The sequence below is a fragment of the Cibotium barometz genome, chromosome 19 (assembly GCF_041138505.1).
Source record: "Cibotium barometz isolate CiBa-2024 chromosome 19, ASM4113850v1, whole genome shotgun sequence".
In the NCBI taxonomy this organism is placed as follows: Eukaryota; Viridiplantae; Streptophyta; class Polypodiopsida; order Cyatheales; family Cibotiaceae; genus Cibotium; species Cibotium barometz.
Window position 1 is genome coordinate 36,741,526 of NC_141064.1, and position 144,179 is coordinate 36,885,704.

Here is a 144,179-nt window from a genome sequence, read left to right on the forward strand (position 1 = left end):
ATCAGGTTTTTTGCCAGTAAACCTCTCCTCTAGAGTTACATCATGTATGGCTGCAGTCGGAGTCCTGTTCATGATGTATATTGCTGTAGAAACAGCCTCAGCCCAATAGCTATGCGGCATATTCTTCTCTTCCATCAATGCTCGCGCAATCTCAGCAATGTGCCTGTTTTTTCGCTCAGCAACTCCATTTTGCTGTGGAATGTATCTGCATGTAAACTGTCTCCGAATACCATTCTTCTTCAAAAATTCAGAGAACTCATTGGAGAAGTACTCTCCCCCTCCATCTGACCTTAGGCACTTTACATATTTCCCTATTTGCTTTTCAACTAAAAATCTAAAATTCTGAAAGTGAGTAAACACCTCACTCTTCTCCTTCATGAAATATACCCACACTTTCCTTGTGTGGTCATCAATGAAAGTCACATAATACTTGCAGCCTCCCATAGACATGGTCTTCGTAGGACCCCATACATCTGAATGCACAACATCTAGTGCATTTCTGCTCACATATCTGTTACGTGGAAACACATGCTTTGTTTGCTTCCCAAATTGGCGTGCTTCACATACTCTCTTCATACCTTCCACTTTAAATTTTGGCAACCTTGTCACAATTCCTTTAGTCTACATAGACTTCATTCTCTGCACATTCACATGTCCAATTCTTTTATGCCAAATGCCTGTGTCTGCAACAATCCCTGAATCATTTGCAAACATCGCAGCACTCATTTCAGGCATGTCTACATTCAATGTAAACATTCTGCCCACTCTGTTGTCTTTTGCAACCAGCACTTGTCTTTAAAATCTTCAACATAACAACCATCAGGGTTAAACCAAACCTGTAAACCCTGCTCAATCATCTGGCCAACTAAAACCAGATTCTTTGTTATGTTCAGTACATGAAGTATATCTGCAAGGTACTTCACTTTGCCATCCTGCATAGACAATGGCACGTCTCCAACATGGGCAATTGGATGAGCAGTATCATCCCCTGTTTCCACAAAACCTGGTCTTTCTGGGTTTTTCATCTCCTTGAACCACTCCCCATGACTTATGGGTTCGAAGCACCTGAATCCACATATCATACATCATCTTTTTGTGCTGCATCAACATTTTCAGACATGGCATTCACAACATGCTGCATAACAAACAACCTTTCATTATCCTTATTATTTCTGCTTGAGGAGGATGCATAGTTGTTTTGCTGCACTTTCCCATTTTGCATGTCAACCTGCTTCTTATAGCATTTTGCCTACACATGTCCAGGCTTACCACAATAATAGCATTCACGTGCATCATTATATTGCCTTTGCGAATTTCCACGGCCTCTTTGACTCCCCCTGCCTCTGAATTTGCCTCTTCCACCTGCGTGTTGTTGTTGTCGTTGTTGATTCTGGGACTGTTGTTGTTGTTGCTGCTATCCATAATTCTGATTACCTGTTCAGCCACCTCCTTGACCGCGTCCACGGCCTCCTCTACCTCGTCCTCTTCCTGAACTTGTGTAGAAGGCCTGTTGCTCTAAACTGTTTTTGTTTTGTGAAGACTGTTGGTCTTTACCCAAGCTCTTCTCTTCTATAATTAGCATAGACACCAAATCTGTAAAGTTGGGAATGTTTTCCCGAATCTGAATAGACGTCTTGAACGCCTTGTATTGTGGTCCAAGACCACGTAGACAGACCTCCACTTTATCATCATCATCTACTGACACACCAATAGATGCAAGGGATTCCACAATACCCTTTATCTTCAACGCATAGTCATTCATAGACATGCTCTTTTTCTCCACAGTATGAAGTTCATTCTTCAACTGTATCTTACGTGCCTTGGTATTTGTTTCATAAAGCTTTACCAAGGTGCCCCACGCCTCCTTGGGGGACTTGGCATCCTGAATATGTCCAATCATGGTATCCTGTATACTAATGGATAGCCAATACATAACCTTCCTTGCTCCTTGGTTCCAATCTTTAAACTCTTTCACATCTGCAGCAGTAGGATTTATGTCCGGTATCTCCGGTGCCTCTTCATGCTCACCTTCTATGTAGTCCCAATAGCCCTTTCCCATCAGGAAATTCGTCAACCTGAACCTCCAAGCATGGAAGTTATTCTTATCAAGCTTCTCAGCCACAATCTGGGTTATCCCATCATTTGACATTTTGCCAAACACACAATTTTACCAGAACCAGCACTCTGGTTTGTCCTGCACAAATTGCTGTATTTTTTGTAGCGGTACTGTAGTACTCTCAAATGTCACAACAACCAGTGACTTCAATGTGCATACATACACCCAATGGCAACTGTTGACCTCTTTGCAGCACCCACAGTGTCTGCACAGTCAATCTGTCTTCCTGCAGTTCTTAAAATAGAGTTCTGCAGAGAATCGATGACTTACCCGCAGTGCTCGAAATTGCCTGCTTTCTGAAAAACAAAGGTCCAGACGCACCCAAAATGCGTTTTCGTCCCAGAAAATGGCATCCAATAGGACAGTATAGTTTCCCTATAGCTTTACTCCCATGAAGAAAGCTCCTCAATCAGAGATCGTTTGCCAGTGCCTCCCGTAGAGCTCCCGACAAGGGTCACCAACACAAATAGGGAAGAATAGTTGAAGCTCTTACCCTCGTACCGCTTCCTATGGTTCTCTTGCTTGCAGCTCAGCCCTTAGCACGAACCAGGCTCTGATACCATGAAAAGATGCAAGGGGGAAGAGAGCTTGAGCTCTTGCAAGCACACACACACACACTCACAAAACCCTAATAGAGAACACACAAGGTGAGAGGCTGAAAATCTTCTTCTTCTTCACTCAACACTCAACACACCATATACAAGATAAGAGTACACAATAATATGAAAGGTACTCAACCAATACATACACGGGTTCTCTATAGTGTGAACCCAACTAAATGAGCTGGTGCTATAACTATGCCAGTCTCTAGAATGGCTCTCACATAGCCTGTCATCCCACTGGCCGCATATCACCCAAGATCTCACCAACCATGCCAGTGGTGTAAGTGTGGGGCCTATCCCCCAAGCGGGTCATCAGTGTCCACCGCCTCACTAGACGAGCTCGATATCTCAACATTAGCCACCGCACAACCACTGGAATAGTAGAACCAAACAAGTACTCACCCACCCAAAATTGAAAGCCTTTCTTAACTTTTGATTTAGAATACAGATACTCACACACTCCTCTTTAAACTTTAATTTATAAAACAATCCATTGACAAACAATTACTGGGTACAGATGTCACAACTCAAAATTTCCATTCAATCCTTGTTTCTTACAAAATAGTATCACTCTGGACTCTCCGTTGAGACCAGCAGGTCAGCAACGAGATCCAGTAAACAGATTACAATAAGTTTCTCGTCATCATACATATATATCTTCCACGACATATGCATGGGTGTCCTTGGTACCGCGAGCCCATGCATCTCCTCGTCAGAATGCTCCAGGATCCTCCTTAGGTGTCCTGACACTTCACTCAGGGACCGCTTTGTTGGCCCTCGCCCATCGTACCGGAAGCACACCATTTTACACCATACCTAAGCTGGTCAAGACTTGGGCAGGTTTTTGCCGCGTGAGCCATCCTTTGAACACTCCCCACCAGCTGTTGCAACCAAACTTCCCTTAGAATACACATAAACCAAATGCTCCCTCCAGCATTCTGGAGTAAGATAGTCCTTTAAGAAAACAGGGCTTCTATGCAAGTTTTCAGTTTTGATTTTCTTTTGAATACAATGAGTATATCTTAATTCCGTATCATCCCAAGACTTCTAGATCACAGGTCTGGATTCCCAAGCAGAATTCCTCGAATTCTAAATTCTTGATCCTCAGATCAAAATCAAAGGTCTCAACTTGGTTTCAGATTTGGTGGGTGATTTGAGTGTAGATTACTGAACTGGTCACATCGTCTATTCTTGAAACTGACGAAGGAGTTATGTCTTGGTCATAGTGTGATTCAAGGTTTGAGTCTAGAAGGGTTCTCCCTGATCTATCTTTCTCGAAGATAATAATTCAATTACTACTTTACTGAATTCAAAACTAAACACGAACTCCTATGAGGAATAAATTAGTCATTTATCTAAAATTCCGACTTTGATAGTTTTTCTGAATTTTCTCATTATCATCCTAGAGAATATGAAACGGTAAAATTTTCTTTCACAGAGTATTTACTTAATTCATTTACCAATATTCATGGGATTTAAACAATGATTAAAGAGAACTCTTATTTTGATATAAAAATTCTATATGCATCTATTTATGCATAAAAATCCATTTTGATAAAAGTAACACTTTTATAATAAAAATACTCTTTTATGCATCTATTTATGCATAAAAATCAATATTGATGAAAGTAACACTTTTATAATAAAAATATTCTTTTATGCATCTATTTATGCATAAAAATCAATAATGATGAAAGTAACACTTTTATAATAATAAAAAATTCTTTTATGCATCATTTTATGCATAAAAATCAATAATGATAAAAGTAACACTTTTATAATAAAAAATATTCTTTTATGCATCTATTTATGCATAAAAATCAATATTGATAAAAGTAACATTTTTATAATTAAAAAAAATATTCTTTTATGCATCTATTTATGCATAAAAATCCATTTTGATGAAAGTAACACTTCGCTGGAGTAACAAATCAGTCTATGCTTACATGGTTTTGCCTCATTGGAGATGCTAAACTCTGGTGGAAACAGTGGTGCCGTGTGACAAGGGAGTCACCAGGCATTCTCAAACGTCCAGGGAAGACATCAAGCAGGCTGTGAAGGAAAGATATCTTCCCCCATCTCATGAATCCATAAAGATAAATGAGTTTTTTAGTCTTAGGCAGTGCATCTTAACTCTTGAGGACTACTATTCCAAATTTATCACTCTTCAGAAGTATGCCCCAGCTATGACTACTTCCCAGCAAGTGGCTCGTTTCTGCCAAAAGATTAAATGAACCCTTAGATTCCCGCCTTGAAGTAATGAGGCCAAGCACATTACAGGATGCTCTCATATGAGCAAAGCCCCTTGTGAAAGAAATGAGGACTGACAAACCTAAGCCTCAAAAGATATCAAATCCTAAAGATCAACCCTACAAGAAACCCCAACAGAATTTCCCCTACTACAATAGAGGGCGACAAAGCAACTCTTTTGTCCCCCACTTGTATGCTGCTTCTTCCAAAGAAAGTCCTCTCTGTTTTGAGTGCAATGAGCCGGGACACTTTAGGGCCAACTGTCCCAAGATGGCAACATCATTTCCCCAAGGTGGCAGAAGAAATCAAGGCCGTGGAACCCCTATCCACCAAGGTGCAAGAGGCGGTGGACGTGGCAGAGGCCGCGGAGGAGCAGTTGCTAGGACCGCCTGTATTATAAGTGAAGAACCGACCTTGGAAATGGCTGAAGAAGAGTGCACCACCGTCCATGCGACTGTAGAACACCAAGGTCCGAATAAACAATTTGGTGTAATCCAAACCCCAGCCACTCATCACGGTAAGCCATTCCAGCTTTTGATTGATTATGGCAGTACCCATTCATTTCTTTCTCCTAGGTGTTTGCAAAAATTAAACTTGGGTCAAAAAATAGCTAGAAGAATGACTGTAGAGTTAGCCAATGGGGGAAAGAAGTAGTATCTTGCCACTCTGTAGGAAACCTTGATTTTGAGCTGGGTAATAAGCGAACTCATGGCAACTTTAGAGTCTTGCCATTAGGAATTTATGATGGAATCCTTGGGATGGATTGGTTAATTGCGAACAAAGCTAGCATTCATTGTAACCAAGGGAGTATCACTTTTGAAAATGAGCATGGCCAAGTAATATCTGTTCAGGGGATAACAGGAAAACCTAAATCTAGGGTAGTCAAGGCAAAACATCTTCTCAAGGGAACACGTAAGGGTCAGCAAGTTTTCTTAGTTAAGCTCAACAAAGCCATTGAGCCTAGTAAGGAGACAGAATCCTCTTGGCTCCAAGAATTCTCTGACATCTTCCCTGATGAGCTTCTAGGGCCACCGCCTCCTCGAGAAGTTGATCATGAAATCGAGGTGATCCCTGGAGCTCAACGCGTCTCAAAAATGCCCTATAAAATGTCCCTTCCTAAAGCCATTAAACTTAAAGAGCAACTTTCCTAACTCATTAAGCAAGGATTTGTACACCCCAGTAGCTCTCCTTGGGGGGCACCTGTCCTTTTCCACAAAAAAAGAAGGACGGAACTCTCCGCCTCTGCATAGATTATCGAGGGCTAAATCAAGTCACTGTCAAGAATAAGTATCCTATCCCTCGCATCGACGAAATTCTTGACAGGCTTCATGGGGCCAAAGTCTTCTCAAAAATAGATTTGAGGTCTGGCTACTATTAGATCAAAGTAAAGGCAGCAGATATACCCAAGAGAGCCTTCAATACCCATTATGGCCACTATGAGTTTACTGTAATGTCATTCGGGTTAACCAATGCTTCTGCAACCTTTAATCGCCGAATGCAAGATATATTCCGTCCTTACTTGGATGATTTTGTGCTTGCTTTTTATTTATGACATCTTAATTTACTCCAAATCAATGGAAGAGCATGAGGAGCATGTGCATAGAGTTCTGCAATTGTTGTGCAGACATAAACTCTATGCCAAGAACAGCAAATGTACCTTCTTTACTCATCAAATTTAGTATCTTGGGTTCGTCGTCTCCAAAGATGGCATCTCAGTAGACCCAGCCAAGGTCAAAGATATTCTGGAGTGGCCACCCCCTAAATCAGTTCATGAAGTTCGTGGGTTTTTGGGAATCACGGGATGGTATAGGATTTTTATCAAAGATTATGCCTTGGTAGCTGCACCTTTGACGGATCTTCTTAAGAAGGATTGCAAAATAGTGTGGCTGCCAATCCATCAAAATAGTTTTGATCAGCTCAAGGTCATTATTACTTCTGTCCCAGTCTTGAAACTTCCTGATTTCACCAAGGAATTTGAAGTGGTTATTGATGCCAGTAGTCTAGCACTTGGTGGTGTCTTAGGCCAAGAAGGAAGACCAGTCACTTATACTTCCTGCAAGCTGAAGCAATATGAAGCAAATTATGCCACCCATGATTTGGAGCTCTTAGCAGTTTTTCATTACCTCAAATTATGGAGACATTATCTCTTGGGGGGCAAATTCCAGCTTGTAACTGACCACAAAAGTCTGAAGTGGATCTTCACCAACCCAGCCTAACCTCAACATGTGGCAAAGGAGATGGATTGAATGAAAGAAAGTAACAGGGGTGGGTTAGTCCCTCACCAAGGGAGTGGCTCATGAAGGAGTCACCACTTAGCATCTCACGGGAGAAGCTCACCATTGATTCTTGGAATAGATAACATTATCATGAATGCCCATAATCCCATTTACATTGGTATTTATACTCCACCCAAGAGTTCACACCTACTTACTAGTTGTCCATGGCCTTGGGCCCATAATGCTTTCTTACAAACCATCCCTTCCCCAATGGTTTCGTCCTCGAAACCTCAAATGAATACCCCAAATTCGGAGAAGAATGTTCCATGTGGCTGAATTTACACCAACCCATATTGCTCTATCAATGCTTCATATCCCTCCAATGCTGAAATAGGTTGCCATGAAGCTTCTTCCTTAGGTAAACCCTTCCATTGAACAAGATACTCCACCAAGGTACGAGTGCGAAGTACCTTTTTCCTTGTACCCAAGATAGCTTCTGGAATGTATTCAATCATTCCCTCTTCATTCATTGGAGGTAACTCATCAACCATTTGATCGATCATACCCACATATCCTTTCAAGTGAGAGACATGAAACACATCATGAATCTTTGTTGTAGATGGAAGTAAGAGTTGATATGCAACCTCCCCAACTCTTCGTATCACTTGATAAGGACCATAATAGCGATGAGCTAGTTTGGTGTTTGTGCTTCCCTTCAAAGACGCATATCTTGACTTTGGTATTCTCAAAAGAACCCAATCTCCCAGTTTGAATTCCAATGGTCTTCGATGAACATTGGCATATTGTCTCATTTTCTCTTGTGCAACCTTCAAATTACTTTTGCATTGTTGCAACAAAGCTTGCATCCTTTCAGCTTCCTCCTTGGCATTATGGTTAGAAGTCTCATATGTACCCACCAACATAGGCAAATTGACCTTGTAACCATATAAAGCCTCAAAGGGTGACATGCCAATGCTCACATGATATGTTGAGTTGTAAGCAAACTCAGCCAAAGGTAACCAATCATCCCATGTGCTTTGAGTATCATGACAATAGTGGCGTAGATATGTTTCCACCCATTTGTTTACTCTTTCTGTTTGACCATCGGTTTCGGGATGATAGGCGGTGCTTGGAGTAAGCTTGGTTCCCATATATTCAAACAATGTTCTCCAAAAAGTGCTCATGAATTTGACATCGCGATCACTCACAATTTGTGACGGCATACCATGCAACTTGAAAACCCCATCAACAAATTGCTTGGCAACATTTTGGGCTGAATATGTGACCTTGGAAGGAATGAAATGGGCCACTTTGGTCAATCTATCCACCACAACATACAAGCTGTCCCACCCTTTCTTTGTGCGCGGAAGGTTAGTAATGAAATCCATTGATATATGACTCCATTTGCCTTCGGGAATGGGCAATGGCTGAAGCAAACCTCCCGGTTTATGTGTAGGATCCTTGTTCAATTGACATGACCGGCACCCACTTACATAAGCATGAATGCTCTTCCACATCCCCTTCCAAAAGAAACTTTTCCTTATTGCATCAAAGGTTTTGTAGACACCCAAATGACCAGCCATAGGAGTACAATGCATCTCTTCCATGATCTTCTTGATAAATGATGAAGTAGGAACCAAGTAGACTTTTCCTTTGTAGTAGAGGAGACCATTTTTCAGCTCATAATGGGGTAACTCTTCACATACACCTTGCTGTAATTTCTGCACTATTTGTGAGGTTTCTTCATCAAACAAGTACTCTTCTTGTATCTCCATGATCCAATCTTTATGCACCTCAGAAATAGCATACAATGAGCAGGCCCACATACGAGACAAGGAATCGGCAACCACATTTTCTTTGCCCTTTGTGTATGTGATTTCAAAATCATAGTTTTGTAGTGTTGCTACCCACCTTCTTTGCTTAGGAGACAAATTGGGTTGTGTGAGGAAATACTTCAGCACCCTATGATCACTTCTCACATAAAAATGACTCCCATATAAGTAATGGTGCCATTTCTTGATAGCATGGAGTATAGCAATCATCTCTTGCTCATACACATGGAGTTCTCTTTCTTTGTCATTCAGCTTTCTACTTTCATAAGCAATGACTCCATGGTCTTGGTAAAGTACCGCACCAATCCCTCTTCCACTTGCATCCGCCCTTATTGTGAAAGGTTTGGTGAAGTCTGGACATACCAAAATAGGTGCTGATGTGAGCATCTTCTTCATATCTTCAAAGCTTTTGTTGGCAATGGCATCCCAAAAGAAGGTTTCCTTCTTCAATTTATCCGTCATTGGGGCTGCAATTTCTGCATAGTGGGCAATAAAGCGCCTATAGAATGAAGATAACCCCAAAAATCCCCTCAATTGAGTAGTGTTTGAAGGAACCGGCCAATTCCTAATACATTCCACTTTCTTTGGATCCACACAAATGCCATCCTTGCTCACAATGTGACCCAAATATTCCACCTCATGTGCCATGAAGGTACATTTTGTCTCCTTAACATACAACTTGTTTTGCCTCAAGACCTCCAAAACCTCTTTCACGTGCTTCAAATGCACTTCCTCATCTTTGCTATAGATAAGTATGTCGTCGAAAAAGACCAATACAAACTTGTAGAGGAAAGGTTGAAGCACTTTGTTCATCAATGCTTGAAAAGTTGCCGGTGCATTGCATAATCCAAACGGCATAACCATGAATTGGTAAAGACCCCTTTCTGTACGAAATGCTGTTTTGAACTCATCACCACTTTTCATCCTTATTTGATGGTATCCGGAACGCAAATCAATTTTTGAAAAGCATGTGGCACCCTTCAACTCATCCAAAAGATCATCCACCCTTGGTATTGGAAATCGATTTTTGATGGTGATCTTATTCAAATCACGGTAATCAATGCACATGCGAAAAGTACCATCCTTTTTCTTCACAAGTAGCACCGGAGAAGCAAAAGGAGATTGCTCCCCCAGCATTCTTGACATAAAACAATCATTTACAAACAGCATTTACAAACAGTTTACAAATACAGTTTCTATATTAACTCTCATTTTTCCACATTATCCCTCATCAACCCACATTACTTAGTCACATTCCATTTATATGTGTACTCATCCAATCACATCATTTTCCATCTCCTCACTTTAGATTCCTTCACATCACATATCATATATTCACATCCATACATCTACGTCTACATGCATACACCCACCTCCACATTCTCATCCACATCTATACATCTACATCTACATGCATACATCCACATCTCCATTCACATCCACATCTATACATCTACATCTATATGCATACATCCACATCTCCATTCACCTCCACACCTATACATCTACATGCATACATCCACATCTCCATTTACATCCCCATCTATACATCTACATGCATACATCCACATCTCCATTCACATCCCCATCTATACATCTACATCTACATGCATACATCCACATCTCCATTCACATCCATATCTATACATCTACATGCATACATCCACATCTCCATTTCCCTCCACATCTATACATCTACATGCATACATCCACATCTCCATTCACATCCCCATCTATACATCTACATGCATACATCCACATCTACATTCACATCCCCATCTATACATCTACATCTACATGCATACATCCACATCTCCATTCACATTCACATCCATACATCCACATCTATATGCGTACATTCACATCTACATCTATATGCACATTCATGCATCCATCCACCTTCACATCCACATCTACATCTATATGCATACCTCCACACCTCCATGATTACTATAAAATTCTTTTAATTAATCTAGGGTGATAATTCCTAGAATATGGTAGGAAGTCCTCTTTTTATGCTTTGAATGAAATTATTTTATGCGTAATTTCTATAAAAATTTTGCCATAGCTCCGCTACTATGACTGAAAAATCTCAATTTTTTCTAAGGGATAAGGCTTATCATTAAGGAAATAATTAGAATGGTCTCTAATTGGATCATCAATCCATAATGGATTGAATCATCGATATACATAAACTAAAAGCATAGAAAAAAGCCATTAATTTGGCCTCAAGCATAGCTTAATCTTGGATTAAGGAAAAGCCTTATGAAAAGCTTCATTTGGATTGAAAAGGGTCATGAGTATGACCATTTCTTAAGTGAGAGAGAGAAAGACCATTAGAATTAAATATAAATAGAATTTTATGTAATTCTTTACTATCATTAATTAATTAACTTCAATAGCATTTCAAAAACCATATCAATTAAGCTTCTCAAGCTTGAGAGGGGTTGAGAAGAGAGAATCATTGAGAAATTATAGAAAAGATCAAAATTCACTATACTTATCTTATAATTTTCTTGATTCTTTGATCACGGTAGAGGCCCCCAACCAATCAATTGGTTTAGTATGTTGATGGAGTCACCAATGGGGATTGAAGAAAGAGAGAAGTATCAAAAACTAGTGAATTATTAAAGAATTCACAGTTCTTGGCTTAGGTAGAGTAGAGTAACAATGCATAAGACACTATATCCTTTTCAACAAAGGAAGGCTTCTATTTATAGGAAAAATTGAGCTCCTAACCAAACAAACTGATTCTAGAATTTTCCAAGTCAGTTTGGTTGAATTTGGACTAGATTTGGACCTAGTTTGGTTACTTTTTGATTCGATTTGGTTCCATTTTGATTTGGTTTGGTTCAAGAGATATGAGAGATAAAAATATCACATTATTTTTTAGTTTAAAACTCATTCAAGCATGTGAAATATGTACCTCCTTTAAAGAACTCCCCTTCCTTACATATGTGTCAAAATTTTATTGCTCATAGTTTTTTTTACTAATAAACCTTGTATATTTTCAACTCTTTATCTTATGTGAAATATGAACCTTCTTTAAAGAACTCCCCTTCCTTACATATGTGTCAAAATTTTATTGCTCATAGTTTTTTTCTAATAAACCTTGTACATTTTCAACTCTTCATCTTATGTGAAATATGCACCTTCTTTAAAGAACTCCCCTTCCTTACATATGTGTCAAAATTTTATTGCTCATAGTTTTTTACTAATAAACCTTGTACATTTTTAACTCTTCATCTTATGTGAAATATGCACCTTCTTTAAAGAACTCCCCTTCCTTACATATGTGTCAAAATTTTATTGCTCATAGTTTTTTACTAATAACCTTGTACATTTTCAACTCTTCATCTTATGTGAGCATTTACTCATTTTTGGGTATCTTCTTTTACAAATTGGATTTATCTCCTCCCTACACATGGATTGATGCTATTGGCCCATAGGAACCTTAATTGGACCATAATCCAAAAATTTCTGAAAATCTAGACCCTTAGACTAAGGTTCTTTATACCTATTTCCAATTAATTCCAATTGCACATTGGAAAATTCTTTTTGAATTTCTGTTTCAGGGGAATTCATTTTAATAAGGTGAGATATTTTTCTATCCAAAAATATTCAAAATCTGAATATTCTCTCTCTAGAATAATTTTCTCTCTCTAGGCTAAAACAGTTAGAAACAAGGTCTTTATATTTCTGAAGAGGGATTGATTACAGGGAAAGATACTAGACATCAAAAAGGGGTTGGGGGAGGAATCTTACAAGTTTTTTTAAAATATTAGTGTTAATAATTGTGTATCTTTTCCTTTTAAAATAATGACATAAAATTGTATAAAGCTACGAATTGAGTGATGTTGTATTCGATGAATTGTATTGAAATTGTTATCTTTAAAGAGTGCAAGTTTTTCATGGCTTCGATGCTAACTCTGTTCCGTGCTTGTGTAGCCAGGCGGCGTCGGTAGCAAGGCCCGAGAATGGCCCAAGGTATCCCTCATACCATTGGGATAATAAGGTTCGCCGATTGAGACGAGAGATTATGATGCTGTCTAGTTCTGAGGGCCCAGGCTAGTGCGGTGAATAAGCCCACCCTAGTGTGCAGACATCCCTCTGAGGGGTGGGAGGATCCAGCGATGGAGCCTGAGAGGGCAACATGCCGGCTTGAGTCCTCGCCCTAGTGCAGCCAACGATGAGGTGTATGGTCCCGTAGGGTTTTTCCTTATAGCATGTAGAGGCTGGAAGGCCGAATTCTAGATCATCGGTGGTATAAAGGAAAATATTAAGAGAGCCGGTTTGGCTTGTATGGAATTGATTCATATATAAACTTTTTTTATAAATCTTGTCTTTGGCATTATTGTATTGTGGAAAAAGGCTGTTTTAACAAACCTTGTGAAAAGGGCCTTAATTAAGAAACATGTTTATTTATGTCAAACAGTGTGGTAGGATTAATTAGAAAACAAATTGACGTGTGAGTAGGGTAGAAAGTGGGAGGATGGAATGCCCCGACGGCACCATCCTACGGACGAGGGTGGACCCGATTAGTCGGGTAGCTTTCCAACAAATTAAGTGAAAGCCCTACGCTAGATAAATAGGTTCTTGGGCAACTCTATTCTAGAATACTAGGCCAGCGGCTGTGCCTTGCATGGATGAGGAAAAAAGCGTTGCCTCTAGAAATCAAGTCTAATAGTTGCCCAATTTATGATCAATGGGTGATTTGATTTTTAGAAGATCACACTCCCCCTGTAGGATAGGACTAGGTCTTACCTATGAATCGTATCCTTGAATCTCTACATGGTCAAGGTGTCGATTCTAAATAGGAAATTTTCTCCAAGTTAAGACTTGGTGCAAGATATTGTGGCAAGATAGGAATGCCACATGTAATATTGTATGGTGTATGAGTGTTGACCAAAAGAGTGGAAAAGGAAGTGCCACATGGGAGATGATGTGTAAAGTGGGATAAGGCTAGAAAGCCTATATCATTATATGGTTCACTTGAGATATGCAATATAGAAGAGATCAAGTGTTGAGTGTTGACCAAAAGAGTGGAAAAGGGAGTGCCACATGGATGATGATGTGTAAAGTGGGATAAGGCTAGAAAGCCTATATCATTGTATGGTTCACTTGAGATATGAAATATAGAAGAGATCAAGTGTTGAGTGTGCAATCTCTCTCTCTCTCTCTCTCTCTCATGGAGTTTTTAGTGTGGTTTAATCTACCTTAATTATGTTGCTTAATCATTGTCTATCACCATGATCAATCCCATTTTTGGATTGTTAACAGACTAATCCCTCAATTCTTTCAAAACCAAACCGAAAAAAACTTCCCTCGCCCGGAAAGCACGTGCGATTCCTCCACGGATATTTTTACCCTAACGTAGTCAAGGTCATCACACTGACCAAATTGATCCAACCAAACCTATAAGTCACTTGGTGAGACCAAGGAAAAACCTTGCACTTGGATCATAGAGACCAATGCTTTTTTCCTCATCGAGAGGCACAACCATTGATTCTTTTCCATAGAACAAGGACTATCCGGGATTTACTTCATCTATCGTACCATAGCAGAATTGAGTCTCATTTTAGGGATCCATCAGTCCAGTCTACTAACCCCATCTAGTCCCATGGGTTAGCCAACCGCCCAACCACTGTAGTGATGGGATCCAATTAGGAATTTGGTTAGGTTTTGTCTCGGGTACCAGGGAAAAGAGTTCCAAAGGCCCCCTAGCCTGCAAACTTAAAGCTAGTCACACCACTTACACACCCAATATGAAATTACCTTTTTCACAGATTCAGCTGACTTCAAAACAATATTTTAATGAAACCATAGTATCACTGATCATAATCCTCCACAATATCCGGTTGAATTCTCATTTCCAATCATTCCTTCATCGGTGTACCTATGGCATCATTGGTAGAACGCTCACCACCTGTCCACTCACGGGCCTTTTCGATAGTTTCTAGCTCATAGTACTCGGCAATATATTCACTTTATAAAAATCAAAATGGAATCTCCATTGAAGATCAGCAAGACCAACCAACAGATCCATATAAAAGAGCCATGGACTCATCCGTTGAGGACCAGCAAGGTCAATCAACCAAATCCATGCCCAGTTTCAGAAAACAACTCTTACTCGTTGTTCCAATATCTTCCTCGATGCACGTGTGGGTATCTTTGGTGACCCAGAGCTCGAGCACCGTATGGTCAGCACCCTCTAGGATCCCTCGTAGGTCACCTAGCGCTTCACTCATAGGCCGCTTCCTTGGTCCCTCATCCACCGTATCGGAAGCTCACCATTTAAATCGAACCGAGGGCTGGTCAAGACCTCGGCCTTGCTACGTGAGACATCCTCCATTGACTCTCCGTTCAACTATTGCAACTTTATCAGTTAGGTCTCCTATGACCTCATTCACAAGACGGTCAAAATGCTTTCTTAGCATTCTTGTCATAAAACAGTCATTTAAAAACAGGTCATAAATACAATTTCTATAACGAACTCTCATCTTTCCACATTGTTCCACATCAATTCACATTATCTAATCCACATTCATTTCATATGTATTTCCATTCTCATCACATCATTTTCCATCTCATCACATCTTTCTTCATTTATCCTCATCATCAGATCTCATCCACTCGCATCTACCCATATCCACATCTCATCACATCATATTCATTCACATCTCATATCATCCATTCACATCTATCCCAATCTCATCACATCCATTTCACATCACATCTCATTCATTCACATCCCGATTCACATCAGATCCTGATTCACATGTCATCACATCTCATCCATTCACATCCCATATTATTCATTCACATCCCGATTCACATGTCATCACATCTCATTCATTCACATCCTGATTCACATGATAACACATCTTATTCATTCACATCACATAAAATCTATTCACGTCCATCACATTCATTTACATCCATCACATCACATCCATTCATATCCATCACATTCATTCTCATCACCATCCCATCCCATACATTCTATCCACATTACATCACATCACATCTATCCACATCATGTCTCATTCATACGCATCTTATCTCATTCATCCACATCCATCCAATCCTTCACATATGTACGACTACCCACATCTATCCATACACATCCACAGCCACATCCACATCCATTCTTTCACATACACATCCACATCCCTTTATATCACATCACATCCTTTCACATACACATCCACATCCGATGTTTCACATACACATACATATCCACATCCATTCTTTTACATACACATCCACATCCATTCTTTCATATACACATCCACATCCATTCTTTCACATACATATCCACATCCATTCTTTCACATACACATCCACATCCATTCCTTCACATACACATGCACATCCATTCTTTTACATACACATCTACATCCACATCCACATCCACATCCATGTACTTCCCAACTCACCCTTTCACATATCCTCTCATCTCATTCTCATGTCATCATTCTCATCCACATCCATTTACTTCACATCTCATCCCCATTTTCATCACACCATATCCTATCACATCCCATTCACATCTTATCGCATCTTATCACATCCATTCACATCCTATCGCATCCCATTTACATCTTATCACATCCATTCACATCTTATCGCATTCCATTTACATCTTATCACATCCATTCACATCTTATCACATCTCATTTACATCTTGTCACATCCATTCACATCCTATTCCCATTTAGTAGTTTTTACTACTTTGATACCGATAATGGAACTTTTTGTAAATTTCTACCAATTGCTTGGCCTAGATAAAGGTTCTTTTTCTTGACGACTGTTTCCATATTCTTTCTCAATTTCTCAAATGAATTAAATTCAATATTCCTATTTTGGAATAGAAGAATTCATGGGATTTACAAAAATCAATTCTACCCATATTTTCACTTTTGATAAATAATCATAAATTGAATTATACTAAAAAAATTTCTTTTTCTCATTTAATTTCTTCAAGGTTAAATATCATGGGAATTCCTCTTTTGCATTTGATTATTTGCATTCCAATATCATGGGAATTCCTCTTTTATCATCAAATATTTCTCATAAAATAAATTCATCAAAAATAAAATATCCATTAATTCAACATGCTAGGAATTTCTCTTTTCCCATATAAATGATTGAATTCCAAATGTCATAGGAATTTCTCTTTTACCATTTAAATATTTCTCATAGATAAAATAAATTTATCTAAAATTTATCTTTGAATTTAAATAAAATATCAAAAAATTCCAATACGCTAGGGGTTTCTCTTTTTCCATCTAGATGATTGAATTCCAAATGTCATAGGAATTCTTCTTTTACCATTTAAATATTTCTCATAGATAAAATAAATTTATCAAAAATTCCTCTTTGAATTTAAATAAAATATCCAATAGTTCCAATATGCTAGGAATTTCTCTTTTGCCATCTAAATAAATGAATTCCAAATGTCATAGGAATTTTTTTTTAACCATTTAAATATTTCTTATAGATAAAATAAATTTATCAAAAACTCATCTTTGAATATAAATAAAATATCCAATAATTCCAATATGCTAGGAATTTCTCTTTTCCCTTTTAAATGATTGAATTCCAAATGTCATAGGAATTCCTCTTTTACCATTTAAATATTTCTCATAGATAAAATAAATTTATCTAAAATTCATCTTTGAATTTTAAAAAATATCTAATAATTCCAATATGCTAGGAATTTCACTTTTGACATCTAAATGATTGAATTCCAAATGTCATAGGAATTCCTCTTTTACCATTTAAATATTTCTCATCGATAAATTTAATTTATCTAAAATTTATCTTTGAATTTAAATAAAATATCCAATAATTCCAATATGCTAGGAATTTCTCTTTTTCCATCTAAATGATTGAATTCCAAATGTCATAGGAATTCCTCTTTTACCATTTAAATATTCCTCATAGATAAAATAAATTTATCTAAAATTCCTCTTTGAAATTAAATAAAATATCCAATAATTTCACTATGCTAGGAATTTTTCTTTTCCCATCTAAATGATTGAATTCCAAATGTCATAGAAATTTCTCTTTTACCATTTAAATATTTCTCATAGATAAAATAAGTTTATCTAAAATTCATCTTTGAATTTAAATAAAATATCCAATAATGCCAATATGCTAGGAATTTCTCTTTTTCCATCTAAATGATTGAATTCCAAATGTCATAGGAACTCCTCTTTTATCATTAAATATAATTACCATAATTTTCTCATTTCTTAATTATTTAATTACACATAAACTTAAAAATTAGTTTTCCATTGAATGTGACAAAAACCATTGAACTTTTAACCTAGGATATTCAATCCAAGAATATGGTAGGAAGTCATCTTTTCACGTTATGCATAAGGATGAATTATGTATCAATTTCTTAAAAACATTTGCCATATCAAGTCCTCCGCTGCTATTACTGGCAATTTTTATTTTTATGAAAAGAATAAGACATAGTAAATTAATTATGATAGTATAACTATCTTTTATCCTTAAATCGAATTTATGGATTTATCTCTTAATATTACCATATTTTTCAAGCATATAAGTATAAAAACGATTTTCTTAAACCTCTAGCTTCACAAGCCTGGAGCTTGATTTGTGAATAGAGAATTTCTCCATGAGAAGCATTAATTGAATATAGAATAGGTCATAGGAATGACCATTCTTTGGAGGAGAGATAGATATGCTTTAAAAAAATATTTTTATTTAAGCGTAAATGAAAACTTTATGTGTTTAATCACTAAAATCCATTAGAGAGCTTCAATTGCATTAAAGAGCCATTCAATTGAATACTTCTCAAGCTTGAGAGGGGTTGAGAAGTGAGAAACATTTAGAGATTAAGAAAAAGACCATAAATCACACTTTACCTCTTATTTTGCTTGATTCTTTAGTCTAAGGAGAGGCCCCCAACCAATCAATGGGTTTAATATGTTGATGAAGACTCCAAAGAAGGTTGAAGAGAGAGAAACTCCATTCTCTCCAAATTGTAGAGGATTTTTCATTATTTCAGTATAATACTGGCATGGTATAGTTCACATATTTTTTTTACAAAGGGATAAGGATCTATTTATAGGTGAGGGAGGCCTCTAACCAAGTCCAACTAGTTTCTAGAATTTTCCAAGTTCAATTCGGCTAAAATTGGACAAGATTTGGACCAATTTCGCTCCCTTTTTTATTTGGTTTGATCCTAGAGAGAGGAGAGATAAAAATATCTTATTATTTTTGAGTTTAAAACTCCTCCACACATGTGAAATAGACGCCTCCTTGAAAAGCCCCCTTCTCCTTACCTAGGTGTCAAAAATTATCATTATACCCAAAATATCTCATTGTTTTAGTAATATTCATAGTTTTTTTACTAATAAACGTTGTACTCAGTCAACTCTTCATCTTATGTGGGCATTTACTCATTTTTGGATATTTTTCTTTTATAAATTGGATTTATCTCGTCCTCACACTTGGATTGATCCTATTGACCCATAGGAACCTTAATTGGACCATAATCTAAAAATTTCTGAAAATCTAGACCCTTAGGCTAAGGTCCTTTATACCTATTTTTAATTAATTCCAATTGCACCTTGAGAGGGGTTGAGAAGTGAAATCTTTTGAGAATATTAATGAAAACCATGAAATTACTTCTTACCTCTTGATTTGGCTTGCCTCTTTATCTTAGAAGGAAGCCCCTAAACCAATCAATTGGTTTAGTATGTTGAGAAGAAAGATCCAAGGATTTTTGGAGAGAGAAGCTCCAATCTCTCCTAAAGTAGAGGATTTTTAAGGGATAATAGAAAATATCATTATTTTAATGTAATACTAGCATGGTATAGTTCACAGATTTTTTTTACAAAAGACTAAGGATATATTTATAGGTGAGAGAGGCCACTAACCAAGTCCAACTGGGTTCTAGAATTTTCTAGGTTCAGTTTGACTCAATTTGGACAAGATTTGGACCAGTTTGGCTCCCTTTTTTATTTGGTTTGATCTAGGAGAGAGGAGAGATAAAAATATCACAATTTTTTAAAATTAAAAACTCATCCACATGTTTGAATTAGGCACCTACCTCAAGAGTCCCCCTCTCCTTACCAAGGTGTCAAAAATGCATCATTATTCCAAATAATCTCATTTTTTTAGTAATATCTCATAGTTTTTAACTAATAAACCTTGTACTCAATCAACTCTTCATCTTATGTGAGCATTTACTCATTTTTTGGGTATTTTCTTTTATTCTTTGGATTTATCTCATCCCAACACTTGGATTAATCCAATTGGCCCATTGAAACCTTAATTGGACCATAATCTAAAAATTGTTGAAAATGTAGACCCTTAGGCTAAGGTCCTTTATTCACATTTTCAATTAATTCCAAATGCACATTGGAAAGTTCTTTTTAAATTTTTGTTTCAGGGGAATCCATTTTAGACACTAGGAGGATTTTTATATCCAAAGATATCTTAATTTAGGATTATCTCTCTCTAGACTTTTTCTCTCTCTAGGCCAAAATAGGGTAAAACAAGATTTTTCTTCTATTTCAGAGAGGGGAATAATTACAAGAACAAAAGGGGAGGTCTTAAACCTTTACACCTCAAAAGCAGGAGGGAGAAATCTTACAGCAATAGACAACCTTATTTTAGAGCAGGAAAGTGTGCTAGGTGTGGGCAAGGTTTCAACGTCAACGAAACCATGATGTTGGTGGTACTTCCATGCAAGCACACATATCACTCAATGTGCTTTGCATCATTATGCACTCTTAGGGATCGATGTATATTTCCCTATTGTACTATGGTGATTCCACGTAGTGCTCATTTGAGTGTGGTTTGGAGAGCAGGTAAAGACCTTTGTTTCATTTTTACATGTATATAATTTGTCACCAATATGCTAGTTAACACTCACATGTATGGTAGTTGATAGGATCTAGTATGCTAGTTAATAGTCACTAACATGCTAGTCAACAGTCACCTATGTTAATTAGCATTCAACATTTCCTATTTAGCAGTCACCTATTCAATAGTATGCTAGTCCTATATGCTAATTTATAGTCCCCAGTATGCTAGTTAACACTAACCAGTATGCTAGTTTAATAGTGCCAAGTATGCTTGTTAATAGTCACCTGCCTGTGAACAAGCATGATAGTTAATAATGCCTAGTATACTTGTTAATAGTCACCTGTGAACAAGCATGATAGTTAATAATGCCTAGTATGCTTGTTAATAGTCACCTATTAACAATTAACAACAACCATAATAGTTAACAGTGCCCAATATGCAAGTTTATAGTCCCCACTATGCTATTTTATAGTCCCCAGTATGCTAGTTAACACTTATCAGTATGCTAGTTAACAATGCCCACTATGCCCACTATGCTTGTTAACAGTCACCTATTAACAAGCATGATAGTTAACATTACCTAGTATGCTAGTTAACACTCCCTAGTATGCTTGTTAGCAATTTCTAACATATTATTTAACAATCACCTGTTCACTAGCATGCTAGCCAACAACCACCCATGTTAGCTTGGGATATCAAAACTCTGAACACTCCCCCTCAAGCTCATCCCATGTACTCCCCACATAGTACGGAAGTACTCAAACTTCTCCCTGCTAAGTGGCTTTGTAAAGACGTTTGCCACCTGCTCGTGAGTCTTCACATACTGTAGATCAACTATACCATCCAACACCTTCTCTCTGACAAAGTGATAATGGACCTCTATGTGTTTGGTCCTTGCATGAAATACTAGATTCTTGGCTAACTGTATACTGCTCATGTTGTCACAATGAATGACAACTTTGCCATCAATAGGCTCACCCAAATCTGCCAAGAGACTCTTTAACCATATTCCTTCACAAGTAGCAATGGCTGCACCTCTGTACTAGATAAAGCAACTGTAGGTTGCTTCTTGCTACTCCAACTCACCACGGCACTTCCAAGTGTAAAGGCATAACCACTAGTAGACCTCCTGTCATATGAGCTACCTGCCCAATCAGCATCTGTGTAGCCATGTATATCCAAGCCTTTACCATTCTCATAAAGAAGACCATAATGTGCAGTGGTCTTTACATATCGCATAATGCGTCTCACTGCATCCAAATGAGGTTTTCTGGGGCTCTGCATAAATTGGCTTACTAGCCCCACAGCATAACTCAAATCCGGGCATGTGATAGTCATGTAAATGAGACTACCAACCATCTTTCTGTACATAGATGGATCATCCAATTCCTCACCAAAATCAGCCCGCAACTTCACATTCTGCTTCAAAGGTGTACTCATAGGCTTACACCCTGTCATGCCATATTTTGCCAACATATCCAATGCATATTGGCGTTGCACTAACCATGTACCTGCATGGTCTTTGATCACTTCAATTCCAAGAAAGTATCTCAACTCACCCAAATCTTTCATGTCAAATTGCCCACTCAATGCTTTCTTGACATGCATCACATCTGTACAATGATCACCTGTGATAATCAAGTCATCCACATAGATGACAAGTAAAACAATCCCATGATCTGTCTTCTTCACATAGAGTGAAGAATCTGCTGTAGAAATTTGAAATCCAAGGGAGATAAGATATCTGCTCATCTTATCACTCCAAGCACGAGGTGCTTGCTTCAAGCCATATAATGCCTTTTTCAATCTGCATACATGAGTGGGATACTTTGGGTGTACATAACCTTCTGGCTGTGCCATATACACTTCTTCTTGTAGATCACCATTTAGAAATGCATTTTTGACATCCATTTGATGCATTTCCCAACCATTAGCTGCAGCCATAGCAATGACTGCTCTCACTGTTCCCATCTTTGCCACTGGACTGAATGTTTCATCATAGTCCAAACCTTCAGTCCAGTGGCAAAGATGTAAGATATAACCCTTAGCTACCAATCTTGCTTTATGTCGCTCAATGGAACCATCAGACTTGCATTTCACTTTGTAAACCCATTTACAACCAATGACATTTTTGTCCTGTGGTAATGCAACCAAATCCCATGTATCATTATGAACTAATGCGTCCATCTCAACATCCATTGCTTTCTCCCATACATGCTTTCCAATAGCTTCTGTATAGCATGTAGGTTCCACATGCTTCACCAAAGATGTCATATATGCATAATGCATAGCAAAATCACGGTATGTCAACCTGTCACAACTGGATATCTGACTCTTTGGGATCTCCGCAATGCATCCGGATCACTCTGAACACCTGCCACTCTAGCATGTGGTGGCACATATCTATCCTGCCTAGCACTAGGTGTGCGTAAAACAGGTATGCCAAGCTCCTCATCCAAACTCTCTGAACTGGACGACTCATAACCTGTAATTCGAATTCCTTCAACCTTCTTCTTGCCTTTATCCATAGCACTACTCCCAGTGCTCACACTCTCATGCCTCAAACGTCTTGACCATGGATGTACAGTACTACTCTCAGTCTCTGCTGCTGCTGGCCTAGACATAGTAGTAGAACTAGAACTTGCTTGTGGCAAGTTCACATGCACATCAGCTTCAAGTGACTCAATGACACCCTCATCTTTTGCTTTGTACCAACTAGCAAGCTCATCAAACACCACATCTCGTGAGATAACCATTTGTCTGGGTTGTAACATTTGTATGCCTTTCGATCCTGTGCATATCCAACAAACACACACTTTTCTGCCTTAGGATCCAACTTCATCCTTCTCTCGTCAGGCACATGTACATAAGCTATGCATCCAAAAACTTTGAGGTGTCCAATGTCTGGCCTAAAACATCTAGCCTAAAACCTGTAAGTCGCATCTCTAGCGTACTTCCATGTATGGCTGCTGTAGGTGTTTTATTTAGTATATACACTGCAGTAGCACATGCTTCTACCCAATAATAATCTGGCATGCTCTTTTCATTGAGCATTACGCTGGCCACTTCACATATGACTCTATTCTTTCTCTCAGCCACACCATTTTGCTGAGGTGTATACCTGCAAGTCAATTGTCTTCTTATTCTATGCTTTCTTAAGAAATGCTCAAAAGCATTTGAGGTGTATTCACCTCCTCCATCTGTCATCAAACATTTAATCCAACAGCCATATTGCTTTTTTGCAAAAGCTTTGAAATCCACAAACTTTTCCAATACTTCACTTTTCTCTCTGAGAAAGTATATCCATGTCATCCTGCTGAAATCATCTATGAATGTCACATAATATAAACTGCCTTTGATAGATGGGTTTTGTGTAGGACCCCATACATCGCTATGTACTATCTCAAGTGGCCTGCTACTCATGTTGCCTTCTCTAGGAAACCGCAACCTTGCCTGCTTTCCAAACTAACAGGCTTCACAAACATGCATATGCCCATCATACTTGAGTCTAGGCAGTCCACTAACAATGCCTCTTGCCTGCATGTTCTTTAACCTTTGTATATTAACATGTCCAATCCTCTTATGCCACATATCAATGTCCTGTACCACATTTCTGCTTTTAGAGAACATGGCTAATTTTAACTCAGGAATCCCAACATCCAGCTTAAACAACCTGCCTTCTTTCTTACCTTTAGCAATGACTCTACATCCATGTTTGAAATCCTCAACAAAGCAACCATGCTCGTTGAAATGAACCTGTAATCCCTGTTCCACCATTTGACCAACTGAGGCCAAGCTTTTTGTAATCAAAGGCACATACAATACATCTGACATAGATTTTGTTTGACCATTGTGCATAACCAATGGTACACTTCCAACATGTGTAATGGCATGCTGAGTATCATCTCCTATTTCCACATAGCCTTGCACATCCATAGGCTTCATATGCTCAAACCATTCACCATGACAAGTCATATGTTTTGATGCTCCAGAGTCCATATACCAAGTGTCATCATTCTCAGCATTTGTCATCATAGATCCCACAACATGTTTCATGGCAAACAAGTGATTTGCACTGCCATCACTGCTGCTTGATGCATAATTTTCACTGCCATGTTGTGCATAATTTCCACGATGTTGTGCTCTACCCCCTCTCAAATCATTCTGTTTTTGCGGAAACAATCACGTGCCATATGACCAAATTTGCCATAGTAATGGCATTCCACATCTTGCATAGATGTTTGTTGGCCTTGCCAACGTCCTCTACCGCCACGAGGATTACCTCTGCCTCTCTGAGGTGTATATCCACGACCACCTCTAGCACCATATGAAGGCTGAAAATTCTGTTGTGGTGACTTGTCCTGCCATCCACGACCATTACCACAGCCACGTGATGCGAATCTCCCCCTGCCTCTAAAACCTCTTTGCAAATAGAAAGCCTGATTTCTACCATTATCATCATGGCTAGTAGATGCATCCTGAAATGAATCACTGAGTTTGATTTCCTCAACAAGCAAGAGTGAAACCAACTCATCAAAGTCTGGTAAACCTGTACTCCGAACCGAGATGGATGTATCAAATGATTTATATTCCTTTGCCAAGACCACGCAAGGTAATATCCACAAAATCATCGGGCATGGGGGCATTTATTGTTGCCAATGCATCTGCAAACTTCTTTATCTCTTGTACATAATCATGGATGCTCCTTCTATTCCGCTTCACATTATGTATTTGTTATCGCACAACTAAGACTTGCGAGCACTCGTGTCTGTATCAAACAACTTCACCAATGTATCCCATGCATCCTTGGGATTCTCAGCATCATGTATGTGTATGAGCATAGCATCCGAAATACATATAGACAGATAATGCAACACTTTGAATGCTCTTTTTGACCATTGCTTATGAGCTATAACCTGCTGCTGTGTAGGTTGTTGGGGTAGTTCAGGCTCTGGCTCAGCACCTGTAATGAGATTCCAAAAACCTTTTCCCTTCAAGAAACTTTTGATCCTGTACTTCCATGCCTAGAAGTTCTTCCTATCCAGCTTTTCACCAACAATTTGTACTGGATTATCCAACATATTTGCTCAATGCATACATCTTCTGCACACTTCAAATCTGTAAATGAGCCTTCCTGAGCTCAACCACACTCCAATGAGTGTTCCAGATACTCCAAAGTAGCCAACAATCTTCAAATTTGATGTAGAAAATCAACCTGTATGCATCCAAAATGAACTGGCTCACACAGTCCAAGATACCCTGATTTGATGCGCTTTCCAAGGCTCCAAATTGCAATGTAGTGGTGTAATCAAGTATGGGTAACTTGCATTGACACCTAAACAATCTCAATGTTGAGTATCAACACCAAACATGTGTACATATCAATTTTGTCAAACCCCTTTCTCTGTTCTGAGAAAAAAACCAGAAAACTAGAAAAACCAGTGGTAATTTTGCTCTAATTTCTTCAATCCTTGTCCAAATTGAGAAACCAGGCATTCATTAGCTTAACAATGATTTCCACTAACTCCATGTAAAAGAAATTAGTCCAATTGTTTAAGACCAGTGAGTAATTGATCGATTAAACTCACTCTATTTCTCTGCAACCAGTGTGGACATCCTGTTTAATCAGCTCATTCCCAGCTCAATTGATGATAATTGATATATCCAATCATATAGCATCCTTCTCACTAGTGTGTACCACAAATTTGCTAAGCCAATTTGGAGGTTAACTAGTCACATCAGTTGATTTGAGTCCTCCACCTGTCAAATAATATGAAAAAAGCTCTATTTCTGCTGTCCAGCCTGCGTCGCCTGCTCTATAGGGATTTAGGAGTGATTATAATATTAATTGATGATAGAATCAAGTGCCCAACACACTAGGCAAGTGTGTAACCCATCAATGCTTTGATTTTTGCCAAAAACTTGCTCCAAATGCATCAAAATTTGACTTCCTTTTCTCTGTTTTGTGAGAGCTCAAAAACCAAAAATTTTCACACATTCAAATGCATCCAAATTGCTCCAAAATCAGTATAGGGCTTGCACAGGAGTTGCCAATACATTCCTCCTTGTCAGATACATGTGTCTTTGCCAGATTTACATCTATTTCCACCATACATCACCGCTTCCAAGCTTCAATGGAAAGCTTCAAAAAAACCAGAATTTTCCTTTGCTTTGGGTTGCCCTAATTTGCTTTGTTTTTGCCTGAATCACCTGCAATCCACTCAAGGATGTTTAGAATACCTTACCCGGTAGGCCAAGCTCTCAGATCTGATAGTAATCGGTGTGCTCCAAGCTTCACAGCTTCAATGGCAAGCTTCACAGGTAGAGGGAGAGGAGACACACACAGGAGCAAACCCTAATGTATATTGCAAACCCTAACCATAGAGGGAAGCCATCTCCCTTCTCACACAATGCATAAAGCCATAATCCATAATACACACAACACACTATGAGTTGTGTCCACACACGTCTAACCCTAGCTAATTTCCACACACTATGACTAGCTGGACGCGGTCATTTATGTCTCACACATGTTCCTACCTAACATGCCAGCACATAGCATAGCTGGCTCACACTGACATCGAGCTTGAATCTCAACAACATACAGGACCTGAATTTATAGAGTGAGACATAAGAGTTGGAGGAGGAAAAGGTACAAGACATGAATTATAGTGAGACACAAGAGTTGGAGGACAAGATACAGGATGAATCAGACCACCTGCAAGAGCATGCACTACCGTCTACCCCCCATATGAAGAAATTGGAGGAAAAGGTACAGGATGAATCAGACCACCTGCAAGAGCATGCACTACCGTCTACCCCCCATACACAAGAGTTGGAGGAAAAGGTACAAGATGAATCAGACCACCTGCAAGAGCATGCACTACCGTCTACCCCCCATATGAAGAAATTGCTGATGTCCTGGAATTGGAAAGTTAAGGGTATGATCCAAAGATTGTGAATGTAGGAGATGACTCTCCCTTGGGCCACCTTGTAGATCAGATTGCAAGGAAGAAGGGTCGTGAGCACATGGTGAGCCGAGCATCTCCTGCAAAGAAATGGAAGGTAACAGTAGGTACAATCCCAAAAACCGAAATCGCCTAGTGTAAAAGTTGGCAAAACTCATGCAAGCAAGAAACTGTGAGGTCACAAGGCTAGGTATTTCTTTTGTCCATTCTAGTAGCTGCACACCTCATGGAGGTGGTGTATTTTGTAGTTCTCAATTATATTGGAACTATGTTTTGTAAACCAAGGATATAACAAAAAATGTCATTTTTTAATCCGTGAGTTCCAATTCTGTGTATGGGTGCCTAAGCAGTACAACTTTGTTTGCAGAATACTTTGTTCTAGTGATGTAGGTGCCCCCATGTTTATGTATTGCAGGTGACTTGTCAGTAGGGGGTTTAATACATGTTCTTTAGGTGCCTCAAGTTTTGTGTTTAGATGCAAGTTTTCAAGCCTGCAATCAGTTTAGTGATGTGTTTACACATCTAAACATACCGATCATAGTTGACGATGAACAGTTAAAGCCATTGTTGGCCCCTCAGTCACAGCCAGTAAACAGGTCGTCAGGCAAGTGGAAGAAATAGTGATTGATCGAGTGTTACTGCGATAACATGTGAAGAGCCGAATTTGAACCAAAAACCAGCTTCAAATGCAAGTTTTCAAGCCTACAATCAGTTTAGTGACGTGTAAAAGAAAACAGGTAGTCAAGCAAGTGAAAGAAATAGTGATTGATTGAGTGTTACTACGGTAACATGTGAAGAGCCGGATTCGAACCAAAAACTAGCTTCAGAAGGAGAATGATCGCAGAGCATTGATAGTAGATCTTAATGGTGTGCTGTTGTGCCATTTTAGGGAAGGTGAATACATTCCAAGGTATACAACACGAATGAAAGAAGTCACATAGGCCCCTGGAGAGCGAGTATTTGTCGATGAGGGAGCCTTTGCATTTTTGCTATGGTGCATGGAGAACTTCACTATGTTTATATGGAGTTGTGCAAGGTCAAAGAATGTAAGCAGGCTGCTAAGGGCAGCATTTCTAGAGTCTGCAACCAAATTAGTAGGCCAGATTTTGTCCCAGCTGCATTGTCAAAGACAGGACAACGCAAAAGTTCCTAGAACAGAAAAGTCATTTTTTTATAAGTGCATGTCTGATTTCTAGAGCCACTACAACCAGTTTAACGATTCGAACACTTTAATAGTTGATGATTCAGCTTACAAGTGTTTCAAAAACCCACGTCATTGTTTTTTAATCATTCCAAAGCTTGTAGACATGGAAATGTCAGAAATCGCAGGGTTTCTTAATGACAAGATTCTTAATTGGATTTGGCATTATCTGCTTGTAGAGAATCATCCAGAGCATGCAATTGCCAATCTTATGTGTACACCCTTGGATAAAGAGATCTTGGAAGTGTTTTACATGATAACCAAAAAGTAGCTTTAGAGGGATTTTGTAAGTTTGTGGCCCAATATGTAATCAATACTTCTTTTCAACTCTTGCAGCCTTTTCGAGGGGATTTTGTAATTTTTGGCCCAATATGTAATCATTACAATGAATATACATTCAAAGAATGTGCAGTCTATTAAAGTGTGTATAAACTAACATGTACAGAGTTTATGAAAGAGTGTTGTTTGTTCAAATGAGTCACATGTTGATTAGTTACAACAATCACCTATTCTCTCTAGTTAGTCAATATGTTTAGTTAATAGTCATTTGTATGCTAGTTAATAGTTACCAGTGCTAGTTAACAGTCCCTAATATGCTTTTTAATAGTCACCTGTATGCTAGCTAACAGTTACTAGTGCTAGTTAACAATCCCTAGTAAGCTAGTTAACAATCCCTGGTAAGCTAGTTAATAGTTAGCAGTATGCTAGTTAATAGTTAGCAGTATGCTAGTTAACAATCCTCAGTATGGTAGTTTACAGTATACCAATCTTCTTTTCACTGGGAAAACAAAGAGGCACCTAAATTATGTTCTCTGTAGTTAGTTAGCTAACAGTCTCATGTATGCTAGCTAACAGTTACCAGTATGCTAGTTAACAGTCTCCTGTATGCTAGCTAACAGTTACTAATATGTGTGTTAATAGTCACCTTTCCACTAGCATGCTGTCAATAGTACCTATGTTAGTTAATAGTATACTAGCCTTCTTTCTCCGCTGTCAAAACAAAGAGGCACATATTCTGTTCTCTCTGGTCAGTTAACATTCACATGTATGCTAGTTAATAGTTACTAGTATGCTAGTTAACAATCTCACAAATGTTTGTTAACAGTCACCTTTTCACTAGCATGCTATCAACAGAAGTCACCTATGTTAGTTAATAGTATACCAGTCTTCTCTTCTCTGGGAAAACAAAGAGGCTAGTTAGTTAACAGTACACCTATATGCTAGTTAGTTCTCTAGCTAGGTAGTTATTAGTCACGCGTATGCTAGTTAATAGTTTTACCAGTATGCTAGACTTTAATAGTTAACAGTACACCTATATGCTAGTTAGTTCTCTAGCTAGGTAGTTATTAGTCACCTATATGCTAGTTAGTTCTCTAGCTAGGTAGTTATTAGTCACGTGTATGCTAGTTAATAGTTTTACCAGTATGCTAGACTTTAACTGTTACCTGTATGGTAGTTAAAACAGAGCATACACTTCTATGCTAGTTAACACAATGCTAGTTAACAGTCACTAGTCTTTTTTCTAGGAAAACAAAGAATGTGCAATCTATTGAACTGTGCATTTATTAACACATAGTTTATGAAAAATCATAGTTTGTTTAAATGAGGCGGTTTATAAAATGCCATGTATAAAAAATAAGCCACAAATCAAATGGAATGCTATTATAGATTGCCTCATAGGTTTCTAGAGTGATACAATACAAATTTCTTTTTCTAGGGATATGCTCCATGGGTATCTTAATACAACACACAAGATGTGATAGTATGTGAACTAGGGGCATATTAGAAAGAAGATTAAAGGAATATGCATCTCTCTGCTTGTAATACAAACCCTTAATGTCATATGTTCCTGTAGCAATCTTATTCTGCCATTCATCCACATAATTGTCTTTAATCTCATCCTTCTCTGTAATACATTTGATGAGGTAAAAGTCAACTGCCTCTGTATTTGTTGTTGCAGCATCTGGTTGTACTGCAATTTGTACTGCATTTCTCAACACATCATGATGTCCCTCACATGACACTTCATTATATGCATCTTCGTCATCAGGACGGGGTTCGGAATTAGGCAAGGGTTACAAATATTGATAATCCCACGAAGGAACATGTGCTTTGTTGACATATCTATTCCAACGATCATGCATACATGCATCACAAAAGCAAGCCAAATGTCTGATGGTGGCAAGTCTTGTAGAATCCCATGGGTTATGAGCACGAATGGCATGCACAAAGCATGACTTTGGGATAGGTTCACAATTCCATTTTACCTCCCTATTTACATCTCCTACTTTGACCTCCCAAAAAACACGGGCATAGTTTCTCTGTTTTAAAGAATAGCAAGCTTCAGCACCTCTGATAGGTTGTCCCTACAGTAAATGACTACATCAAGAGCACACTTTAAGGTAGCACCATCTGGCTTTAATTGTTCATGTGTCAATGTTCTCTTCACCACAGCTCCTGCTCCATCATGTTCTCCCTTGCCATGTCCTGATGTTGAGAAGAAATGACTCATTTGTATCCTAGTCAAACCTGCATACCTTGCTACAAAATAGAATGGCCTGCGTGCCTTGAACTGTGAAGTAGCACCATCAGAACAACACACCCAATGTGATTTAATTGTTACCCCTTGTTCCTTCAGCCATTCAAAGTGCAACATAAAGCAATGTTACACAAACAAGGTGTCATGAACTCTGTCATGTAAAATGAAGAAGTGGACAGTTTTGATGAGTTCACCTACCTTCCTCTCCTGTAGTAAGTTATGTGTACAAGTGTGGTAACTTGTGTCGAATGCCAATGCATTGGCTAGATCTCATTATTCTCTTTAAAAGCATAGTTTTCAGCAAAGTGGATCATAGATACAACCACATCATCAGGGAAATTTTGAATACATTCTTTAAATTGTTGTACTTGCCACCAGGCAATGTAATTGTGAGTAATGAAGAAACGTAGCTTGGATTTCAAAAGTGCAAGAAACTCCCAACACTGCATCTCTTTGTTAAAAAGATCTTTCCTCTTCCTTTTATTTCCTTCTTTGTCCATAATCTTCTCCACAAATGCAAATACCTTTACAATCATAGAATTCCCTCCCTTTCTTGTCTCCAAAGGGCAGCATGCCAAATTCTTCACACCACAGTTTTTGCATTGCCCCATTAAGCACTTTCTGTTATGGAAGGACTCATCTTCTTGCTTTGGGCAGACTATTGACTCCAATAACTGTGTGACACCATTGAAGGTATGCCCTAGAGATGAGCATGTTTTGTTGTTGGTACCATCTCCAGCACAAATCTCACAATTGCATGGACATCCACACTCATGGAGACCAAACTTCTGAGAGCACATGTGATTGAGTGCATCTTTCAAGAAAGACATCTGCAGGTGATATTCACAGCAACATGTATATTTGTCTTTCACTCGACGAACAAAGAAAGGCTTCAAAAACTCAAATGAATGCAATTGAATTTTGCATTCTAGATGAGAAGCTTTTAATCTACTAAACAACTCAACCTATAGATTAAAAAAACCAAAAAGATACATTACTTAGCATGAAAGATGTGCTACTTGGGTTGAAAGATATGCTAACAACATGATAGATATGCTACTTAGCATGACCTAAAGAGCAGGAAAGATATGCTAACCAACATGCAAGATATGCTAATCAGCATGAAAGATATGTTAGAGTGAAAAATATGCTAGCTAGCATGTATGATATGCTACTTATCATAAAAGATACATTACTTAGCATGACTTGAAACTAGCAAGATCAAATAGATGTGCTACTTAGCTAGAAATAGATGCTAACTAGCATGCAACATATGCTAATTAGCCTGAAAGATATGCTACTTAGGATGCAAGATATGCTAACATCATGATTTTCATGCTACTTCTAGCATGAAAAATATGTTACTTATAGTAATAAATATGCTAACTAGCATGTACAATATGCTAACTAGCATGTACAATATGCTACTTATAGTAATAAATATGCTAACTAGCATGTACAATATGCTACTTATAGCATGAAAGAAATGCTAACTAAATTGAAATATATGCTACTTAACATGAAAGATATGTTACTTTGCATGAAAGATATACTATTTAGCATAATAGATATATTACTTAGCATGATAGATATACTACTGATGGATATGCTAACCACCATGAGAAATATGTTACCTATCATATATGAACTCGTGAATATGGAAGATGGTGAGAGACAGCTCTCTCTTGACATCGTGGATGTCAGAACTTAGATAGGACATCACAGATCACAGATACTATCCTATATGTCTATTTAAAGTAAGTATGTGAATTGCATTTTTTGATGCTATGGTCCTTCGGTCTTTAGTTCTTCCCTTTTCCCTCAATGAGTTACCCTTGTTTTTTTAGTTTAATAAAGTGCCAGCTTCCACGTGAGAGCCATTTTGAGGTGTTTATTCTCAACTCTTAGTTGGCACCACTGCTAAGAAGAAGGAGTACTTCCCAGCAAGAGATTCAAAAGTGGTTCACCTATTTGAACATGCTGGAGGTTACCGTATTAATTTTTCCATATGAATCAAGATATGTTACTCCTCTATCTTGTTAGTTATATGCATCTAATAGATAGGGGGATGCTTTAGTTTTAGATATTTTTGCTTTTGCAAGAACCATTGGAGCTATGCCGTTATAGAATTGGAAAAGAGAATCGTGTGGACTCTTAATTCAGTACGGAGATCACATCCTGAGTTAAGCCTCTAAGTAAACATTCAAAGCACCTTTCTCTAGTATCTATGGCTCCTTAAAGTTGGTAATGTATCTTATTGTGAAAGCTTATTTATTATGTAGGTGTATAAAAAGGCTTCTTCATGTTCTTGGCTCCCTATATGGAGACTATGAACTATACAAATTAGAGGTCAAGCCTGTTCAAGTGCTCAAGCAAGGAGACTCACACTCCTGTGGATGGAGATCGATGGTACATGCAGAATATATTCTCCAGAGTCTCTTCTCCATGATTCCTTCATGTCCAAGGTAAGTGGAAGAATCATCGAGTGGACATTAATTTAGCTAGATTTGCGGTTTGACATTGTGAATTTTGTTTTTTCAGACCGCGTTACAGAATTATGATAGGAACTATGTGGAGCGATACTACAGAGTGACCATGATATGATTAATACTAAAGAATAGCATAGAGATATCTGAGGACCGGAATCCCCTGTAGATGTCGAGGTGCTCCTTCAGGCTGAAGGGGAGGACGAGCCAAAGCCCTCTGAGCACATAGAGGCAAAGCCAAGGTCCAATGTGGAGGTTAACATTGAATAACCCAAGGCTGATGAGGTAGAGCAAGCTGAAGAGGCAGAGCCGAAGCCCGAAGAGAAGACAGACATGAAGCAAACTGTAGAGGCCGAGCCGGGACCTACTAGTAGGAGCCGGGACCTAGTAGGGAGGAGAACAATGAAGAACCTAAGTTTGATGAGGATCCCAAGGCTAGTGAGGATCCTAAGCTTGATGAAGATCCCAAGCCTAGTTTACCTGATGTAATGTAACCAACTCAATTTTAAGAATTGTTTCTATTAGCTGTTTTTGTCCCTTAACAATGATTATAAGTTTTAATCATATTCAGGCTGACTAGAAGTATGAATCATGATTACAATGGTTCCAGGCGCACTGGGGAGGCTTATCATCTTGGATGTTAATGGATTGCTGCTCAAAAGATAGCCCAAGAGCTTTGGACCAAGTGTTATAGCAGGGAATTACAAAGTCGGGGAAATGCATGTCATGCTAAGGCCCAAACTGTATCAATTTATCAACCTTGTAACTAAGCACTTTAGATTGGCCATCTGGTCCTCAATGATAATGCATAATTTGAGGCCTCTTGTCACACTAGTTTGGAGAGAATCTAAGATTGAGGAAACAGAAGTGTATTTTGTATATGACCAAAGGCATTGTTACATTGACCTAGGTGAAGCGCTATGTGGATATCCAACACCCGTATAATCCCACAAATACATTATTAATTGAAGATACCCCTTAGAAGGCTATGTATAGTCCCATTGGAACATGGATATCACCCCTTCCTTTCGAAGGTAATGCAGATGATGTTTATTTGGAAAGAACAATTGATTCCATATTTAGATGGATTGTACAAATCAAAAGACTCTGTACAAGATTACGTAATGAGAAATCCTTTTTTGTAATGTAATAATGTCTTCAACTGTTCTATTCTCACTCAAATAATGTGTCTTGGAAAATAGTATACAGTCTTGTTTTTTGAAAGTACTGCCTTGTTGGAACAAAAGGCTCTTGATTAATTATGTTAAAAGAGTACATTCAAATTTTTAATGTCAAGTAGGAGTGTCATTATCAAGATAGACTTGATTAATTATGTCAGAAGAGTACATTGGAGTGGGTATTGTCAAGTAGGAATGATCTTGACTATGTTACCCAATTCTTTACATTATATTAGTCACTCCCTTCTAAGGAGGACCTTTCTTCCATTGTGAATGAAATTAAAGTGTGCCGACGTGTCTTGCAAGGATTCTTCGACAATATCCTTCCTTAGCTGTTGTAAATTGCATTTCTCTCAGATAGAAACAATTGTCACCAGTGTTGAAGCTTCATCAATCACTTCAATGTCTATGACTTTGTCGTTCCAATGATGCACTGAAACTGGCTCCCACTCCTCATATGATGAGGGGTACACATCTGCAACCATAGACGTGGACAGTTTACATAGTTCATTAGACCATTATGAGAAAACGAAAGATTGACAAGCGATAGATTAACTTACAGTTTGGTCTATGCAAGGGTAATTTTATGTCATCTAGATTCTTAAGCACAAGCTCATTATGCATATATATATGCTGCACTAGAACTTCCTTGATGGTTGTCCTTCCAGCCTCTATCTTGAAGTCTTTCACTCTTCCTTTCCATGATGCCCTAAATGTATTCTTGTTGCTTGTCTTTCTTCTCTTCTTTAATCGCATAAGGACCCATGTGCCCTTGGTGATCAGCACTTCAGTCCACTGATTTTGCGCATTATTGAGAGAGTTGGACACAAGTATAGTAAACACTGATGATCTTGGTCTCCTTGCCCTAGGAATTGAATCATCTATGATGGCATTCATGGGGCCAAACTGGGATGATATAAAACGAGATTTGCTACCCATCTTTTCAAGAAGAAGTGGAGTACAAAAGGCTGAAGCTTCAGAAAATGGAGTGCAGCAGAAGGTAGAGGAAATGAAAAGACCGTGAGATATTGTTTAAGCCCAAGAGAGTTTGAGAAGGAGGGAATTTTCCCTCCTTTGGAAAGATGTGTATTTAATACGTGGATACAAAAGAAGTTTCCCTCCCTACAAAAGTGTAGGTGTGTTTAATGCATTCGGATGTGAAAAGAAGTTTCCCTCCCTACAAAAGTGTAGGTGTGTTTAATGCATTCGGATGTGAAAAGTGACTATCAAGTGTAAGTAGAGTACATTTTGAGGTGAAAAAGATGAGTTTTTGGATTTAGAAAAAAGAAATAACCTATTTTTCAACGTAACGATGCCTTCTTCTTCCTGATTGGATGCGCTCCTTTTTCTCTCTCTACTAAAAGGCCCTACGAATGACCTCCAAAATGTCCTAATGAAAAGAAGAGATGGCAAGCCGGCCTCTTGCTCTCTTGTCACCTCTTCCTTACCTATTGCAATGGCCACTGTCAAGCCCTCTGACTCCTCTATGGAGGTTGTCACCCACACTCCCCAAAATAAGAGATGGCACACCGACCATCAATTTGAGGAATATGGCAAGCACCCCACCCAGCTCTCTCATCCAGGTGAGGCACTTATGAAGCACACCGATGGCCATGCCATTCACAGCCTCATGAAGAATAAGCACAAAGTGGAGCACAAGCTTCCCTACTACATTGAGCCGTGCTATTGTGCCATCGTGGAGCCCACAATGGTCACATGCCTAGAGAAAATTGGGCTTGGTGGTTTACCCACACTTGACCGCCATGGCAAGCACCCCCTTTGAGGAATATGGCAAGCACCTCACCCGCTCATCCATGGCCGTTTGCCCGAAACAGCCATTGTCATTCCTTTACCATCTACCTAAACATCTACCTAAACATGACCGTTCACTTCACCAATCTACAACCTTTCCTCTGCAACGCCACGAGCATACCTCCCCACGAAATCTATATAAGGGCCTAACACCTCATTTTTCCACTTTTCTTCTTACTTTCTAGAGCCAAACTCTTGCCCTTTTTTCTTCTGATTTTTAGCAACCTCTTGTCACCTCTTCCTTACCTATTGCAATGGCCACTATCAGGCACTCCAACTCCTCTCTCGAGGTTGTTTCCCACAATCCCCAAAAGAAGAGATGGCAAGCCAGCCTCCTGCCCTCTTGTCACCTCTTCCTTACCTATTGCAATGGCCACTGTCAGCAGAGCAAGCACTCCGACTCCTCTCTGGAGGTTGTCACCCACACTCCCCATAAGAAGAGATGGCACGTCGGCCCCATCAATTTAAGGAATATGGCAAGCACCCCACCCAGCTCTCTCATCTAGGAAAGCCACTTATTAAGCAGATTGATGGCCATGCCATTCATAGCCTCATGAAGAACAAGCATAAAGTGGAGAACAAGCTTCTCTACTACGTTTGAGCTATGCTATCATGCCATCGTGGAGCCCGCAATGGTCACATGCCTAGAGAAAATTGGGCTTGGTGGTTTACCCACACTTAACCTCTTCAATTGCCTTGAGACTCACAACGCATGCCAGTTAACAAGGTAGGTAATAATAGACTCGGAAGGAGCTCCCCTCACAGTGCACCTCAATCTTGACTTGGTTAGAGATCATGAAAGATGTTATGTGTGGTCGTAAGACATTGCACGAAGGCTATAACTTGTTGCATAAAGATTGTTATGGGCTTTATTTTATTGATGCCATCTTCTAATTTCATCGTTGTGGTTGTATCTAGTTGCATGAGGTTGTAGGAAATTACATGAAGGCTTTAGCTTATTGCATGAAAGCTATTATGGCTTTATTTTGTTAGTGTTTTTATTCTTATGCTGTTATACTTTGGTGTAGGTGACAAGGGACCATGAGAAAACACAGTCCCTGTTTTATGAGGGAACCATAGCTCATATCCCTACATAAATTTTTTAAAATTTTATCATTCAAGGGATTAGGGAATCACAGCTCAAAAACCTACAAAAATGTTTATTTTGTTCTATTTTAGGGACAAGAGTTTGAGCCCAAGGGCTCAACTGGGATGATAGGATATTTTTAGTATTCTGATATTGCATGTTAATGTAAGTGACATTAATATATGTTTGAGATATGAGTTATACATGGAATAAATTTCTTGTTTATTCTACAATGTGTTGTTTGTCCATTATCTACATAATAGAAGGTTATTGGTTTTCTTAAAAGAAGCTTTATCAATGTGCAAGCTAAACTAGGGCTTTGGTATGTTAGTCATAAATTGTTTCTCCCTTTTTTTTTGTAAATGCTAAAGTACTAAACCTTGTTAGCTTAAATTGTCATTGTAGAGAGAGAGAGAGAGAGAGAGAGTTATTTCTTATTATGTATATTTACTTATTTAATCATTAATTACACCTACACCAAATACTTGCACCCAACTGAGTATAGGTTGGCATTGAGTTTTAAATTTGCATTTTTTATTATTATTGAAGTTTTAATTTAAACGAAAATCAAGTGGAATGTTTAATTTCTTTCCCTAAAGTTCAATGTCAAATATTGTGGATTTTATTTAAATGTTCAAATATAAAATAAAAAATGTAAAAAGTTTACTTTTTTGTGTCACAAAGTTTAATGTAGTAAAGGCTTAATTTTTAAATGTAAATATTAAAAAAACATAGGCCTAATGTAGTAAAGGCTTAATTATATGTATAAATATATTCAATTGAGTGCAATAAGAGTACATGCAACTTCCAATTGGTAGCATATTTTGCCAGTTATCTTATGAGACTGAAGCCCTAAAAGATGGGATTCAAAAGCAGCAGGGAGATGTCGATTAGGGTGTATTAAACTTGTTTCAAAGTGCTTATTACATTGCAAAAGAAGATCTTGCCTTTCAAAAGTTTCTAGCGCTTCTTGATGTACTATCAAGAATAAAAATAAGATATGTATTATTTTCTAAAAAACATTTGCCATAGCTTCGTTGCTATTACTGATAATTTTTTATTTTTCTAAAAAGAATGACTTTGTAATACAATTATGATAGAAGAACTATCCTTAAACTTAAATCCAAATTATGGAATTAAATCATAAATTTACCATAATTTTATTAACATAGAAGCATAAAAATACTATTTTCTTAACCTCTAGCTTAACAAGCTTAGAGTTTGGTTTTGAATTAAGAATTTATCAATGAGAAGCATTATTTTTCTAAAGAATTAGCCATAGGAATGACTATTCTTTTGGGAGAGAGAGATATACATAAAAAGCATTCTAAATAAGCATAAAGATTAACATTTTATGATTATTCATTAAAGTTCATAGAGAAATCTTGATTTGCATTAAAAATAACTAATTAGGACTTCTCAAGCTTGAGAGGGATTGAGAAGTTAAATCATTTGAGAATATTAACAAAAACCATGAAATTCCTTCTTACCTCTAGGTTTGGCTTGCTTCTTTATCTAGAAGTGAAGCCCCCAACCAATTAATTGGTTTAGTGAGTTGAGAAGAAATCTCTGAGAGTTGTTGAAGAGAGAGAGAGAGAGAGAGAGAGAGAGAGAGAGAGAGAGAGAGAGAAGCTCCAATCTCTCCAAAAGTAGAGGATTTTTAAGGGGTAATAGAAAATACGATTATTTTAATGTAATACTGGCATGGTATAGCTCACAGATGAGAATACAAAAGATTGAGGGTCTATTTATAGGTGAGGGAGGTCACTAACTGAGTCCAACTAAGTTCTAGAATTTTTCAGCTTCAGTTTGGCTGAATTTGGACAAGATTTGGACCAGTTTAGCTCCCATTTTCATCCAGGAGAGAGGAGAGATATAAATATCACAATTTTTTTGAATTAAAAAACCTTCCCACACATGTGAAGGAGACGCCTACCTCAAAGGTCTCCCCCTCCTTACCAAGGTGTCAAAAATTCATCATTTCTCTAAAATATCTCATTTTTTTAGTAATATCTCTTAATTTTTTACTAATAACCCTTGTACTCAGTCAACTCTTCATCTTATGTGAGCATTTACTCATTTTTGGGTAATTTCTTTTATTCTTTGGATTTATCTCATCCCAACACTTGGATTAATCCTATTGGCCCATAGGAACCTTAATTGGACCATAATTGAAAATCTAGACCCTTAGGCTAGGGTTCCTTATATCATTTTTAATTGATTCCTAATGCACATTGGAAAGTTCATTTTGAACTTCTGTTTCAGGGGAAACTATTTTCGACACTAGGAGGATTTTTATATCAAAAAATATCTCAATTTTGGATTATCTCTCTCCAGACATTTTCTCTCTCTAGGGTAAAACAAGATCTTTCTTTTATTTCAGAGAGGGGAATAATTACAAGAAAAGAAGGGGAGGTTCTTACACTTTTACACCTCAAAAGCTAGAGGGAGGAATCTTACATAATGAAACCATAGTATCACTGATCATAATTCTCCAAAATATCTAGCTTGAGTTCCAATTTGCATCATTGGTAACCAGAACACTCACCACTTGTTCACTCAGGGGCCTTTTCAATAGTTCCTAGCTCATAGTACTCGGAATTATAATCACATTAAAAAAATCTAGATGGACTCTCCATTGAAAGATCAGCAAGATCAACCAACAGATCCATATAAAAGAGTCATGGACTCATCCCGTTGTGAGGACCAGCAAGGCCAATCAACCAGATCCATACCCGAGTTCAGAAAACAACTCTAACTCCTTATTCCATTTTCTTCCCCAGTGCATGCATGGGTATCTTGGGCAATGTAAGATTCCTCCTTAGCCTAAATAATTAATAAGCTTTACTTCAATCCCCTATAATCATTCCCTATTTTTGAATACAAGAAAATATTATTTTTCCTTGTTTTTGTCTAGAGAGAAGAAAAAATCTAGAGAGAGGTAATTTAATATTGAGATATTTTTGGATAAACAAATTCTCCAAATATCAAAAATATATTTCCTTGAAACAAAAGTTCAAAATAAATTCTCCAAAGTGCATTAGGAATCAATTAAAAATGATTTAAAAGACCTTAGCCTAAGGGTTAAATTTTTGGATTATGAGAGATTCCAGACACCGGGAAGCTCTTCCAACCTTTCGCCTCCAAAGAGACACGAAGGTCCCAACCAGAATTTGGAGACGGGAAGTTCTTCCATCCTTTCGCCTCCAAAGAGACACCAAGGTCCCAACCAGAATCTGGAGACGGGAAGCTTCAGGAATGAAGGAAGACCTTTCCCTCGAAGTACTTTCTGAGGAACTCCGGCTCTCTCAAGAATGCAAAGGGAAGCGCTTCGAAGTGAGAACAGGTGCTTCGGATGTCAGAGGTTTGGACACTAGCTCAAGGATTGCCCATCTCCTTCTATGGGTCAAGGAAGCGAGGGTCTTATAATTCAGAGACAGACTCCTTCGTATTAGTCCAATCAGGGTCCCCCGCGCCAAAATCAGGGCAACCCCAGAAGAGTGCCAGCTCAGCCTGTAGCCTCCATGCAAAGCAGTCTTCGAACTCCCTCCTAGAATTGAGGTAACCAAAGAGAGAGAGTTCCACCTCAGACTGCAGAGCTAGAGCCATCACTATAGCTGAGGAAGTGGAGGAAGAAAAAGGATAGATCTATGCCACAATAGAGCATCAAGGGAATAACCATCAATTTTCAGTCCTCCAGACTCCAGCAAAGTACTAGGGTAAGCAATTCAAGCTTTTGATTGATTTAGGCAGTACTCATTCTTTTATTTCCCCAGGATGTCTGCATAAGTTAGTCCTAAATCAAAAATCAAGAAAACCTACATTAGGAAATTTTTGAGGTCAATTTGGGGCCTTGTAAAGAAGTTTGACCGGAATATTCCTTCCAAAAAGGGGCACCGGATAAAATTTTTGGAAACGAACTCCAAATTTGTCGGACCTCACATATTTAGATTCTACTCTTCAAAAGCTATCCATTGATATATACCACGATAGGGTTCGGAGAAGGGACAAGATAGATACCTAGAAGATTCCTTTTTGACTGGGAAGGATTCACGTTATGGTTCGGAGAAGGGACAAGATAGATACCTAGAAGATTCCTTTTTGCCTGGGAAAGATTCACGTAACGTGAATCTTTCCCAGGCAAAAAGGAATCTTTCCCAGGCAAAAAGGAATCTTCTAGGTATCTATCTTGTCCCTTCTCCGAACCCTATCGTGGTATATATCAATGGATAGCTTTTGAAGAGTAGAATCTAAATATGTGAGGTCCGACAAATTTGGAGTTCGTTTGCAAAAATTTTATCCGGTGTCCCTTTTTGGAGGGAATATTCCGGTCAAACTTCCTTACAAGGCCCCAAAATGACCTCAAAAATTTCCTAATGTGCAAGTGGAATTGGCCAGTGGAAAGATTCTTCACACACCTTGAGACAGACCTTATTCAGTTTAGTCTAGATGGGAACGTAACAGAGTGCCAGTTCTTCAGAGTCTTACCCTTGGGAGTCTATGATGAAATCATTGGAATGGATTGGCTTCACAGGAATTAAGCTGACATTCATTGTCACAGTGGGACCATCTCTTTCCTCGACCTTCATAGGAATAAAGTTCAAGAAACTGGAATTTCCGGATCCCCAGTGCTGCAATTAGTCAAGGCTTCTAAATTGTTAAAAGGGCTCAGAAAGAGGCAAGTTGTTTATGTCGTTAAGATGAATCAAGTAGACATAAAATGCAAGGCTAAAGAGCCAGAGTGGTTAAGTGCGTATGCAGATGTGTTCCCTAAAGAGCTGACTGAGATGCCTCCGTCTCGCGAAGTAGATCATGAGATCGAGTTAACCCGCGGAGCTCAGCCAGTGGCCCAGCGTGCATACAAAATGCCAGTCCCTGAAGCCATAGAACTTAAGGAGTAGTTTAGACAACTGTTAGAGCAGGGATTCGTCAAACCCAGTGTCTCACCTTGGGGTGCGCCCGTTCTCTTTCAAAAGAAGAAAGATGGAATGTTAAGACTCTGTATTGACTACAGAGGATTGAATCAATTAACAATTGAAAATAAGTATCCTATTCCTAGGATTGATGAGCTTCTGGATCGGTTAAGTGGGACCCAAATGTTCACAAAGATAGATCTCAAATCCGGGTACTACTAGATGAATCAAGAAACAGGACATCCCGAAGACAACATTCAATACTCGCTATGGGCATTATGAGTTCACAGTCATGCCGTTGAGATTGACTAATGCCCCGACAACGTTTAATCATCTTATGTGGGATATTCTCAGAGAATACTTGGATGATTTTGTTCTTGTCTTCTTTGATGATATCTTGGTATACTCAAAGAATGTTGTAGATCATTAAGATCATGTGCGCAAGGTCTTGGAAATCCTAAGGAGACACCAACTCTTTGCAAAAAAGAGCAAGTGCTCTTCCTCTGTTGACCAGGTGGAATACTTAGGATTCATAGTGTCAAAGGATGGGATTTTTCCTGACCTCGCAAAGATCCAAGCAGTTGTAGAATGGCCAGAACCCAAGATGGTAAAAGAAGTCAGAGGATTCCTAAGATTAACCGAATGGTAATTATACCCAGGTATGCTCATATAGCATCCCCTTTAATTAACCTTCTCAAGAAGAGTATCCTTTTTCAATGGACTGCTATGTGTCTGAGTGCCTTTGATAAACTGAAGATAGCCTTAATAACCAACCTTGTCCTTAATTGCCAGATTTTACCAAACCCTTTGAGGTAGTTACTGATGCCAGTGGGTTTGCCTTAGGCGGTGCTCTTATGCAAGAAGGTCATGCAGTGGCCTATGAATCCAGAAAACTCAGAACACATGAGAGAAATTATGACATCCATGACTTGGAGTTATTCTCAGTAGTTTATGCTCTGAAGCTGTGGAGACATTATCTTTTGGGACAAAGGTTCACCTTGATGACAGATCATCAAAGTCCGAAGTGGATCTTCACCCAAAGGGATCTCAACATGCGTCAAAGGAGATGGATGCAAACCCTGCAGGAATTTGATTTTGAAATTAAGTATCAATCAGGGAAAGAAAATGTGGTGGCAGATGCGCTCAGCAGAAAAGCCTCCTTGCTTGCAATTACAGTGGTGTCAAATCCATTGATCAGTGAAGCAAAGGAGAAAATCATGTAGGACAAATTATTTGCCCCTATTGCTACCCTTCTGATGTAGGAAAGCAAGACTCCTCAGGAAATGAGTTGAGTTCTTGGGTATAAATTGGATGAAGGATGCATGTATTATAATAATCAGCTATGTATTCCGAATGATGAGGAAATAAAGGGAAGAATTCTGAGAGAATCCCATGATAGCCTGATAGCTGGACATCCAGGGTTTATAAAAACCTATATGTCTGTGAAGAAAAGCTTCTTCTGGCTAGGACTCAAAAGGAATGTACCGTTGATCATGTGCGGAAATGCTTAATGTGTCAAAGAGTCAAGGCAAAGAGAGTCAAGATGCCAAGGAAACTGCAGCCTCTAGACATTTCTCAGATGAAGTGGGAATGTATCAGTATGGACTTTGTCACTGGATTACCTTCAGTGCAATCAAGTTACAACTCCATTTTTGTGGTAGTTGACAAGCTAACCAAAGTTGTCCATCTGATTCCAATGAAAGAAACATACACTACAGTGGATGTTGCCAGAGTTTTTCTTAAAGAGATCTTCAGATTGCATGGCTTACCCAGGAGGATAGTAAGTGACAGAGATCCCAAATTCACATGGAAATTTTGGACTGTAATCTTCGAAACAGTAGGAACTTTCTTGGATCTCAACACAGCCTATCACCTTGAAACAGATGGCCAGATTGAAAGAGTGAACCAATTAATAGAAGAAGATATCCTTCAGTCATGCTACGGCAGGGAACCCAAGAAGTGGTTAAGCCATTTGCACCTAGTTGAATTTGCATACAATGCTTCTTATCATCGAAGCATTAGGATGAGTCCTTTCAAAGCTTTGTATAGACAAGATTGCCTTACACTGTTGACTTGGTCCGACCCATTGATCAAAGTCGAGATGTCCAGACAAATGCTTGATAACATGGACCAACAAATGCAATCAATCTGTAAAGATATAAAGGCAACCCAAGATAGACAAAAGCAGTATGTAGATAGAAAGAGATCAGAGAGAGAGTTTGAAGAATCAGATATGGTCTTCATTCGAGTACGACCAAAAAGAAGTTCCTTATCCTTAGGGAAGTACAAGAAGCTCTCTCCCAAATACTGTGGACCGTATGCTGTTATAAATAAAGTAGGCAATCTAGCCTATAAACTTCTTTTGCCTTCCCATCTCAAGGTACATAATGTATTCCATGTCAGTTTGCTTAAGAAATATGTACCCAGCCCAAGTCACGTGCTTGATGATGAACAATTGATCTCTCCGACTCAAGGCCAGATGGTACTCCAACCTGAGGAAATCCTTGACGTTCGAGAGAAGATTCTTAGGAGCAGAGTCCTCAGAGAATTTTCAATCAAGTGGAAGTTTTTCCCTCTAAAAGATGCCACCACCTGGGAGAAAGAAAAAGAGTTGGCGAAAGATTACCCCCACTTTGCGAGATGAGGACATCTCGTGTTTTTCAAGTGGGAGAGGATGTAAGATTCCTCCTCAGCCTAAATAATGAATAAGCTTTACTTTAATCCCCTGTAATCATTCCCTATTTCTGAATACAAGAAAATATTATTTTTCCTTGTTTTTGTCTAGAGAGAAGAAAATTTCTAGAGAGAGATGATTCAATATTGAGATATTTTTTAAAAAACTAATTCTCCAAATATAAAAAATATATTTCCCTGAAACAGAATTTCAAAATAAATTCTCCAAAGTGCATTAGGAATCAATTAAAAATGATTTAAAAGACCTTAGCCTAAGGGTCAAGATTTTCTGAAATTTTTGGATTATGGTCCAATTAAGGTTCCTATGCGCCAATAAGATTAATCCAAGTGTTGGGATGAAATAAATCCAATAAATAAAAAAAAAATATCCAAAAATGAGTAAATGCTCACATAAGATGAAGAGTTGACTGAGTACAAGGTTTATTAGCTAAAAATTATGAGATATTACTAAAAAAATGAGATATTTTGCAGGAATGATGAATTTTTGACACTTTGGTAAAAGGGGGAGACCTTTGAGGTAGGCACTTCCTTCACATGTGTGGGAGGGTTTTTAATTCAAAAATATTAAGATATTTTTATCTCTCCTCTCTCCTGGATTAAACTAGATCAAAATGGGAGCTAAACTGGTCCAAATCTTGTCCAAATTCAACCAAACTGAAGCTGAAAAATTCAACCAAACTGAAGCTCAAAAAATTCTAGAACTTAGTTGGACTTAGTTAGTGGTCTCTCTCACCTATAAATAGATCCTCATTCTTTTGTATTCTCGAACTAGACCATGCTAGTATTACATTAAAATAAGCATATTTTCTATTATCCCTTAAAAAAATTCTCTACTTTTGGAGAGATTGGAGCTTCTCTCTCTCTTCAACAATCCTTGGAGCTTTCCTCTCAACAAACTAAACCAATTGATTGGTTGGGGGCTTCCTTCTAAGAGAAAGAAGCAAGCAAAATCAAGAGGTAAGATATAATTCCATGGTTTTCTTTAATATTCTCAATGATTTCACTTCTCAACCCCTCTCAAGCTTGAGAAGTTTCAAATGAATTGTTTTTCAATGAAAATTAAGCTCTCTATAAGAATTCTAATGATTAATCACAAAAAGTTTATATTTATGCTTAATTAGGATGTTTTTTTAATGTATATCTCTCTCTCCCCAAAAGAATGGTCATTCCTATGACTAATTCTTATTCAAATGGATGCTTCTCATTGATAAATTCTCAATTCAAAAATCAAACTCTATGCTAGTTAAGCTAGAGGTTAGAAAATGGCTTTTTTATGCTTTTATGCTAATAAAATTATAGTAAACTTATGATTTAATTCCACAAATTAGATTTAGGTCCAATGATAGTTAATCTATCATAATTGTATTATAAAGTCTTATTCTTTTCAAAAATATAAAAAATTATCAGTAATAGCAGCAAAGCTATGGCAAAAATTCTAGAAATTAATACATAACTCATTTTTATGCATATTGTGAAAAGAGAACTTCCTACCATATTCTTGGATTAGTCATCCTATGCTAAAAAATAATTTTCATTGCATTCATGCAAAACTAATTTTTAGTATTTATGCGTGAATAATTAATTAGAGAAATGAGAAATTTTTGGTATTTCTATTTTTATGCAAAAAGAGGAATTTCCATGATAATGGAGATCCACGTAATTAAATGGAAAAAGAGAAAATTTGATATATTAAAATAATAAATATTTTTATTTAAAGAAGAATTTTAGATAAATTTATTTTTATGCATGAGAAAAATTTAAATGATAAAAGAAGAATTTCCATGACATTTGGAATTTAATAATTTAAATGGTAAAAGTGAAATTCTTGGCATAATTGAATTAATGGATATTTTTAATTAATTTAAAAAGTAATTTTAGATAAATTTATTTTATGATAAAAGAGAAAAATCAAATGACAATTGGAATCCAATCATTAAATGAGAAAAAGAGAATTTTAAGCTTATTCAAAAAAATGGATATTGGTATGTAGTCAAAAGAAGAATTTCTATGGTATTTAAGTAGAGAAAGATTTGAATTAATTTTTGGTGACAAAAGAGGAATTTTCACCAAAATTCCACCTAGAAAATTAGGGTTGATAAATTAAGTGGTAGAAAGAATATAATTAAGTGGTAGAAAGAATATCTTTAGATATTTTATGTGGTTAAATCACTAAATTGGTATTTACCCAAAATTAGATTAAATGGAAGAAGAGTATTTTCATTAAAATCTGATATTCTCATATAAAACCAATTCTTAATCTATTATGTGGTTAAGAAGAAGGAATGAAACTCACAAAGTTGGAATTTCCTTACGATTAGAAGTTCTCAGTAGATGTTTATCTGAAGAAAATCCTTGAATTTCGTTATTCTTTATTCTTCTACATCAATTCACATTGCTAATTCCGCATCTAGTCATATGTATTCCCATCGTCCTTCATCCATTCTCATCCAAACACATCATATTACATCTCAGCACATCTATCATGATCACATCACATCACAACATATCCACATTGCATCTCATCCATTCATATCGCATCACATCCATCTACATTCATTCAGATCCACATCACATCCACATATCGTCACATCACATCCACATATCATCACATCACGTTCACATCTATTTACATCACTTCACATCCATTCACATCTACCCAAGTCCACATCTCATCTATCCACATCATATCTCATCCATTCATATCTAACTAGATCCACATCACATCACATCCATTCACATCTCATTACATCACATTCACATCTCACCACATCCACTCACATCCATTCACATCCATCACACCCATTCACATCCCACATTCATTCACATGCATATCTATCACATCACATTTCATTCTCATCCATTTACATCACATCACATCCTTTCACATATCATCACATCTCATTCTCATCCATTTACATCACATCACATCCTTTCATATATCATTCCATCTTATTCACATCCCATCACATTCACATCAACATCCATTTACATCACATCGCATCTCATCCACATCTCATCACATTCACATCCACATCCATTTACATCACATCAAATTTCATCCACATCCATATCCATTTACATCACATCACATCACATCTCATCACATCCACATCCACATCCACATCCATTTACATCACATCACATCACATCTCATCCACGTCTCATCACATCCACATCCTTTCACATATCATCACATCTCATTCTCATATCATCACATCTCATATCATCCACATCCTTTCACATATCATCACATCTCATTCTCATCCATTTACATCACATCACATCCTTTCACATATCATTACATCTTATTCACATCTCATCATATTCGCATTTAGTACTGTTTTCTACTTTCGATCATAGATTTTGCCAATTGCTTGGCCTAGCTAAAGGTAGTTTTTCTCAATGGATATTTTCATATTCTTTCTCAAATTTCTCAAGTGAAATATATTCAATATTCGTCTGAGTAAAAGATTCATGGGATTTACAAAAATCAATTCTACCCAGATTTCCCAATAAAATTAATAATGCTCAAAATTTCACTTTTGATAAATACTCATAATTTGAATTATGCCAAAAATTTCTCTTTTACCATTTGATTACTTGGATCTCAAATATCATGGGAATTCCTCTTTTTTCATAAAAAAAAAATTACCAAAAAAATCCTCTTTTTGCATAAAAATAAATTTACCAAAAATTCATCTTTTACCATTTAATTACTTAGATCTCAAAAAAAAATATTTCTAATGAATATGATGAAAATCATTCTTTTTTCATAGGATGTCCAATCCTAGAATATGGTAGGAAGTCCTCTTTTAGCATTATGCATAAAAATAAGATATGTATTATTTTCTGAAAATTTTGCCATAGCTTCGCTGTGCTATTACTGATAATTCTGAATTTTTTTCGAAAGAATAAAAGCTTGTAATGAAAATATGATAGTAGTTTCTCTTTTACGCTTACAATCAAACTATGAATTTAAATCATAATTTTAACCATAATCATAAACTTAATTATGATTATCTCGCTAGATTAAGCTAATTCCATTATTTGTCTTTTTCCAATTGATAGGATAATCTATTTCTCATTTAGAATCAATCAAAGTAGTTTTTAACTACTTATAAATAATCAAAAAGAAATAACCATTATTTTATTAACACAAAATCATAAAAATACCATTTTCTTAATCTCTAGCTTACCAAGCCTAAAGTTTAGCTTTGAATTAAGAGACTTTCATTGAGAAGCATCCTTGTTCAAGGGATTTAGCCATAAAGATGGCTATTCTTTTAGAGAGAGAGATTTACTTAAAGAAAGCATTACAAATAAGCATAAAGATTAACTTTCTCTTAATTAAGCATTAAGACTTTAAGGGAAAGCTTGATTTTATTTAAAACAATCATTTAGAAAGCTTCTCAAGCTTGAGAGGGGTTGAGAAGAAGAAAGTTATTGAGAAAAATGAAAAAAAACTATAAAATTTGATTTTACCTCCAAGTTTGGCCTTATTCTCTAATTGCACTGAAGCCCCCGACCAATCAATTGGTCCACCAAGAGAAGAAGAGAAACTCCAAGAGTTTTTGTAGAGAGAGAGAGCTCCAAGCTCCCAAGAGAGAGAGCTCCAAGAGTTTTTGTAGAGAGAGAGAGCTCCAAGCTCCCAAGAGAGGAAAATTTAAAGGATAATAGAAAATATGATTATTTTAATATAATACTGGCATAGTATAGCTCCAATATTCAATTACAAATGACTGAGGGTCTATTTATAGGTGAGGGAGGCCACTAACCAAGTCCAACTAGGTTCTAGAATTTTTCGGGTTTAGTTTGACTCAATTTGATTTGGACCAGTTTGGCTCCCTTTTTTATTTGGTTTGAGAGGAGAGATAAAAATATCACAATTTTTTTGAATTAAAAACCCTTCCACACATGTGAAAGAGGCGCCTACCTCAAGAGTCCCCCCTTCCTTACCAAGGTGTCAAAAATGCATCATTATTCTAAATTATCTCATAATTTTTAACTAATAAACCTTGTACTCAGTCAACTCTTCATCTTATGTGAGCATTTACTCATTTTTGGGTATTTTCTTTTATTCTTTTGGATTTATCTCATCCCAACACTTGGATTAATCCAATTGGCCCATTGAAATCTTAATTGGACTATAATCTAAAAATTTATGAAAATGTAGACCCTTAGGCGGCTAAGGTCCCTTATACCATTTTCAATTAATTCCTAATGCACATTGGAAAGTTTATTTTGAACTTCTGTTTCAGGGGAATCCATTTTAGACTTTAGGATGATTTTTATATTCAAAGATATCTCAATTTTGGATTATCTCTCTCTAGACATTTTCTCTCTCTAGGCCAAAACAGGGTAAAACAATATCTTTCTTCTATTTCAGAGAGGGGAATAATTACAAGAGAAAAAGGGGAGGTTCTTACACCTTTACACCTCAAAAGCTGGAGGGAGGAATCTTACAAAGCCACTGGCTTATTCAAAAACTTATACTCTACCTCCTTTTTATAATTTGGATATTGATCTTCTCAATAGCTGCAATAGCTCTCTTACATGCCCTATTAAAAACCAAATTTGAATATAATGAAAAATAAAGAATAAAGCTCAATGTTCAAGTTATCAAGGAGAACTACTTACAATTTGAATATAAGGAAAAATAGAGAATAAAGCTCAATATTCAAGTTATCAAGGAGAACTACTTACAATTTGAATATAAGGAAAAATAGAGAATAAAGCTCAATATTCAAGTTATTAAGAACTTATAATTTAATCTATCCATGCATGCCAGTTAGACTGTTCATGAAAATAACAGCCCTTCTCAGAAGATTAATGACACAAGCACTCCAGTGTGCCCACTGGAAAAAAGAAAAAGATATAAGAAAGAAAATATCGTATGACAAATATTTGCAAAACACAAAGGAATCATCAGTTAAAGACGAACCTCTCTACATATGGCAAAACAACAAAACAAATGTTCTTATTTCTCATTGGCCTGAAATAGAATGCCAACTCGAAAGTCTTCTTCTTCATATCAATCAATGCAAGTAACACTAAGGGATCACAAATACATATTTCGCTAACTTGATTTGGAAGCAATTCCTTTATAAGTACCCTACAAGAGTTTATCGGAAGGAATAAACAAAATATGAGAAAATATACATATAAGAAAATATACATATGTGAAAAATGTAATACCTTATACACATGAAAACAACACTGTCATTGATCTCCCTATCCTTATCTACAAGCATGTAGAGGTCCCCAGGTGCAATATAAAGATAGTCTTCCTCCAGTGTTCCAACATTGTAGATTAGCTACCTTGGTACTTGGGCAAGCCTCTGAGTATTGGCCTTCTCCAACTGCACAAGGGTCTCTAAGCTATCACACACATGTGAGATCTTTCCAATCACCTCCTCCTTTTCCTTCACCTCCTCTTCCTCCTCCTCCTCCTCCTCCTCCTCCTCCTCCTCAGAACTCTTATCATCTGGCTTAGATTTCTTAACTAACTTTCTTTTCTTACTCTTCTTAGGAGGGGAAGTAATTTCTTTAACTTTAATATCATCTACCTTTGATTTCCTTTTCAATTTCGGGGGAATTTCAAGGATCTCATAGGCTTTCCTATCCCTCATTGGATGAAGAAATTTATCAAACCTATACCTCACCCTACTATAACAAGTGTCATGTCTTTGTCCATCAAAATGACTCTTCTTGCATGGGCAGCACATGTGAAGCTATCATTCATGAAGTCTATAATAAAGTCTTCACAAGCTTCTTGAAGACATGCAAGTGCACTGCTCTGCCGTCTATAATGTCCTTTCCCTTTGATACTGTCAGTAACTGTTCTTACAATTCTAAGGAATGGTGCCCTAGGGATGAGCAGATGTTTAGCCTCATATGCTTGCTTAATCTTAGCAAACAATTTCTTTTGTCTCTGGAGGAAAGTTCTTGCCTTGGATAAATTGGTTCTGCCCTTTACTTGTTTCTTCTCTAATGATTGCTTTGAAGTGGTTGCCTCTGGCTCTTTCTCTAGCACTGAATCTTTAGGAAGAGAGGGATCTAGGTAAACCATCCTCACAAACTTCTTTGTATGAGCCATACTGCGAGGAAGCCACAGTGCAATAGGAGAGATCAGAGCATGACGGATGCATCTACTCGCGCCGTAGGAGGAGGGCGAGATGCTATCCACGGTGCGATAGAAGGTTCTGGAGCTTGCTGGATGTGTCTACTTGTGCCATGGGAGGAGGGCGAGAAGGAGTTCAAAGCAATTGAGGGAGGTCACTGTCCACGGTGCGAAGAGTGTGATTGGAACCTACTGGACAAAGCTATTCACGTCGTCAAGGGAGGACGTTGTCCATGGTGCGAAAATTATACTGAGTGCCTGACGGATGGTAGTATTCGCGCCATAGATGGAGATTATGGAATGGTACACAACAAAACTTTTCGGGCCGACAAAAAAAATATATGAATATTTTACCCATTTTATAGAATGCGATGTCATCATTGCATGGGTGACATAAGCCCTATAATGTCATCATTGCATGGGTGACATAAGCCCTATAATGTGTCACTCTGGTGATGATGTCAGTCCTACACGTGGCACAAAGGCATAATTTATTGACGTTAGCCCTTCACTTCCGTTGTTGTACATGTAAGATCGATATATATTGGTGCCTTCTTTAAATTTATTTTATTATTTATGTTTTTCTTTGCCCCTTCCACCGTGCGATAAGAGGGTTTGTTTTATAGGTGTTTCTTCGTCCTCGCGCCATGGATTGGCTTCCCTCGCGTGCAGTTCACTGTGTGATAGTCAATTTCACTTCTTACTAGTTATTTGTCATCACGTCATGGCCAATATTGAGCAAGTGCTTCACTCCTATGATCCTTTGGAAGATGTAGAGGCACTTGAAGAGGTTAAAGATAAGCCTAGTGCCAATGAGAACCTATTTGATTTATTAAGGAGAGTTGGGCACGATGAGCGTCTTCCAAATGTTGAGCCTATATTTAATGTGCCCTTTAATTTAGAACAAATTGTTAAGGACATGGCAAGCTCCATGTCAGGGAAAGAGTGGGAGACATATAGTAAATTTGTTAGTACAGAAATTATAAATGAGGGATCATCACAATATGTTCACATGTCTAGCTTTGCCCTATCCTCATCTAAAAAGAAGAGCATGTCAAGCAGGTGGGATGCCTATTCAGAAGATAAGAGGATAAAGATATGTCTTGAACATTGCCCTCTTCATAAGAAAAAGTGCAAAGTTCTTGAGTACTACTTTGGATTTGTGGCTTATCTTTTTCTTCATGCAGACAAAGAGGACTACACAAAGGATGAACTGGAAGTTTAGAAGGGTCAAAAGGATGCACAAGCTTCATTTGTCATAGAGATGGAATCTGATGATGAAGTTATGGACCTAGTTTCTTATGATGAGGAGAAGCTTCTAAGCACAGGTTTTGATGTGGCAGATTTTAAAGCATCCACTGTTATTGATGAGGGAACACCTGTGCATGGAGAGGACTACACAAAGGATGAACTGGAAGTTTAGAAGGGTCAAAAGGATGCACAAGCTTCATTTGTCATAGAGATGGAATCTGATGATGAAGTTATGGACCTAGTTTCTTGTGATGAGGAGAAGCTTCTAAGCACAGGTTTTGATGTGGCAGATTTTAAGGCATCCACTGTAATTGATGAGGGATCATCTGTGCATGGAGAACACTTAAAATCAATCTTCATTCTCCCTGGGCTGCCCTCCTTTGTTATTAATGGCAAGAACTTTATTCTTCTCTCACCCCCCATATAAAACCTTTATAATTTAAGGGAGGATTATTGCCTTGCAATTATAGCAGATGGTTGTGAAGCTGCCAGGGGTCTACTAGATGTGGAAAATGAACATAAAGAGGAGTTTCTGAAATTGGACGCTGAAGTACATAAAACTTACCTTGTCACCTTGCATGACAAACAAAAGTAGATAAGTTTTAGTACTTGAAAGATTTTTTTTTTAAGTTCACAAAAGAATGTAAAAAATTACTTACATTGTTTAAGCAGCCCATAGAATAAGATCATAGCTCTCTGAAGACGTTGCAGATCAACAAATATGTTGTTGAACTCATTGTAGAGGGATACATAATCTTACCATTTGTGCTTCGTTTTTTCCCCCAAGCTCCAATGGAAAATGTATCATTGATGCAATAGTACTCTCCAATTTTGTGTTGCACATCATCATTGCATGTCCTCTTTGCTAATCTTATCTTTCTGGGGACAGAAAAAATATTCCTTGTTGTGATTTGTGGAGTGTATCTTTTAGCAATTGATGGAGGGCTTGATATCCTTTTGTGCTAATGTCCACCTCATTGCATGCATTCTGAACCTCCTCAATGCTTAGAAGATTGGTAATGTCATCCATTATCTCATTTGCAAGTACCTGTCGTATCTTCTTGTGGCGTGGGTCTCGAATAATGGAAAGAATGTCACACCTCCTCACATAACTACGTAATATTTCTCCAAAATCTTGAGGACCATTATCACCACATGCTTCTTTCAAAAAGTTCCTATCACAAACCAATAAAGATTACCAAAAATAAAACTTAATGTATTGCCTATAACAACAACAACCAAAAATTCCTTAATCAAAAAATAAAAAAACAAACCTTGTTGCATGGATTCTTCGCTTGCGAGCACCACCACCAACTACGAGTTTTTGAATGTTATTAATTGTCCTCTTTTGCTCTTTTGCTCCCACAAGGGTGCTCTTCATATGAGAGAGATTGTATCTTGTAGCTTCACAATGCGAGCCTCTTTATCTTTGTCTCTTTTCTCTAGCTCTACAATATTATTTTGTGCATCTTGTAGTTCATGTTGTGTACTACTCAAAGTGCTTTGTAAGCTTTGTGTTTGTGAGTGGAGGAATTGGACTCTCCAATGTGCATCGCTCATGCTTTGTAAGCTTTGTGTTTGTGAGTGGAGGAATTGGACTCTCCATGCATCGCTCATGCTTAATCTTCTACAATATCCAAGAAGCCCATTCTCACCCTCTCCAATAAACTGAATAAATGAAGGGAGATCAGTGAAGGGTGTAGGATAATGTGAAGAAGGATCATGAGGATATAAATATCCATCAATCCAAAGATCCACATTAGTCCGCCGACCCTGTTGTCTTCTTGCATGCTTCTCATATGCATTTAGATGCTCTTTCTTGATTGGTGCATATTCCTTCAATATGCGAATATGTAAGTCCACCTTCCACACTCTTGTTGAATCAAGAATTTCTATCATAACCAAAATGAAAGAGACTAATCTGAAGTGACTCAAGGTTGTCCTATTGTATTCACAATAGGGCTATTCTATTGTGAAGAGAGAGAGAGATAAAGAGAGAGAGGGAGATAGACTCAGGGTTGTCCTATTGTATTCGCAATAGGAGAAGAGAGCTTGGAAAAGAGAGAGAGAGAGAGAGAGAGAGAGAGAGAGAGAGAGAGAATCTTATTTGCAGAGGTTGGTAGGAAACGTGATTAATAATACTAATGATTGAAAGAAACAGAATGTGGGGGGAATTTCAAATATGACTATTAAAATGGAGTAAATAAGAATGAAAGCGTGGATATCAGTGATCTTGGTAGGGGGTTTTAATAGCTAGAAAGAGAATCCTAGTTCAAAAATTAGAGAGATTCTCTACTTTTTAGGCCCAAAAGTAGGCGTCATTATGAGCTTTGTCTCCTTAAGCCTCAACAAAATTAGGCTTAATTCCTTAAAATTAGGGATCCTTACAGGGCCCTTTTATGTTTAAATGCCCCCTAATGTCGATTATATTATGGCAAAAAACTAGAGAGTTACAGTGGTTGTAAGTTGCAGGCCTGTACATGCATACAGGGAGCCAAGACAGGCAAACGTCTATAGGGAGTATCAATTTCTCTTATTGTTTTCCTTATATGGTTTAATTATTTCATGAGTGTGTGGGTGACAGAGAGAGATATTAAACATGGTTTGTAAGAATTGCAGGTTGGATGAAGCTCTCTTTTCTTTCCATCTTCTCTTTTCTCCTCTGATGAGGAGATATATTGGTTGTATCAAATTACTTTATATCTTAATAAATCATCGAAATACTCATATGTGAGACCACGGGTATCACAGGGGGGGGGCAGATTGGACCCAATGCTTTTATCTTGTGTTGATAAATATTTTCCCGTTTAATTTTTTCATTCAATTCTTCTTCTAAGGTTGATGTATTAACTTGTAGTTAATTTATTTAAAGCAATGGTAGAATTTGTTGAAAGCTTGTACTTGGAGAAAAGTTACATTTTTTTAGTCGATATGCTTGATCACTTAGCTCCTCTATCTCTTATTTTTCAAAAAAGCTTTGTTGATGTGACAAACATCCCTAGTTTGATAGGCTTCACAATTGCAATGTTGGGTGTGAAGTTTGTTGTTGGTCCTTTGGACATCAATGTGAATATTTAGGGACATGATGGATTTGATACTAGAGTTTAGTGGACAACATGTTTGGTTGTGGACATTGCGAAAGGCAATGAAGGGGGATATGTATTATGGTGTTTGGATAGAAAGGTATGCAATTGGCAGTGATTTAACACAAGCCCTTGATTTTCAAGCATAGTTATGCTTAGAAGTTAAATCATAGTTATAAATCAAGTTTGTTGATTCATCCATTTTGAGAACTTTAATATCCTTGCTCCTCTTGGGTTTCTTTCTTCCAAAGATTTCAAAGAGCTATGGGGCACTTGAATTAGATGTATTAGTTAAACATTATGGGAATACTGTCACTTTAAAAGATGGCATTCAGATTAATGCAATGATAGATGAAAGAGATAGATAAAAAATGAGTTCCATGTCTTTAAGGTGAACTTTAGGGGTATATGATTGGAATGGAGTTCCATGTCTTTAAGGTGCATATCTGATTGGAAAGGAAAATCTTTTAAAGTCACATGGAGTTTCATTGGTAGAAATGAAGTGTGGCATCTGAAGTATCCTACCTTACTTTCTTTGGCACAAGTTGCAATGTTGCAACGCTACAGCACTACAGTATGTGAAAGAGGTTTCAATGTGCAAAATCATTAAAAACAAGTTGAGAAACCGTTTGGAGAAAAAAAAGTATGGATGTTCTCATTCGAGTGTCTATTGAAGGTCCTTCTTTTATGTGCTTTGATTTTACAGATGCCATTAGGTTGTGGAGAGATCAAGCAAGACATGTCTATACACATGTAGAGTGAATAAAGGCTTTTGTGTATGATATTTTGGACTTGGAAGTTCTGAAGTATGTTGGACTTAATTTTTGTAACTCGAATATATGTCAACGAAATTTTTAGACTTGTATCTTGCTTTATTGCACATATAACCCTCAACTTCCAAGTTAGCAATTTTTACAGTTTGGTTTATTTTACATTTTCCCTAAACACTCTACCACACCGAGAAGATGATACGATATTGATGTTGCAAGTGTGATGTTGATTGGAAATGCTAGCGATGCTTATTCACGGTGTTAGGATTCGAGAAGGCCAAGTTTGGAGACTCTCCTTCCAAGGGTTTGTCCGACTCTGTAGACTCTAGAGTGTAAACTGCTTGTAACTGGCTCCGTAATGTGAAAGACCCATTTCCATGATCATTAAGATTTGCAGCCGGTGGACACTTCCAAATCCTATGGGTTCACCTCACAACCACAAGTTGAACTCAAAGGAGGGCTTGTCTTCTTCATTAGTGAAAACCAGTTGCCAACCAAGCCCGCCATGGAAACAGGCCTTAAGTTAGAGAGGCAAGCCGCCCAAATACAAGGTTTGACTGCCTAGTTGGCGGTTACCTGAGACTGCCTAGTTGGCAGGATATACAATATATGAACTGCTGAGCACTATTGGCTGACGACGCATTTAAAACTTTGAAAGGTGACAGCAAGCGGACTAGTGAAGCCTTTCAAGGTTTGTAGCCGTGACCGGTCGACTTCGGCGACCTCGTGACTCAAAGTCCTTTTTACTCTATTCGATTTATAAAAAAGAAAAGGTTCATGATTGATCATCGCGGCACGTCAGAATAATAAAGCGGTCAAAAACATATATATATATATATATTTAGGAAAGTTTAAATTAAAAAAACAGCGGCCTAACAGAAAATGTCAAGCTTGCTTTTGTGAACAAGATGGCTCTTCTCCTCCCATCAACATGCTAGCGAGCAACTGCAGCGCAACAACCTTCGCGTTCGTAAAGGGTGGGAGCACATCGGTGAAGCTGATTTGGCCGCCGCCTCCGCCCCGGAGGTGCACCACACGTACACGGTCTTGCTGGCTGCTGCCGCTGCCGCTGCCACCCAAGGTTGCTCGGATTAGCCCACATATTTTCCCCGGAGCTGCAACCACCTGCTCCAAATCCTTTAGCTTCTGGTGCTCGACCAACGTTAGCCACCTATCTTCCTCCGCATCATAGGCTTTCAGCCTCCCAATCGACTCATCTAACGCCAGCAGCCTCCCATCCACCACAATGCAAGATCCAGTCCAGCCACCCCTCATCCCGCGTGGCATCTCCGACCACTTTCCTGTAGCCGGGTTGTAAATCACTCCTATCTTCCTGAAGACACCTTTGCCGCTAACCATGTGAAGACTGCCCTGGTAGTTCACAGCAGTGATGGCCTCCCCGCTGAATTTCGAAGATTTCAACCCTTCGACGGGGGTCCACGTGTCGAAATCTGGATCGTAGCATTCAACGGACTTGGAGAGGGAGACGTCCCAAAGCTTGCCACATCCGCTGGCCAAGTAGAGCTTGCCGCCGGCGAAGCCACAGGCGCACCACCTTCGAGGCACGCGGAAGGGGGAGCCTTTAGACCACTGTTTGGACAATGTGTCGAAGATGAAAGGGCAGTCGAGCGCAGGTTCGGGAATCGAAGGGTGGTGGGCGGTTTCGGGCGTGCGGCTGAGCTTACATCCAGCCACCATGAAAAGCTTGGTGGCTGAGCTGGCGCATTGTACAGGGTGGGTGAGGCCAATGAAAGTAGGGCTTGAGAGGTGAAAATCTACCGGGTCCGGAAGAAGGGGTAAGGGATGCCAGCATGTATACAACGGGTCGAAGGCATGCCACGCAAAGGACCCCGATCCGTTTGAAGGGGTTCTCAGCAGTACATACAACCATTGCTGCCTATGCAAGCCAAGCTCGCTTCTGACCGTCTGAAACAGAAGAGATTGCGATAGCATGCGTCTCCAACCCTTGCAAACTCTCCATAAACTGCAGAGTGACGGCACCCTTGCCAGGCAGAGAGTTGCAAGCTCATCTGGCAGCCCAGGCAACACTGCAGCTGCCAAAGCAGAAGAAGAAGAAGGAAGAGGGGAGGCGGTAGCAAGAGGAGAGGTTGTGTGGCTGCAATCATCACCAACATCTTCATCTTCACCTTTGCCGTGGGACAGCGCCATAAAACAAGCTAGCCCCGTGCCTGCAACAATCTCCCTTTTCTCTCTCTCTCTCACACACACACGTACACACACATGCGGAATAAAAAGGATTGCTGCAACATGAGGCCCCAGACAACCGGATCTCCGTCGGCCCCGCCTACCTCCACATGGCCACATCTAATCTAACTTCTAAACTACCAAGGTCGTCGCTAGCTACTTGCACGGTCACCGGTGACAGGTGGTGCCCGCTTGCAAGCCCAGCACAACGGCGCCTCACGTCGATCCCCCTAAACCACTAGCGTTCACACATGAAAACGTAAAGTCATAACGTCTTTATTTGTTCACAAGTGGCTGGTATCCTAGCTTGAGCTGGAGATTAACCTTAGGGGACCCCCCAAAGGCGCCGCACAGAAATGCCCACGTTTTGGCCCGAGTAAACAGCCTCCTATATGCCTTGGTTCCCCATCCTACAATGGGAAAAAAATGTTTAAAACAAGGGTAGAGAAGGATAGTGAGAACTATAAGTGCACTAAAAAGGGAAAGACTAACAAAAGAGGATTGTTCCCAAGAGACATGGTAGCCTAGTTACATACAAGCTATCATCATAGACTTAGTAGTACAACCTTTAGGAGTTTGTTCCTCCATACACTCACCTCTTTTATTTGGAAAGATGAGAGATGGGACTTACTATGTTATGTTGAAGATTTTAAAGACAAGTGCAGGTTGGTTGCAAAAGGCAATAGAGTGGGCAGAATGTTTACATTGAATGTAGACATACCTGAAATGAGTGCTACGATGTTTGCAAACGGTTCAGGAATTGTTGCAGACACAGACATTTGACATAAAAGGATTGGACACGTAAATGTGCAGAGATTGAAGTCTATGCAGACAAAAGGAATTGTGACAGGACTGCCAAAATTTAAAGTGGAAGGTATGCAGAAAATATGTGAAGCATGCCAATTTGGGAAGCAAACAAAGCATGTGTTTCCACGTAACAGATATGTGAGCAGAAATGCACTAGATGTTGTGCATTCAGATGTATGGGGTCCTACGAAGACCATATCTATGGGAGGCTGCAGGTATTATGTGACTTTCATTGATGACCACACAAGGAAAGTGTGGGTATACTTCATGAAGGAGAAGAGTGAGGTATTCACTCACTTTCATAATTTCAGAGTTTTGGTTGAAAAGCAAACAGGGAAATATGTAAAGCGCCTAAGGTCAGATGGAGGGGGAGAGTACTTCTCCAATGAGTTCTCTGAATTTTTGAAGAAGAATGGTATTCGGAGACAGTTTACATGCAGATACACTCCGCAGCAAAATGGAGTTGCTGAGCGGAAAAACAGGCACATTGCAGAGATTGCGCGAGCATTGATGGAAGAGAAGAATATGCCGCATTGCTATTGGGCTGAGGCTGTTTCTACAGCAGTATACATCATGAACAGGACTCCAACTGCAGCCATACATGATGTAACTCCAGAGAAGAGGTTTACTGGCAGAAAACCAGATTTGTCTCATCTGAAAGTCTTTGGATGCATTGCATATGTGCATGTGCCAGATGAGCTGAGAACTAAGCTGGATCCAAAAGCTGAAAAATGTGTGTTTATTGGATACTCCCTTGAGCAAAAGGGATACAGGTGTTATAACCCTGCTACACGTGAGTTGAGGGTAAGCAGGGATGTTGTCTTTGATGAGATGAGCAGCTGGTATGCTGCTGAAAAAGAAGCTGTTGGGGCTGATGTGAGTGGAAGTGTGGTTGCACAGAATGTAGGTCAACAATCACAGTCTTTGAGTGGACCAAGAGAGTCCTCATCTACTAGTGGGTCTATTGATAGACCATGGAGTGGCAGGCTGCGTCATAATACCAGTCCTGCAAATGTAATTAGTACATCACGTAAAGGAAAGGAGAAAGTGGTTGAGCCCCTTGGTATGCCTGACATTTCTGCAGGGCATTCTCATGTTGATGGAGAGTCTAGTGGCTCAGATATGAGCCTTGATGAGGAGCTTGGGATCCGAGCTATGAGAACACTTGGTATAAAGAAGGCTATGGAAGCCATGAATGAAAAGCTGCGAAGATCAGGGAGAGTGAAGAACCCTGTGCAGAGATTTACATATGATGGTTATGTGGCACATCACTATGCATATATGGCAAAGGTTGTGCAGGTTGTAGAGCCCACATGCATTGATGAGGCTGTTGGAAATGTGTGTTGGGAGAAAGCTATGGATGAGGAGATGGATGCACTATATGAAAATGAAACTTGGGATTTAGTGCAATTGCCTGAAGGCAAGAAAGCCATTGGATGCACTATATGAAAATGAAACTTGGGATTTAGTGCAATTGCCTGAAGGCAAGAAAGCCATTGGATGCAAGTGGGTGTACAAAATTAAACATAACAGTGATGGAAGCATAAACAGGTACAACCGTACAAGGCTAGATTGGTAGCCAAAGGATATGCGCAGACATATGGGATTGATTATGAGGAAACTTTCAGCCCAGTTGCCAAGATGGCAACGGTGAGAGTTGTGATAGCAGTGGCTGCGTCAAAGCAATGGTCTTTACATCAGATGGATGTAAAGAATGCATTCTTGCATGGGGATTTGCAAGAAGAGGTGTATATGTTGCAGCCACCTGGTTATGAGGATGTGGGTCACCTCGAGCATGTTTGCAGGTTGAAGAAAGCCTTGTATGGCTTAAAGCAAGCACCAAGAGCATGGTCTGACAAGATTTCTGAATATCTTGTCACTATTGGCTTTCATGTAGCCAATGCAGATTTCTCGCTATATGTGAGACATGGTGATAGAGGGGTTGTGCTTGTTGTCCTCTATGTAGATGACTTGATCATTACGGGGGACCATGATGCAGAGATCTTTGATGTAAAGATCTTGCTTAGACAGAAGTTCGAGATGAAGGTCTGGGGGAGCTCAGATATTTCTTGGGCATTGAGGTGATTAGGTCACCACATGGTATTGGATTACTGCAGAGACAGTATGGCTTGGACATGTTGTCCAAGTATGGTATGACAGGCTGTAAGCCTATTTCTATGCCATTGGATCAGAATGGCAAGTTGAGTGCAGATTCAGGAGACATCTTGGAGGATCCTACTATGTACAGGCGCATAGTAGGAAGTTTGATCTGCATGACGATCACCAGACCAGATTTGAGCTATGCTGTTGGGTTGGTGAGTCAGTTTATGCAGGTTCCACGGAAACTGCATTTGGATGCAGTGAGACGCATACTGAGGTATGTGAAGTCTACTTTGCATTGTGGACTATTCTATGAGACTGGGATAGAGATATGTGTACATGGGTACACAGATGCTGATTGGGCTGGTAGTATCTCAGACAGAAGATCTACCAGTGGATTCATGTTTTCTTTGGGGAGTGCTGCTGTGACTTGGAGCAGCAAGAAGCAGCCTACGGTTGCTCTATCCAGTACAGAGGCCGAGTACAGAGGAGCTGCTATGGCAGCATGTGAGGTAGCTTCGTTGAGAAAGCTACTTGCAGATTTGGGTCTATCAGTGGATAGACAAGTTGTCATTTTCTGTGACAACATTAGCAGTATACAGTTGGCCAGGAACCCAGTCTTTCATGCTCGTACGAAGCACATAGAGGTCCACTACCACTTCGTCAGAGAGAAGGTCTTGGTAGGAGATCTTGACCTTGTTTATGTCAGCACACAGAGGATCAGGTAGCTGACATCTTCACCAAAGCATTGGGTACAGAGAAGCTCCGCAGATTTAGGGCTTCACTTGGTGTACATGAGATGAAGTTGAGCTCGAGGGGGAGTGTTGAGATATCGAGCTCGTCTAGTGAGGCGGTGGACACTGATGACCCGCCTGGGGGATAGGCTCCACACTTACACCACTGGCATGGTTGGTGAGATCTTGGGTGATATGCGGCCAGTGGGATGACAGGCTGTGTGACAGCCATTCTAGAGACTGGCATAGTTATAGCGCCAGCTCATTTAGTCGGGTTCACACTATAGAGAACCCGTGTATGTATTTGGTTGAGTACCTTTCATATTGTGTGTACTCTTATTCTTGTATATGGTGTGTTGAGTGTTGAGTGAAGAAGAAGAAGATTTCAGCCTCTCACCTTGTGTGTTCTCTATTAGGGTGTTGTGAGTGTGTGTGTGTGCTTGTAAGAGCTCAAGCTCTCTTCCCCCCTGCATCTTTTCAACACTAAGGTGGTTGCTCTAATCCAATGGGTGATGCAAGCTCTCTCGCAAAGATCGTGTGGGATCTCTGTGGAAGAGGATCGCGTTGGTAGTCCTAATCACTCAAGAAAGAGAGAGAGAGAGGAAGCAAGAGGGAACAAGTGATTTGCAACCCTAACCCTAAGCACACTCCACATGTTAGAGTAGAGTTGCAAGAGAGAGGGAGAGAGAGAAAACTTCACTTCTATTGCACAAATGGGAGAATGAGTTACAAAAAAGAGAAATTGGCTTTTATAGTTCCAAGCCTTTTCTCACTAGGCCGCTCGGGAGTAAGTGACCTGGGACACCCAAAACATAGTTACAAGGCTTTTCTCTTTGGTTTGGCCAACTGACTAAAATCTTCTTGTCTGTCCATCAAAGCTCAATAATTGGGAGCATCTTTAGGGCATTTACCTCATCAAATGATGAGATAGCACGAGTGCCCATTACATAAGTGTGCGGACATAGTTGGCAATGTGTTAACCAATATGTGGTTAACATACTCCCCTTCCTAGAGTTGATTGCATCCTCGTCGATGATCGGTGAGAGGTTGGCGAGGCATGCGGGGAAGTGTTGCACTTGGTTGGTTCTCCTGTCTCTCCAGAAATGAGAGGGGATGGGGAGTTAGTGAGATGGAAAGAAGTTAATGGAGTACTGGCGAGCGATTATCTATAGCAAGTTTGATGGGCTTTTGCTTTTTTGTATGTGCCCAGTAGTATTCTTTATTTTTTTGGTGTTTTTCTTTTTTTTCCTCTTGGCAACCAGAACGCTCACCACATGTTCACTTAGGGGCCTTTTTAATAGTTCCTATAGCTCATAGTACCCAAAAATATAATCACATAAGAAAATCCAGATGGACTCTCCATTGAAGATCAGCAAGATCAGCCACCAATAGATCCATATAAAAGAGCCATGGACTCATCCGTGTTGAGGACCAGCAAGGCCAATCAACGAGATCCATGCCTGAGTTCAAAAAACAACTCTAACACCTTTTTTACATTTTCTTCCCCGATGCACGCGTGGGTATCTTCAAGGACCCAGAGCCTGAGCACCATATGGTCAGCACTCTCTAGGCTCCTTCGCAGGTCACCTAGCGCTTCACTCATAGGCCGCTTCCTTGGTCCCTCATCCACCGTACCGGAAGCTCACCATTTAAATCGAACCAAGGCTGGTCAAGACCTCAGCCGACCTTGCTACACGAGACGTCCTCCATTGACTCTCCGTCAGCTGTTGCAACTTTATTACGTAGGTCTCCACGATCTCATTCACAAGACGATCAAAATGCTTTCCCAACATTCTTGACATAAAAGAGTCATTTAAAAATAGGTTTCATAAATACAGTTTCTAAAGAAACTCTCATCTTTCCACATTGTTCCACATCATTTCTCGTTATTCCACATTCTTCTACATCAATTCACATTGCTTATTCTACATCAAGTCATATGTATTCCCATCGTCTTTCATCCATTCTCATCCAATCACATCATATTACATCTCATCACATCTATCCACATCTATCCTCATCACATCACCTCACAACATATCCACATCACATCTCATCCATTCATATCACATCACATCCATCTACATTCATTCAAATCCACATCACATCCACATATCACCACATCACGTTCATATCTATTTACATCACTTCACATCCATTCACATCTACCCAAGTCCACATCACATCACATTTCATCTATCCACATCATATCTCATCCATTCATATCTAACCAGATCCACATCACATCACATCCATTCACATCTCATTACATCGCATTCACATCTCACCACATCCACTCACATCTCATCACATCCATTCACATCCATCATGCCCATTCACATCCCACATTCATTCACATGCATATCTATCACATCACATCTCATTCTCATCCATTTACGTCACATCACATCCTCTCACATATCATCACATCTTATTCACATCTCATCACATTCACATCCACATCCATTTACATCACATCACATCTCATCCACATCTCATCACATCCACATCTCATCACATCCACATCCACATCCACATCCATTTATATCACATCACACCACATCCACATCCATTTACATCACATCCCATCTCATCCACATCCACATCGATTTACATCATGTCACATCTCATCCACATCTCATCACATCCACATCCACATCCATTTACATCATATCACATCTCATCCACATCTCATCACATCCACATCCACATCCACATCCATTTATATCACATCACATCACATCTCATCCACACACTACACATCCACATCCATTTATATCACATCACATCCACTCACATCTTATCACATCGTAGTCACATCTTATTCACATCGCATTCATATTTAGTACCGTTTTCTACTTTTGATACCGATAGGACTTTTCTAAGTTTCTGCCAATTGTATGGCCTAGTTAAAGGTACTTTTTCTCGATGGATATTTTTATATTCTTTCTTAAATTTCTCAAGTGAAATATATTCAATATTCTTCTTTTGAGTAAAAGATTCATGGGATTTATAAAAATCAATTCTACCCATATTTTCCAATAAAATTAATAATGCTACTTAAAATTCCACTTTTGATAAATACTCATAATTTGAATTATGCCGAAAATTCCTCTTTTACCATTTAATTACTTGGATCTCAAATATCATGGAAATTTCTCTTTTTTTATAAAAATAAATTTACCCAAAATTTCTCTTTTACCATTTAAATACTTGGATCTCAAATATCATGGGAATTCCTCTTTTTTTATAAAAATAAATTTACCCAAACTCTTTTACCATTTAAATACTTGGATCTCAAATATCATGGGAATTCCTTTTTTTGCATAAAAATAAATTTACAAAAAATTCCTCTTTTACCATTTAAATACTTGGATCTTAAATATCATGGGAATCCCTCTTTTTGCATAAAAATAAATTTACCAAAAATTACTCTTTTCTCTTAATCAATGATCTTTCAAGAGCCCTCATCTAGTGGGGCCCCTCCATACATGCACCCTAGTGTGGATAGATGCCTTGAGCACATTTACGTACCCTCTTATCTATCCACCATTGGTCTATTCCCACCTAATATAAAAACATTATTTATCATGAATATGATGAAAATCATTCTTTTTGCATAGGATGTCCAATCCTAGAATATGGTTGGAAGTCCTCTTTTAGTATTATGCATAAAAATAGGAGATATATTATTTTTTTTAAAATCCACAGCTTCGTTGATTACTGATAATTCTTAATTTTTTTTCTAAAGAATAAAAGCTTGTAATGAAAATATGATAGTAGTTCCTCTTTTATGCTTAAAATCAAACTATGAATTTAAATCATAATTTTAACCATAATCATAAACTTAATTATGATTATCCCACTAGATTAAGCTAATTCCATTAATTCTCTTTTTCCAAATTGATAGGGTAATCTATTTCTCATTTAGAATCAATCAAAGTAGTTTTTAACTACTTATAAATAATCTAAAAGAAATAACCATTATTTTGTTAACATAAAATCATAAAAATAACATTTTCTTAATCTCTAGCTTATCAAGCCTAGAGTTTAGCTTTGAATTAAGAGACTATCATTGAGAAGCATCCTTTTTTCAAGGGATTTAGCCATAAAGATGGCTATTCTTTTAGAGAGAGAGATTTATTTAAAGAAAGCATTACAAATAAGCATAAAGATTAACTTTCTCTTAATTAAGCATTAAGACTTTAAGGAAAAGACTGATTTGAATTAAAACATTCATTCAGAAAGCTTCTCAAGCTTGAGAGGGGCTGAGAAGAAGAAAGTCATTGAGATAAATTGGAAAAAAACCATATTGATTTTACCTCCAAGTTTGGCTTGATTCTCTATTAGTAGCAGTGAAGCCTCCAACCAATCAATTGGTCCACGAAGAGGAGAAGAGCAACTCCAAGAGTTGTTGTAGAGAGAGAGAGCTCCAAGCTCCCAAGAGAGAAAACTTTAAGGGATAATAAAAAAATATGATTATTTTAATATAATACTAGCATAGTATAGCTCCAATATTATTTTATAAAAGACTGAGGGTCTACTAGCCAAGACCAATTGGGTTCTAGAATTTTCCAAGTTCAGTTTGACTCAATTTGGACAAGATTTGGACCAATTTGGCTCCCTTTTTTATTTGGTTTGATCCAGGAGAGAGAAGAGATAAAAATATCACAATTTTTTTGAATTAAAAACCCTTCCACACATGTGAAATAGGTGCCTACCTCAAGAGTCCCCCTCTCCTTACCAAGGTGTCAAAAATGCATCATTATTTCAAAATATCTCAATTTTTTAGTAATATCTCATAATTTGTAATTAATAAACCTTGTACTCAGTCAACTCTTCATCTTATGTGAGAATTTACTCATTTTTGGGTATTTTCTTTTATTCTTTGGATTTATCTCATCCCAACACTTGGATTAATCCAATTGGCCCATTGGAACCTTAATTGGATCATAATCCAAAATATTCTGAAAATGTAGACCCTTAGGCTAAGGTCCCTTATACCATTTTCAATTTATTCCTAATGCACATTGGAAAGTTCATTTTGAACTTGTGTTTTAGGGAAATCCATTTTGGAATAAGCAATGTGAATTGATGTAGAAGAATGTGGAATAACGAGAAATGATGTGGAACAATGTGAAAAGATGAGAGTTTCTTAGAACTTGTATTTATGAAACCTGTTTTCAAATGACTCTTTTATTTCAAGAATGCTAGGGAAGCATTTTGACAATCTTGTGCATGAGGTCATGGAGACCTAAGTGATAAAGTTGCAATAGCTGACGGAGACTCAATGGAAGACATCTCACGTAGCAAGGTCGACTGAGGTCTTGACGAGCCTCGGTTTGATTTAAATGGTGAGCTTCCGATACGGTGGATGAGGGACTAAGGAAGCGGCATGTGAGTGAAGCGCTAGGTGACCTGCGAAGGAGCCTAGAGGGTGCTGACCATACGGTGCTCGGGCTCTAGGTCGCCAAAGATTCCCAATCATGCGTCGAGGAAGAAAATGGAACAAGGACTTAGAGTTGCTTTCTGAACTCGGGCATGGATCTGGTTGATTAGCCTTGCTGGTCTTCAAAACGGATGAGTCCATGGCTCTTTTATATGGATCTGTTGTGGTTGATCTTGCTGATCTTCAACGGAGAGTCCATTTGGATATTTCTTATGTGATTATATTTCCAGGTACTATGAGCTAGGAACTATCAAAAAGGCCCCTGAGTGAACAGGTGGTGAGTGTTCTGGTTGCCAATGATGCCATAGGTACGTTAGGAAAAAAATGAATGTAATACTTGATTATATTTTTGGGTACTATAAGCTAGGAACTATCGAAAAGGCCCCTGAGTGAGTAGGTGGTGAGCGTTTTGGTGCCAATGATGCCATAGGTACACCAATGAAGGAATGATTGGAAATTAGAATTCAAGCTAGATATTTTGGAGGATTATGATATCAGTGATACTATGGTTTCATTAAAAGGTTGTTTTAAAGACAACCGAATCTGTGAAAAAAGCAATTTCATTTTGGGTGTATAAGTGTTCTGACTATCTTGAACTTTGCTTGAAGCGTCAGCTAGGGGACCTGGGAACGCGTTTCCCTCGTACACCTCGAGGCAAAACATAACTAAATTCCTAAATGAATCCTATCACTACAGTGGTTGGTGGGCGGTTGGCCAACCCATGGGATTGGATGGGGTTAGGCTAGACTGATGGATCCCTAAAATGAGACTCAATTCTGTTAAGTTACGATAGTTGAATTAAATCTCGGATAACCCTTGTTCTATGGAAAAGAATCAACGGTTGTGCCTCTTGATGAGGAAAAAAGCGTTGGACTCTATGATCCAAGTGCAAGTCTCTTCCTTGATCTGACCATAAGACTTAAGGGTTCGGTCGGATTGGTTTGGTTAGTTAAGACCTTGACTATGTTAGAATAAAATATCCTGGAGGAATCGCCTATGTCTGTTGGACTAGGGAAGTCTTTCCGGATTCAATTTTGGAAGAACCGAGGGATTAGTCTCTTGTCCGGATATCCGTGGGTGAGGCCTTGAGTGAGAGGCTCTGCTCGACGCAAGAAGTGCCACTTCTGCTTCTAGCACCCTAGAATTTAATACGCGGAGGGGGCAAGGATCTTTCAGCTGGTATCAGAGCGAATTGGCTAAAGAGGATGAACCGAGAAGCAAGAAATGTCAAAAATTTATGAAGTACCAGTAAAAGATTGTAATTGTGTGATGAAATTGGCTAAAGAGGATGAGCCGAGAAGCAAGAAATGTCAAAAATTTATGAAGTACCAGTAAAAGATTGTAATTGTGTGATGAAATTCATATAAATTGATATTCAGAATGAAGATTCATAAATTGGAAATTGGGTCTTCATATGGAAGTACCACAATTGTAATTGTGTGATGAAATTTATATAAATTGATATTCAGAATGAAGATTCATAAATTGGAAATTGGGTCTTCATATGGAAGTACCACAATTATATGGAATCCTTGACTTGCTTGAGGCCTAGATATGATGGTATTTACCTTATAACTCCAAGGACCATGAGACTACCCGTATATACCGTGGGTATATCTGCAGCTCTTTATTGACAATATATATGAGTAAATCTAAGACCTTGAAGTTATAAGCAAAAATGCTATCCAGAGAATGAATTCGAATGCTGGTTGATATGATTTTTGAATTCTAGTTGAGAATTGATGAATTGATTTAGATTTTGATTGAAAGATGATGATTTCTGAATTCTGGTCAAAAGAAGATAAGTTGAACAAAGACACAATGAGGATGAATGGGACGAATACCAAGGATGATGGTAGTAACTAAAAGATGATTATATCTTCCAGCAGATCACTATGAGATTAGTGGATTGTGCTGAAAGATTGATGATGTCTGACCTTTGATCTAGTGGATCTAATTAAGGAATGCTAAATTGAGAACTTGCATAACTGAAATTTTCGTGGGGAATGTTCGATAGAGTTTCCGGTTTGATGGACCATTATTGTGATAAGAATATGAATGAATTATTCTCTGGTAAAATGAGTTTTGTATATTCTTCTTATAGAAGGTATTTTTATCCCAAAATTTTGTGTGGGTTGACCAGACTATAAGGAACCCCAAAATTAGTTTAATCTTAAGGTGAAAGAGTTTATCCTCCAGCTGCGAGATGAGGACATCTCACGTTTTTTAAGTGAGGTAGGATGTAAAATTCCTCCCTCCAGCTTTTGAGGTGTAAAGGTGTAAGGACCTCCCCTTTTGTTCTTGTAATTATTCCCCTCTCTGAAATAGAAGAAATAGCTTGTTTTACCCTGTTTTGGCCTAGAGAGAGATAATCCAAAATTGAGATATCTTTGGATATAAAAATCCTCCTAGTGTCTAAAATGGATTCCCCTGAAACAGAAGTTCAAAATGAACTTTCTAATGTGCATTAGGAATTAATTGAAAATAGTATAAGGGACCTTTTTCAGATATTTTTGGATTATGGTCCAATTAAGGTTTCAATGGGCCAATTGGATTAATCCAAGTGTTGGGATGAGATAAATCCAAAGAATAAAATAAAATACCCAAAAATGAGTAAATGCTCACATAAGATGAAGAGTTGACTAAGTACAAGGTTTATTAGTTAAAAATTATGAGATATTACTAAAAAAAATGAGATATTTTGAAATAATGATGCATTTTTGACACGTTGGTAAGGAAAGGGGGACTCTTGAGGTAGGCGCCTCTTTCACATGTGTGGAAGGGTTTTTAATTCAAAAACATTGTGATATTTTTATCTCTCCTCTCTCTCCTGGATCAAACCAAATCAAAAAAGGAGCCAAACTGGTCGAGATCTTGTCCAAATTGAGTCAAACTGAACCTGAAAAAATTCTAGAACCTAGTTGGACTTGGTTAGTGGCCTCCCTCACCTATAAACAGACCCTCAGTCATTTGTAATAAAATATTGGAGCTATACTATGCCAGTTTGTAATAAAATATTGGAGCTATACTATGCCAGTATTATATTAAAATAATCATATTTTCTATTATCCTTTAAATTTTTATCTCTCTTGGGAGCTTGGAGCTCTCTCTCTCTACAACAACTCTTGGAGTTACTCTTCTCCTCTTGGTGGACCAATTGATAGAGAATCAAGCTAAACTTGGAGGTAAAATCAAATTTTATGGTTTTTTTCAATTTTCTCAATAACTTTCTTCTTCTCAACCCCTCTCAAGCTTGAGAAGCTTTCTAAATGATTGTTTTAATTTAAATCAAGATTTCCCTTAAAGTCTTAATGCTTAATTAAGAGAAAGTTAATCTTTATGGTTATTTGTAATGCTTTCTCTAAGTTAATCTCTCTCTCTAAAAGAATAGCCATCTTTATGGCTAAATCTCTTGAAAAAGGATGCTTCTCAATGATAGTCTCTTAGTTCAAAGCTAAACTCTGGAATTGTTAAGCTAGAGACTAAGAAAATGATATTTTTATGATTTTGTGTTAACAAAATAATGGTTATTTCTTTTAGATTATTTATAAGTAGTTAAAAACTACTTTGATTGATTCTAAATGAGAAATAGATTATCCTATCAATTTGGGAAAAGAGAAATAATGGAATGAGATTAATCTAGTGGGATAATCATAATTAAGTTTATGATTATGGTTAAAATTATGAATAAAATTCATAGTTTGATTACTATCATATTTTCATTACAAGCTTTTATTCTTTAGAAAAAAATTGAGAATTGTTAGTAATAGCAATGAAGCTCTGGTAAATTTTTTAAAAAATAATACATATCTTATTTTTATGCATAATGCTAAAAGAGGACTTCCTACCATATTCTAGGATGGGATATCCTTTGCAACAAGAATGATTTTCATCATATTCATGAGAAATATTTTTTTGTAATTATGCATAATTAATTGATTATGAGAAAAGAGTCAATTTTGGTAAATTTATTTTTATGCAAAAAGAGGAATTGCCATGATATTTGAGATCCAAGTAATTAAATGGTAAAAGAGGGATTTTTGGCATAATTCAAATTATGAGTATTTATCAAAAGTAGAATTTTGAGCATTATTAATTTTATTGGAAAATATGGGTAGAATTGATTTTTGTAAATCCCATGAATCTTTTACTCAAAAGAAGAATATTGAATATATTTAACTTGAGAAATTTGAGAAAGAATATGAAAATATCCATCGAGAAAAAGTACCTTTAACTAGGCCAAGCAATTGGCAGAAACTTAGAAAAGTCCTATCGATATATATCGAAAGTAGAAAACGATACTAAATGTAAATGCGATGTGAATAATATGTGAATGTGGATGTGATGAGATGTCAATGGATGTGGATGTGGATGTGATAAGATGTGATGTAATGGATGTGGATGTGGATGTGGATGTGATGAGATGTGATGTGATGGATGTGGATGTGGATGTGGATGTGGATGTGATGAGATGTAGAAGAATGTGGAATAACGAGAAATGATGTGGAGCAATGTGGAAAGATGAGAGTTCATTAGAAACTGTATTTATGAAACCTGTTTTTAAATGACCGTTTTATGTCAAGAATGTTGGGGAAGCATTTTGAGCATCTTGTGAATACGAGCCACCTGGAACAACAAAAGCAGCGAGCAAAATCAACAATCCGATCGAGCAAAAAAAAAAATCAATGAAAGCAGCGAGCCACCTGGAACCGAAACTAGCACCCCTTTTAGCATGAAGGCATGATGTGGCAGATGATGTGGTAGTTAACTACCATGTCATATTGCCAATGCTCAGCAATATGATGTGGTAGTTGATTGCCACATCACATCGCTATCGTGCGACCATGTTGCCATGTCAAATTTTTCATAATTTGTGAACCTCATTGTTCACGTGTACACGTGGCTTGTATGGCGTGGCTACCATGCATCATATTACCAAGGATTGGCAATATGACATGGCAGTTAACTACCACGTCAGCCACAATTAGGCATAGAGGTGGGCCAACACTTGTAAGCATGAGAGGCATAAATACGTGCAGGTTCTTACTCTTCATTCTGGTCCTCTTCTGCCTAAAACTTTATAATTTCAACGAACTTTAGCTTGGCTTGGATTGCTTTCTTGCGTTTGTTGAGGTGGTTGAACTCTTAGTGCTTGGTAATTGTTCAATGAAGGAGTAGCGCGGGCGCTCTAGCATGTGGCCCTACTTCTTTGCCACCTCATCCTAGCACTTCTTCCAAAACACTAGCCAGCATCTACTTGGCTCGAACCCTAAGCAAGAGCAAAGCGCAACCTACACATTAGCACACTAGCATAGAGTAGCACATGCATGCACATTAGAACATAGCACACATGCATAGAAAGTAGCACACTAGCATAGAGCACTAACGATGACAAGAATGGATGGACAACTAATTCAATTCAGGTTGGATGTAGATATTGTGCAACAGGCTCTCAATTTGGACCCTCATCCAATGCCATTTTCAGGCCACTCATGCCCTATCTTCTTTAGCAAGAAAGCACACAACAACGAACTAATCTGATGCGATTCTGTCCAATAGAACAACTTGTTCTTGCCTTGTAAATGTGTCTCAACTTTCACTCTTACCTTCCAAGTGTGATAAGTGAGATGGGTTTTTTCATCACCCACCAAACATTCATCACCTTGGCCTTCCAATCACCCACTTTCCTTCTTTAGGCAAAACCATGACACCCTTTAACTTTTGTTTGCCCTCATGCCATAGTACACCCGATCAACCCATTGGGAAGGGCTTGTCACTTCTCACTTCCTCGTGTGCTTTGATCCTCCTTAGATCTGATTTTGAAGTTGGTACACAGAGCCTCCTAAGGATTAACAATGCTTTTATGGTTTATGTTTAGGGTTTTTATGTTTGCTTGGAAATTTCATCTTATGAGTTTTGTTTGCATTAAGCTCCTTCGTGCTCTAACTACAACCAAAAATATGTAAAAAGTGTTTATGATTGATTTAAGTTTTTAAATTCAACCAAAAAGTGTTTATGATTAGTTTCATTTTTTACATTCAAATTTATGATTGATTTAAGTTTTTACATTCAAAAGGTGAACAACAAAGTAGAAGCTATTATTGGAACTTAAAGGGCCAATGTTAGAGTGCTTGAACTATCTAAAGTGATTTTGAACATCAATTCTTTGAGGATGGATTCCATGATTTGTTTTTAAAAAATCCATGTAAAAGAATAAACTATTTGAAGACCCTCCAAGGTAGGCCATGATGATTAAGAAGTATGTCACTCTTTTGCTAGACCTAGAGATTTTAATGTAGGAAAGCTAGATGATTGTCCCCTCTTCCATTTAAAAGATTATTGTGTTTGGAAACCTTTGAAGACATTTTTTCAAAGGTCAATTTTTATTGACCACAATAGAATAGTGTGTGTGTGTGTGATATTGAGAGACAGAGAGAGAGAGAGAGAGAGAGAGAGAGAGAGAGAGAGAGAGAGAGAGAGAGAGAGAGAGAGAAGAGGGAGAGAGGGAGAGGTGGGATGTGTGTGTGTGTGTGTGTGTGTGTGTGTGTGTGTGTGTGTGTGTATGTGTGTGTGTGTGTGTGTGTGTGTGTGAGAGAGAGAGAGAGAGAGAGAGAGAGAGAGAGATTTTGATAGAGAGGAGGAATGATATGATCATAAAATGATTAATCACAAGAACATTGCAAATAAAATTTAAAAGAATAACAAAAAATAATGATTTCTGGCAAAAAAATTAATGTGTGTGTGTGTGTGTATGTGTGTGTGTGTGTGAGAGAGAGATTTTGATAGAGAGGAGGAAAGACATGATCATAAAACGATTAATCACAAGAAAGTTGCAAAGAAAAGTTTAAAAATAGCATTTTTTGGTTAAAAAATGAAGTTTAAATTTTTTAACACTGAAGTTAAACTAGTTAACACTAACAACCCTAATACAACCGGTAACGTAACTAGTTTAACACTGAAGTTAAACTAGTTAACACTAACAACCCTAATACAAACGGTAACGTAACTAGTTTAACACTGAAGTTAAACTAGTTATAACAACCCTAACCCTAATACAAATGATAACGTAAATGATATTTTTTGTAATCATTTGATTTAGGACCTCCTAACGAGTGATTTTCTCTCTCTCTCTCTCTCTCTCTCTCTCTCTCTCTCACTCACTCACACACACACACACACACACACACACTTGCACATGCACACATCCCTCTCTATCTCTCTCTCACACACACATCTCACTCCCTCTATCTCTATTATGGAGGCCAAGCTTATTTTCCCCAACAATGAAATAGGTAAGGTGAGGGTGCCTTTGAGTAATGGTAAAGGCTTTGTGAACAAGGAATTTCTTGTTCGAAAATGTTTACCATCACATTTCAAGGATTTAGAGGTGATCAAAATCACAATAGATAAAGAGACATGTGCTGCCCTTGTTCCACTACAAGATATAGAAGGTAATCTGTTGTGATCACAATCACAATAGATAAAGAGACACATGTTGCCCTTGTTCCACTATAAGGTATAGAAGGTAAGGACCTCTACCTCCTTGATATCTCTTACATATGAGGTATAAGCTCAAAAATCCAATATATCACTTGGTACCTCTAATTATGTGAATATTAAAAGTTCAACCAATTCTGATGATAGTCTGCTACTACAGAAGACATATGTAGTAGCAGATGTAGTGTCTCTATACACACAGCTACCTAACCATGAAGTGCTTTCACCTTTGAAATAAAAAAGCACTATAACCATGGATTATGGAGCAGGAATGGATGACATGGATAATAAATACAATGTTCACATGTGGACAAAGGAAGCTACATCGAGTGTTGACTTTCCAAGGGTGTGTAGGATAAGCCATTGAATTTTGGTGAAATGCATTGTTTACACACCACATGCCCTTGGTATTTGAACAATGGCTTCCCTAATGGCATTAGTTTCAAAGGGTGAATGAATAAAGAAAACTTGTGTAGTTGGTGTCCTAGCCATTAATGATGGAAAGATCAATTGTCAATATTGTAAAAAGGTAGCTACTCGCAAGGCATCTTGTGCATGTAATGTGTATTATGTCATGCCTAGTAATGACATACTAACACGGCCTCTAATACACACTGTAATTCATTCACATGGTGTCCAATATGGAACATCAAAGGCATTTCTTAATAAGACTAAAGCAATGGTTTAAAGAGTTATTAAAGTTGATGTAGGTGCTAGTCCAAGGAAGGTGGAGATGTGTGTTACCAAAGGAGTTGGTGCTAACTTCATTAGTCCGAGAAGGAGATCAAGGACATGAGCTTGGAGATAAAGAATTCAATAATGAGCTAGAAAATCTCAGCCCGCTAGTTGTTGAGAACAAGTGGTGAGTTAAATTCGATAAGCATTTGTTAAGGTCATATATACAAAGTGTATTCACCAACCAATTTTTTAAAAAAGAGAGGTAACACAATGTCCACATAGAGAACGAACTTACCCTGAATTGGTTTAGTGGTGCACAACTCATGTTCCTAATTTAACTTTAGAGATGTATGGGATGTGCAAAAATGTTATGGGGTATCATTTTATTGGAACGATCTCCATGGAGTCATTTTATTTAAGCTTGTATCATTTTATTGGAGTAATTTTATTTTGCTATCAAAAGAGATTGATAAAGAGAGAAAGAAATAGAGATATATATATATATATATATATATATAAAGAGAGAGATAAAGAGAGAGAGAGAGAGAGAGAGAGAGAGAGAGAGAGAAAGTTAAAGAGAGAGACAGATAAAGAGAGAGAAAGTGAGAGAGAGAGAGAGAGAGAGAGAGAGAGAGAGAGACCGAGAGCCCCCATTATTTAAAAATTGCTCCATATTTGGGAAGATGCTCGGCTAAATTTTCTCGCCAAAAAAATCCTCCGAATTATAACACTCAATGGAATGGTTATCATACCCTTGGTGGAGGAGGGTACCCTGAATCTATCAATGGAATGGTTATCATACCCTTGGTGGAGGAGGGTACCCTGAATCTATCAATATCCCAAGCCGTGTCTCTCCACTTATTACAGGCCACCATCACCTTAGGGAACCCCTAACACTCAACACTCCTCTCACCTTGTCGCATGAACCACCACCTCAAACCATTATCCAGATCCAAATACTTGCTATCAAAGATGAAGACCACCCCCAACACTCAACCTCAACAACCCTCCATGAAGGTCACCAAGAAGAAGTGGGTACCCAAGAGTACCCTAGCTAGCTAAGGAAAGTATGATGCATAAGCTTACCATTTAGCCAGAACCCATGAGCAGAGATTTGCCAAGTGGGAATCTCAAGAAAAAGAGTTTTATCCACACCCCAAGCCTTGTTAGATCCCCATTAAGATGTTGGAAGCTCAAGAATTCTACAAAGGAAACCCTTCCATTTGGGTCCCAAGAACCCCATAGATTGCACCTCAATCTTCAAAGATAAAGAGAGTTTGGTAGTGGCCTCAAATTCTAGCTCAAGCAACCAATATTCTAGATCCCAACTAGGCTATTAGAAGCACAAGGCTTCTACAAAGGGAGCCCCTACATTTGGGTTTTGAAGTTAAGAAAACCCGCACCACAAGCCTCTTGAACACCATATTCGCAAGACCAAAGATGGAGTGGAGGATAAAAGAAATGCCTCCCAATGCCAACCATGAAGCTTCAGCCTAAATGGAGAGTTGTTGGTTCCCCCTCGACTCATGTGTCAACACCACCTTTAAAGAATCAGAAGTAGTTCGTGGATGCCAAGTAGTAAGAGGTAGTACCTTGCCAATGTGTAGTGACCTTACCCATCCTTGTTTTTCATCTATGTTCCCATCAAAAAAGAGCCACCCATGGTGATAAACCCCAAAGAGAGCCATCCACACACCTTTATGTTACAAACAAGTAAGAGGTAGTACCTTGCCAATGTGTAGTGACCTTACCCATCCTTGTTTTTCATCTATGTTCCCATCAAACAAGGGCCACCCATGGTGATAAACCCCAAAGAGAGCCATCCACACACCTTTATGTTACAAACAAGTAACCCTAAGGATCAAAAAGACCACCACGACCCCATAACACTCGTGCGTGCAGTGTTACAACACTTGCTAGCTCTAATTGTTTGGAAATATTAAGATCTCAATCAAGTGTGCCACCAAAACTGGTGGTGACATCATCATCGATGGTGGAAAAGCAATTCTACACCTTTGCTCAGTAAGACCACACGCTAAGCCAAAACCTTAAATCTGTGTGTAGATATTTAATGTAGCACTTCCTATTAATTGTACATACAGATATACTTATGATTAACTTGGAACCCAAAACAAAACTAAAAACCATGAAAAACTAAACACACACACACACACACACACACACACACACACACACACACACACACAAATCTATAAAATTCTATGCGCCCCATGGCACTGCAAGCCACGTATGCCACATGGCATCCCACCAAAAACAAAACTTGAAAATAATAAAAATAAATAATTTATGGTTATGTGTGCCACCCCACCAAAATAAGCTTGATTTTTTTAAAAATAGAGTTATGTGTGTGCCACGTGGTACTGCATTCTTCAGCTTGAATGTCATCACATTTGAAGAAAATGCTTCCCATTCTATCACAAAGGAGCTATTTTTTCCTTGTCCTCCGTGGTCATCTAGATTTGATTGTACCCCCACTAAATCTATCTAGAATCTCATGTTTTGCAATTGATTGTACCCACTAAATATATCCAAAAACAAGTATATCTCATGTCCTCCACTGCATCCAATAAGGATATGTAAAGGAAAGAGGAAATGGACCAACAATTGTAGCTGTATTGATTTTTTTGTAGTCAATATAGACTTTGGGCTTCCCCTTCTTTTTTGGAACAATGACTACAAATAAACTAATTAATCTTACTAATCAAGATTAAGGTAAACTGAACAAGACATTAATGCTAAGATTACACCATAAAAAGAATATTAAATGAAGTCAATGATCTAAAACCATATGTGTTGTGTCCTCTTCCATTCCTAAGGTGGGGGTATTTATTTAAAAAAATATAGGGCAAGGATCTTCCCACTCAAGCCTAATGCTAGCCACCATAAGCCCACATTTATTCACCCACATGATACAAAAGAGACCCAAAAACTCTCTAAATGAGACCCATTTAAGTAATCTAGTACTCTAGGGTTTAAACATTTCACCATCCTTGGCGAAAGCAAAAAACATTTCACAGTCCTCCTCAGTGAAAACCAAAAAAGACAACATGTTCAACAAGCCTCAACCATGGCAAGCTTACACCAAAAAATATATGCCAAGTGTCCTACATGAAACCACCATACTAATCCACCATTCCATACCACGATAGTTGCTTACGTCAAAACCATATCCTCAACAATTTAAGTCATCTATAGGCACTCCATGGTTTAAACATTTCATCATCCTTGGTGAAAGTGAAAAAACCTTTCACCACCCTCAGTGAAAGCCAAAAAACATAATGGGTTCAACAAGCCTCAACCAAACATATGTGAAATCTACGGGAGATGGTGCTTGCCAACTTTGTGAAGGAAATCGAACAATTTCTAATTAGGTGTTTCTTCAAACCCAATATCGGGTTCGACCTCGATCTCAAAAGGATGCATCTACAAGAAGAAAAAAGTTGGCAAAATAATAGCAATGAGAGAATAATGGAGATCTGTAACTACATTGCAAATGTTATAACAACGCGATTCACGATAGATGTTGGTGAGTGAATCTTGATATCATGTTATGCTAAACCAAAATATACACGGTCTATGTTATACAAATATGCATCAAAAGCTAGCGATACTACAACTTTTCATTACAACACAACTATGGGGGTTCCAAATTCAAGCTATACTAAGTTTGTGTTGCTAAAATTTCAGCAAACATCACTATGAGACAAAGATATGAAAAAGGGTTCCATATTCAAGCTAAATAGACCTTCTATACTGCAAGAAGTCAATATAATGCAATTTACATTGGACGTTGATGAGGGGAAGACTTATATTGCATTGTACTGACTTGCACTATACAAGGTCTATATTGCGCTAATATGTAACAAATGGGCCTCTAAGGCTCACAATACTCAATTTTTTGTTGCATACAATGACTGTATGGTTTCACATTGCACAAATATACAACGCAGTCGATCGAACATAGGCTTCCATATTTGTGCTATACTGACCACATATATTGCAAGTTAGTACAACGTGATATGGGCGGATGTTGGCGAGTGAAGCCTTTTATCGCGTTGTACTGAATTATAATATACTAGGTCTATATTGCACAAATATGTAGAAAACACTAAAAAATGGCTTCTAAAAATGAGAGTATGGGTCGGCGATTTCCCATAGGGTTCCGAATTCATGCTATATTGACCTTGTATAATGAAAGTCAGACATCACAATTTAGGGTGGACATTCTCGAGTTTGCCTCCCAACAATGAAATGCTTGGTCATAAAAACAATCAATGCTTACAAGTAACGGATGTCCCCCTAATGGAATTTTCTACAAACACAAACAAACTTTATGTTTTGATTTCACTTGCATGCAACATCTGGGATTATTACTTTGCATTCAATGGCATCTTCTATAGAGGTCCTCTTTACATCCCATCCCTCCCCTGAAAATTGGTTCATCCAATCATTATCAAGGGACCTCACTTGATATGTTAAATTTGTTTTATTGACACCCTCACATGATGCAAACATATGTGCAAAGGCACTAAATGGTATAAACCAACTCAAATGGACGTCCTTAGAACCTATTGATGGTTTCATTTTCGCATGCATATCTGTTCTTATCTTATTCTTGTATGCTGCAATGATGTCTGCGTAAGAACAAACCCATTCTTGGCTAGACAATGGTGGTAGTGGGATAGACTTCAATCTACCAACATCATCATTTGCATTAGCCAAAACATACATGGAATTATAAAAGAAGATTCCCTGCGTTGCTATATGGTTGGGTGGGTTATCATATAGCAATGTGTCTATCTTTATACGGAAGACATTGATTCTTCACTGATGCCCTCTACATTTTACCACTCCTCCACACACATTTGGATATAAAGCTGCAAGAAAATTTTAATGCTTAGCTATAGAGCACAAAACAATTAGGTATTGAACACAAAAAACAAAGACTACTTATTAAATCTTACTATTTATCTTAGATCTTTTACTTTCATTGTGGTGATATAGCATTATGTCCGTGTGTATATAAGCGTGCTGCACAAGGACCTCAACTGCACCATTTGGCTACCTACAAAATTCCACAATCCTACCTTTCCAATGCTTGTTAGGATCACCAATGTCTTTTCGTTTTACCTTGAATACTCCTCGAGTGCTGGGTCTCATCATTGTGATCCAGTCCGACTTCCTGAACTACCAAGGAATCCAACTGCCATCAGCATCCTTCCTATTGAAAAGCTCCACATTTTCAATGTCGCATATGTGTTTTCTCCTAGAGCTCATCTACAATGGGAAAAGAGAATATTATTACCATTTCGTTGAGCTCAACAATCTAAATAACAAAAATAAAGCTTTAAAGAAATGTTGTGAACCTTGCACTCCATTTTCCTTGTAGTCGAGCTGACAAATAACCCTGTAAGTTTTTCACAAATGACATCATGGATAGGAAGATTAACAAACATAACAAAAAAAATAGAAATCATGATTAGAAAACATAGCTTAATTAAGTTTACTAGACTATTAAGATGGAATAAAAAAGAGGCTGATAGAAAAAGAAGAAGAGATGAAGCAGATATGGCAGAAATAAGTGACATTGTAAGAGACGTGGGAAACAAAGAGAACTAACTTCAATTGTGGAGAAAGTCTTCAATTCGACTAGCTTTCAATTGGTCTAGCCTCTTTTCCTGATATTCCTTGTGACATATGTTTTGGTAAGTGGTATTCATGCCTCACATTCTTCTATTTTTTAGTTTTATGCCAATATATTTTATTCCTCTTTTTTGAGCTCAAATTGTGGGGACCACGCTGAAAAAAAATATCCATGCTACATCCATCTAGAATCCAAGAACTTTCATTGGCTAGCCTTATATTATTTTAATGGCTCTAAAAGGGCCCATTTGGAGCTTGAATTTTCCCTAATGTGGGCTCTTAGATTCCCAATCATTGAGATAAGTCTCTCCAAAGCTATGAATTTTCTTAAGACTTATTGAGACAAACTTTTGAGGGTAAGAAGATTGTGAGTCATGATATGTCCATCTGGTAATATTTATGCCCACTTAGTTCATTCTCTCACTCTCGCCAGTAGGGGGCTTGGACGACCTACAAATGTGTAAGGCATGTGCCTTAATTCTTCCCTATAGGAGGTAGTGCCTTTGATGGGTTCCAAAATGAAGTTATCACTATCACATCGGAGAAAATATTATGGTGACTATGATTACCCATGAAAAGACAACTTTCCCCTCCCATTGAGTCATCCTACACTACATCTAATAATGTGGAATCTAGTTGGATTGGTTCTAGAGGCGGAGGCTCCAAAACTAGCTCTTTTTACAGGTTCTTAAGAATGGTTACAAGATCAACTACTATGTCCTTTGGCATGCTCTAAGGTTTCCTTATTGGTTTTATGATTAACTCTAGGAATAGGATCTGGGATACGCTTAGGCGACGTCAATGCTTCTCATACTCAACTACTTACACAAGTGTGATGACTCTAGTTTAGCCTTCTTCACAAGCTCTTGGACTTGTTTCATTTTCTCTTTCTTTGACACATGGTTAAGGTACTCTTTGAGTTTCTTTGGACGGTTTGCATAATCAATGAGTTCCTTCTCTTTACAAAGAGTTGGTTTGAGCGAGAGATTTCTTGTTGTCTCAATGAGGGAGGAAGCTTTGGAGTTATCATCCAAAGTGGTTTCAATGGTCACAAAGTTAAGGCTATTTTTTTAGTATTTATTATAATTATTTTTCACAAATTAAGACCTTTACACCTGTTTGTGGGTCTACATTAGGCTTCCATGCCTACTTTAAGGCATATAAGTTATTTGTAGAAAAATTTCATGTATATCGCAAATTTTATTGTTTTAGCAATTTTAAATAGGCGGTGCTTGTCGGTAGTATTGCCTTGCACTATGCCGGACTCCGGATCTCTACTGGGATGTAGATTTGTACATAGTGTGAGGTTTATGTGTGTATAGGAGCCCCCAAGACCAAATTTGTGGGGTCGGTTGAACATTCCAGATATGAAAGGAAGCAAGTTAATGTGAACAGATTTTCATAATTCATGTGAAATAGTAGTAGGAAAAAAATAATCGTGCTTTTCATGCAGTTTGGGGATGATTTTTTTGGCATGATTTTGGGGAGTGGAAGGTGATTAACAGGCACTGGGACTATCATCTATGGGTTTATGCATTCGTTTCTTCTCGTTTTCATCATTATCCATGATTTGAGAGCATTAGAAAAGGGAAAAAATAGCATAGTGATTAAGGGGCTACACTTGGGTAAATTAGGCTTAATTTTAAAATCTTTTAAAGAAGTTAGACACATACAAGGCTTAACAATATTCCCTACGGAATCCTAAAGGAGGCAAGAGCAGCCCAATTTACAACACAAAATGCTCAAATCTTTAAGATTGGCTTTCTTATTTCTTCTTAATTAACTTAGTTATTATAAAATTTTATTAGGAATTTTAATCATGAATTAGTAATTTTCTTCATAAAAAGATAAATTTTAATTAGATACACTTAACTTAAATAATAGAATATGAGCATGATAGAATGAATGATAGGATTAAGCATTTTAATTAAATCTAGCTACAACCTTATTAATAAAGGAACCCTAATTAAAGTTAGTGCTTATTACAAAATTTGAGTTTAAATAAAGTAAGAGTCTAATTAAAAAATTCTATTTTAAAATTTTTAAAATTATTGGTGGATACTCTTTACTATTTATTATTAGTTAATTTCCAAAGGCAAAGCTCAAGAGCAACCCAATTTACAACACAAAAAAATGCTCAAATCTTTAAGGTTGGCTTGCTTATTTCTGCTTAATTAACATAGTAATTAGAAAATATTAGGAATTTGAATCATGAATTAATAATTTTCTTCATCAAAAAGATAAAATTTAATTAGATACACTTAACTTAAATAATAGAATTTGATCATGATAGAATTAATGATAGGATTAAGCATTTTAATTAAATTTGGCTACAACCTTATTAACAAAGGAACCCTAATTAAAGTTAGTGCTTATTACAAATTGAGTAAAACAAAAGTAAGAGTCTAATTAAAAAATCCTATTTTGAAGTTTTGAAAATTAGTGGTGGATACTCTTTACTATTTATTAATTGATTTCAAAAGGCAAAGCTCAAACACGCATTAATATGGAGGGATTAGTTAAGGAATTTTTATTAATGGTTACTATCACAAGAGTATTTTATCATTCTTTACTTGTTTAAAAAAAATAGCTTGAAATAATTTGATTTACTAAGGGTATTTATTGAATTATTAGGTATTTGTATGAGCTAAAAATTTATATATTTGATTTTTTATAAATAGTAAATGATTTTTTCTTACTTTCAAAAATTAAGGGTAGTTTTTTTATATTATTTAGAGTATGTGATTTTTAATAAATAGTAATTAAATTTTTCCTACTTTCAAAAAGTAAGGGTAGTTTTTTAATAAATAGTAAATGAATTTTTTCTAGTTTCAAAAATTAAGGGTAGTTTTTTTATATTATTTAGAGTATTAAAGAAATGAGAAACCATAATAATATCTTTTAATTAAAGGATAATTAATTTACTTAATTTCTAGGCTTATTTTTAAAAATTAATAACTAAGAATTTATAATTAATTTAGATAAAGTTTGCAGAGCAATGTGATGAGTTATGGTGGATCAAATGCAAAAATAACATCATTAGCAAAGAGATTAGATGATAATTAAGACATAATTAGTGATCAATTAACTGGTAAATAGAAAAAGAGAATTTTGAGCATAATTCAAATTATGAGTATTTATCAAAAGTGAAATTTTGAGCATTATTGGAAAATATGGATAGAATTGATTTTTGTAAATCCCATGAATCTTTTACTCTAAAGAAGAATATTGAATATATTTTACTTGAGAAAATTGAGAGAGAATATGAAAATATCCGTTGAGAGAAAGAACCTTTACCTAGGCCAAGCAATTGGCAGAAATTTAGAAAAGTCCCATCGGTATCAAAAATAGAAAATTTTACTAAATGCGAATAGATGTGAATGCGATGTGAATGCAATGTGATAAGATGTGAGTGGATGTGATAAGATGTGGTGTGATGTAAATGAATGTGGATGGGATGTGAGGTGATGTAAATGGATGTGGATGTGAATGAAGAGATGAGAATGAGATGTGAGGATATGTGAAAGGATGTGATGGGATGTAAATGGATGGACATACGGGTGTGATAAGATCTGGTGTGATGTAAATGAATGTGGATGTGGATGTGATAAGATGTGATGTAATGTAAATGGATATGGATGTGGATGTGGATGTGGATGAAATGTGATGTGATGTGGATATATAAATGTGATGAGATGTGGATGAAATGTGATGTGATGCGAATATATGTGGATGTGAATGTGAATGTATGGATGGATGTGGATATACATGCATGTGAATGACTGAATGGATGTGGATGAATGAGATGGAATGTGTATGGATGTGATAAGATATGGATGGATATGGATGTGATGTAATGTGGATGGAATGGATGAGATATGATGTGGATAGACGTGGATGTGATGTAATGTGGATAGAATGTATGTGATGGGATGGGGATGCAATGAATGTGATGGATGCGAATAGAGGAGATGTGATGTGATGTGCATCGGGGGATAGATGTGAACAGAGGAGATGTGATGAGAATGGATGTGATGTGATGTGATGTGAATCAGGATAGATGTGAATAGAGGAGATGTGATGAGAATGGATGTGATGTGAATCAGGATAGATGTGAATAGAGGAGATGTGATGAGAATGGATGTGATGTGAATCGGGATAGATGTGAATAGATGAAATGTGATGTGAATGGATGTAATGTGAATCGGGATAGATGTGAATGGATGAGATGTGATGTGAATGGATGTGATGTGATGTGATGTGGATCGTGGTAGATGTGAATGGATGAGATGAGATGTGAATGGATGTGATGTGGATATGGGTAGATGAGAATGGATGACATGTGATGTAGATAGATGTGATGAGATGTAATATGATGTGATTGAATGAGAATGGATGAAGGACAATGAGGATGCATATAATTGGATGTGGATTAAGCAAAGTGAATTGATTTAGAAGAATGTGGAATAACGGGAAATGATGTGGAATGATGTGAAAAGATGAGAGTTCATTAGAAACTGTATTTATGACCTGTTTTTAAATGACTATTTTATATCAAGAATGTTGGGGAAGCATTTTGACCATCTGGTAAATGAGGTCATGGAGACCAAAGTGATAAAGTTGCAATAGCTGATGGCAGAGAGTCAACGGAGGGACGTCTCACGTAGCAAGGTCGCTCGGTCGAGAGGTCTTCACCAGACTTGGCTCGATTTAAATGGTGAGCTTCCGGTAGAGTGGATGAGGGACCAAGGAAGCGGCCTATGAGTGAAGTGCTAGGTGACTTACAAAGGATCCTAGAGGGTGCTGATCATACGGTGCTCAGGCTCTGGGTCACCGAAGATACCCACGTGTGCTTCGAGGAAGAAAATGAAACAAGGTGTTAGAGTTGTTTTTTGAACTCGGGCATGGATCTCGTTAATTGACCTTGCTGGTCCTCAACGGATGAGTTCATGGCTCTTTTATATAGATCTGTTGGTTGATCTTGCTGATCCTCAACACGGAGAGTCCATTTGGATTTTTATAAGTGAATATATTTTCGGGTACTATGAGCTAGGAACTATTGAAAAGGCCCCTAAGTGAACAAGTGGTGAGCATTCTCGTTGCCAATGATGCCATAGGTACACCGATGAAGGAATGATTGGAAATTAGAATTCAAGCTAGATGTTTTAGAGGATTATGATCAGTGATACTATGGTTTCATTAAAAGATTGTTTTAAAGACACCTGAATCTCTGAAAAAGGCAATTTCATATTGTGTGTGTAAGTGGTATGACTATCTTGAACTTTGTTTGAAGCGCCGGCTAGGGGGTATGGGAGGGTTAGGCTGGACTAATAGATCCTAAAATGAGACTCAATTCTGTTATGTTACGATAGATGAAGCAAATCCCAGATAGTCCTTGTTCTATGGAAAAGAATCAACCATTGTGCCTCTTGACGAGGAAAAAAGCGTTGGTCTCTATGATCCAAGTGCAAGTCTCTTCCTTGATCTGACCATGTGACTTACTGGTTTGGTCGGATCAGTTTGGTTAGTTAAGACTCTTGACTACGTTAGAATAAAAATATCCTGGAGGAATCGCCCGTGCGTTCTGGGCGAGGGAAGTCTTGCGGGTTAGGTTTTGGAAGAACCGAGGGATAAGTCACTTGTCCAGATATCCATGGTTGGGCGAGGCCCTGAGTGAGAGGCTCTGCCTTGTGCAAGAAGTGCTACTTTCGCTGCTAGCACCCCCGAATTCGTTGCGCAAAGGGGGCAGGGATCTTTCATTGTTGACAGTCCCAGTCACACCGAGAACAATCCTAGAAGTCTTGATGATGTTCTCAAAAGGAAATTATGCATTGAACATTAAAGACAATTCAGGAGGCTTTTCTATGCAAGACTCTTCTGCCTTGTCATCTGATTCCAAGAGAATTTCCAACTCATTCACCAATATGCCCAAAGAAACATTTCAGTCAATTAAGACAAGCACACTTAATATAAAAGGGGTCAGTACCAAGTGATAAGAGGCTTAGGCGATGCATGCAAGCCCCTTGTTGCTTGGTATTGACCCCAAAAATAAAAGAAAACCAAAGGGGGTTAGTACCAAAGCAGTACGCGATGTCCGCGAGCCCCTTACCCACCACTAGCACCACTTATGTGGTGTGTACTGATCATAAGTGGCATTTATAAGGTCTGATGCATGAATTACATGTCAATATGGTAGGTACTCACTCCTCTCCTCACCTCTCCTGCATGTTTTTTATTTATTTAGAATCTCACAAACTAGTACAAAACGTTATCGCGGTGCCCAATTGCTTTTGCCTCTCGACTGCATCTGCCTCATCAACCCCCCCAAACTCAGCCAACACCATCGCCTCTACATCCAATGCTGCGTTTGCAAGTATTTTGAGAGTTTTTAACCTAGGAATAAGAGTTCGTTCTTCAAGGGTCAATACCATGTGATAAGGGGCTCGCAGGCACCATGAGCTCTTTATTTCCTGTTTTCATGACCTTATCTTAACGTATTGCAGTCTATTAGGATAATGTTGCTAGCAGGGTCTTTAGCAAGTGATAAGGAGTTCATTGGAATCCTGTTGGACCCATATCGCTTGGTACTAACCCCCCTTAGGGGCATGTTGCTCACAGGATCAGTACCAAGTAGCATAAGGCTCGTTGGCATCCTTTAGGCCCCATATCGCTTGGTACTAACCCCCTTTTGTAGTCATTTCGCTCACGGGGCCAATACCAAGCGATCCTCTAGGCCCCATATCGCTTGGTACTGACCCTGCTTAGGGGCACGTTGCTCACGGGGTCAATACCAAGTGACACGAGTCTTGTTGGCATCCTACAGGCCCTATATTACTTTAGTAATGACCTTCTTTTGCAGTTATTTTGCTCACAGGGTCAGTACCAAGTGACAGAAGACTCGTTGGCATCCTAGAGACCCCATATTGCTTAGTATTGACCGCTTGCAGTTACTTTCTCACGAGGTTAGCACCAAGCAATAGGAGACTCACAAGAATCCTACAGGTCCCTAATCACTTGGTACTAACTCCCGTTAGGGTCATGTTGCTCACGGACTATACAATGAGACCTTGTTAAGCGGGGGTCAGTACCAAGTGATTAGTTTCTCCAAGCATCCCGCTAGTCCATTATTGCATGGTATTGACTCCAAGAAATTTTTCCATTGTCATCTTACTGAGCCTATTTAGATGGTGCATACCAAAAGCAAACTACTCGAAGACTAGGAACAAGTGAAAGGCCTACGAAGTCGCTACATGTGCAAGGTAGAAGGAGAAAATATCAAGCCCACATGGCAATTCTATAAGAGCTTCAATAGATTGAGCAACATATGCAACCTGCAATAGCCAAGCTACCATTTCAGAGGCTTGTGTGTGAGATTTGTGAACACTAGAGTATTGGCATGTGATGGCAAGCATCTACAGTTTTGCGTATCCAAGAAATTACTGAAAACTATGCTGATTGAGTTTTTTGAAGATGCATGCTTCCTTGCTGCCCATGCTCATAGGCTTACAATAATGCCTAGGGATTTTGATACACTCCGTAGATTAAGGTACAGATATGATCATTTATTAGAACCTATTTGTGTTAGCAATCGTTGCATGCAGGAGATCCTAACGATCTCGCACCTCCATGCTCATGCAAGGTGAGTGCTTACACCCATGCTACTCATGATAGGGACACCCTCTCTCAAACAAGGATAAGAACAGAAGCACAAGACCAGCCGTCAAGATGCTGCACAATCAGAACCTCACGCACAATTAGAATCGGAGGCACAACCACAACCGGAGGCTGGCCGCACAGCCACAACCCTCCAAAGATGCCAGTGAAGGTGATAATTTTGCTGAAGATCTAGCAGATGCTAATGCAGGCCAAGAAGTCAATAGGATTTGGAGAGAAATTATCGATATTGAAGAAAGAATATCAGATATTTAAGGGATTTGGAGAGTATTGCGCCCGTCAATGTGGCATTTACAATTCGGGGCACAAGGCTTGTTACCAGCTTCGATGCAGTTGATTTATGTGTTTTGCACTGTGCCGAGATAATGCAAGTTACAGATAGTGTTGTCAATGTGGCACTATGGTATGATGCATGATTGTGTTGTATTCTATTTTCTAATTCTAATTCTATTTTTCACCAACCCTAATTCTATTTTTCACAAATTCTAATTCTATTTTCTATTCATTGTTGCCTTTAGGTATTGTTTATCACTTCTGCTAGAAGAGGTACAAAATTGTACATATTTTGCTTATCCCCTCATATCATGCCAATTGCAAAATGACCGATAACATTTTTTGGACCTCATGGCCTGGTTTCAAATGGTCAACCATCTAGCAAGAATTATTATCACATCTTATAACAAAGAGTAAGTCTCGTGTTGTTAAGTTATAGATTGACAGCATATATTAGGTAATTTGTATGTGTTTTTTTATAACGCATATGTCCTGTTTGTTTTTTCAGCCAACATTGGAGTTTTCTTCTATATGACATTACCCAAAATATGTGTTACTTTGCAAACTCTATGCAAGGATGTCATGGTTACGTTAGAGAATAAGTCCCTATTAACATTTCCCTCTTCAACAAGCATATAGATTTATTTAAGTAGGATAAACTAATGCTTGTTTTGTCGACCTCTCAAATGTGCTTGAAAGTTTTCATGCGTTGTGGAACATCTTTTGTGGAGCCAAATCTTGTTCAAAACATGAGATATCGAAGGATAAGGGTGCCAATCTAGCCTACAGATGTTAGCTGATGGAGGACGTGCCTAGATGCATTTATTTTGTTAAAAAAGATTTTTAATATTCCTCATGTAAGTGATGTTTCTAACATACACCTCCATCATCTAATTTAGCTATGAGGTTTCTAACAAAACATTTCCCTTTGTGTACAAGAACTTAATTTGCACAAATATAATCCGTTGCACGTAAAACAATTCAAAATCAAGCTGTACAAAAAAGTATTTTTCTATCCATGATTATGCATAAGAAGAGATCGGACGGGCAAGTGAATTCGCATGGGTAGCCAAAGAGTGACTACGTCAGTAAGAGGAACAGCACCAAAGGGATGTTGAAGCACACAAAGCTACTATAGAAGAATATGAAAGGTGCACAATTGAGGTGGACGAATGGATGGAATCTAGGAGGGAGGTTGAGACGGAGGCCTAGAGACAAGCACAGGAGGCCGAGAGGCAAGCAAAAGAAAGATTGTGGGAAAACATGGAAAGAGCAGAAGAGAGCCTTAATCCAAGGCCACCCAAGACATGTTCACATTCACATTTTCAATCACAAAAACCTCGCCGCCATCCCCCATAGTCTTCTTCTCATCGTGGAGGAGTCACTTGAACCTTGTGAATCTCCCATGTATACACAGAGAGCAACACACATGTATATTTTCTCAAATATATGAATACATCAACTAAAATTTACAAGATATTGAATATTATTGTCTCTCTCTTTTTCATTAGAAACATGCCAAGTATGCTAACAATTGGATGGCATACTATTTTACATAGCTTTGTATCTAACAAGTATGCTAAAAATTGAATAGCATACTATTGTACACAGCTTCATGTACATCATCAGGGGATAGGACAAACATATCTTTGTTAACTGGGTGTGGTTTCATTGGGAAATTTGATTGCTCGTACAAGATGCGTCACTATGAAGGCCTCTGACTTGTCATCCCACAACTCATAGGTTTTCTTGTCTTTAGGTGCATAGAAGAGCCCTTTCACAATAAAACAACCACGTGCAATTGCATTCCCCCATACGTCCTTTGTAGGTCTCTTGCAGCCTTTGTGCAGATGTAGAAGTCCACATTCTCTGGATTTCCTTTTTCAGACATCACTGCTGCGAAATTGTCTCCTATAAGAAGGACATCACTAAGGGTATGATGGTGCCCTTCGTGGGTGTCCTCCTCAGTGTTTGTAATGTCAACATCAATGGAGTATGAATGTCAACATTGTCTTCTTCAGTGTCATCTACCAATGGCTCAAGGGAAACATAGTCCCAACTATCTATGAATATGAGACTGATTGCTGCATCTATGCCATAAGTGTTCCATACAATTACTATTACAATAACATGATAATCAACGCACTCTCAATGCTGTTGGATTGTGCTAAGAGTATGTAGAGACTGAATGTAGGGATCTTGTGTTTGTTATATCCTTGACATCACATGCCTCATATCTATCTATATCAACCAAGTTTATCTCCCAAAAGACGCTACTAATGCACCGAGCTTATGATGCATATGTGGACTCGACTCTAGTGGTGAGTGTTTCTTGCAAAAACTTCACGACATCATCTGCACATTGGAGCTTAGAACCATTAGGCTTGAGTTTTTCATGATTTAGTACTCTCTTCACTACATTCCTTGCACCATCGTGCTCTCCCTTTCCATGACCAGAGCTAAAGAAATTCCATGTCATTTAGAACCCTATGATGGCTGTGTATCTAGAAACTATAGAAAGGCCTTTTTGCTTTGAATTGAGATGAAGCACCATCAAACCAAACCCAATGACATTTTAGGGGAATGCCAAATGGTAAAACCCAATTATAATGTAGCATGAAACAATGTTACACAAAATGGGTATCATGCTTCTTATCAAGAGAGATATAAAAGTGTATCATTTTGTGGATATCACCTGCAATGCAAAAGTATGTAATATGCACAAATATGGACACTTGGCTTGAATACAAGTGCATTGATTGTATCTCATTTTGCTTCTTAAAAGAGTAATTCTCAGCAAATTCTACAAAACAGATATTACCACATCTTCAATAAAATTGGACAAGCATTCTTTATATTGCTCAGCTTGCCACATGTACATAAAATTATGTTGATAAAATTTTTGAGCTGATTATTGAACATTTGATTCAGTGCCTTGCATGACATTTCCTTGTGTATTAACTCTTTCCTCTTCTTTGTCTTGCCATCATCAGTGGTTCCACATTCGATGTCCTAAAAGATATTCATGGTGACAACCCTAACAACCTACACAGATTTAGCTGGACAAATTGCTATGTTTTGAGGACCACAAATAGTGCAACTCCCCATCAGACACTTCAAAGCATGGAACATAGTACCTTCAACTTTGGGACATAAGATTGACTCCCATGTGCTTATGATGCTCTTGTAGGACTTCTTTGCAGCCTTGCACCCACCTGGCTGAGAACCCATGTTATAAATGACACAATCACATTAACATGCTCTGCCATTCAACCCAGAAGTAGATCCTCTAATCTGGTTCAAGGAATCTTTTAAGAATGACATCTGAACATGTGTTATGCAACAACAAGTGTATCAATCCTTAAGCTTGTGCACAAAGTATAGCTTTAATTTCTCGAAAGCTCGTTGATGAACTATTGCTTGTGGATGCATCTCCTTAAACAACAAATATAGTTCAACCTACAATACAAAACCATCATAGCAAGTTAAACATTTGGTTTGAAACTGGTTTGTAGTTATAGGTTCCTAGGTGTATACAACTGGTTTACCAACCGGTATCTTATTGGTTTAACACCGCTATCATATTGCTTCAAAATTGGTGTTGTCTAAAGCAAAGCTGATCTTTATCTTATATCTAATTCATGTTGCATAGAGCTAATGTTCCAAATGGTATCATACTGGTACAAAACATTGGTATCATATGGCCACCCTAAGTCCTCCTTCCAATTTTTACCACGTATAATACTGGTACAAAACACTGGCATCATATGGCCATCCCAAGTTCTCCTTCTGGTCTTTACTCGGTACCATACCAGTGTTCAATCGGTATAATACCGGTTAGAAAATTTGCTAAATACAAAGTACATTAGAGGAGACCTTGCTCTTAAGCCAGTATGATAGCAATGTTTAATCGACAATCGGTCTTTTTCCTATGGATATTGTTAGTTGTATACAGCTATCGTTCCACAATCGGTATCATATTGGTTTGGGATCGGTATGATACTATGATGAAAATCTTGTTAAGCTTGTTTTTGCTATAGCTAAGTGTATATAACTTGTTTTCCATCAAGTATCTTACTAGTTTAAAACCAATCTCTTACTGGTTTTACACTGATTTTCTTGGTTTTGTTTATTGTCACCCCAAGTTGAAAACCGTTTATAGAACCATGCCCTGCCTTGTGAGGGAGAACGGTTTCTATTCATGTGCAATATTTTCCAGTCCTAAACTTCCCCAAGTAGTGCAAGAGTTATGGGTTGACTTCTACTAGCTTCTCTATAGCGTTGACGTGGTAGAAACTAGTTAGATCTAGAGAGAAAACAACACTCTTTTACAACATCAGCTGACTAAACCAAACACACAGTTGACAAAAGCTGACTCTAGAACACTTCCCCCTTCAATTCTTCAAATCTAGCTGCACTAGTGCTGACTAACTGAAAGAGACATAATACACATAGACATGGATAAAACAAGGAAAACACACAGACAAGGATGATAGATCATAGAATCATAGAAGAGTAGAGAATTTGGCATTTGTTTGTATATCGGTTAGAAACATCTAATCTAGTATTTGGCATCATCATAAAGCATTTGAATATATACTGAAGGAATATGTAATGTATAAAAGCACACCAAATCAGCACAGGTGTTGGAGCGCACGAGTTGTTGTTACCTGAGATTGATCGAGAAGGTGTATCATCGGATGATTAACATAGGATTTTCTACCAAGGCGCTTGTGACATACATCCTTTTTGTTGAAACACGAGTATGGCTTAACCAAAAATTGAAAACAAGTTCTTTAACCTTATCCACTGATTATGCCTACTGCACGGGCTTGTCGATGGCATGAAGATAATGGCAAAATACCATCAGTAGAGGTTTGCAAATGCTCTCTAGCTGCATAGAAATTACGTATGTGTATGTTCGATTTCCTTAAAGCATCTGTAATGTTAAGAGAGGGTGTATTTCTTTGGTGCCATTCATAAGAATCATTGGAATAGACATTTTAAGAAATAGCTCCTTAGAGTTGCACTTTCAGTGCTTCAAGTGTATTTTGTATGCCTTCTATTAGACTTGTCTAGTTCCATAGTGGAAAATTGCTAGAAATTTCCTTCATGGAGCCATGTTGGAGAACTTGAGAAAATATATCAAACCTCATCTTCACGTCTAGACCCTTGGTCGGCTAATTAAAGTACTGAACAATGTTGTTGCATATTTTTTTATGCTTCTGCTCATTTGCACCATGACTTGCATTGTGCCCCTATTCTTCTTGTAGCTTAGACTTTATCCTTGCATGTTGTTCTTGCTTCCTCTGTGCATGATAATCCTTGATTGCATTGGTAGAAAACTTTACACATGACAACCATCTACACAACCTGAACTTCTACATCTAGCTCTAAATGCTTGGGAATCTATGATGGGTAAAAGTTCCATGCATATGTGTGTCTGTCAGTGAAACAATAGTACAGGGCCTGCAATAGGCACATAGAGAGAGAGAGAGAGAGAGAGAGAGAGAGAGAGAGAGAGAGAGACGTGGGAGAGGTGGCAAAATGAGTGCACCACGAGCTTCTTATAACTATTTTTTTGTTTTCAAGCTTTTCAAACGTACAAAATGTGGGAGAAAATGAGGAAAATTGACTTTTCCAAATGTCTAAAAACCAATTTAAAAAGCCATGTCCACGACATAGGTTTCGAGTCCACCTTACCATGCATCCACCCCTCATTGTTAGTGGGTACAGGGGATTGCTCATGAAAAGGAAGAAGCTTGGAGGGTAGAGGCTTAATAAGGGGATAGGTATAAGAATAAGCATTTTATCCCTCTTTAACTTCATTATTAGGAGTTGGGGGTTGAGGGAGTTCAGTGGTGAGTTCCAATTTCTCTTCTCACGAGACGAGTAATAATAGCAAGATATTCAATGTGTTATAGAAAAAAAATATATCACTAATACCAAAATTTACTCTAGATAATTATAGATTTTATGATAAAGCTTTAGGACACCGTAAGGATGGTAGAGTGTACTATCATGTAAACTTAGGTATTTGTATATAACGTAGGCCGCTATCCATCCTTGTTTTTGGAACCAAGTAAAGGAGTTAGTGAGAGCTGAAAAATTGGCAAGAGTGGAGGGAAGGTTGGGAGGCATAAAGAGCTCAATCATGTCTTCCCTCTTATCCAAATTGTAGAGTTAATTAGTACTCTATACCATGACCTAATTGGCAAGAGTGGAGGGAAGGTTGGGAGGCATAAAGAGCTCAATCATGTCTTCCCTCTTATCCAAATTGTAGAGTTAATTAGTACTCTATACCATGACCTAAAGTTAAGTACTATGGGGTATGAGCATAAGTATACATGGCTGTATGAGCATAAGTATGGGGTATGAGCATAAGTATACATGGCTGTATAATCTATAAGATAAATATCATTGTGGAAAATGGCCATAAACATGGTTGGGTCAACATCTATATCAGAATTTTGCTAGACTAAAGCATGGTCCCCCTTAGTTAGATCCTCACTAATGTCTATGTCATATTATAAGAAAGAGAGGGTTAGTGTAGTAAATAAAAGTGTTAAAGTATGAGGGGCTCGAGGGGCCAACAGAATTATGAAGAGATTGTTTCTGGAAATATCATGACGTCCCATGGTGAACAATATGTTCATCCATCTAATTTTGCAACAAACAAAGTCATAAAAAGAAGGCTCAACTGTTGTCTTGAAAAGATCCCCAACTACGATAGAAGAGTAGGGGAGAAATGCCTAATACACTCACATAAGTGCCGCCTTCTCCAATACAGTTATGGACTTCTTTGTTTTATGCATCTCCTTACTAAAGACTCTGAGCCCTAGACAACAGATTTACCAAGTAGTCAAGTTCCAATCGAGGATGGTGGAGTTGAGGAAGAGGTGGCTATCGATCTAGCAGAGGCCGAAAAGGAAACGTTTTTGACTAGTACATCTCTTGTCGGAGTTGATGCAGCACCTATGAGTATAATCCCATTGGAAGCCACTCCACCTAATAAGAATGAAGAAGTGGACTTGTCACTTCCTTCTTTGCCCAACTTTACTATGGCAAACTAATTTGATTACATTATGCATCACTTTAATATTCATGAAGACTATGGCTTGGCTGCTTTAGCAAATTATAGTGAAGTAGACATGGGGTGGGTAGAGCAAGGAGTTGACAAACACCTCCTAGTTGATTATGCAGTCCAGGACTCATAGTATCTGCCTAGCAAGGAGATATTAAAGTACATGTTCAATGAAGCTAGGACATATGAAACCCAATTGCCTTCTGAGGAGGAGGCTGCAATAATTGCAGACCGTCTTGGTTTGGCAGATATGGGCAAATATATAGCACCTATCGTATATGAAGACAATAATTCTATGATCTCTTTATGGATGAGATCCATACTTGAGGGTGATGAAAATCAATAAGTAATAGTACCAAAAAAATTTTAATCTATTAGTATTCGATTTACTTGTATTTTGTCGATTTAAACATAGCACATTGCTACCAAGTTTTTATATACGATAATCATTTCCTGAAGAGAGGAGGAGGCTCAAGATCATCAAGTGCTACAATTCAAAATCAAAAGGTCATCAAAAGGATGTTGGTCTCGCTGAATATATAAGACATTTGAATCATCTAAAGGTACATACAATTTATGACACTTGCTTATAATTGACAATAAGTTGATTTGAATCGCGATGATTATAATTTTGATGTGAAAATCATTATATTTCATAAAGAGTTCTCAAAAGACAATGCAAAATTTTCTTTATTTGCATTGAAAGTACTCTCCAAGTTTTGTGGTGGATATGATGTGCCTTTGAATATTGAGAAAGTGGTGTTGTGGAGAAATAGTTTGCATTACGGGTGTTTGACCAAGGGCATGGATGTCAAGCGCTAAGATGCCCCTACTACCTGTCATACACAGCTAAGGAACTTGCATTAGGAATTAATGAAGTAGACACATTTACTTCTTATGGGAAAACATATCTAATGAGGACAAAGAAAGAGCCAGTGTGTTCCTCCAGAACTGTTGCCTCTAGAGGTGCAACTCCCAAGAATAGATCTCCTAGCCGATGAAGTTGAAGAAGAAGACGAAGAAGAAGGAAGACCACTGAAGAAGATCAAGCCCACCTCCTCCTAACCCTAAGTCTTGACTGCAATCAATGACAGAACAAAATCAAATGTATGTATAAATTAGACTCAAAGTATTAAGTTTCTTTGAAGTCTCCTTCTTCTTCTTCTTTGTGCACCATTTCTACTATTGTTACTGAGAGTACTTGAGTGTCTCCATGTGTCGATGTTGGATTAATTAGAATCCCCAATTTAGGAATAATGTTCTCATTTGCAAAGCTAGTGTTCTCTGTGAGTTGAAAAGGGAATTACTCGATCACATAAGGACATTTTTTGAAAAAATCCCCACATGTAGGAAATTCTTTTTTGGCAGATGAATCATTGAAACTTCCATACATAACTACCTCAAATTTACAAAATCTTCATTCTAACAAGGTTTAAATGCATCTAATCAAATATTCAATAGAATTGAATCATCAAAGCTACATAATATATAGTCCCTGAGCACTAGAGTTCATGAGAAACATAATACACATAGACATGGATAAAAGAAGGAAACAACGCACAAAGATATTCATAGAAGAGTAGAGAAAACAACAAAAGAGGATTGTGGAGGGATACTAGCGAAATGAAACTTGAAATATATTATTTGTGGGAGATCAAGGAGCAATAAAGATAAGTGTTTTGTTTTAGAGATGGCTACAAGAATAGCTTGCACCCCTTAGTTTTTGAGGTTCGACCAAGTAAATCATTGGCTTGTTTTAGCCCATCAGTACCTTCATTCTCATTCTCACATGATGCTTGCTCATCTCTAAATTTGGAGTCTCTGTTCTCACCCTCTACAAACCCAGATGTTGCAGTTGTTGTTGTTGATTTCTCGAGGGCACTATCTTCATTCTCTTACACACCCCTTGAGGGCAGCATAACATCAGTCTTTCTCTTCTTCTTCTTCCTCTTCACTAGTTGGTGTAAGGTCACATCTGGTGAAGTTTCTTCAACTACAAGAACAAAAAATATGTAAGTGTCCAACACTAGGGACAGTGGTTAGGGTTTTTTCAAATGACTCATAAATAATGCTCACCTTGATCATCAGAGATCTTCCTTTCTGGCGTCCTAGAATGCATCGCACAATTAGTACAAGCTTTCCCATTCGGAGAGCTTCCTTCTTGAATATCAAAAAACACCCATCATGTGTTCTTCCCACACGAGACATTTGCTCTAGGGTTTCCTCTACATCCAAAAAATGAATCCTATCCTCCACAACCTCACTCAGTTTCTTCATATGTAGAAAACACATGTACATACCTTTGCTTTTTCAAGTGCTTCTCTAGTGACGCAAAGTTTATCTTGAAGCTATCGCTCTTCTTGTTCTTGTGCATCAAGGGCCATGTTATTTGTTGGATGCATCATGGTGTGGTATTCAATTACACCTTCAATGCGATGCAAGATGCACTTTGCCTCCTCTAACTTCGTTGTTGTCGATGTACAAAAAAGAACCAGCAATGCAGCTTCTTTGATGCACTCAATCTTCAGTAGAATGTCATCCAGCAATGTCTACACCTAACCTGAGACCTCCACCTCTACCTCATACAGGCTACCTTGTGACAACAACGGAGTGCATGCGTCCTAAGTTAGTGTTACACCACAGCTCATAGATGACATCAGTTGTACACCTGCCTCGAACATCCACGGAGTTCTATTTTTTTGTGCAATCACCACCAACACTTGTCTTCTTAACAACCTACTCAGCAAATATGGCCCACTTCACACGACCAGTGTAGACCTGGTAGTAGACGTAACCTCAAGCAAATTGCCCAGGCAAAGAAAATGTGGTAGCAGATGCCCTCAGCAATAGAAAAGCCTCCTTGCTTGCAATCATAGTGGTGTCAAATCCATTGATTAATGAAGCAAGAGAGAAGATCATGCAGGATAGATTCTTTGGCTCAATTGCTACCCTACTTATGCAGGAAAGCAAAACTCCTCAGGAGTTGAACCGAGTTCAAGGTTACAGCTTGGATGAAGGAATTATTTATTATAATAGCAGGCTATGCATTCCCAATGATGAGGGGACTAAGGATCAAATTCTGAATGAAGCCCATGAGAGCCTTATAGCAAGACATCCAGGTTTCATCAAGACCTACATGTTTGTAAAGAAAAGCTTCTTATGGCCTGGACTAAAAAAGGATGTACTTAATCATGTACGTCAATGCCTGATATGTCAGAAAGTCAAAGCCGAGAGAGTAAAAATGCCTGGGAAGTTACATCCATTAGACATCCCCCATATGAAGTGGGAATGTATCATATGGATTTTACTGGACTACCTTCAGTGCAATCAGGTTACAACTCCATCTTCGTGGTAGTTGACAGACTAACCAAAGTTGTCCATCTGATTCCAGTAAAAGAAACCTACACTATTGCAGTAGATGTGGCCAGAGAGTTCCTAAAGGAAATCTTCAGATTGCATGGCCTACCCCCAGGAGAATAGTAAGTGATCGAGATCCCAAATTCACATCAAGATTCTGGACTGTAGTAGATGTGGCCAGAGTATTCCTCAAGAAAATCTTCAGATTGCATGGCCTACCCAGGAGAAAAGTAAGTGATCGAGATCGTAAATTCACGTCAAGATTTTGGACTGCATTCTTTGAAGCAATAGGAACTTTCTTGGATCTCAGCACAGCTTACCACCCCGAGACTGATGATCAAACAGAAAGGGTGAACCAAGTAATTGAAGATATACATCGATCATGCTATGGGGCACGGAACCTAAGAGGTGGCTAAGCTATCTGCACCTAGTCGAATTTGCCTACAGTGCTTCTTATCACCAAAGTATCGGGATGAACCCATTCAAAGCTCTGTATAGACAAGACTGCACCATTAACTTGGTCTGACCCATTGATTATCGAGATGTCCAGACAAATGCTTGATGACATGGAGCAGTAGATGTAGTCAATCCCCATCTCGCAAGGATATAAAAGCTTCCCAGGATAGACAGAAGCAATATGCAGATAAGAAGAGGTCAGATAGAAAATTCAAAGAAGCAGATATGGTCTTCATTCGAGTATGCCCCAAAAGAAGTTCTCTATCTCTTGGGAAGTACAAGAAGTTATCCCCCAGATTCTGTGGGCCATATTTACAAAGAAAGTAGATAACTCAGCCTATGACCTTCTTCTGCCTCCTCATCTCAAAGTAAATAATGTATTTCATGTCAGCCTACTTAAGAAGTATGTACCGAGCCCAAATCATGTGCTTAATGATGAACTCTTAACTTCTTCAACCCAAGGGCAGATGGAACTCCAACCTGAAAAAATCCTTGATGTTCAAGAGAAGGTTCTTAGGAACAGAATTCTAAGAGAATTATTAGTCAAATGGAAGTTCTATCCTTTTGAAGATGCCACCTGGGAGAAAGAAGCCGAACTGATGCGGGATTAACCCCAGTTTTTGCGAGATGAGGACATCTCACGTTTTTCAAGTGGGAGAGGATGTAAGATTCCTCCCCAACCCCTCAAGATGTCCAGTTTCTTCCCCTGTAACCAATCCCCTTTTCAAAAAAATAAGAGATCTTGTTTCTACTTGTTTTAGCCTAGAGAGAGAAAATATTCTAGAGAGAGGTAATTCAATTTTTTGATATCTTTGGATGGAAAAATATCCCTTCTTATAAAAATAAATTTCCCTGAAAACGAAGTTTAAAAAGAAATTCCTAAGGTGCATTAGAAATAAATTATAATGTGCACAAAAGACCTTAGCCTAAGGGTCAAGATTTTCGAGAAATTTTGGATTAAGGTTCTTATGGACCAATAAGATTAATCCAAATGTAGGGAGGAGATAAATTTAAGAATAAAAGAAAAACCCCCCAAAAATGAGTAAATGCTCACATAAGATGAAAAGTGGACTAAGGACCAAAGAAAAGAGTAAAAAAACTTAATTTTGACACCTCAGAGTAGTGGGGATCTCCCCTCATGAAGTAGGCACCTTTTTTCTCATCATTACCCCCAATTTTTAATCAATAAAATGAGATATTTTCATCTCTCCTCTCTCGTGTTCAAAACTAGATCCAAAAAGTAAGCTGAACTGACCCAAAAATGGTCAAAAATTGACCAAACTGATCTGGAAAATTCTAAAATTAGTTTGCTTGGTTAGAGGCTCACTTTTTCCTATAAATAGAAGCCTCCCCCCTTGTAAAAGCTTAATGGTGTTTATGCACTGTTACTCTACTCTCCTCGTGTCACGCGTGAGCCATCTACATTGAATTTCTTAATAATTCAATTGTTTTTGGCCTAATCCTCTCCAAAGTGAATTGGTGGCCACTCTTGCTTCAAACAAGAGTAGAGCCCTCAATCCCTCAAGTCAAAGGTTCTGACTAGGTGATGCACGGGCTCGCGGTGCCTAGGACACCCATGCGTATGTCATGGAAGATATGTATGATGGACGAAATGATTATTATAATCTGTTTTATAGGATCTCGTTGTTGCTAACCAGTGGGTCTCAACAACGGAGAGTCCAGAGTGATACTATTTTTTGAGAAACAAGGGACTGGATGGAAATTTTGAGTTATGATATTTGTAACCAATAATTATTTGTCAATGGATTATTTTATATGTTAAAGTTTTAAAGAGGAGTGTGTGCGTATCTATATTCAAAAGCAAAAATTAAGAAAGGCATTCAATTATGGGTGGGTGAGTAATTGTCTGGTTCTACCGATTTGACTGGTTGGTAACCCATGGGCCGGATGGGGTTAGGCTGGAATTAGTGGAGTTTTAATAATTAAATTGAAATAATAGGAATACGCTTAGAATTTGAGTAGCTAAATAAAACCCTGAAGAATTTCTCAAATGAGTAGATCAACGGATGTGCCTGATTTCGGTTAGGAAAAAAGCGTTGATTTTCTCAAATGATTAGATCAACGGCTGTGCTTGATTTCGGTTAGGAAAAAGCGTTGATTTCTTCAAATTAAGTTAGTGATAGTTTTCCTTCTATCTAGTCTAATCAGGTGAAGGATAGTTTAATCTCTTGAACCTGTTAGAAAATTCGTTTTAAGAAAATAAAAAAGGTGGAATCGTCCCCGTTTTTCGGGCAAGGGAAATTTTCCCAGTTTCAGTTTCGGAATGACCACGAGATTAGTCTTGTGTGCAGACATTCAAGGGCGAGGCCCCGAGTGGGAAACCCTACCTTGCGCAAGAGGAAGCTACTTCTGCTGTGCTAGCAACCGGGAATTCGGTGCGTGGAGGGGGCAGAGGGGTCTCACAAGGGTGGGATGTCAAAAAAAGGTATCTATCATGTCTTCAAAAGTAAAATGCATGCAACCGCAGACATCTTTATTAGTAACAAGTGTTTATGGAGTATCCTAGACTAGAATTAACCTCATGGTTTAACCATAATGAGAATACTAGAGAGAGCTAAGACTAATAATATAAAGATTAGTCTTAACCATAATGAGAATACTAGAGAGAGATTAATACTAATCACATAAAGATTACTATAATGACAACATAATGATGATCAAATAAGCTTTTACTTTTCATTACATGTGAGCCTCTTATATAGGCAAGATTATTATAATGACAACATAATGATGATCAAATACGCTTGTACTTTGCATCACATGTGAGCCTCTTATACATGCATGGGTACAAGTGATTATCTCACACTAATTTATGATTATTTGAGTGATTTAGGCTTTCTACATGGGTACAAGTGATTATCCCAACTAGTCTATGATTAGTTGCATGATTTAGGCTTCCTACATCATAAAGTGGCTACCATGATCCATCTCCTAGAATCAAACCCTTGAATGTCTCTATCTAAGGTTAGATTCTCCATGAGTTCTTCTTACCTCCTTACGCGAATGTATTTGCCAAATTACTAGCTAGTGAGGGTGGCTTTTGACCATTGAACCATGTTATCTTACCCCCATTTTATGATATTTTGGTGTATATTATAACACACTTTCTCAATAAAATATCCATGGCTATAATGGAGTGTAATTTTTTTGCGAGCTTCTACATGCGAGATTTTTCCAATTTTTACTAGCTTTTTTCCAACTCTCAAGACCATCATACCAAGTTTATAGCATCAAGATCAACACCATAGCAACAATATATTTACCTATCACTCAAGATGTTTACACATAACCTGCATTATTTGAGGGGCTACATTATTTAAGAGAAAAAGGGGACTTTAAGGTTCTTAAATACATACATTATATTCAAAAGAAAATAGAATTTGGCACTTTTGACATCATATATGAGCTTAGAATTCCTAAAAATGGTAGAATCGATTATAAAACATGCCTATTTCCAACCATCTTTCTCTATCTCTGATGTTTAGGAAAGAGGAGTGCTGCCCTAGACCGTCACCACCCGGATGGTTCGACCATATTTCTTTAGCTAGTGTTCAAGAAAGAGGGGTGCTACCAATCCCCTGACCATGAGCATTGGCGAATGACGGTCTAGGGGCTGGCAGCACGCCTCTTTCCTAAACATTAGTGAAAGAAAGATGCTCTGAACATAGGCAAATTTACAATTGCTTCTACAATTTTTGGGCCTTTTGAGCTCATTTATGATGTCAAAAGTGCCAAATTCTACATGTAGAAAGTTTTAAATGTAATGATATAATTTTGGGACTCCTTGAGCCATCCTTTTTAAAAGTGTGCTTCTTCTTTGTTTTAAAAATTTTCCCCAAAGATCTAGAGTTCAAAAAAAGCTTGTAAATTTTTAAAAAAGCTTGCACACAGAAGTTCAAAAAAACTTTCTTCGCTACTATGATGTTAATGCTAGCTCTAGTTACTATTAATAATGCTGGTTATGATAACCATCCAAGGGCCCGTAGGTCTGACTTAGGTGGTTTACAATGCCAATTATGATGACAGAAGATAAACTTCTAGTTATGATTATAATTTACTTAGGATAGATGAGTGATAGGTAGGGATAGTTCTTAGTTAGTCTAGAAAGCCCCGCTATCTTCGATGTAGTTGGCCTCTACTAGGCTTCTATTTCTTCCTTTTCTTCATCGCCACTTGAATCTTCTTCACCTACAAGTAAGGCCTTTTAGAGGACTGACTAATAGGTAGGGATAGTTCTTAGTTGGTTTAGAATGCCTAGCTATCTTCGATGTAGGTGGCCTTTACTCCTGGGGGGATGCCATGTGAGACTCATAGGAACCCACTATTTAAATTTCTCTTAAAAATAAACTATACCGCTTTTTAAGCTTATGAATCCCACTTATGAAACTAAAGTACTCCCTATTTAAGCTTATGAATCCCACTTATGAAACTAAAGTACTCCCTATTTAAGGTGTAATACATGTGGGAAACTACAACCCATTTTAGTAGCATAGATGTACATTAGAAGCACACATTAGATGTACAACTCATTTTAGATGTATATTAGAAGCTCACATTCTACTTTAAAAGCAAAAAGGCTAATATGTATTCTCCTAAAATTGTATGTATGGGTGGTCAGCTTATAAGATTACTAAATAATAAAATTTTGAACCTTACCATATATCACATATAGTAAACTTTAATTAGAAAATTTTCCCTTGCTTCCGTTCTCCCCCTCGGTAAACTCCCCCTCCATAAAACCCCCTAGACCCCTAACTTATAAGCTTAAGCCCCACCTTCCTAAATCCCCCCTCCCTTACACTCACGTGATACCATAAGAGATGTCTTGTGAATCCCCCAGGCCTTTGCTAAGACGTATATTTCTTCCTTTGCTTCATCACCACTTGAATCTTCTTCACCTACAAGTAAGACCTTTTGAGACTTGTTTGTGTAGAAATAGTCCTTCTCTTTGTGATTATTTTTCCCACATATTTTACAAGACTTCTTAGGAAATTCCTTCTTCTAAAATTTTCCTTTAAAGGGGGTGTCTTTGGTCCATGCTTCTTGTAGTTTCCTTTATTAAAGAAAGCCCCTTCATAGATTCCTTGCTTTTTCTTGATCTTCTTTTCCTCTTCCATCAAAGATGCAGTTATGTCCACTAGTTTTGGAGATGGTAAATTTGTAAGTGTAGTAACTATGTTACCATAGTCTTCTTGTGGCACTTTTTTAAGGAATAAACCAATGCAGATGTCTTCTTCCATAGTAACTTTGATACTTGCTGCAAGATGAGCAATAAGGCTTTTCATGTGATTTAAATCTATAACAAGAGAGTCTTCTCTTTTCATGTTAAGATCAAAACTAAATTAGCAAGATGATCTTTGAACTTTTAGTTTAGACACCAAAGAGATTTTCTAACTCTTCCCATGGCCTCAAAAGAGGTTTCTTCTCCATCAAAATGACGAATGAAATGATAACTAAGTCCTAAGGCAATGACAACAAGACCGTTTTCATTTATGGCCATCCATATGGTCTTAGCATCTTTTGTATGAGGATTTTTCTCCTTGCTAGAAGCTATGCTCCATAAGCCTTTTTTCATGAGAGGAAACTTGACCTTAGTTTGCCAAATGTGGAAGTCCTTTAAATTTTTCTAGTTTCATTATGGTAGCCATGTGAAAGAGAGGGAAGGTCGTACCTTTGAGATGATGTGGCAGTATCTAGTGCCTTACAATAGTGGTGTACTTATTACGTATCTACTCCAAAGTTTCCTTCATCATACAAATGCATATTGGTATGTATTGGTCTTACCTTTGAGATGATGTTTCTCAAGTACCTTACAATAGTGGTGGAGTTATTATATATTTACTCCAAAGTTCCCTTCATCATACACATGCATATTGGTATATAAACCCATGGCCCTTGCATAAGCATAGTAATGTGGTTTCTTCTTAATCTTCTTTAAAAAAATTTAATGTGACTCTTATTAGATGATTCACATGAGCTTGGCATATTGAGAGTAGGTCTTCCACAAAGAGCAATGTGTAAACTCTTCACAAAATGGAGGTCTATCGCAAGATTAACAATGAATAAAGGATTAATGCAAGATTAGCAATGATTAGAACACTCTCTTGGTGTTTATGTTATGACTTCAATCTCTCTAATGAACCCACAAATGATGATGGAACTTGAAATAGTAGTGAGTTAGGTTTGAATTGACCACTATAAACCAAGCTTAGTAGTAGAGAATTAAGGTTTAATCATGGAAATGGCAGAAGCACTCCTTGATTGTGCATAGAGTGGAAATCAGAACCATAGCTGGGGTCATTTTCTACAATTTTTAACATTGTAGGCGTGTTGCCGGGTGTGCCAAAATTGCCAGCCCTCTCAGGAATTAGGTTTATTTGTAGAGCAGAGAGGTTGAATTGATGATTTCCCCCAAACAAAAAGGCGTTTGATAGCAGTAGGATTATGCCTTGAAAATGCTACATTTTCACCCCATCATTTTCACTTGTAGTTCCTAGTGCTCCTCTAGTAGCTGCTCCAAGTGATAGTTCAAGGGGAGAATGATGCCTTGTGAAGGGAGAATGGCTTGATCCTTTGATAGGGGAGAAGGATGCCTTGTGAAGGGAGAATGGCTTGATCCTTTGATAGGGGGTTCCTATAGAATGTAAAAGATATGAGATTATGCTAATAAGAGAGAGTAAAGCTTAGTAATAGTGATTAACCTGAGGTTATATAGGTTAAATAACTTAGATTTAATACCATATTAGTGTTTATGGAGGATTACATACTAGAATTAACCTCATGGTTTAACCATAATGAGAATAATAGAGAGATATTAAGACTAATCACATGAAGATTAACATAAAATTCTCCACTACTTCCTTTTTTTGATCCAATAGACTATAATGAGCTTTAGGAAGTGGTAGAGGCAGCCATAGTGGGGTCAAGAATTCCCCTCCACACTCTGATCCATAATAGAAGCCCTTTCATTTGACTCCCTACACAATCAAACTCTGCTTGAAAGTTAAAGCAAGCATGGGAGTCCCCCTCCTTTGTTCTGGTAAACATTGATGTGATGAGTTGTCTTTGATCAGCATCATGTATAGGGGATCCACCTGCTATGTCGGCGTAAAATGACCACATATATATGCTTCATATTTTGGGATGGTGAGGAATGCCTTTCACCACTTTGGTTGAATGTCAAAGTCTTCAATATCCTATTCTTGGCTTCATCCATCTCTATCTTGAAATACATGCCATTTGTTTCTACTAGTAGGTGCTCCTCTTCACCTCCTATAGCTGTATGTAATCATGTATGTGACTAAATGGATCTCAAGAAAATCCTACAATTGTGGATTTGTAAGGTTTGTTGAAATAGCCGCATTCTCTCATAGTGTGCTACCTTCTCTTGCCATTGACATTAACTCCTCTCACTCTAGCATAGGCTCTCTGATAGGATATGGCGCTTTGAGGAGTAAATCAAATTCCTGTAGGGTCTGCATCCACCTTCTTTGGTGCATGTTGAGATCCTTCTGAGTGAAGATCCACTTTAAGCTCTGATGATCTGTCATCAAAGTGAATCTTTGACCCAGTAGGTAATGTCTCCACAACTTCAGGGCATAGACTACTGAAAGTAGCTCCAGGTCGTGGACAACATAATTTCTCTCATGCGTTCTGAGTTTTTGAGATTCATAGGCCACTACATGACCTTCCTACAGCATGAGCGCACCTCCCAAGGCAAAACCACTGGCATCAGTTACTACCTCAAAGGGTAGAGAGAAATTTGGCAACTTCAGAACGGGATTGGTCACCAAGGCGCTCTTCAGCTTATCAAAAGCACTCTGACACCTGGAAGACCATTGAAACGGGGTAATTTTCTTGAGAATATTAGTCGGGGGGAAGCTATGAGAGCATACTTAGGTATAAAAATTCTATACCAACCAGTAAATCCCAAGAATCCTCTGACTTCTTTCACTATCTTTGGTTCAGGCCAATCTATGACTGCCTAGACTTTTGCGGAATCTGGAGAAATTCTATCTTTGGATACCAGAAAGCCCAAGTATTCAACATGATCGATAGAGAAAGTGCATTTTCTCCCTTTTGCAAAGAGTTGGTGCTTCCTTAGAATCTCAAGAACTTTATGGATGTGAGCTTCATGGTCAGCTGCATTCTTTGAGTAAATCAGAATATCATCAAAGAAAACAAGAACAAAATCATCCAAGTATTCTCTAAGAATGTCTTGCATTAGGCGATTGAATGTAGCTGGAGCATTTGTCAATCCAAATGACATGACAGTAAATTCATAGTGCCCATAGCGAGTATTGATGGCTGTCTTCAGGATATCTTGATCATTAATCCTGATCTGGTAATACCCTGATTTGAGATCTATCTTTGTGAAGATCTGGGCTCCATTTAGCCTGTCCAGAAGCTCATCAATTCTGGGGATAGGATACTTATTCTTAACTGTCAGCTAATTGAGACCTCTATAATCCACACAAAGTCTTAACGTTCCATCCTTTTTTTTCTAAAAGAGAACTGGCGCTCCCCGAGGTGCAACACTAGGTCTTACAAACCCTTGTTCTAACAACTGCCTTAGCTATTCCTTGAGTTCAATGGCTTCAGGGACTAGCATTTTGTACGTGTGCTGGGCTACTAGCTGAGTTCCGAGGGTCAATTTTATCTCATGATCTACTTCTCGAATCGGAGGCATCTCAGTTAGCTCTGTTGGGAATAAATCATCATACTCACTTAACCATTCTGGTTCTTTAGCCTTTAACTTTGTGTCTACCGGATTCATTTTGACAACATAAATAAGCTGCTTCTTTCTAACTCCTTTCAGTAACCTAGAAGCTTTTACTAATTGTAGATCTAGGGATCTAAAAATTCTAGTTCCTTGAACTTTGTTCCCGTGAAGGTCACGGAAGGAAATGGTTCCATTATGACAGTGAATGTCAGCTTGATTTTTGTGGAGCCAATCCATTCCAAGGATTCCCTCGAAAACTCCCAAAGGTAAGACTCTAAACTGGCAGTCCGTTACATTCCCATCTAGAATAAACTGAATACGATCTGTCTCATGGTCAGTGAAAAGAATCTTCCCACTGGCCAATTCAACTTGCATACGTTTTCCTGATTTCTGTTCTAAGACTAGCTTACACAAGCATCCTGGGAAAATAAATGAATGAGTACTGCCTGAATCAATCAAAAGCTTGAATGGCTTACCCTTACACTCAGCTGGGGTATGGATGACTGAGAATTGACGATTTGGCCCTTGGTTTTCAATCGCGGCATAAATCTGACCTCTTTCCTCTTCCACTACTTCTGCCATCGTAACTGCTCTGGTTGCTACAGATTGGGGTGGAACTCTTTCTCTTTGGGTACCCCAGTTCTGGGAGGGAGTTTTGAGACTACTCTGAACAGAGATAGATGGTTAAAACTGGAGTCCTCCTAGGATTGCCCTGATTTTGGCGAGGGGCTGGTCTCTGCACTCTGGGTTCTTGACTTCCGTGTCCTCTTGACATGGCAGGAGTCAGGCAATCTTTAATCTGGTGACCGAAACCCTGACACCCAAAATACCTATTCTCACTTCTAATCTCATCCCTATGAATCCTTGAAAGAGGTGGAGCTCTTGAGAAAGTGTTCTGAGGGAAGAGTCTTCCTTCACTTCTGAATTTCCCAGCATCTTGATTCTGATTTGGGCCTTGCTGCCTCTTTGGGGGTGGAAAGTTTGAAGCACTTCCTGGGGTTTGGAATCTTTTAAAGTTTGAGGGTGCAGGCTTCAGCGGGGCAAGACCTTAATAACAAATGCTTTAGCAAAGTCCTTTGCCATTCTGACAGCTTCTGCCATTGAGACTGGTTTGGCATTTTTCACTAAAGTGTCCAATGGTGGCTAGTTCATCCCTCGAATGAATCTGGCCATCAATTGCTCTTCATCCAAAAGTAGAGAATATTTGAGGAGAAGGGCAAATGCCTGATGGTATTCTTCAATCGTCTGGCTATCTTGCTTCAATTCCAAGAACTCATTCATTTTGGTTTTTAGGAAGCCCGGAGGACAAAACTTCTTCCTGCTAAGGTAAGCCTTAAGATCTGACCAGGTCTGGGTATTTCGGTCGAGACGATTCATCTCGCAATGGTTCCTCCATACAATCGTGGCCATTTCCATAATTTTCAATCTGGCGAGAGCCATCTTGCTCCTCTCGTTATAACCGGTTACATCAAAATACTCTTCCGTTGCCTCGATCCATTTTTCCACTACTTCTCCTAATTGTTCCCCTTCACCCTTGAAGGGACTAGGTTGGGATCGCTGCAGCACTTTATGAACATCCAGATCTAACTCTTCATCATCGATAAGAGGATCCGACTGCCTGACACGGGCCGTGCGTTCTAGAATTTTCCAGATCAGTTTGGTCAACTTTTGACCATTTTTGGGTCAGTTCAGCTTACTTTTTGGATCTAGTTTTCAACAAGAGAGAGGAGAGATAAAAATATCTCATTTTACTGATTAAAAATTGGAGGTAATGATGAGAAAAAAGGTGCCTACTTCATGAGGGGAAATCCCCACTCTGAGGTGTCAAAATTCAGTTTTTTTACTCTTTTCTTTGGTCCTTAGTTTTAAGATTCCTCCTGAGCTTGAATATCAAATAAGCCTCTACTTCAATCCCTTGTAATCATTCTATGATTCTGAATACAAGAAAATATCATTTTTCCTTGTTTTGTCTAGTGAGATAAAAAAATTCTAAAGAGTGGTAAATCAAAATTGGGATATTTTTGGATAAATAAATTCTTCAAATATCAAAAAATATTTCCCTGAAACAGAAAATCAAAATAAATTTTCCAAGGTGCAATTGGAATTAATTAAAATTGATTCAGAAAACCTTAGCCTAAGGGTCCAGATTTTCAGAAAAAAAATTAATTATGGTCTAATTAAGGTGGACCAATAAGATTAATCCAAGTGTTGAGACAAGATAAATCCAAAGAATAAAAGAAAATACCCAAAAATGAGTAAATGCCCACATAAGATGAAGAGTTGACCAAGTACTAGGTTTATTAATTAAAAATTATGGTGTATTAATAAAAAAAATGAGATATTTTAGAGTAATCATTCATTTTTGACACATGTGTAAGGAAAAGGGAGACCTTCAAGGAGGCGCCTATTTCACATGCTTGGATGAGTTTAAAACTCAAAAATAATAGGATATTTTTATCTCTCCTCTCTCCTAAATCAAACCAAATAAAAAAGGGAGCCAAACTGGTCCAAAACTTGTCCAAATTCAGTCAAACTGAAGCTCGAAAATTTTAGAACTAGTTGGACTCAGTTAGTGGCCTCCCTCTCCTATAAATAAACCGTCATTCCTTTGTATTATTATCTGTGAACTAAACTATGTCGGTATTACTCTAAACTAAGCTTAATTTCTATTATCCTCTAAAAACCTCTACAAAATTGAAGAGATTGGAGCTTCTCTCTCTCTCTTCAATGTTCCTTGGTGACTCCTACCACATACCGAACCAATTGATTGGTTGGGGGCCTCTACAGTGACTAAAAAATCAAGCATTTTAGGAGGTAAAGAGTGGATTATGGTCTTTTTTCTATAATTTCTAAATGTTTCTTTCTTCTCAACCCCTCTCAAGCTTGAGAAGCTTTAATTTGAATGGCTTTTGAATATTATTGAAATGCTTTAATGTATTGTAATAAAGAAACACATAAATTTTCATTTATGCTTAATTTAATGATTTTTAAGCATTTCTCTCTCCCCCCAAAGAAAGGTCATTCCTATGACCTATTCTCAATCCAAATGAAGCTTCTCATGAAGCATTTCTCTAATCCAAAAGTAATTTTTATGCTTGTTTACTTGGAGGCTAAAATAATAGCTTTTTAATGCTTTTATGATATTTATTTCATAGAGAAATTATGAATTAATCCATAATTGGATAATGATCCAATTAGTGGTCATTCTAATCATACTAATCATATTAAACTTCATTCTCTTAATTAAACTGAGAATTAGCAGTAATAGTAGCAGCGGAGCTATTAAACTTCATTCTCTTAATTAAATTGAGAATTAGCCGTAATAGCAGCAGCGGAGCTATGGTAAAATTTTTGTAAAATAAACACATAAAATATTTTCATTCATAATATGAAAAGAGGACTTCCTACCATATTCTAGGAATGATCATCCTAGAAAACCACAAGAGTTGGCTAGCAAACTATCTTGAAGTAGATTACCTTATCACAAGAACAAGATGTAATTGGTGCACACAATAGCAAGAAGGTGCTAGTAGCCATATAAGTTAAATTACAAGTGTGCCAACAACATGTGTTCCCATGCCATTGCGACACTCACACAAGATATGCAAATCACACACACAATTAGTGTATAGACATAAGTCTATAGTGATTATAACAGAGTCACATGGTGTAGACCAACAATGAGCTAGCATAAAGATTGATGCATAGTCTAATGGGAGATAGTGTGCCAAAGGATCATGTTTAGCTCACAACTTGTGCTAAACCCCATCATGTTACTAATACCACTGCCAGTACTTCATGGAAACATGATCAGAAGTAGGCAGCTCAAATGATGAAGTAAAAAGGATAAGAATATTCAATTTATCAATTGAATGTTTGAGAATGCCTAATCCTCTAGTAATGCACCAATAAGTGAACAAGTTATCAATAGAAGTCACACAAGGTGTGCTAACTTCAATGTTGCAAGGTATTGCTTAACTTCTCAATATGAAAATATTAATGAATACCATGAGTAGTACATTCTAGAAAATAAGAGACATGAAAATTGGGTGGTAGATTGCAACATACTATCCACATATCTCATAATCACAACCAAACACACTAGTGCACAAATAGATGATCACTAGGATTATGGACTTTCTGAAATTAAATGATTTGGAGATCACAAGAGAAAACCAAGAGAAGACAACAACACAACCGAATTGAAGGATCTCAAAGCAACTTAAGGCAAAACCAAAGAATCCTGAAATTAAGAATGATAAGGTGAATAGCATATGTATAAATTGCCTATAATCGGTAAGAATCCTGAAATTAAGAATGATAGGGTGTATAGCATATTTATACATGGCCTATAATCGGTAAGATATATATCATTATGGAAAATGGCCATGATTATACTAGGGTTGGCATCCCTATCAAAGTTTTGCTATATTAGGGCAAGAAGGTCGCCCTAGGTTAGATCCTCACTAATGCTAATATCATAATGTAAGAACGAGAGTGTTAGTGTGGTAAAGAAAAAAGTAAAGGTTTTTAGGAGGGGCTCAAGGAACCACCGATAGCAAAGACAACTACGAGCATTATGACATTTTGGAGGTCATTTATAGGGCCTTGTAAGAAAATTATCGATTCTTATTTTCTCTCTAGAAAAAAACTTGAAATGTTAAAATAAAGAGATCGTAAGAGTCATAAAAGTGTACTCTCTGAGCTAGAGAGGTAAATCTTCTCCTAGGCGGATGCCATAAAGTTCATTGGAACCTTCTTTGAATTGATACATTCGAAAAAACTGCAAGAATAAAGTTAGTTCAGGAGGATGTTATTGCACGGAAGACAGTTTAGAGGGAATGAGAACCTTCATCTCCAATTTCAAAAGATAAATGCAAGCCTTCTCTCACCATAGTGAGACATATTCTTTCACTCTACCTCATATCCAACTTACTCATTTTTAGAATATGTCTCACCATAGCGAGACATATTCTTTCACTCTACCTCATATCCAACTTACTCATTTTTAGAATACTTCAATAATAGGGTGAGATGGGAAGTACATGGATGTGGATGTGGATGGAAGAATGGATGTGGATGTGTATGTGGAAGAATAAATGTGGATGTGGATGTGTATGTGGATGTATGGATGTGGATGTGTATGTGGAAGAATGAATGTGGATGTATTTGAAGAATGGATGTGGATGTATGGATGTGGGTGTGTATGTGGAAGAATGGATGTGGATGTATGGATGTCGATGTGTATGGATGAATGGATGTGGATGTGTATGTGTATGTGTATGTGGATGTGTATGTGGATGTGCATGTGAAAGAATGGATGTGGATGTATGGATGTGGATGTGGATGTGTATGCATGGAACAAGATTATGATTGTGCCTAAAAAGTGAACTTCTTGAGAGGCCACTGTTGTGACCATGTGGCAAGAGTTGCTTTCAATGGGGATCCTCGAGGGAAAGCCATGTTTCATAATACATTAAGTTGTAGCTAGCCCTCGTATCTTAAGAGCTAATTTTTGGATAAAGCTCATGTGGGTGGTTTTTCCTATCCATAACCAAGTAGGCTTCACCTCCCAATCTTCCTCTTTGAGGTCTACAACTTGGGCCATGTTGACCACAATGTTTTTCCCCCAAAGTTTAGCTTGCCTCTTTTTAGCCTCTAGTTGGGTTGCTTGTTTCATTTCTTTGAATTCATCATCTGGATAGCATTTTTGCTTATAATTTCAAGGTCTTAGATTTACTCATATATACTACCAGTAAAGAGCTGCAGTTATACCCTCGGTATATACAGGTAGTCACGGTCCTTGGAATTATAAGGTAAATACCATCATGTCTAGGCCTCAAGCAAGTCAGGGATTCCATACAATGGCGGTACTTCCATCTGAGGGATTAAGTTCTGGCAAGAGTCAGAGAGAATCCTCATTTCTAACCAAAATATGTAGGAGAAATTTTGAAAGCATCTGGCATGGTTGAGTGCAAGTCAATGGTTACACTTGTGAAGGTTGATGCAAAGCTGTATGTGGAAGATTCTTCTCCACTTGTGTAGATGAAGGACTATAGGAAGTCAGTGGGGAGTTTAATCTTCTTGTGCAATACATGGCTTTGCAATTGGTGTCCTTAGCAGGTTCTCAAATCAGCCCTAAAAGAACCATTGGATGGCTGGGATGGATGGCTGGGATGGAGCTGTTGAAACACATCAAAGGTACCATTGGGTATGGTGTCCTTAGCAGGTTCTCAAATCAGCCCTAAAAGAACCATTAGATGGCTGGGATGGATGGCTGGGATGGAGCTGTTGAAACACATCAAAGGTACCATTGGGTATGGCATCACTTACAACTCAGGCAATTCGTTGACTGGATTTTGTGACTTAGATTGGACAAGATATGTGATGGTAAGAAATATGTTTTTGGCTTTACTATTTCTTATTAGGCTTGGAATTACAAATTAGGGTGGTGAGATGGGGCTAACTGATAGAGAAATTGTAAAGTGAAAGGGCTTGGAGAAGGCTTCTCATTGGGGGCACCATTTAATGAGAGGGAAAAATTGGACGGGATGGGCTCTACACCCCAGCCACCTCCCTGACTCACTAAGGGCCACTAGGGAAAGGGCTTCCCTAGACAACAAGGAGAAGGGGGGAATGACCTAGCCAAATGAAGATGGGCTAGGACACCTACACAATGATGTGATTATTCATGATGAGAACAATGAGTTCAATAATATATTTGTTGATCACAATGTCTTCAGAGAGCTATGATCTTATTCTATAGACTACCTAAACAATGTAAGTAATTTTTTACATTTTTTTTGCGAGCTAATAAAAAAATCTTTTAAGTACTAAAACTTATCTACTTTTGTTTGTCATGCAAGGTGATAAAGTAAGTTTTGTGTTGAAAGTGGATGAGTGTCAGATTGTGAAAGGCAAGAGGTTAGAACGAACGAGTATCACACTTATGAATGAGGCAATGGCATATGCAAAGACTAAGGAGACTGAGTTACCTTTGGAAGGTTCTAATGAAAACCCAGACAATCAGAGGAGCAATAGGGAGAGGGTTTACAAGTTAAGTTTTTCCTCTTTTAGTGTCCAATCTAAGAGAGAGATATGGTGGCTTGGGGAAGTACCGAAGGAGACACATGAAGTGCTGGCTTGGATGCTTGATAGGATACCATGCATTACTAATGTCATTAAAGCACGATTTCAGGGGGAAATTTTAGAAGTGGAGGGTAAGGTCACTTATACAATAGACTGGCATTTAGGAGGTGACTTGAAGACAATAAAGTGCCTTCTTGGGTGTCCACAAGGTGCTAACACCCCAAATCCTTGTCCATGGTGCATGGTGAGAGAAAAGAAACAAAAGAAGGCAGGAAGGAAGAGGAAGCTAGAGAATCAAGATGATGAGAATGACACAATGGATGATAATGCTGGCAATTGGGTTGGTGGTGTCTTGTCTGCTAACATGCTAGCTAAGCCAAACAGGCATTTAAGAGACCCCAAATGGAATCTTGTAATTCCATTCAAACTCAAGAATGTCCACTTTTGTACTTTGCATGCATTTATGCGTGTGTTTGATCGTCTGCTCAAGTGTCACATTGATTATGCATTTACTATGAAAGGCAAGAAAAGACAACATGAAGCTCTTCAGAAAAAGTAGAGGACCTACTGAACTCAATTGGGTGCCATGGCGGCAATGTGCAAATTACTGTTACAAGAAGACCTCTGGCATAAATCATGAAGCGGCCCAGCAGGTGTCAATGAGCAGATAAAAGGCAAGACATTTTCTAGAGAGGCAAGACATTTTTTAGGATTTATGGAAGGATTTGTGTAAATGCACAATGTTTGACTGCACCAATCCAAGCCTGTAGTTTTACTACATGATAAGGTTTGGTCAGACTTCAATAAAATAGTTAAATTAATGAGCAAAAGTAGGATGACGGTAGAGGAGTGCCAAAAATTTCAAGAAGAGCTTCAAAATTTTACAAGAGCCATGGTCGATACATGGGGTGATACCAACATTACGCATTACATGGTAAACGAGTTTTTTTCTACTCATCAATTCGAAATGATCGTAAGGTGTGCGCTTTTGCCGCACAGGTCGTAGCTGGGGACTTGCCAGACACCGTATGCGAGCCACGAATGGCTACAAGCATACAACCAGGGAAGGAAGCTCAAACAGAATGCCAAAGGGTGTGTCACTCACCGCTTAACTGCTGCCTTGAAGGATTCCCGCGTCGCAGTCGTGAAGGAGGAGCCGCCGTCGCCGCTCTACCGCCTCTCCGCCGTCTCGCCGTGCCGCTACACAGTGCGCTCGATCGCTCTCTCACTCTCTCTCTCTCTCTCTCTCACACACACGCAGGAGAAGGAAACCAAGGAGATAAGGCAAGAGCACTCTTCTATTCACAACACATGAGAATGAGGATTTTAGGGTTACATTTGACTCATATAGGTGACTTGGCCGTTCACACTTGGGCGCCCATACATGGCCGGTCGACCCTAACCCTTATCCTACTGATATCCAAGGTGCGCCTCTCATCGGCGATCACCCAATCCCTTCATCCTTAACATATGGTGCCGACAAGCCCGGCCCATGACTCAGAATATTTAAATTAATGACGTAAAATATAGTACGTCACCATGTCCGCCATGGGTTAACATGCCCCCCTTCCTGATGTAGATTCCGTCCTCGGAAGCTATGGTATGGTAAGCTCGAGAGGGTTGTTGTGGTAGACCGTCTGCAAAACAGGGAAGTAGAGTGAAGGTATGCTAGAATTCAAAAGATATAAAGTGTATAAATTCAAGCATGTGAGACCACAATGGATGTTGCTATGAGAACTTAGTTTAAAGGTCACATGAGTGAGCTAGTGTAGCAAATTAATAGGAGTTTAAAATTATTGAAAGGAATTCAAGAGTTAGCAAGGTGTCACAGGTTAATCAAGGTTTATAACTGGCCTAAGTCAAGGAAAATAACCAAGCTTAATAAATAAACAGATGACCACACTGTGTCTACTCTAAGAACAAGTTAATACCACACGTCTAGGGACACAAGAAACATCACAGTTACAGGAGCCTTTTGCCTCTTTTTTTTTTTTTTTTAAATGCACGTGACAATTTTTACACACAATGGCGACCTTCCTAAGGCAAAACTAACATCGATCCTGGTACCATGTTTAACACAAGGCATTATCCAGGAATCTATTAGCTCACTTTAGGCAAGGCTACCCCCTACCAACCAAGGCATCGGTCTGGAGTAGAATACTCCTCGCCTACCAAGTATCAATAAGGCGATAGGCCAACATTAAAGCACATTAAGACTTGTATTGCCATTTATTGTAGGCTTTTTTTTAAAAAAAATCTATTTCTTTTGATCTTTGCTCCTGAACTATTATTTGTCTTGCATCCTTTCGACAAAGGGGTAATAGCTATGTCCTAGAGGTCAACACACACATGGCCAGGTGTCAAACATTAAGATGGTTTGACCCTAGATCTAAGACAATCGTATTCCAAGGTTAACTAAAGACATCATGCTGCCTAGGAATATTTCCAATAAAGTTAAGCTCATTAATGTTTTACACTAGCATGCAAGCAACTTCAAAAACTAAGTAGTACATTGACAATTTCCATGTGGTCATGCATTATAGTTTATGCAATTGATTGAACAGTAAAAACGAAAGAGAGTGGGTATGGAAGAATTACACCTGTAATTGGAGATCTCCTTGATTCGATGAGACAGCTTGCAATTTGATGTAGATATATTTTGATGAACGTTGCGGCAGTCTCAGGACTTGAAAGCGAACCCACCTCAAACTTTTTAACCTGTACAATCAACTAACAAGTACGATACCTCGAGAGGCACATCAGTGTGAAAATTTCAAGACTCGTTTAAGGAATCTAAACTAGAAAAAACTTGAAAACACTAACCTACCTACCAGTCACCACACTACTACTGAGAATACGGTAAGAGGATGTTGTAGAGTCCTGGCTCTAGCCCTAAGGCTAAGCCTCTATCCGCATCATCCAAATAAATAAAGTCAACCTCAGTAGTGCCATGAGTTTCATCCGTCCATTCATCATTATCAGATATTTCCTTTTCATCTTCCCATCCACATAAACTCATCAAGAATGTAACCATGCGAGGATAGTCATGTTGTGGAAAAGGAAAGCATTGGGCTATCGGGGATATTTCCTCTATGGAGTAGGGGTCAGTCATGGTCAATAGGCGAATTAGCCATTCTAATTCTTCAACATTTTCCTCTCTGGCCAGTACATCTATATGATCCCATTCAGTTTCAATAACAGGATAGCACATGTGGAATATCTGAGAAAGGTATAGATGATACCTCTCACCAAAGGTAGGAGTGGATGAAGTGTATGATGATCGTGCATCTGCCATATCTGCAAACACAGATATAGCATCAGTAGGTTTATGACAAGTCAATCTAGTTTCGGATATTTCTCCTCTTTTTGTGCTCTTGCTCTTTTTACTATTTTTTATTTTTCTTTTCTCTGTTTTTTATGTATGAAGCTATATATATACATCCCCTTGAATTTGGCAATTACATGGTCAGGGGAGAAGGTTAAGGAGGAAGCATTAAAATGTCAAGCGTGAGTACATGCTCCCCCTTTCCTTGGGCAGATCATATTATTTGCAATGATGTTGCAGCCTCTTGGAACCAATTTGCCCAGCGGGTCATAGGTTGTGATGTGGGCAGATAGCTCTTTATGACCCTTGTGGCCACATCCAATTGCAGAGATGGTAGTGTACGCTCCCATTGACGAATGGAGGAAATGGTTTCCGACGATACTATTACAAGGGGAGACGTAGACTTATCGATTTTTTGTTGGGTGTTGACAAGAGTAGGTGTAGAGCATGTAGAAACTTCTATATGAGTGTGTGCCTGGCATGAGGAGCTAGAAGCTTCATGTGGCTCCCCCCTTCCTGAGCTAGGTAGTAATGATCGATATCGTTTGGGAATCCAAACTAACTCTGGAAGAAGTGGTGTGGAGCACTCTGTTACCTTTCCCTTACCACGATCTTGAATTATCGTTGAGGTGGCAACAATTGGTTTGCAAGGTTTCACAGGTGATGTAGAGGGATTCAGCTTATGTTTAGGGACCCAAATCTGGTCATTTCCCTCATAGTACCCTTGGGCTACTAGTAATTTTTTAGGGATCCATCGTGATGTTACATTGCCCTTTCTCGGGCGGGTAGCTGCTTTCCTTTTACGAGGCTTCTTGGTGGTTGAACGAGATTGAGCAGGGGAAGTAGCTATTAACGAAGCTTTTGGGACCCATTTGTATGTGTTTTTTGGCATAGTAAGCGAAGCTTTAGGGACCACCTTGCCTGTTTCCACTCTTATCATTGAAGCGTTAGAGGGGTGGCCAACAATCGAAGATGGTTTTGCCACTGGACTTGGTGATTTTTCGTTATCCATCATTTTGTTCAAAGTGGATGGCTTAGGAGCGAGATTTTGAGCGATCAGACCTAGTGTTGGTTCTTGCGTTGTGACTCGTCTGGTTGCCCAATCGATATTGCATTTGGTGGCCATCATCCATTTGCACCCTAAGATTACAGTCCCTTCCATGGTACCAGCAGGCATAACCAAAAAGCTTTGAATTATGGTTCCCTTGTCATAAGCAACCAGAGTGTGCAGAATTCCTGAGACAGGGGTTTTCTTCTTGTTGATTCCTTGAACTTGGATAGAACTCTTGGTTAAAGGTGGTTTTCCCAGTTGACACCACACACCATATGATAGCAAATTGTGTTGAGCTCCTGTATCCAATAATGCATTATACAACACCTCCCCGTAAGGACTCCGTAACTCAATTGGGTATCTTAGAGGTGGGTCAGATTCCATTGAATCCTCGTCTGCCTCCTCAAAAAATGCTTGTGTAATCCTCAAGTTGGCTTCTCGTTGTCGCCTAGCACGCTGTTGACGTTCTTTGGCTTCGACTCTCGCTTGTATCTTTTTAAGCTCAGCTTGTTCTTTAGCTGCCTTCTTTTGATGGATTGCATGTAACTCCTCCTGGCTCAAGGGGTCATAGTATCTTTTGAATTTACTCCCATTAAGGAATCCAATGGTTTCAACTCCGTCGAGAGTCTCCACTCTGATGGTACCTTGCGGGGTAATTTCACATACTCTATACGGTCCCTTACCAGCATATTTGAGCTTCTTCTTTTCGTTTCGCACTCCATACATCAGGACTTTATCCCCAACCTTGATGTCCTTGTCCTTTAGATGGCGATCAAACCATTTTTTCCTTCTATCCTTCTCCACAAGGGCATTGTATACAGCCAATTGTCTTTCTTCGATTAGCCGCTCAAGGATATACAGACGCTCTGCTAAGGGATTACCATCCCAACCCTCTTGAGTAGCAACACGAAGACTAGGAATGACAAATTCCCACGGCATGACTGCTTCTTGGCCATATACCATTTTGAATGGTGTACAATTAATAGCCACTTTGTACGCAGTACGATAGGCCCATAAAGCTGTCGTAAGCTTTAGATCCCAATCCGTGCGATGAGCTTCAACTGTCTTTGTCAAAATAGAGATTAAAGTCTTGTTGGTACTCTCGGCTTGGCCATTCGCTTGCGGATAGTAAGGAGTAGATTTATGATGGGATATCATGAAATTTGTTGTGAGCTCCTTAATCACTTCATTTATAAAATGCGTACCATTGTCACTCACAAGTTCAAAAGGACAACCGAATCGTGTGATTATATTTTCAAAGAGGAACTTGGCTGTTGTCCTCGCATCTGCCTTACGTGTCGCTTTCGCTTCAGCCCATTTGGTCATATAGTCAGTGGCCACAATAATATAGCGAGATTGTGTGTTTCGGGCCGCTGGGCTAATTGGACCTACAAAGTCTAAACCCCACTTTTCAAATGGTTGGTTTACTTTGATTGGATGTAGGGGCATCTGATCTTTCCTCTGCGGTTTCTTGTATCGTTGGCATTCATCGCAACCCTTCACAAAGAGTGATGCATCTTGGAACATAGTGGGCCACCAATACCCTGATTGTAAGATCTTTCGCGCAGTTAAGTCTCCTGAGAAGTGACCACCGGCTACGCCCATATGTGCCTCTTGTAAAATGTATAGATACTCATCCTCTCGGGCACAACGCCTAAGAACGTCATCCTTTCCTCTTTTATAAAGAGTCCCGGCTATCAGGCAATAGGGTTCGCATTCTTTGATCAGCTTTCGAGCTAGATCTTTACGAAGCTCCTTGGGTGGAAAGCCATTAACCAAAAAGTTAACAATCTTCTCACTCCATTCAGGCATTGTCTCCACCATGAACAGGGAAGTGTCAGGTAAGTCATCATCAACCCCTGTAGGAGCCTCACCATTGGGTATGCGAGACAAATGATCAGCCATAACATGTTTTTTGCCAGGTCTCACAACAACAGTGAAATCAAACTCAAGTAGAATCAATAACCATCGTGTGATTCTTCCTGTGGAGCATGGTTTGTTTACCAGATACAACAATGCTTGATGATCTACATAGAAAACAAACTTGGTGGCAAGGAGGTAATAACGAAATTTCCTTACTGCATATATCATTGCCAACCCTTCTCGCTCCGTAGTGGTGTAGTTCATCTCAGCATCGTTCAACTGGCGACTGGCAAAGCTAATGGGGTAGTCTAGCTTGTGTTCTCCAGGTTGAGTTAAAACACACCCAATAGCAAAGTTTGATGCATCAATATGCACATGGAAGAGTAAATCCCAGTTAGGCATTCTCAAGATTGGAGCACTCGCCAAGGCCTTCTTTAATAGCTCATAGGCACGGTCACATTCTTCGGTCCAAATAAACTCGATGAGAAGCTTATACAATGGTCGAGCTATCTCGGCGAAGAATAGAATAAACCTTCGATAATAACCAACGTGGCCCATGAAGCGTTGGACTCCCTTGTAGTTGGTGGGTGGGGGTAATTCCAGAATGACCTTGATTTTACTCTCGTCAGTGGAAATCCCATTTTTGGACACTATATGTCCTAAGATAACTCCGTGTTTAACCCAAAATTGGCATTTGAAAGGATTCAAGGAGATGCGATATAATCTACACCTTTCAAATATCTTTCGTAAACACATCAAGTGCTCGTCCCAAGAGGAATGAACACAAAGATCATCTAAGAAAGCTTCACAGAAGTCCCTTAGATATTCCTTAAAGGCCGTGTTTATCAATCGTTGGAATGTTGCAGGTGCATTGGTCAAGCCAAAAGCCATGACGCGAAAGGCAAACACTCCAAACTCCGTGATAAATGCTGTTTTAGCTTGGTCCTCGACTGCAATTGTGATCTGATTGTAACCCGAGTACCCATCTAAAAAGCTATATGCCTCCTTGCCTGCCACTCTTTCAAGCACATGTTCAGAATATGGCAAGGGGTAATGATCCCTTCTGGTGGCTGCATTAACCTTTTTGAGATCAACGCACACTCTGAGTTTCCCATTCTTCTTTGGCACGATGACTATCGGAGAAACCCATTCTGAGTGCTCAATAGGATATATGAATCCACATTTTACCAGCTTTTCAATTTCCTCTTGTACAATCTTTGCGTACTTAGGATTCATTGGGTAGGGACGTTGCTGGACTGGTTTAGCAGTGCTAATCATTGGAATCGTGTGTTGCACCACCGAGGGTGGAACACCCTTCATATCATGATATGTCCAAGCAAATATGTCCTTGAATTCTTTAAGAAGCTTCGTAAGTGCAGCTTCTTCCGCCTTGGTGAGGTCTTGAGCAATAAAAACTGGTTTAGACTCCTCACCCGGATCTGCTAAGTCTATCTCCTTAACTACCGCAGGGCCATCGTAGACACCGCTACTCCCATTGGTAGGCGTTCGTTGGGCTTTTGTGTAGACTACTTTACGTTCCCCTGTGGTGAATGATTTGAAATGCTCGGGTGCGGGGTGTAAGTCTACTGGTTCTTGTTGTGCCCGGTTTTTTTCTTTTAATTCCGCCTCCTTTTGTTGTTGAGCCAACTCTTGGTTTTGCCGCCTTCTTGCAGTACGACTTAGTTTTGGCTTCTCTTCGATTTCTAATTGGGCGACGTCATGAGGTTGCAGAATACACCACATGACACTTTGGAGGTATTGTCCCCAATTATCCGCTATCTTCCGATGAGCATCAATGGCTCCTACATAACTAAGCCATTCTGCAGTGGATCGCTCCTTGTTTATTGCAGTGCGTACATTAGCTCGATAGCGTTGGCGCTTATGTCTCGTTTTCTTCTTACCAAGTTTTTGATTTTTGTTTCTATCAGATTCGGACTTACTTGGTCGATCTTCACTTTCGGATGAACTGCAGGAGGTCACTGTCCTAGGCCTTGAGCACCTTGCTTCCACCTTTGGTGGGTGAATATTTGATTCATTTTCCCCATCAGGCTCAGGGTCAGTTTCTTCTTGAGACTCATACTCAGAGTTACATTGGTCAGAGTCTTTGCTACTTTCAGTGTCGGTGGAGTTTGCCACGTTCTCGCCATCAGGAGTCATGTGCATAACACCTATCATGTTTATTGGCACTAACGGTGGCATATCTTGCCCCTCAGGTGTTACCCAACTTGTGCCTCTATTTCCCCATGTGTCTATGGTTGCCGCTAGGTGTACCCAATCCACGTTATCCGACTCAGTCATACCCGGTAGGACATCCATATAAGGAGAATCTTTCCCATCATCAGTCTCTTTTTTGCATGTATAGCAATACCTTAATGGGGCGGAATGAACAGTGGTATCCGATCGATTATCGATGATAACCTTGCTTCCTAAAGGATGTGCACGACCATTCTCAAGATCAACTCGAATGACAGAGTCCTGGAATTGTAGGTAGACATGGTTTTTCGACCAGTCATGTACCATTTGTGCTTCCCTCATGAAAGGACGTCCTAAGATCATTTGATATGACATAGGATGCTTGGAGAAATCCATTACAATGAAGGTATGTTTTACCTTGTATCCCAAGACCTTGATCTTAAGGTCCCTTAACATTCCAATAGGTTTAGCTATGGTTCCGTTTGCCATCTTAACCACTATGTTTGTGACTTCGAGGTGAGGCCTTCCCATAGATTCCCAACAGTTTTTAGTCACAATGCTCACTCCAGCACCACCATCAAGGATTCCCTTTAGAGTTAATCCCTTGGTAGTAATGGGGAGGGTGGCATTAGATTCGTCACCTTCAAAGTACTGTCCCAACTTGTTCACAGGTATTTCCACGACCGAATCTTCATCAAAGTTGGGTTGTAGATCCCAATGCTCCCCTTCATCTTGAAGCGTGTCGGGTCTATCCATATTTGCAAATTGTGGTAACCCCGCCTTTAGTTCTCCATTGAGAAATGCCCGAAGAGCTAAGAATAGCTCAGGATCTCCGTATAATTTGGATATGATCGTGGTTCTGATCTCAGAGGACATGAAATCCATTAGCTTGGACACATTCAACGGTACTTTTCGAGACATCGCCCCTTGACTAGGGACTGGTGAAGATGGAATCACTTCCTCTTCGATGGGGTCAGGCATTCCCTCACTAAACATTCTTTCCAGCAAGAAGGGTGTTTGCCCACTTCCGGATGTCCTATCCTCACTTTCTTCCCGAATGATACTCGGTATAGCTAACGGTTTATGGTTCCGGTGAGGCTGAACTTGCGTAGGAAACACTGTGTCTGGAATTTTGATTTTTCTCGGGTTTGGCTCCAGTTCTCTTTGTGTTTCTTCCACCAAACCCCTTAAGTGTTGCACTTGTTCAATCTCCTCAACTGGGTTTGGGTAAGTTCCAATCTTTTTCTTGAGGGTTTTTGGCCCACGTGGCTTGTCTTGGGGAGTCTCAGTCATCAGTTTGGGTGGTCGAGAGGGCATTAACTGACTTGGTTGTGGGGCCGAGGAAGTTTCCTTCTGTTTCCCCTTATTTATGTACTCGCTTGATTCTCCTTCATTGAGCTCCCGTGTGGGTTCCTCCCTTAAGGTAGTGGCTTTGGTCCCCATGGTTTCTATTGAATCAGAATCGTCTTCAGGATCATTCATATACACGGGGTCGTCTCCTGTCCCTATGTTAGTCTTTGAACTGGGCTTGGAGCTTGTGGCATTAAGCGATCTCTTTCGTCGTGTTTTCTTTTTCTTTGCCTGAGCGATTGATGCAGTATCCCTCTCTTCAAGAATGTAGTTTTGATTTTGAAGCATTGACCGTGTAACTACATTCGCGGGTACAACGGGTGTGGTTCCTCGTGCTTGGTTGGTGACCTCAACCAAATTCAATGGCGTAATCTTGGGTGCACTAGGATTATGTGGACATTGAGCGATCAAATGATCTATGCCACAACGATTACATGTAAGTACCGGCATTCCCGATGTGCTCCCTTGATTTGGTTGCATTTGAGTAGCGATCTTCTGTAGCCTATTAGGGCACTCTGCTACACGATGCGGTCCACCACACTCATAGCATTGAAGAGGTGGTCTCCTTGCCATGGTATTAAGGTTTTGCCCTCTTGTGGCGAGAGCAGCCGCTTGATATACAGGCTTGACTTGCCCAAAATGATCCTCCATGTAGTACTGGGGAATCATTTCAAACGTATCAATCCCGTATGGAACAGTGGGGTCTATCTCCTCTTCACAATCCCCACATGCACTATGTGACTCACAACCCATCTGGTTTATTGGGGTAATCCTTGGATGTGGAGGTTGTGGTCCTAGCACTGGCGGTGGTAACGGCACAGACTGGACTACATTCGGATTCCTTGGAACTATGTGCTGTGACGGTTGCTCGATAGGTTGTGCAGGCATTAGCGCGGGTACTTGAGGTGTGTTTGACCAAGCTAGTGGTGCCTGGTTTGCCAACATTCGCTTAAGTGTTAGGCAATCTTTAGATTGATGGCCATACTTACCACATGCATTGCAATTCCCATTGAATTTGACTCTGAATGTGGGACATTCACTCGTGCTATGTGGTCCTAAGCACATCGAACACCATTGTTGCTCTCTTCTTGGGTACATATGGCTATTCTGAGGAGCTCGATTACCCCTAAAGTATTCTTGGAGAGCCTTAGTAAGGTCGGTCACAGACATTTCAGATATCTTGGGCTCCTTGGCAATTGGTTTTACCGTCATTGGCTCGTGCCCAGATACTTGCGAACTAACGGATTTTGTTTCTGAAGACACCTTTTTACCTGCAATCATCAAGTTGTCCTCTAACTGGATTGCATTGGCAGTGACTGCTTCCCACGTTGTAAGACCTCTAATGACTAGGCCATTGTAAATGTCCTCGTGGCGCAATCCTCGGATGAATCTATCGAGGAGTTGGTTGTTATTGAAGCGTTCATCGGGAGTGCAGCGAGAATTTAGATGCTTCAATCGACTTATAAAGTCTCTCACTGACTCCCCTTCCTCGCGTTCAGCTTTTTGGAGTTGAGATGCTACTCCCCAAAGCACACCCTCACGTATGTATTCTTTCAAGAACAATCTCTTGAGAGTGGGGTAGTGAGTGCGCTCTTCAACCCTTAAGGTTCGATACCAATCTCCGGCCTTCCCACTTAAGGTTAAGCCTAAGGCTTTACACTTATGCAGCTCATTGTGCTCTTCCAAGGAATCACACACGTGCTCAAAGACTTCAATGTGCTTCCTAACATCCTCGTTACCACTGAAGTTTTGAGTGAGCTTAGCCACTTGTACTGCCTTGCTTCTAGGTTCTCTCTCAGGCATACCCCGCATGTTTTCCGCAATAGATCGTCCGATCGTCTGAGCAAACGCTGCGAGATCACCTAGGTGAGCAGGCATAGCTGGTGGAAGCACTTCTGGGATAGCCTGGCTGATAGGAGTTGGCGTTGGTCTAAGTAGGTTGGCAAATGACGTAGGATATGATATGTGGCTAGGTCTAGCTCCTCTTGGATAATGGTTATGATAAAGCGGTCGTGGAGCATACGCCATTGGCATACTAAGAGGTGTAGGAGCTACCTGAGCCTGAGTAGCGATAGGTACATAGGGTCGATAGGCACTGGCACGCACTGTTGTAGGTACTGTTCCACTAGGTAGCGGTGTCGTACTAACTACAGCGGTACCAGGTGCACTTTCAGCTATGCTCATCATTGGGGTAGGCATTGCGGATTCCCTAATGGAAAGTTGAGCCAAGGTTGGAAAGCTAAAGTTACTACTCGTGGGCTCAACCTGCATTGAGACTCCAGGCGAAACAACATACGAAGGGTCTATGGGACTCACCGAGGGAGTCTCCAATTGTGATAGGGTTGGTTGTTTTGCCTTGCCCGTATCCAAAAATCTCATAGGGCCAGTGGAAACTAAGTTCACTCCCCTATTTTGCCTCTCAATTTGGATAATTCTATGAATCACCTCACATATCATGTGTTGTTGCTCCTCTAGATTAGTGGCGCTAGATGTAGATCGTAGGACTTCTAACCAACCTACATGGTATGTGTAACCTGTGTATAGGTCAGTTAGAGTCTCTGTGTGTAGATCATATTCCCAATTTTCATTGAGAAATATCCCATCTAGACTTGGTGTGCCAAACGGTTCTCTTGAAGTGGACGCAATGTCACTTCTTATGGATTGGCTTCTAGGGACCTCTACTTTAGGAAGAGCATCGGAAGTTGGTAGCTCAGTAGGGCCCTCATTAAACGAAGTGGGTAGAATATCCACATGGACACTCTTTGGGAGGGTAGGGTCTACATAAGATGTGAATGGTGAATCTACTACCCCTCCTTCTTCATTTACTTCGCTTGTCGCATGCTCAGAGCGTGTAGCTCTACTAAAGGTCTCTATTAGACGACTAAACATGCTAGATCCGGGTTGTGGGGCCCACACTGGCATGTTTTGGCTTGTCTCCTCAGGGTTCTTGGTAGGGTGTCCTTCCATAGCTTCTGAGTCAGAAGACGAGTCACTATCCACTATTCGTGGATCTTGGGTTGCACTCCCTTGGGTTCCAGCCGAAGGCCAAGATGCCAACGTGGAGGGATGGTGTGAGCCTGCGTAGACTGATACGCTTTCTAGTGGTTCCGGCTCTAGTACCCGACCAGAACGTAGATGCATGTGACGTGGGTACCCTACGTGCGTTGGTAACTACCCTTGAAACTCACACAAGTGGTTTCTTAGGTGTTTCGCACCCCGTTTTTACTTGTTTTTGTGTTGTTTTTAACCCGTTTTTGACCCCCTTACTTACGGTCGAACTTGGACTAGGGCGTATGATAGCTCGAAACGAGCGTATCGTTCAAAGGATCCTAGTGTGCTTTACAGCACCGTGTTCGCCTATCTAGAGCTCCTGTAGTTCTCAAAATAGTCCGTTTCCTTTGGGGGGAAGGGGCAAAAGCCTATTTGCTTGTGGAGGAAAGGGTGAGGGCTTTATCCCACATGCTCACTTTACTCCTTGGGGAGTGGGCTACATATAGGGCACGACTTCCCATAAGCTCTCACTTGAGAGAAAGCTATGGAGGCTCACTCTCCTATATATATATATCAAAAGACCGAGACCGAGACCGAGGCCGGGGCCGGGGTCGGGGTCGTGGGTCAATTGGGGTTCTTTCTTTTCAAAATTTTTTTCTCCAATTAGAAAATCTTTCCTCTCCACATGTTTGGTTCTTTCTTTGAAAATAAAATTTAATTTTTTTCTTTTTTATTTTTTATAATTTTTTTATTTTTTATTTTCTATTTTTTTTTGTGAGATAAGTTTCCTAGGGTTTCCTTACGGTTCAGCCTTGGCCGCGGTGCAGTTCGCACACACAGCACAGATCTGGGGATTCAGAAATCCCTCTCACACGCAGAAACCAGATAACAGAACGCACGCCCACACGCGGAGCGAAAATATAACAAAAGAAACAGAAATGCAACACAGAAACACCTTAACAACAAACACACAGTCGCTTTCCTACAGTGTAGATTAAACTTCACACAGCAGCCGAGTTGCAAACTGGAGCTTGGTGCAGGGCAACTCCCCGGCAGCGGCGCCAAAAATGTGCGCTTTTGCTGCACAGGTCGTAGCTGGGGACTTGCCAGACACCGTATGCGAGCCACGAATGGCTACAAGCATACAACCAGGGAAGGAAGCTCAAACAGAATGCCAAAGGGTGTGTCACTCACCGCTTAACTGCTGCCTTGAAGGATTCCCGCGTCGCAGCCGTGAAGGAGGAGCCGCCGTCGCCGCTCTACCGCCTCTCCGCCGTCTCGCCGTGCCGCTACACAGTGCGCTCGATCGCTCTCTCACTCTCTCTCTCTCTCTCTCTCACACACGCAGGAGAAGGAAACCAAGGAGATAAGGCAAGAGCACTCTTCTATTCACAACACATGAGAATGAGGATTTTAGGGTTACATTTGACTCATATAGGTGACTTGGCCGTTCACACTTGGGCGCCCATACATGGCCGGCCGACCCTAACCCTTATCCTACTGATATCCAAGGTGCGCCTCTCATCGGCGATCACCCAATCCCTTCATCCTTAACATATGGTGCCGACAAGCCCGGCCCATGACTCAGAATATTTAAATTAATGACGTAAAATATAGTACGTCACCATGTCCGCCATGGGTTAACATAAGGTATAAAGTATAGCTTTTGAATTGGTCATGTTTTCTTTTGCAGTACATTTTGTATGCACATGGTGCATACTTCATGAATGAATATGGTTCTCTTGACAAGTGGAGCACCCAAGGAATGGAAAAATCTCACTACCGAGCTAGAGGAGTATATTTCAAAAACACCCGACATGGAGGAGGAAAGACTTGTACAAATTACCTCGAAGAAATGTTCAATTGGTTCTACAGATATATATTTGGGAGAAAACTATCAATGGAAAAGGCTCGTACAAGTGATTTAGTAGAAGGAAGAATTTGGATTTAGTGTAACGAAATTTTGTATGCGAAATTTATAACATTTTGACGTGTTGTAAATATTTTTGCTTAATACAGATTTGTAATTAAAACTTATTCGTATCATTTCATTACATAAAATATATAACAAAATATTTACAATGACAAGATAATGAACTGCTCTTGAGTCTCTTCTCTACTTGCTCTTCCTCTTCACTAGGCATTTTTCCTCTATATAACACAAAAACTTCTTTTGCGACTATAACCGTTGAGTGCATTTACATCTTCTAGTCCGGCACCTAGAGCATAGCTAGCATAACAGAGGAAGTATCTGATTTTGGAAGGCCAAAAACAACCAATAAGAGAAACAACATGTAGAATCAACTATGTAATGGCAAATTTAGTACATAACTATGGCAGTGTGAAGAGAGAAAACATGTAGAATCAACTACATGATGGCAAATTGACTACATAACTATGGAAAATTGACTACATAAATATGGCATAGCCATCTCAAATAAAAGTTTTCAAATGTAATAACCAATATAAGACAAGTGGAGATCAAACTTTTGTTTAGATTTGAAAATCAAAATAAAAGACCAAGTTTAATCCTTAATCATATAAAACAAGAGATTTGAAAATAAAAAACAACACACCATGTCATCCAAAAGCACAAAGTAGATGGAGTCTTTTACCATATTATGTAGAGTAATACCAAAAATATTAACCAAGCATGTATGTTGTCAATATCTTAAGCAATAAATGACATGTATATGACAAATACCCAAAATATAAGGCTATATCATCATAGACATCACACCTAGCATCATATCCTACATACAGAGTCTACTACCCAAAATATAAGGCTATATCATCATAGACATCATACCTAGCATCATATCCTACACATACGGAGTCTACAACCATATTGAATACCAACAAATATTAACCAAGCATGTATGTCAACATTGCAGCATCTCAAGTGAAAGTGTATGTATCTCATGACAAGCTAAGAAAGGTGCATCAAGCTCCCACATCTCTATTCCATAGGATTACACATGATGCATCAAGACATGTATGGAATTGGTGTGGTCTTTTTCCATGTATATTACTTAATTATAGCCACTTACAGATAAAATGACTCAAATATCTATGCCCCTACTCGAACTAGAAATGTGCCAACCCTAGTTAGATGTGTTTCTCCTCTAGTCATGCACTCCATAATGTAACTCTTGCATGCTCAAAAGAGATGCTAGTTATTAACATGTTACAACCTCAAAAAAGTGTAACAAAAATTCTTGCATAAAATTTCATGTTTTCATGTTAAAAGATTCACATATTGCCTCCTCTCAAGTATCCTCATAAATGTACCCAACATCTAGAAATACAGTCATCAAGAAGTAGTGAATAGTGAACTTTAAAGGGCCTATCTAGCTACATGAGCTCAGCCAAGATACATGTGATCTCATCTACTACAAACCTAGAGTTAACAGCCTTCAATAGGCTAAGAGTGAACCAATCTGTGCTACCCCTATAGCGTGGTTTGGAAAATCTTCCCATACCACGTTGGTTACCTCTACAAGGATCCCCTTTGTATGAGAGATTGGTGTGGCATGCACCTTGGGTACCTCTACAAGGATTCCCTTTGTACGAGAGATTGTTATGGCACCCACCTAAAACTCCAAAGTCCTACAAGTATATCCACCACTATACAAACATGCAAAAGCTCTCACCAAATTAACATAAAAAAAAGGTATGCAAGCATCTTACAAAAGATAAGTTCCCGTTCAAGTGAGTAAAATGGAAAAATGCCTTACAGTAGCGCCTTATGGTAGGTTGGGCGAGGAAAACCATCTTAAGCTATAGGGAGTGGTTAACATTTTGGAAAAGAATCTTCTCAATACTCCACCCTCATGTTGTTTCTGGTGACAGGTGTGCTCTATTTTGTAAGGCCCCCTTATGAGGGAGTAGCTATTGTCGTGAGCACTTGTGCACTTGGCAGTTCCCAGTTTTGACATTGGTGGCCGGATGGTTAGGAGATGGCTTATGTAGGACTTTTCACTTTGCCAAGTAGGATGCATTCTTGTGCATGCTATATTACCACATTAGTACTGTTGGGACAACAAATCAAGGACACACTATTCTCGAGTTGTGAGGCCCGTTTGTGGGTCCATATGGTCGCAGTTGGATGATATGATCAACTGGTCATTTCAGACCCAAGCCGTGGATTGGCCGACGTGGTCAACCTACGTTCATGCCTACGTTCATGCCTTAGTTCATCTCCGAACTACCATGCTAGTGTATCAGAGTGTTACCCCCAAAGTATGACACTTTAGTGACCTCACTAAACATGCAAGTGCACAAGCTGCCTCTTACTTTTAAGGAGTTCGATGTAATGTTGATGGAAGAGGAGATGTGTTTCAAAGCCAAAGATGGTATTGATGCTACATTCTATGCAAATGCAAAGAAAGGCAAGGGAAGGGCTCCGATAACCCCAATGCTTTTGAAAAGAAGAAGAAATCTAAGGCAAAGTATTTCTACTGGCAACACACCTCGTCATGTAGTCAAATCATAGTGAAGGATGCAAATGAGAATAATATCACTTTGAAGCCTTGGAAGGAGTTCGGTAATAGTGTTGAAGAAAAATTGGAGTTATTTCTGGCAATAGAAGAAATCTATGCAAAGATAAAACATTCCTCAGCATCTGATGGTTCATGGATCAAGGGGGAGTCCATCCTAGAAGCTATCAAGAACGACGCCAAATGGTAGAAGTCATGGATCATCGGATACTGGAGCATCCCCCACACAGTCAAAAGAGCTAGTATTCCTCCCTCAAGTTTGTGGGGGAGTCCATCCTGGTAGCATTTAGGAACGACACCAAATGTCCAACAATGGTGATACTAAGAATTTTTTGATGTCCTTTTTATGTGCTTGACATCAAGAGCAAGCTACTGTCAGTTTATGGCCACAGTTGACCGTGACTTGAAGGTTCTCTTCGATAATACTGGTGTAGTCATCACAAATGTCAAAGGCAATGTCAAATAACTTGTATGAGCTATTGATTTTTACAATCCAAGCTAATGTCACAAAAAGCAAGCTATGGCATGAGAGATTTGGGCACCTAAGCTTTATAATCTTAAAAGAGATGCAAAAGTGTGGGATTGTGGCCCGTCTACTAGCATTTTTCAAAGATGTAATATGTGTGTGAAGCTTGTATAATGATGGCAAGCGACAACGACATGTATTTCCATTTTAAAAAAAGAAAGAATCATGTAAAGGCTCCTCTAGAGCTTATACATACATTTCCACAAGAAAGCAAGAATATTGTAAAGGCTCCTCTTCTAGAGCTTGTACATATAGATCTTTGTGGTAAAATACCAACAGTTACATTCGGTGGTTCTATTGATTAAAGACTTTAGTTGGAAGATGTGGGTGTCTTTTCTTTGGGATAAAGCTAAAGCTTTGAGAAAATCCAAAATATAGCATAACTTAGTAGAGAATCAGACAAGAAAGAGGTTGAAGAAGTTTCAAACAAATTGAGAAGGAGAATTCACACATCAAGTTTTGAACAAACTAAGGAGGAGAATTCACATCAAGTAAGTTTAATGCCTACTCTACGAGGAGCATTAGATCAAGAGAGCTTTGACAATTCCTCACACTCCACAGCAAAATGGTGTTGCGAAGCACAAGAATCAAAAATTTGTGGAGATGGCACAAAGCATGCTCAAAGGTAAAGGATTACAAAATTATTTTTGGACCAAGGCAGTTAACACTGTAGTGCATATCCTGAATGAGAGTTACACAAAATAAATGAAGGGAATGACACCTTAACAAGCTTATTCAAGTTAAAAAAACCCTCAATTTACATATTTCAAGACATTTGGTTGTGACTATTTTATGCATGTTCTAGACTCATCCAGAACCAAGTGGGATTCCAAGAGAAAAAAGTGTATCTTCTTGGGGTATAGTATGGAGTTAAATTTTTGTCGACTATATGGACCCAAAGGCAAAGAAGATAATTATCAACATGATGTGGTGTTCAAGGAACATCCTCATCAAGTGGAGGAGAAGGCTTTGTCCGTGCTATCCTCATCAAGTGGAGGAGAAGGCTTTGTCCGTGCTATCCTTCAACAAAGAAGTATCCAACCTAAACACAACCACCAATGCTTCCAAGCCAAGATGTCCAAAATACACTTTGCTTTAGTCGAGAGTGGGACATGCCTGGGTCAAACATAATGCTTTAGAGAGACATGTAGGTATTTATATATCATGGATATCTAGCCTGAGGCCAACTATGAGCTTTTCATGAGATTTTCTCAAGATCCTTATTTTGATTCCACCTACATCAAGAATACACAATTGATTGTTGAAATAGAGACAACCATCTTCCACCTACATCAAGAATACACAGTTGATTTTTGAAATAGAGACAACCATCTTCCACCTTATACCCTTGAACTATTTGTTGAGAAAACGTGGTGCTCATGCTAGATCAAGTGTGTGGAGGAGAGGGACTCACAAAATACAAGAAAAACTATCTTGCTTATTAAGTTGTTTATGAATACAACTAGGCCTTGCTCCATACAAAATGCCTCCTAGCTTCACCTTTAAATAGGTGGGCTAGTGGACCTTAAGTCCCTTCACACACACACCCTTCTCCTACCCTTTTACATGACCTTAGTCTTTTAATACCCTCCCTCAATACCAACTATGAAAGAATTGGAATAGGTGGTATTGGACATAGGTTGCCTTTATAATATTAGGCGTACAAGGTTTAAGAATATAGGTGTTGTTACATTGAGATTTAAAACAGGTGCTCAGAAGAGTTAGAGGTTGATACAAAGTTAGTCTCTATATCTTTATTAGGACATTTAGAAGTGATATGTCCCGTTTGTTTACACTTGTTACATTTCATTTTGTTGGGATATTTGATCCAACAATTATCTGCCAAATGACCCACCTTTTTGCAATGGGCACATTTTACTTTGACCACTTGATGTGACAAAGCTTGTTCGATATTCGATGAAGTGGTTGCATTTGAAGATTCAGCTCCTCCCTTTGGCCTCTTTTCTTCATCAAGACAAGATTGAATGACTCCTTCGAGGGTGGGATTAGGTATGTTCTTCAGGGTGGTGACTAAGGTGGGGTACACCTTAGTCACCACCCTTTGAAGATTCAGCTCCTCCCTTTGGCCTCTTTTCTTCATCAAGACAAGATTGAATGACTCCTTCGAGGGTGGGATTAGGTATGTTCTTCAGGGTGGTGACTAAGGTGGGGTACACCTTCTTAGCAAAACAGCCACTGCATCATCTTCATCCATTCTCACATTCACTGATGCAAGTTGAGCCATAAGGCCCTTCAAGTGATAGATGAAGGCTCCAATGCCGTCTCCCTCTTTGAGTTCCAAGCTGAAAAATTCAATTTTAAGTGAGATCTTGGAATTCTTACCATGAGCTCCATAGAGCTTATCAAGCTTATCCCATTTCTCCTTTGCAGTCGGAAGCTGGTCCACATAATGAATGAGAGCCTCATCAAGATGAAGCATGATGATGGCTTGTGCCCTCTCATCATTTTCAATATCTTCAACCTTTGTTCGATCAATAACCTTAGTGCTGGAGATGAATGGCCAAAAGCCTTTGGACATCATCTTGTACTTGACAAGGACTTGCCAAGTGTGAAAGCCCTCTCTCGAGAACTTCTTGATTTGAGTGTTGTCCTTTGACATTGGGTATTGAAGGAGGTTATTAGAGAGTAATGGACTGATTTATGAAGAAGAAAAAACCAGAAATTTATGATATTTAGGCGAGAGTGCAACAACCCTAATCAAGTCAAGGATGTTGCATAAATAGGAGATTAAAATAGTAATTTTTATGGTTTAGCACTTAGGGTTTGTGCCCAATTACTAATTTTGATGGGGATTAGCTTCATTAGTGTTAAAGAACACTTTGTTTGGTTATTAAGATCACCATTACTGTTTAAAAAAAATATAATTAGTGCTTAAGAGCACATTTTTAGCGTCTAATGACACTTATTTTGGTGATTAGATTCACCATTAGTGTTTAATAACACTCTTAGTTTTTAAAAACACTTTGAAGTAACTCCTCTTTGTTGGATTAGAAGCTTCATTAGTGTTAATCAACACTATTAGTATTCATAAGCACATTTTGAAGAGATTTGAGATTTTAAAGATGATGTTGATGAAGCTTAATGAGAATGAGCCTCATGACTACCTCATGGTATAGCCCACAACATCAGAGAATCTGGAGCAAAAACACTTTAAAGAGACTCTTGAATAGGTATGAAGCTTAATAAGTGGAGATTAGTGAAAAAAAAAACTTATTGTGAAGCTTTTATGCAAGCTTCAATGGAACCTCACAGGGGGACCTGGATTTTTTTCGCTGTAGCAGTCGCGTCAAGCCTCCATTCGATGTGAAAATCGAGCTGTAGCTCCTTGACTCAATGGGCTTCAAAAGCCCTAAGGCTATGCAGACTATAGTGGCATGTAGGTGGCAAAAAGTTGTACGGACTGTGGGTAGAGCAGAAAACGGTTCAGCGCACTCAGGGCAGAATGCCACAGCAGCGCAGCAGCGAATCCGTCAATTGGCCATATAATTATGAACGCCCAGGCCTCCTCTTCATTTCCCTTGAAGAAATCTCGACGAGTTATGGCCTCCACGAGCTGCTAGAGCTCCTCCACCAGCAGGGGGTTGAGCTCCACACATGAAAGGATAAGAAAAAATGAGGATTTTGACCTATTCTACACCACAAATGTGACCTACTCAACCAAGGCTCTGATACCATGTTGAGAAAACGTGGTGCTCATGCTAGATCAAGTGTGTGGAGGAGAGGGACTCACAAAATACAAGAAAAACTATGTTGCTTATTAAGTTGTTTATGAATACAACTAGGCCTTGCTCCATACAAAATGCCTCCTAGCTTCACCTTTAAATAGGTGGGCTAGTGGACCTTAAGTCCCTTCACACACACACCCTTCTCCTACCCTTTTACATGACCTTAGTCTTTTAATACTATTTTCATCTCAGATGTGGGGTCTTGCTTTCATGCATGAGCAAGGTAATGATGGGTGTAATGATGTTACCATAGTTGATCCTTTATTTATCTTCATCCAGCAAAGGATTTGAAACCATGGTCACTACAAGTAAGGAAGATTTCCTACTAGATACATCTCTAACCACATTCTCTTTTCCTAGCCTATACTTAATTTCAAGGTCAACCTCCTAAAGAGTTTGCATCCATCTTCCCTACCACATATTGAGATCATCCTGAGTTGAGACTCTGACAAAGGTGAATCTTTTCTCGAGGAGGTAGTGTCTTCATAATGTGAAGGCATGCACTACTACGAATAATTTCAAATCATGGACAGCATAACTTTTCTCATATGGTCTAAGTTTTTGGAACTCACATGCCACAGCATGTCCCTCTTACATTACTTGAAGGCATGTACTGCTACAAGTTATTCCAAAGCATAAACAACATAAATTTTCTCATGCGGTCTAAGTTTTTAGGACTCATATGCCGTAGCACATCCCTCTTACATAAGAAATCCTCCTATAGCAAATCCAATGGCATCTGTAAATCACCTCAAAAGGGTTTCCAAACTCAAATAGCTAGTTACAAATGCATCTTTTATCTTATCAGAAGTACTCTAACACATTAGGTTCCACGAAATGGAGTATCCTTCCTTAGAACTGTAGTCAATGGAGAGGCTATCTGTAAGATTCCTCCCCAGCCCTCAAGATGTCCAGTATCTTCCCCTGTGTAATCAATCCCCTCTTCAGAATAATAAAAGATCTTGTTTCTACCTATTTTGGCTTAGAGAGAAAAAATATTTTAGAGAGAGGTTATTCAATTTTTAGATATTTTTGGATGGAAAAATATCTCTTCTTATTAAAATAAATTCTCCCAAAATAGAAGTTCAAAAAGAATTTCAGAAGGTGCATTAGAAATAAATTATAATCTGTTCAAAAGGCCTTAGCCTAAGAGTCCAGATTTTTTGAAAATTTAGATTAAGGTTCCTATGGACCAATAAGATTAATCCAAATGTAGGAAGGAGATAAATTAAAAAATAAAAGAAAAACCCCCAAAAAATGAGTTAATGTTCATATAAGATGAAGAGTAGACTAAGGACCAAAGAAAATAGTTAAAAAACTGATTTTTGACACCTCAGATAGAGATTCCCCCTCATGAAGTAGGTGCCTTTTTCTCATCATTGCTTTTCAATTTTAAATCATTAAAATTAGATATTTCATCTCTCCTCTCTCCTAATTCAAAATTGGATCCAAAAAGTGAACTAAACTGACCCAAAAATGGTCAAAAATTGACCAAACTAATCTGGAAAATTCTAGAATCAGTTTGCTTGGTTAGAGGCTCATTTTTTCCTATAAATAGAAGCCTCCCCCTTTGTAGAAGCTTAATAGTGTTTTATGCACTGTTACTCTACTCCCTAGAGACAAAAACATTGAATTCATTGATAATTCACTTGTTTTTTACTAATTCCTCTACAAAGAATTGGTGGCCACTCTTTATCCAAGCAAGAGTAGAACCCTCAATCCCTCAAGCCAAAGAAAAGCTCCCAAAACTCCATGTAATTCTACTTTTTTTTAATTCTATTCTCTGGTTTTCAGATTTCTTGCTTTTGTTAATGTGAAATTGGATATTATGCCTTGATGGAAAGGCTTCCCCCTTCTCTTCATTGAATTCATCCCTTCTTTATCCAAGATGTGTAATCAAATAAATAGAGTTAAACTTTTCATATTATTTACTCTTTTAAAAAAATGAGAATTGATTCGATTAGAGTGCAAAATTCATCTTGGGGTAAATTCTAAGTAGATTTAAAATGTAAAAATTGAGAAATGGTCAGCCATACAAAGGAGGTTATGGCAAAATTTTCTTAAATTTTGTGGAAATAAGTTTTATCTTTATGCTATTCAAAAAGAGTAATCCCCTCCGTTTATGTATTCTAAAAGTGTTATTTAAATTCTATGCATAGAAGTATGCATATGGGATATTTTTTAATTATAAAAGTGTGATTTTCATTAGATTTAAATTCTATGCATAGAAAAATGCATATTGGATATTTTTTATTATAAAAGTGTGATTTTCATTAGATTTAATTTCTGTGCATAAATAGATGTATAAAAGGAGTTTCTTTTATATAAAAGTGTTATTTCCATTGAAGTTGAATTTTATGCATAAAAAGAGGTATAAAGAATTTTTATCAAAATTAGAGTTCTCTTTGATTCTATGTTTAATTTCCATGAATAATCGATAAATGAATAAGTAAATACACTGTGAGAGAAAATTCTATCGTTTCATATTCACTCGGATGGTAATGAGAAAATTTAAAAAATCTATCGAAGTCAAAAATTTAGATAAATTGATTAATTTATTCCTCATAGGAATTCGTGATTAGTTTAGAAATCAGTTAAGTGAATATTCAATGAATGAAATTCAATAAAATAGTGATCGAAATATCACCCCCTTTTTCGAGAAAGGTAGTTCAGGAAGAACCTTACCAGACTCGAACCCAGAATCAGTTTAGTCTCTTGACCCCGTTAGAAAATTCGTTAAGAAATTCAAAAAGGTGGAATCGTCCCCGTTTTCTGGGGAAGGAAAATTTTTCCGATTTCGGTTTCGGAACAACCACCAGATTAGTCTCGTGCCCGAACATTTCAGGGTGAGGCCCGGCGTGGGAAACCCTGCCCCATGTAAGAGAGAGCTGCTTCCGCTCTACCAGCAATCGGGAATCCGGTGCGCGGAGGGGACAGTGAGATCTCATAGTTGGTATCAGAGCGCTGTTTGTAAACTTATAAAACAGCAACAGAAATTGCCTAAAATTCTAAAGTAAATCTGCGAAAAAAAAATGTTTTCACTTGCTAAGATTATGTTTGAAATGAATTCATAAATTAAAAACTTATAAATTGAATTGGATTTTTAGATAGATACCCCAAATCTGTCTAGCATTCCTGGACTTTCCCAGAGTCAGGATATGATCGCCTTTGCCTTCGAACATCTCGTCAACTCCGCTACTATACAGACCGTGTAAGCAGAGTGAGGCTTGCCCGTCACTTTGAGGATCTATACTTCCCTGATCCTATAGAGCGACATTGGTATATGTGGTTCTCTGGAGGAAGATGTATTAATATCAATACCAATCAACGTCAGAGACTCAAGCAAAATATTTCCTTAGCCATGATCTTGATAAGGCTAGGGGTTGTTCATTATCTACAACTCTTTAATCATTCACCCAGGAATTTTAGAACTTCCTGCCGAGTTTTTAGGCTTCTTAGCCGCTTTATCCTAGAAGTAGAATTACAGCACCTCTTTCAGTGACGAATCGTGTTTATCATGGCATGTCTCCTTCACTGTTTTGCTTCTTTATGCATACGCGATTGAGGCAGTGACTTTGAGCCGTGATGCTCTATGTATATATCTCAAACTCTGATGTTTTGTAAAAAAAAAAATCTAAATTGTTTTCATGATTGTGAATATGGTTAATAAAATTAGCAGAGTAAATCTTGTTTCAAGAAGTATGATGAAATAATTATCTGTTTAAAGAATAAATCATAAAAATCAAATAATCATAAATCTGTTGTCGAAGTTAAGTTGACGAAAATCTCGTTTTGTCAGAATCATGAGGCGCGCGACCCATGCAAGGCAACCGAATCCTCTAACCGATGAGGAAGAGTTAGATCCGGATGTTTGTAAAGCCCTGCACAGATCCCAACCTGGTCCCTTCAAGGGTGAAGGGAAGCACTTAGGTGAAGTAGTGGAAAAGTGGATTAAGGCAATGGAAGAATACTTTGATGTAATTGGCTATACTGAGAATACTTTGATGTAACTGGCTATAATGAGAATACTTTGATGTAACTGGCTATACCGAGAATACTTTGATGTAACTGGCTATAACGAGAGAAGCAAGATGGCTCTCGCCAGGTTAAAAATTGTGGAAACAGCCAGGATCTCTTAGAGGAATCATTGCGAGACAAATCGTCTCGACCGAAATACCCAGACCTGGACAGATCTTGAAGCTTACCTCATGAAGAGGTTTTGTCCTCCGGCGGGCTTCCTTGAAACCAAAATGAATGAGTTCTTAGAACTAAAGCAGGATAGCTGGACAATTGAAGAGTACAATAAGACCTTTGCCCTTCTCCTCAAATATTCCCCACAATTGCATGAAGAACAGCTAATGGCCAGATTCATTCAAGGAATGAACGAGCCATTGGACACCTTAGTGAAGAATGCCAAACCTGTCTCAATGGCCAAAGCTGTAAGAATGGCAAAGGACTTTGCCAAAGCCTTTGTTGTTAAGATTCCGCCGAAGCCTGCACCCTGTAACTTTAAAAGATTCCAAACCCCGGGAAGTACTTCAAACTTTCCACCCCCAAAGAGGCAACAAGGCCCAAATCAGAATCAGGATGCTGGGAGATTCAAAAGTGAAGGAAGACCCTTCCCACAGAACACTTTCTCTCAAGAGCCCCACCTATTTCAAGGATTCACAGGGATGAGCTCAGAAGTGAGAACCGGTGTTTTGAATGTCAGGGTTTTGGTCACCAACTTAAAGACTTTCCAACTCCTGCCATGTCAAGAGGACAAGGAAGTCAAGGACCCAAAATGCAAAGACCAGCCCCTTCCTATCAGTCAAATCAGGGTCCACCATCTCATCAAAATCAAGGCAATCCTAG

The 144,179-nt window shown here is 38.7% G+C and overlaps 1 protein-coding gene across 1 annotated transcript; it reads right to left on the minus strand.

Annotated features, from left to right (window-relative positions):
• Positions 1-58,856: 58,856 nt before the first annotated feature.
• LOC147628528 (F-box/kelch-repeat protein SKIP25-like) lies at positions 58,857-60,140 on the minus strand. Its single transcript, XM_086813063.1, has one exon. It carries the CDS (start codon positions 60,138-60,140, stop codon positions 58,857-58,859), a length of 1,284 nt encoding a protein of 427 aa, XP_086669189.1.
• Positions 60,141-144,179: the final 84,039 nt, after the last annotated feature.

Excerpts from the sequence above, each read along its gene's own strand:
- LOC147628528 (XM_086813063.1), bottom strand. The coding sequence starts at position 60,140 with ATGGCGCTGTCCCACGGCAAAGGTGAAGATGAAGATGTTGGTGATGAT.